This window comes from Puntigrus tetrazona, chromosome 5, assembly GCF_018831695.1.
Source record: "Puntigrus tetrazona isolate hp1 chromosome 5, ASM1883169v1, whole genome shotgun sequence".
NCBI lineage: Eukaryota > Metazoa > Chordata > Actinopteri > Cypriniformes > Cyprinidae > Puntigrus > Puntigrus tetrazona.
In genome coordinates, this window is record NC_056703.1 from 6,484,210 (window position 1) to 6,628,388 (window position 144,179).

The 144,179-nt window shown below is 39.1% G+C and overlaps 1 protein-coding gene across 2 annotated transcripts; it reads left to right on the forward strand.

The window, feature by feature from the left end:
* Positions 1–38,326: 38,326 nt before the first annotated feature.
* On the forward strand, positions 38,327–107,371 carry fibcd1b (fibrinogen C domain containing 1b). 2 transcript variants are annotated; one of them, XM_043238155.1, is made up of 8 exons: positions 38,327–39,353; positions 55,705–55,788; positions 59,569–60,048; positions 64,799–64,958; positions 67,301–67,437; positions 81,230–81,326; positions 100,139–100,318; positions 104,627–107,371. In XM_043238155.1, exons 1-8 carry the CDS (start codon positions 39,282–39,284, stop codon positions 104,893–104,895), a joined length of 1,479 nt encoding a protein of 492 aa, XP_043094090.1. In that variant the 5' UTR covers positions 38,327–39,281; the 3' UTR covers positions 104,896–107,371. The 2 variants fall into 2 exon arrangements, with proteins under 2 accessions (XP_043094090.1, XP_043094091.1); XM_043238156.1 differs by lacking the exon at positions 55,705–55,788 and having other exon boundaries at positions 38,331–39,353.
* The last annotated feature ends 36,808 nt before the right edge of the window (positions 107,372–144,179 follow it).

The window sequence follows — 144,179 nt, forward strand, 5'->3', positions numbered from 1 at the left end:
GGCAATGAACTCTACCCACATAGTTTCACATCTCTGCTGCTCCGATAGGTGCTCTATCACAGACGTCTTATTATTTTCTTTGATAAATGATTTGAAAATCTCATTTGGAGCTCAAAATATTGTATGTTATTAGGAAAATAGGCAGAATAAAAAACGGCTCCCCGTCATCCCTCCTGCGTAGCGCGTATGCTAATGTTAACGTGAGGTTGTTTGAAGGTGGTTGAAGGCCGGGAACAGCTCTCAATCTCTGCTGTAGTTGATCGGGTTGTTGATTTTACTGCTCTCGCCAGTTTATCAATAGACCCTCTATGTGTGTGTCTCACCATTTTTCTTCTATTTCCCATTAGGCAGTAAACAAGCCGTGGTAATCAATCAATAGGAATTGACCTTTTTCATTTCCGCCACGTCACGTAGCGCACAGGACACATTAAATACGGAGGAAATACCGATACTCCGGTCGCATGACACAAATCGCATACAGTAGAGAAGCTTAGAGGAATGCTAATGCTCCTTCCCACACACACGAAGGCGGATGAATGGAGGGATGGATATGTGGGAGGATTTCAGCAAAATGAAAGCGATGGATAGTTTCTTTTTTTTTTTTCCCCCCACAAACAAACAACAAAGAGAAACGGGGCTTACGATGGATAACCTATCACGCAGGGCAGAAAGTGTTTTATCTAAATTCAATTGTTCTCAGAAAACAGATTGAACACGTCAATGCTTTTATAGTGACTTTAAAATGTTTCATCCATTATTTTAGTGACACTGTATAAGTGTCTGTTGTAAAGGGTCAGGCTTACATTTTATGTGCAATAAAAAAAAAAAAAAAAAAAAAATATATATATATATATATATATATATATAGATAGATAGATAGATAGATAGATAGATAGATACATAGATACAATATTTTGAGCTCCAAATGAGATAGATAGATAGTTTTATAGTATTGTTTTAAAAAACAAACATTACTTTATAATATATAATTAAAAAAATATTGCCTCCAAGAGACATTCTTGCATTTCTGAAATACTGAAATATTTTAGGTCTGCACAATATAACAACAATGTTTACAAAAATCCAAAGTTTGTCAGAGAAAGTGACAGTTCCGTCAAGTGCCAGAAATTCTCTAACGCTTTCCCCAGACCATCGGGCCTTCCTTATTGATGAGTTCAGCATCTGTTAGTACTCAGCAGATTGTTCAAATTCTCACAGTTCGTCTCTTTCTCATGCACACATACACTTGATTTTCGCACTACAGGCAAAGCCTGCAGCTGCACTCCAGTCCTGAGTAATCCTGTACGTTTTCATAGCCCCAGAGAGCATCAAAAATCAACTCCCACTCTCTTGCTCTCACTTTAATGCGTGTTTATGTGTTGTTTTTATGAAGGCATTTGCCATTATGATTCAGCTGCCAAGTGTTAAGCCATTCTCTATTATCATATAAATAAGATCTTGCTATGTAAGAACAGGGATACATGCATGCACAGTGAGCAATGAAATCTCGGATAAATGCAGCTAAATTCTGTATAAATGAAAGGCAATGTCTGGGGTTGCAGCAGTGGTGGATGTGATTGTCCATTTCCTTTTGATATTGCTAGAACAACGTTCATAAAACATGTACTTTTCGAAAACCTGTTATTGTAAATGTTTTGTTTTATTGGTCAATTAGACTAGAAGTGTGGAAACATCTTAAAGGTAGTCCAGAGAAGTGGGGAACTTCTACAAATTTCTGTGCAAAATTGGTCTGAACACGTAAGTCAAGGTGATGCATATTTATGGGTTTATTTTTTTGATAACAGCTAGCGTAGCACCGCTGAAGCTGGGCAGCAGATTTGGTTCCAATTTTTATTTTTTCTGTACTGATACATGAAGAATATGCGGTATGTTGCTTGACCCAAAAAGCAATTGCTGTGACAAGGAGTGTGACAAGTTACATTTGGCATGTTAATGTACATTTTTTTAGCTAATATGAGAAAATCACAATTTACAGTTAGGTATGTTTAATGATAAATTTACTGCAAAAAAAAAAAAAAATAAAATAATAATAATAATAATAATAATATATATATATATATATATATATATATATATATATATATATATATATATTATTTGGATGTTCCTTGGGCCAGTTACATTTTACTGTGAATTATTAAATATTTTTTTATAAATCATGGAATTAATTAATTAATTAATTTAATTATTTTTTATTAATCATTTCCTTTGTGATTTTCTGTTGCAAGATATACTCTCCCAGATATTATATTTTAATAGCTAGACTTATTTTAATTCAGCAATCCCACATTAAACGTCCTCTCACCTAGAAGATCTGCTCCTTTAATTTTTCAGCGTTTCATGCCGTCTGATTCCAGGAATCTCAGATCAATGTCTAAAAATAAAATAAAATAAATGGTATCATTACAAATTTCATAAGGACTTGGAGGGAAAATTATAGCCGAGAAACAACACAGTCAATGGCCTCTTTTTATGTGTGTCCATAATAAATCTTTCCTTTAGCAGAGCCTTGATAAAACACATTTCAAACACATTCCTTGTTATCTCGAGGCTTGAGGCAATCATTCTCAATGAGACTATAAATTTGAACTAATAGATCTCACAAACTCTCCTCCTGTACAAGTTTCATCCACCTCGATGAATGTAACGGTACGAATGCTAACAAAATACATTAATTCTGAGGTCGTATGAGGGATGCCGATGGGAATCGAGATAATAAATATTTATGTTGATAATGATGATAAGCTCTGGTCATTTTTTCTCTCTCATAAAAGTTCATTTCCAGAGCTACACTGAGAGTCACTTCCCAGCATTATCTTAATTCAATTTTTATCAATGAAATATTATACAAACAATATCCTTCATCCATTTTTCACAGTTTTGTTGTGCGAACGAAAAGATTCTGCACTGAATTAATTGTTATATTTCCATTCGATTATACATTTTAAAAGACTTTTTGTTAAATGAAATTCCTGACGATAAATTTTCAACCGTGAAGCACAAAACAATAATTACAATAATAAAATGAATGACGTTTAAATGGTAAGGAGTTGAATTCTGAACAAAAATGCATGCAGCGAGTTGCATGAAAGAAAAGAATTCTCACCACGCGTCTTTAAATGTTTCCAAATGGAAAGCCAATGAAAAAAACTGACCGGGGTGGACGTTATTTGGGATTTTCAAGAGCTGGACAAAAGAGGTTGGGCGCAAAAAATGGGTACGAATTCACTCTTCACCCTGTATAATTAATCTCTGCGATGGCATTGTTGTGGTGCCAGGATTTTAATTTTCCTCAGCACAAAAATAAATACTTAGAAAACAAAACTGAACTCAGCTAAAGCTGTTTATCTGAGTCGTAAAGCCCTGTTTTTAACAAATTTAACAAGTTTGTGTTCATGCTGATAGACCCTCCCCACACACACACACACACACATTCACTCGCAAAAACACTCACAAGATGTACACAAGCTGACAGTACAGCCTCTTATCCGAGACAGCAGCTTAAATTGAGTGTGTTCTCTCATGTTCTCAGAGATTCAGATGTGTTTGTCATGCATAATTGCTGCAAAAGAGGTAAACAAGGTCAGTTTCTCTGAAAACACAGGGACAGATGTTTCTGTGATTATGAGCGTGTGACAGTTGAGAATGCTGGATGGATGATTGAGTATGTGTGTGTGTGTGTGTGTGTGTGTGCACGTTAGAGAAGTTATGTGTGTGCGTGTAGGTCTGCTTGCGTAAGACTTCTTTCAACTCCGCTCATTGTACTATACAATGTTCTGTATTCATAGGCAAGAATAACCCCCCTACGGCCCATCTGTGAGACGTAGATACTTGCAGCTGTGCATCTACAGATTGTCGCATGCATTTTTATCACATCTCCAATCAGATAAGACACTAGAAACATCGCTACTGCTCGCTCGCAGAACTCTGAGGCAGGAACGCGTCTTAACCCGGTGGTTATAATTAGCACAGTTTCTTTTAAACATAATTGGAAATTATATTAAATGTAGGCTAAGTATATGATGAGGATGTTCGTTTTTTATCCCATCAGTTCTTCCAGCCTCCCTCCAACACTTTATCATGCATGACTATCTGTGATCTTTATTGCTCGGGTATTGTAGGGCCGCTTAACTTTTTAAAACTTGTTGCAACAAACTGAACAAACGAATAAATATCCATCAGGCGGACACAAACACAAGCAGGATACGTCTTCCATCCATCCTCCTTCAGAATCTAGATAGTGTGTTTGTCACGCTGAAGTTCATTACACGGTGCTTTAGTCCTCGAAGTCTCTCTTCTGGCTGCTTCTCTTGGACTGCTACAGCTGAAATGTCGTAGTACGCTAAAAGCATAAGAGTGATGACAAAAGTTAGAATGAAAGGAAAGGCAGCTGTTTTCAGAATTATAGGATCGATATGTTGATATGCAGTGATGGGAATAACAGCGTTTTATATAAACAGCGTTACTAACTGCATTGACAAATGTGGCATTGCTATAATTTATTACGATATCGCTAAAATAAAATTTTGATGTACCATAAGGCAAATCTTTTTTCTTTTTTTTCTCTTTTCTTCAGCTTTTAAGAACCGCCGGTTTCTTTGGCAGTGGGCGGAGCTAATGCGCTAACGACAATCTCATTGGCTGGCGCCGCGTCCCTGTTTTGATTTCAGCCAATAAATTCTATTAATGACTACGTGATTAATATTCATGAACCCAGCAACTCATTAATCCTTAGTGCGTTTTAAATCGTTTATAGTAGTAAAATCCCTAGTAGTTTTGTTATCTCTTTAATTAAAAAAAAAGTGTTTCTAATACTAAAGTAATTCTGAATACTAAGGTTCTGTCATCATACAATGCTAAATTATAATAATATTATATTATAATTCTTGACTGACTGCTGCTATATGTCAGTAGATAAATAATGTAAATTAATAATTGATTATATTTAGAGAGTATTTCATTAATTTAACATTTAATATTGAGAGCATCCAAGTTTGCCATTTTAATATTTGAATTATTTAAGCCATTGAATATTTGAGCCATTTGAATTATTATTATTATTATTATTATTATTATTATTATTATTTTTTTTTTTATTTATTTATTTATTTATTTTTTTAAGTTAACTCAGTTACTAACTCTTTTTTAAAGTAGCATGTCCAACACTGTAGATATGATTCTTCAGGGTCTTAACGAAGAGTCTTTAACATACTTTTGTTAAAATTTCTCACTGATAGTGTAAAAAATTTTTTTTTTTTTATCAAGCCATTCTAGTCCATGTTGCTTTAAATACAAATGGGCTCTGCATTCATAATTTGAGAATAAGGTATAACAATGTTAACAACTGCACTGTTTGCCGCGATATGAGCTAACTGATCGTTAGACTAATCATCTTTGGTAGAGTGATTTATTGTAATGCTTTTTTGCATTTTTTTACTTGCTCATTACTTGTTCAGATGACAATAGCCGGTGAAAATATTTATATGGGTCATATATTCCAAGCCGTAGGCTAGAATCTGTGTACAGGAGTACAGGATTCACTCTGGTGAACTGACATCTACACATTCACCTCAAAACATTAGATTCATCCGCGCCAGAGTACAACCCCATCCATGGAATATAATTCTGCAAGGAACTGCAATACCGGGTTTTCAAACATAGATGGCGACAAAGAGGCAAAACTTCAGATTTAAAGAGGGTAAATAATTTATGTTTTAGGAAGCTGCTTATGAGCTGTAACTGGATTAGATTACTTAATGGTACCAGTAGCCACAAGCTATTAATAGGGTGTACGTTTCAAGAAATCAGTTTATTTGTGTGTGTGTGTGTGTCGTGCTAGAAAGCTTCACACATGCATCATCCAGGTGTCTGTTGTGGTGCGGCAGCGGGTTTCTCACAGTACAGATTTCTGTTAATTGACTGATGAGTATGATCTATTTCAGGCCCAGGGGAAGGTATAATGTGGATGAGAAGACTAAGTACGACTAAAAGTGTTCACGTGTGTAAGCATTTCGTTCAGGATTGTTGCACCCTCGACTGTTTTTCTAACGGAAAAGCATCTCACACTGCTTGCTTTTCAATACAGTTTAGATATACTATCCTCCATCACGGACAACCATTATCGCTGCATCCTCAGATGTGGAAGGTGGTTTTCAGGCAAAGAGCACATTACAAGACAAGCCCCATTAAAACCATGTACCTGTAGTGTTTCAAAAGTGTCTAAATCGTATAATGTTTCAAAGCGTAGGGAATGCTGAAGGAGAAGCAGCTTGTAGCATCTCCACTGAGGCTCAGAAGAGTGCTGAGTTTAATGACCACCACGGCCGTGTTTGTGTGTGTGTGTGTGTGTGTGTGTGAGTCTTGTCCTCTTTTTAGCTCTGTTCCAGAACTCAGTGTGCTGCCTCACTGCCTACATACAGCAGGCAGCTGACTTCACAGGAAGCACCCTAATGGTCATGGAATCTCATAAGTGACTGATTTAGAACAGTTATTCTATTTAGGCAGAATTGCTTGTTGAGACTTGACTTGTTGACTTGGTGTGTTGGTAGCATGCAGCTAACACATGCGGCTTTGGCATTTATTTGCTACAGCACTATATTAAACACAACAATGCATTTACCTGATAAAATTTTTTTTAATATTGTGAAATATCACTGATTTAAAATAACTTTTTATTTTAATATTCTAAATGTAATTTATTGCTGTAAAGGCAAAGCCGTAGCAGCAATTACTCCACACCGTAAAAAAAAAAAAAGAGTTGAGCCAATTTTAAGGCAACCAGCTTGGCAGATTTTTTTTTTTTTACTTATTTTTGTAGGAATTTTCTAAGTTGAGAAAACTCAAAAATCTGCTTAAGTTAAATTTTAAGATGCCAATATGCCAATTTGGTGCTATATTATATTAATATATTAATAATTGCTATATTATGGTAATATATTAATAAGGTTTGAAACAATTTGCTGAGTAATGTTTGTGTTGAAACTGATAATTTTATCCAGGATTTGTTGATAAATAGAAAGCACAACATTAATATATATATAGTATATATATATAGTATATAGTATATATAATAGTCTTTTATGTCATTTTAAATCTTAAATGACATAAAAATATATAAATAAATATATAAAAATATAAAATATAAAAAATATGGAAGTAGAAATATAAATATATATAAATAAACAAATTAATTAATAACGAACAAATAAATACATTAAATTACATCATTTTTAAATGGTAGTTTTTATTTTTATGTTAATCTCATACGCATTTTCTTATTTTTCTAAATTCATTTGAAAAATATTATTATTGTCACGATTGTGTGGTAAGCACGAGAGCACAAACGAGATTAAATGAAAATAAAAGGGTTTAATTCCAAAAATGGCAAAATAAAGGATATACAGACAGGCAGGTCGAACAGGCAGGCAGGATAAACACAGGGGTAGACATCAGGTAAGGACCTCGACGCTCGGACAAACAGAACTCAAAACACAGGACTTAAATACACAGGGTAATTGACAAGACACAGCTGATGACAATAACATAATTAACACAGAGGGAAGGCAGGGCACAGGGAGCACATGGCATGAAACAAAAACATAAACACAGAGTCCAGAGATGTGACATTACCCCCCCCTCCCGGAAGGTGCGTCCTCGCACCTAAAGGGTAACATACAAAAACAAACAAAAACCAAAATGACTAAGATTTGGGGATACCGGGTCTTGGGAGGAGGTTGTGGTGGAGGACGGATCCCCAGGAGTGGGCAGGCAGAAGGCAGAAAGGGTCCAAGGAGGTGTAGACGGAGGGAGGAGCCAGGGAGGAGACAGGAGGAGTCCGGAGCAGGAGGAGATCCAGAGCCCAGCTATGGTGGTCCAAGGTGGAGCCGACGGAGGGAGGAGCCATGGAGGAGGAGCAGCCATCGACTCCATGGGGCCGACCAACGGCGGCGGAGCAGGTGGAGGAGGAGACTGAGGTGGAGACGGAGAGCCGAAGAGCCAGGGTGACGCCGGGCGCTGGAGGTCCAGGCGACGCCGCAGGCTTCGGCGACTGACACGGAGACGGGGACGGGAAGGACGCGCGGAGCCAGAGCGACTGAGGACTGAGGTGAAGCCGGAGGGAAGGAGGAGCCTGACAGAGCCGGTGGGATGGAGGGGCGAGGCGGCCGAGGAGAGGAATCCCGAGGCGACGGATGGTCGACGACAGACCAAGGCGGAGCCGGAGGGACGATGGAGCCTGGTGGAGCTGGTGGACTGACGGACCACGGTGTAGAGGAGGGAGCTAGGAGCCCAGGGGGAGCCGACGGGTCTACGGGCCGAGGAGGAGTCTGGGTCTCGGAGGCAGGACGGTGAGGCGAGGGCTCCTTCAACCTCGACGGCGATGGAGACCGGCAGACCCGTGGCGAGCTCCTGATGGTTTGCTGAGGATGAGCGCAGGGGCTGCTGGGATCCATCGACGTGGTGTGGCAAGGGTGGGAGGGTGGGAAAACTTGAGGCGGCACTGGAGGGAGCGCACGCGGGCGCGGGCAACTGGAACGGGACGGAGCGCGGGCACTGGAGGGAGCGCACAGGGCGCGGGCACAGGAACGGGACGGAGCGCACGGGGCGCGGGCACAGGAACGGGACAGAGCGCACGGGGCGCGGGCACAGGAACGGGACAGAGCGCACGGGGCGCGGGCACTGAACGGGACAGAGCGCACGGGCGCGGGCACTGAACGCAGGACAGAGCGCACGGGCGCGGGCACTGAACGGGACAGAGCGCACGGGCGCGGGCACTGAACGGGACAGAGCGCACGGGCGCGGGCACTGAACGCAGGACAGAGCGCACGGGCGCGGGCACTGAACGGGACAGAGCGCGACGCGGGCGCGGGCACTGAACGGGACAGAGCGCACGTGGCGCGGGCACTGAACGGACAGAGCGCGCGCGTGGCGCGGGCACTGAACGGGACAGAGCGCACGTGCGCGCGGCACTGGACGACAGAGACAGAGCGCGTGGCGCGGGCACTGGAACGGGACAGAGCGCACGTGGCGCGGGCACTGGAACGGGACAGCTGGGCGGAACCAGCGGGCTAACGGGACGGCTGGGCGGAACCAGCGGGCTAACGGGACGGCTGGGCGGAACCAGCGGGCTAACGGGACGGCTGGGCGGAACCAGCGGGCTAACGGGACGGCTGGGCGGAACCAGCGGGCTAACGGGACGGCTGGGCGGAACCAGCGGGCTAACGGGACGGCTGGGCGGAACCAGCGGGCTAACGGGTAGCTGAACGGGAACAGGAACTCAGGATACAGGGAGGTGCCCAGTCTAAGTCCAAGTCCAAGTCCACATCATCCAGCTCCTTTGCAGATCCAGCAGCCCCAGGTGGATGATCAGCTCATCCTCAGCCGATGTGTAGTGGGCGGAGCTCCACCTCGCGCTCTCCTCGCAGTCGGCTGTCTCCACCGCTGGAGCTCCGCCAGCTGGCTCGCGCACCTGGTCTGGACGATACGGCTCGGTCCCTGTTACGCCCCACGGCTCTGTCGCTCTCTCTGGCGATGGGTCCGTGGTCGCGCTCGACTCCGCCCCCGTGTCAGCGGTGGGCTCAGGCTGGGGCTCGACCATGCGGTGAAGGGATGATTTGGGCTCTGGATCTGGAGTGGGGCTGGTGTCGTTGTCCTCGGGCGCAACCATCATTGTAGATTTGCAGGACACCAGCACCCACTCGACGTACGCGGCGAAGGCTCTCTCGAGGACCGCTCCCGGACAGCTGCGCTTGGCTGGAGGTGTTAAGTCCGCGGAAATAGAGTTCGAGCAGAGAGCAGTCCGGGTAGCGGGAGTCGTTGGCCAGTTCGAGGAATAGTTCTGTATAGTCCTCGAGAGAGCAATCCCCCTGCTCCAGCAGGCGGATGAGGAAGTTTGGGTCTTTGAACTGGGCAAACATGACAAACAAAAAACAAAAAATAAGGGGGAAAATACGCCGCTATTTACTTTTTTGAGGTCCGAGCGTTCTGTCACGATTGTGTGGTAAGCACGAGAGCACACAACGAGATTAAATGAAAATAAAAGGGTTTAATTCCAAAAATGGAAAAATAAAGGATATACAGACAGGCAGGTCGAACAGGCAGGCAGGATAAACACAGGGGTAGACATCAGGTAAGGACCTCGACGCTCGGACAAACAGAACTCAAAACACAGGACTTAAATACACAGGGTAATTGACGAGACACAGCTGATGACAATAACATAATTAACACAGAGGGAAGGCAGGGCACAGGGAGCACATGGCATGAAACAAAAACATAAACACAGAGTCCAGAGATGTGACAATTATCATCACATAACTTAATTATTTACATTTCTGTTTTTAATTCCATATTGATTACAATGAACATTTTTGTCTTCATCTCCCGGGTAGGATTTCATTTTTCAGGGATCTTGGCACAGTGCCTTCCAGGATTGCATTGTCTGTGAAGAATACATGATGCCGCTGCCTTTAAATTTGGCCCAAATGAGCAGTTTCATAATTGAGTTGCCTACCTTTTAGAACAGCCTTTGCATTGGAAGCGCACCTATGCTGCCTTAAATGCTGCCTCCGTAGGCAGCTCATTAAGGTCTGAAACAGAGCATCTGTCTACTGTTTCCCTGTGTTCATTTTCATATATTGCTCCCTTCATCCCTCCCTTCCTTGCTGACTTATTAATTTCTGTCCTCTATTGCTTCTTTTCTTTCTCTGCACCATCATCCTTCGCTTCTCCTTCTCCCTCTCCGTAGCACGCTGTTGGATGGTGGTAACATTAGCAGCAGCTGTTAGTTTCTGTAATCCAGCCAGATTTAGAGGGAAGCTGTGCATCTGCTCCATCATGTAGAGAGGGAGAGGGATCGAAGAGGAGGGAAATGGAGTGATTAATAAATATGAGCGAGGAGACGGAAGGGGGTAAAGAAGGGCAACAGGGGAGCAGCAGAGAGGGACACGTGTACACATTCAGCGATGGGAAGAGTGATGAGGACTGGTAAACCACCAGAAAGAGAGGGAGTAAAGCAGGTCGCGCAGAGGTGGAAAGTAATGATGGTTGGAGACCGCGGTCACAGAGGGAGGCTAATAGCAAGATGGAGGGGATGAAATAAACAGAAAATGAAGAAGAGAAAGTGATATGCCCGAAAGATGGTGGCTGTAAACAGTCTGTGTTTATTCCCATAAGGGTCGTTTAATTCTTGTGTTTGTATTAATTTCCCAAATGACCAGCCATGTGACACCGAGACAGAACTGAACACAAAAAAAGCACAATGGATTGCTCTAGAAAAAAAAAAACATTGTGAATGCATTTTTATTTTCAGGGGGGAGTTCACTAAGAATGCATTGTGCCTGCTGATAGCATTGTTTATTTGCACTGTCTGCATTGTTTTAGTGGCCGATTCGGTAAAGGAATTATGCAAATTTCCGTGCCGCGTTTCCCGCTCTCGCTGGTTGGCGTTGTGGAGGACGCAGCAGACTATCAGGATCTGGCATAGTTTGGTGGGGCTTTGAACAACATCACTTCAACGCTACTTCAGTCCAAGTACTTGAATCACTAGACTGCGTGTCTGGATAAATGCCTGCTTGTAATGCTTCTAATCCATTATTTGATGAATAACGGCTGCTGTGATTAGCAGGAAGTTTTGACATGTCTCGTTTAAATGTAATTCTGTTTACCTGCCTTCTGTGGGGGAAATAACGCATCATTAATTGCAGCAGACTTTTTTGAACAGGGCGGAATCTATTCATGCTAATTTGAATAAAAATCAGACATTTTTTTGTACTGTACGTGTATGTTATCGTTCAAAGATTTTTTTTTCCTTTAAAGAATGAATACTTTTATCAGTGATGCTTTCAGTTTGATCAAAAGCTACAGTAAACATTTAGAATTATTGATGCTGTGTTTCAAAAAAAGAAACAGAAAATTAAATGAATAATGAATAAAGGCTTAGTTAACGTTAATTACTTACCCTCGTGTCAAACAAAACTTTGGGTAACACTTTATTTGAAGGTGTGATAATACCTAATTAGGTACTTAGTAGTAACCATTGTACCTACATTAAATAAAATGTACTTATCGTGTAACTAAGTTATGGAACAACCTGTAATTACTGATTGTAATTATGTAGATGTAACAGGCAGTTACTGTTACACATATGTTACAGTCCGAGTCTGTTACACTGCTACTTACACTTAAGTACAATCTTGATACACTTTATTTTAAGTAGCTTATATCGGTGTGCTTGAATTTATAATCATGTATATGTATAGGGTCTGCAACACATATGTGACAATGTTTCGTTTACACAAGTTTGTAATGTTACTGTGCAGCCTTGGTAAACTTGAGAAAGTTATCCATCCATAAAACGAATATTGTATATAGAGAGCAAAGCTGGTCACACAGATTTCACAAAGTACGAGATGTTCCTGGAACAACATTCCAATCAACCAATCAGAATTGAGGGATAATACGGAGCTGTCATTTCCCCCTGATTTTAGGAATACATTTTGATTAGGATTAGGTTTAGAGGAAGACACTGTATTGAGAGAAGTCTATATTTTTGGACAGTAATGTTGATCCAAAATCATGTCATACTTGGCAAAATCACGGCGACCATGCACACATATCTATGTAATTGCTTTGAAAATCTAATTTAGATATAAATGTGCTATGCATAAATAATGGCTTTTTAGAATGTCAGCAAGGTCTGAATAAAAGATTCATTTTCTTCAGTAGAATCAACAGACGTAATATATGATTTCATTCAGTTATATGTTTTCAGTATATCCTGTGAAGAAGACATCATCTGTCAGAAAGCTGTCAGAGACACTCACTCACACACACACACACACACACGCACACACACACACACACAGATATATGCACACTTTGTTGTTGTGGCTTGACTAGCAGGAATCTCTTGAAGGCTTCCTCCCTAGAGTCGACTAATCAGAGCTCTGGGCTCTGAGAGTTGGAGAACTGGGAATGCAAATGAGAGACTGCAGTATTAGTGTGTGCTTCAGTGTTTGCGTATGTGCGAGTGTCTGTGAAGATTGCTGTAAAGAGATGGCAGATTTTGTTTAACAGGCTAATTAAGCACTAAACTATTTCAGATCTGGCTAAGAAACAGTGAGGGGCGGAGAGTGAGGGAAGAGAGAAAAATAATTTCCTTTCAAATCCTGCTTAGAGTTTGTCTGGTCTACTCCTTCAAGCAGACAATGCATCATTGCCCTCTCACTCTCTCCGACTCTCTTCCACTTTCTCAAGGAATCAATGTGTCTGCCGTATCTTTGGCCATTAGCCCACGCAATACATCAGACAGGTAAAGGAATAAAAAACGTGTAAAAGATCTGTGCTGTTACCGAAGTTTCACAGGATTGCTCTACTCACCCATCTCATTTAGAGTGAATTGTGACCTTGCTTTTTTCCAGCTTTACTTGGTTGCCCTCTCTCACTTTGACTGCTATCAGTCTGCGCCACAGAAAAATGTGAGGCTGTCTGCTCTTTACCGGCTAAAAACCAAAAAATATGAGAGTGATCATAATGTCACGATGCAAAGCAGATCACCAAAACATGTTTGTTTGCATTTGAACTCGAGACCTTTCTCAATGTTTAGTAATGAAACTGCATTAACATTACACTAATTGTAATGCTAACAAATAATCAGAAACAAAACACCTTCATAACACATCTGTCAATTCAGCCTGATAAACACGACTGTATGCATATACAGTGCCTTCATTTTTTGCATATTTTGTCATGTTTTAGCCTTATCTGTCCCAACTTTGTAAATTTCTAAAAAATAAATCAATAAATATATTTAAACAACTACATTTCATAAGTATTCAAACCCTTAACCCAGTACTTAGCTATAGCACCTTTACAGCCTTGTGTGCAAGCTTTGCACATCAGTATTTGGCAATTATCTGCCATTCTTCACCTCACCTGTTCACCTCTCAAGCTCTGTCAGGTTGGATGGGGCAGACACACATTTCACACAGTTTCTCCAGAAATATTTGATTGGGTTCAAGCCCAGACTCTGGCTGGGCCACTCAAGAACATTCACAGAGTTGTCTATAAGCCACTCTTGCTGTGTGCTCAGGGTCATTGTCCTGTTGGAAGGTGAACCTTCTGTCCAGTCTGAGCTTCTGAATGCTCTGAAATGGGTTTTCATTAAGGCTACATCTTTACTTTGGTGCATTGAGCTTTTCTTCTACTCTGAATACCTCAGTCCCTGCCGCTGCAAAACAGCCCCACAGCATGAGGCTGCTACCAGCTCACTTTTGGCATGGTGCTCTGCAGGTGATGAGCAGTGCCTGGTTTCCTTCAGATGTGATGCTTGCAACTGAGATTCATTCTGAGGGTTGTTTACGTGCTATTTTGCAGATTCCAAGTGTGTTTTCTCAACTGCGGAGAGTCTGGCCACATCTGCAAAAAGCACAGATTGGGGTAGTGTTGCAGCAATGCTTTTCTTTCTGTGGGTTTCTCCTGATATGATCATGTAGCTCAACTAGAGTGATCATTAGTTTTGTAGCCACCACTCTAACCATAGCCAGTTGCTCAGTTTGACCAGGATTTCAGAGTAGTTGTTCCACATGTTTTCTTTGTTTATGGATAATGGAGACCATGTGCACGTCTGTGAACCTTCATAACAGCAGAATTTTTCTAAACTCTTGCCTAGGTGCGTTGTTTTATTCAATGTCTCTACATTAATCCACATGTAGGTTGGTTTTTTTTTGGTCTTTGCTCTAACATTCGCTTTCAGCAGTTAGACCTTTTATTAAGATGCATGCCTTTCCAAATCATACCCATTAAACTGATAATGTTTGCAAGCAAAATTAATGCTCCTGAACCAATTACTCACGCAATGGAATCATTCGATTTTTAAAAAATCTTTAACACATTTGCAAAGATGTTAAAAACCAGTTTTTGTCATTATGTTGTATGGAGTGTAGACTGATGTGGGGAAAAGTATTTTAATACGTCTTAAAGTATTATCTTTAGTACTTTAAAACAGTTTAGCATAAGGCTGCAACAAAAAATATGAACAAAATTAAGGGGTTTAAATACTTTCGCAAGGTACTGTATTAGATGGATGGAAGGATGGATAGTTAGCGTACACTATTTCTTATTTTCTTTCTTCAACAATCATGACTTCATGTGTACATGAAACAGTTCATGAGAAACTGGATCACTTACCTGGTGCATGACAGGGAAAAATATGAAGCTGCCCCAAGATACTTCCAATTTAGAGCAGTTATGTGTTGAAAAGCAGGCCTATTCTGAGACACTTTCATTCATTAAAGTGAAATTTCATTTCAAATGTATCCTGAGATCTCAAAAAGGCAAGATAACTGGGTGATAATGGGCTTTGTTTCGATGCTTTCGCCAGCCCTGAAAATTATTCTCAATATAATAAACTGAAGTATTGAAACTTGAGCTTTGAGATTTGTTCAGTGTTAACTTTGAGAGCTTTCCATGAGAGCGATACAATCGTTCAACATTTTACACCTACTGTTAGCTCCAGGCGGAATCAACACGATTAGTCATTCTGAGCAGTATAGATTCACAGATACCTGCTGTGTTTTGTTTTGTACAACAGGCAGCATTTGCAGATATACATCATCTTTGCCCATAATGCGATAAGTCCTAATCTTTGTTTATACCATCAAAACAAATTGGAAATTCATTCATTCAAATTAAACAAACTGAGATCATTCAGTGAAGCCACTTTCATCTCGCACAGAAACTATACGCAGTTGTTCTGCAGTTAACCAAAGTGTTGTCATTCAGTACTTTTACATGTATTGACTGCGCTATGCTTTTTCGATGCCCGCTCCAATACGCAGACACAATCCACTGTAAATATTTTGAACAGTGGTTCTCAGCTTTTTATATTCCAAGGCCCCCTGTAGCCCAAGAAAGTACTTTGCTTCCGTGTCGATATTTTGCTATAATAATGAGAAAGCTGCTTGTTTTGAAACTTTAGCGGATCGTTCGTGGCTTCACTTTTCTGCAATAAAAAACACCTTGTGCTCAGTAGCGTTATTTGTATCTGGAATTGGCTTTAAGACAAAAGAAAGTCTCTAAAGAGGCATAATTTTGCGTTCAAGTATATGACTTCTCTGCACTTCCTAACCTGCAAATCTTTTATTCTCAGTTGGACTCTGGAAGTGCCAGTCAGCTGTAAACAAAGATGATTTCATTCCTGCCCTCTCAATATCCTGAGTCAGCCAGAGACCTGGATTCACCCAGAGGGCATGTGCCTGGTGCTCACCACTCTCTCACCCACCCACCTTTCCTCCGTGGTCTTTGCTTCTGCTGCTAACCACTTCTCAGCTAATGTAAATAAAGCCCCACTCCTTTCTCTTCCAGGCCTCCTTACTCCCTCATGTTCTTCACAAACAAGATCAGCAGCACTTCAGACACCTGGAGTCCGTTAAAATACTTAAGCACTCTTATGCTAACAGATTATAACTTTGTTACTTTTCATGGATGGACTCATCATAGGGAAAACTGGATATTTTTTTTCAAATGAATCCAAAATTAACACACTCGGCCCTAAAATAGTACCTTGTACTTTAAATTGTAAATGATTTTTCACCTCAAAGATAGTATACTGCAGTTCCTCAAGGGTACTGCCACATTGACAAGCTGTTGTTTTTTCTGACTGTGTACCATGTACGTATGAAGGATTAAAGGGAGGGGAAAATGAAATTTTCACATATTCACAGTCTTTTTTGTAGTATTTTCCCCCTTATTTACTATTGTGCCGTTTCTAGAGATATTTGTCTAGATAAGTATTAATTTTAGTCTTTAATGTTGATATCTCTAATGTTATGAAGTAGTAAGGACGGAGTTAATTGCTTTTGGTTGGTATAATGAAAATTTTTGCGTTTGTATTTATCAGATGATCTGGGGATGAAGTTCAGACAAAGTCTGGGCATTGTAATATTTAATTGTTCAGATTACCCCTCATATTTTTATGATCATCATCGTTTTAACCCTTTTTCGTTAATACAGTTTTGGGTCCCGGTTTCTATTAGGTGACATTAACTGCTGTGTAACATTTAAATTAATCATGTGGTACAATGCACTGCTGTGTACATACATATTTTAACATTGTACTTATATATCTTTTGAAATCCCTATATGCTATTACATTTGTAATTAATTTCTGTAATTACATTTATAATTACACTGTTGACCCTAAACCTACCCACACCACCAAACCTGTCCCTAACCTTACCCGTATCCCACCTCAATAGCAGCAAAAGTGTTTTGCAAGACAATATGAACACAATATCTACACCATACTTATTTTTGATGTAAGTACATAGTGGTTTGAGTTACAACATACAATTTTATTAAGTGACAAAATTTAGCTGGCAGTTTTACACCTGAGGATGACTTCTGAACAGATCTTGAGACTGAAAGATCTGGATCCAGTATTTCTGATGTCTGACTTAACATTTTTTAGCATCGTCGGCAAGTTGTCACAACAGCCTATTATTTCTATATAAATGTGTTTGGATGAGTAGCTGATACAAGGAAACGGATTTAGGTGGCATCTGGTCTTCAATAGAGCCAGAAGAGCCCACATTGCACCTCTTTTTGTCTTGTCCTATTTGCTGCCAGTTTCTGCCCACATCAAGTTCAAGGCACCGAGGCTTGAAGATAGAACAGGACTGGATGTTCGCCCTGGAGTCTGTGGTCTTTGAGCGAACAATGTCTTGTGTCGTCTCTACAAAGAGACACGTTTTTTTTATACAAACCCTCACCTTCACTGTGCTTTGGCATGGTAAGGGCCCATTCACAGTACGTATTCTTGAGTTGAAAACCTGAGATGCAAAGCAGCGGAATGAAAAAGCAAGGTCTAGAGACACATTTTAAAATTCTGAACTTTTTACTTGTGGTATATGTTTAGAAATCCCTGTTATGTGAAAGAATGTTGCCAAAAGGCGCTAGATATGAGAAAAACAGTCTAAAACACACATCCTGTGCATGTTTACATAGAAAAACAATGGGAAAGCAGCTCACTGGAATGCAAAAACACATTCTAAACCGACAGCGAACATCATTGAACCAAATCTCATTCCTACTCTCATTGTAGAGTAAATAAAACATGTATAAAGATGGTTAATGAAATTAGAAAATTTGACTATCATATGACCTTATTAAGATGGTGTTAGACAGCTAATGCTCCATGAATGTGTTGGCTTCCTCAACTTTCATTTGTTACATCTCTTTCCCATGTCTTACCTAAATCTCAGTTGTATCATCATTAGCCTTCAGCAAGTGATTTAAGAAGTTTTGATTAGTATTTACAACCCTACAATCATAAACTGATATGTGCGCCTTCATTTAGCGTAGGGTTAAGGAGCCGTGAAACGAGCTGTAAATTCCACTAGCTGTGTTGTCAACTCTACAGCCTGCAGGGAAAATAAAATAGTAGCATAAACCAGCTAAAAGATTATTATAAATCACAACGACTATCATGTTTGCTCAGAACCTCTGGTGTGACCTAGTTTGTGCTCATCACAACCAGTGTTATAAACAGCAGTGACAGTTCAATGATGACAGCGTTCATAATATTTGCCAGAAGAATATTACGACTTCGTTGTTGACTTACTTTACCTTGTGAAGAACTCTAGAGTAATGAATGTGGAACTAACTTATACTGCATACAGTCAGATGTAACATTTTAAACTAACAATGGCATGGGGAGTTTCGCTGAAGTCGTGTTGTGACTACAGTGCAAGACAATTTATGGTACGATTTGTTATTCTCAGCTTTAAAAAAAATGTTAAGAGTTCTTAAAGAGAGATTTAACTAACATTTTTACTCAATTTTAAGGGATGTTTCTATGGAAGCCCGATTCTGCCAATGAATAAAAAAGTGAAAAAAGGTTATTACGACTTTTTATCTTCACAATTTTCTCAGAATTGTGAAATGTAAAGTCATAATTGCCAGTTATTAAGTCAGAATTGTATCCCATTGTTTCTACGTTCCTTTGTTTCCTTGCCCTTTGTTAGTTCCCTTGACAACTGATTAACTCCTCCCCCTTGTTATCTCGTTATCTCATGTATTTAAAGCCCCATTTGTGAATCAGTCCTTGCTGAGAATTGAACCTAGTTCTACAAAGCATTTTCCCCTGTTCCTTGTTTCTAGTGCAGTCTAGCCTTGCCTTGTTTTTTTTCCCTGTGTGTTATTTCCCGTGTACCGACCTTTATCCAGTGTTTGGATTTTTGCTCCGTCTAGCCCCTTTGGATATTGTTTGCTCATCGTCTGAACCTCTTGCCTTGTGGATTCTTCTTGTGTTTTTGCCCGTACCAGACCTGTTTGCCGTCGTTCAACCCGGCCTGTACTTGCGACCGTGTCATCTAATAAAAAGCTGCATACGGATCTGCTCGTCTCAACCCCTTTCGCCATTTATATGAATAAAAAACTGCATGTATAAAAACCGAATAAAAAAGAAACAATTGGTATAATATATTAGTATTAATTGACAGAATCCTGGAAAATGTATCATGGTCACCACAGAAAATATATAGTAGCATAACTGTCAAAATCAACATATTGCAATGATTTCTGAAGAATCATGTGACACTTCACACGATCCTTCAGATATCATTCTAATATATCTATATTGCAATATTGATGATCGATTGATTCATTTTGAAATGACTGTTCCAGTTCAGCAAAATCATGGTTAAACGTGGAGACAATTTAGTCATTTAAGCCGTTTTCCTTTCTCCTCTGCCAGGCTTATGTGGAGTGAAGGGTTTAGTTTTATCTACTCAGGCGACTGTGAGACTCATCTTCCGTGCGCCTGCACATATGGGGTAAAGCAGGGATTTAAGGATGGAGAGTGAGTAGACTCCTTCATCCATGTAAATGGGTAATGACTGTAAGAAGTAGCATTAATTGTTCACTTGACAATGGATGGCAAAAGAGTTGTAGATGATCTCTGTTTGTATTACGCTGAAAGAAGTCCCTTTTATTTGAAAACACTGTCTGACGTTTAAGCTAGAGGTAGGTTTGGTCTTTTGACGAAAGTGTTCAAAATATCTTTTTCACGTGCCACAGGTTACAGGTTTTGAATGAAACGAGGGTTAGCACATTATTCTGCAATATTATATCATTTTCTTTTTCTTCTTATGGAGGGGCTGTCCATTCACGAGTAAGGACTTTCATGCCTGGTCAATGGTGCAGCAGGATCCAATATATCCAATAAAATTTACATGTATTTCATTATATTCCCCTCAGTGATGGAGATTATTTCACCGCTAGGACACAGACAGTATTTATCTGACAAAAGAGGAAAAATATTACCGGCTAGTGATGGAATACACACTCACACATGGGCCCAGAGGGCAGAAATATTTGTTTGAGACATTGATTTAAAGTAGCCATTGAAAGGAAGGGGTCAAGAACTTAGCAAACACTAACAATAGCCAAATGGGTGAAAGATTTTCTCATTTTCTCAGTTTGAAAGGGAGGAAGAAAGGAAATATTTATGTACTGAGAATATGAAAGGACCACCATGTGAATGGTGTGTGAATCTGTGGTCTACCTTTAAACATATCAGCATGATTGGTGGTAATTATCTGCTCTTTAGAAGATAAATACTGCACTTGTATACACGCAGCACATAAAGTCCAAATGTAACATTTACATTTATCTCATATATTCTTTTCATGTCAGATATGTAATAATGAATTTGGTATATTCATGAAATGACTTATAAATAAAATCAGCAATTTACATCACAGCCAAGAGTTCTTTGATGAATGGAGAACAGAAAGAGCAGAATTTATTTGACAAGAATCTTTTAAACTTTGAAATAATAATAAAATATATATTCAATATATTTAAATATATTTTCTTACAACAGCATACAGATATAACTTCTAGTGTAAGCATACTTATTGGTCCCATTTATTAATTATCAAATTTTATCTGTTGCTCATAGGACAGATGAAAATTGACTACAGGGCTGCTGGAGCCATTTAGTTATTAGAAAAATAAATAAAATAAAATAAAATAAAACATCCTACTCACCCCAAACATCTGAACACTGCTGACCTTCCAACATTTTTGACATAATTAGCAATTCAATGAAGCCTTACAACTGTAAATGTGTTTTTTTAAGTGTAGATACTGCTTGTTTCAGTGAAAAAAAAGTTTAGAAATTCAGTTACAAAGCGTCTTTTGTACAATACTTTGCGACGTGCATATTTCATGTGAATACAAATCAAATACAAAGTGGAGACTAAGTGCATGGCTGAAAAACAAAAACATTTTTAACCTAAATCGAAAAAAAGAGTATCTTTTCCTGAGAAAACATAAAAATAATTAATGTATCATGTTTTGTTTTGTTCGTTTCAGCTTAATTGATAATAGCGTCTGACTGCATTCTCTACAATAGATTGGCACTTTCTATCGTTTTGTAATCAAATTTGTTTTGTAACGATTCACACATTTTCCAGTATTTATCTTCAAATATTTTAGTGGAGGTTACATGAATTTCTAGCCTCCCTCACACACAGTGTCACAGCAAGTGAATCACCATCTATGACTAATACAGATATTCAGTTCATTAGCATTCATCCTGTATTCCGCTGAGAGATGATTACATATCCTGTACCTGTTCATCATCTAATGCACTAGAAGGTCCGGTGGATTTTAAAGAGAATAACCTGTCGGTTTGTTTACCTGTATTAGACTCCACCGGGTTACAGATGGCGCTTGCAAACTTCCAGATGTTTGGCAAACCCCACAAAGTCAAAAGATTACGAGATCAAAGTGACGCGGAGGGTGATAGAAAAACGCTGATCTCAGATCCACCCCGAAACATGCAAACTGTCCTCGTGTTCGTGGGCTAATGGGTCTGAGCCAGAATCCGGTCACCCTCAATCTATTCCGGTAGAGTAAGATCATCATATCCAGTTTGTTACGGTTGAGATCTAGAAAGGACTGAAGAAAGAAACGAAGTTTACTTTGCACTCCCGAGATGATGCAAACACGCTCTGCCCTCAGATACCCTCCTACCCTTCTACAAACGAGAGCGAGAAGAAGACGCAACATCAACGTTACAATAAACAGTGCTTGTGAGCAGAGCTAGGCTTGGCTCTTTATATGAAACTAATAGTGGCCTGAGGCTGCTAGCGAAAAATAGAACAAGCAAATAGAGAAGATGCAGGAAAGAGAAAAACCTGGTGAATTCCTTCAATCTGTTGTCTTGTAGGGGTAGGGGCGATTGGTGAGGGATATAGCAAGGATGCCAACAAAGTTTGTGTGCCCTGAAATTGAAAACGAATACGGGGGAGGAGAAGAAACAGTCACTGTGTCTTCAAATGAGTCTCTAAGTATTTTCAAATTACACCTGGGCAATTTTACAGACGAAGTTTGCTATGTTATGCTCCGCTGTTATTATGAAGTGCATGAACCCTTCAGTGTCTTGATGAAATCTAAATGGAATGATAATGCAAGACCTAGAACCCATTATTCTTCATCCTTTACATAGATCAGAGTAAGAATTGCAAGTATTTCTTTTTTAACGAATGTGCTATTAAAATAGAAAAAATAAAAACATTAAAGATATGCTTTGCCTTTTGAATTATGTACGGCTCTTTGTTGTCTGCAATTGAAGATAGATTCCGTACACCATTTTTACCCTTAAAGGGCATTGCGTTACTTGAAGAATTGCTTCAAATGGAAATGAACTACTGAATCCTGTCAGGAATTCTCATTGAAGATGTAGTTTATTTGAGATGGTAGCAGATTTCCAACCCAACATTTTTTTGTGTGTGTGTGTGTGTGTGCGTGTTTGTGTGTTCTGAACTTAAGATGAGGTTCTTGGACTCAAGACTCCGATATGAATGACCTCGGCCTTTTCATATAATATTCATATTTTATTTCAGCTTTATTTTAGTTAGCAAAAACACGTTATAAACTCTGGTCTGAACTGAATGAAAAATCTTCTTTTGACAAGCACGATGCAAACAGCCTTCATTGATGGTTTGAAATGTGAATCGAATCTGATTTTTGTTAATAACTTTCAGTCTGACCGGTCAGATGTCATGTGTTTTTTTTCCCCTCTTTTATAAGTTGTAATGCATTAGGCAATCATTACCAATGTGATTTCACAAAAAATGTATGCAGTACAATCCTAGTCTGGATGCCGCCTGTATATACACACACAAACACATACCTGCATACATAGGTACAGCTCCAAAAATGAGAACATCATTTGTAAATTAGAATATGATTTTGTAAAAATATATTCTAAATTCACTACATGTAAAGTAAAAAATATATATATTTTTTGATGATGATGATTAGAACTGTTAGATGTTAGATTTTTTTTTTTTACAAAACAGAAAAGCTTACATTTCTTAAGGAATGTTCATTTATGCACTCAATACTTTGTCAGGTCTCCTTTTGCGCAAACTCCAGCATCAGTGAGGTGAAGTGTCACAGAAGCATCGTCATTGTTGCATCGACTGTTTCTCATCTTTCTCATGAAAATATCCCATAGATTTCATTTGGGCTTCAGGTCAGGCACGTTGCCTGAACAATCGAGTGCAGTAATATCATGGTCAGCAGAGCACTTGTGTGTGGTTTTGTCGCTATGGGCAGATGCTAGAGTCCTGCTGCTCGTCAGAGGTCACAGCACCCTGACTTCGGAAACTTCACACTGGACTTGGATTCAGTTCCTCTCCTTAGCTCAGAAGCTTACGCTTCCGTTGTATCTGTTTCAGAAGTGGCTCGATGTCTGAGCGGGTGATTCTTGATGCTCTGACTCCAGCTTCAGTCCACTCCTTGTGAAACTGTCCCAGGTGTTTGAATCAGCTTTGCTTGGCAGCGTTCTCCAGCTATGCGGTCATCCCTGTTGCTTGAATATAATTATTACCTTTCGGTCTACTTAGTTGATATGTTTTAACTATGCTTAGTTAATATGCTTTGATACAGCGCTCTGTGAACAGTCAGATCTTTCAGTAATGACCTTCTGTGACTTATCGTCAATGATTGTCTCTGGACCAATGCCAAGTCAGCAGTCTTCACCATTATTTTGATTTCAAAGAAAATGATCTGAAATTTATATAGTCATTTAATGAAACTCAAATATAAATATTAATATTTTAAGATACTGGATTTTTATTGTTCATGAGCTATAAGCTCTAATCATGAAGATTTTTTTTTTTACTTTAATGAAACAGCCAAAAAAATCACTTTTTCCACATTACTTGAGATGCACCCGATTAGAAATCCAGATTGACAAGTAGCTTTATTTTCCACCACAATCTTTGCAGTCGTAAGAATCAGTTTTTCTGATACGTTTATTAAGGTAACATTGAGATTCAAGTGGCAGCAACATATGTGTTCATATTTGTGTAGGAGTGCTCACTTCAAATGTTCTGCCTTTTGGAACGAGCAGGGCATAAAGGTGCTCGCTTTCAAATGGAATTCTCCCAGTGCTTTGTGCAAGAAAAACTATCAATGAATCAAGTGAAATTAGATACATAGATTTTAAGCGATTTTGAAAGAAAAAACCTAGAGGGAAAAAGCCTCCCACACCACTATCCACATCTTTTGAGTCACAGAGGACATATAAGTGAGAAAATTAGTGATTAAATAATCCTATAACTGGCAAGGATGAAGTGAGGGAAAAAATAGAGTTGGTGAATGTGTGGAGAGAAGGATGAAGAGAATCGATTAGTGGGGATTGCAGAAGGAAGGAGGCTAAGACATCAGCTGCTTGCTTCTGATAACAGCAGAGCCATGTAACCCTCCGTTCACTAATGCACCCACTGATCATCACTTGGCGAGTGAGTGTGTGATGGTGCTGTCAGAGTTCTGCTCATTAAGTGGCTGAGTGCTGCCAGTGCTCTGTTGTACTGCCAGCATCTTACCAGAAAGCCAGACGAGAAGACGAGAACACTTAAAATCTCCTCGTCCGTAATGAACCACACGGCCAGGTCAATGAGGGGATGACCCTAACACGTGAAATAAGTGGCCCCTCGTTATTTCTCGCAGTCGCTGTGTGTGCTGCTTTACCTGGATGCGTGTGTTCTGCAGATGTATGAGTAACTATATTGTACAGTATAGAACGGACGACAGTGTGTGTGTCTAGTCTAGAACGTTGCATTAAATGAAATCAATTCCTTGAACCCAGTCTGTTCCTAATATTAGACAAAGTGAATGATTTGACTGTGGTTTGCAATATATATATATATATATATATATATATATATATATATATATATATATATATATATATATATATATATATATATATATATATTTGTATTGGAGGTTCAAAGCTCTAACAATTTACTTATATCCTGCTATTCAAACCATCTGCATGATTATACATGCCATATTGTCGTATATGTGGTATATCTATAAAGGTAGGTCTTAAAATTCAGATAAAATGAAAAGTTGAGTAATTTTGAAGCACTCTGCATGCACAAAAGTATTTTTTGCTCCAGTATACGTATGTTTTTCTGCAGTATATAAACTGAAAAAGCAACTTGTAATCACTTTTACTCTAAAATATCTATTAAATGTCACCAGTAATTACATAGAAATAGCAAGTAACACAAGATATTTTTATGCTTTTATTATATAAAGTAGTAGGATTTAAATATTTTATTGTGAAACATACTATTTAAGGTTTTAAAATATATTTTCTTAACAGGGTATATCTGCTTCTATGGTCTATACTTGATCATTTTTCTCATTTACTTATCATCACATAAAAGGTCTTAAAATAACTATGAATATGCTTTGCAATTCCTTTTTATCATGCATGACCCCATCTGCGTATCATTTCAGTTGCCTTTTGATACTTATACAACATCATACACATTAACAGACAATATTAAAAGTAGCATATGGAATATATATGCTGAGAGTGTTGTTAACAGAACTTCAAAAAAAAAAAAAACATCATCGAGTCACTGGCAGAGCTTTTAAAATCACAGCATGTCCTTTACATTTGAATTATTACTGCAAAACACTGCTGATCTGCAGCGGTATTTTTCATCATTTTGCGAAGGCCACAGTCAGGGTTATCATTTAAGTCGGGGTCAGGGTTAAGAAGGACAGGCAGCTCATTTTTCTGCATGGCGTTATGCAGTGCGCATGCCACCAGTGCACTTCCTCATGGGATTGTACAGCTCTGTGCTATTTGCTCAGACCTCTCCAAACAGACCTATACTACAGTCTCTCACATTATACAATTTATCTTGCTAGGCCATCTCGCACATTACTCCGAGTCAAGTGCATTCCGCAGATTGATTTTTATTCAAGTGAGAATGTTTTCTTTCTTCTCAGAATATGATTTCTGCAATTCTGAACACGATTCCAAGAACATGGCCTTCAGGAATCAAAATCATCATGAGCCCAGAAATCGTTGCTTTCATTCAAACAAGCTCACAGTGCATCCAGTCTTTCCATTTTTAGCTTGCATTTTAATGCTTTTCAAGTACTTTCATAACTTTAATTATGGATTACTTAAGATTTGAGTATAAACTCATATTTGGTTTGATTACTTGAGGTCATCCAAGCCTCCGTTTCTCGTTGCACTTTTGATTTTTATTTCTTATTGTTAAATCCAGATTGTTAATAATGTATAACAATGTTTTATCGGGTTAAAAGTCCCAGAGCTGGACTTTTTATTCCACTCATTATAAGGGTAGTCGGGGTAAATTTGCCAAGAATGGGGTGAAGTGAGCTGTCCTCCTTGTTCTGGCAAAGTATTTGTTTTTAAGCTTTCTAGGGAGCTTTTAGGCATCCCTCCAAGGATAGCTTTGGCATGGTTGAGGCAGTGTGATGCACGCAGGCATGAATACATTTTTCAGAATCGTTGAAACCGCCTTTCAAATGGTTATTTGTTTTTGAAGAGAGAGATGATTGCGAGATTGAAAGAGGGATGATATGCCTACTAATAACGGGATTGTAGGGCTTGTCAAAAAAAAAAAGTTTTATTGGCTGTATCGAAACTGCATTATATTATATTGAATTCAGTTGCTTTAGGCATTGAACATAAACTGTTTGAATTGGTAGATCTACAGCACAGAGATGCTTTGAATATCAGCTTTTGTAAGCATTGCAATAGAAAACTGTGATCCAGAATGTGAGCTTCTGTAAGACCAAAAGAGAACCATGAGTCAGTGAGTTGGACAGCATTTGACACTTAATGCATTGGTTGTTTTTATGACACTGTTAGAGCTGGAATGCAGTGATGGAATACAGGAGTGAATAATCATGAAACTATTGCCTTTAGCTTAGTTAATTATCAGAAATGAAATATATTTACTTTGAGTTGCTTTACAATGGGTTTGATTAAGAGTAAAGAATCAGGTTTATTCATATTTCGCATATGTATTTGCTTTGGGGCTGGAGTAAAGTGGTCATAAAATTTGGTAAAACATTTGTCTGACATTTGAAGATTGGCTTCAATCATATTAGAATGTGCTGATGTGCTGTCAACTTTTTAAAATATTTTTATTTTTTTATTAATATTTTTAGAAAAGCAATATTTCACGGATGTTACTATCCATAAATTATGTAAATTATTAATATTGTTTTTATAATGTATCAATGTAGATTACTGGATATTGTGCATGCTCTTTTCCCCTATTAACTTAAGTTTAATACAAATATTTCACACATTTAATTATTTTAATTTAATATTTAACAAAATGTAATATATAAGATTTTTATTTAAAATGAATGAAATGAATAAAAAAATCAATTATGTCATATTTAAAAAAATATATATATATATATATATACACACACACACACACACACTACACACAGACACACACACACACACACACACAGATGCTGTGTATATATATATATATATATATATATATATATATATATATATATATATATATACAGTGCATATATATATATACAGTGCATATATATATATATATATATATATATATATATATATGCACAGATATTTGCTTTTTTAAATTGATATTATTACTATGATTTTTTTAATTATTATTATTTATTTACTTATTTTAGTTTGAACATAGCCAATGTAGTTGCAAAGCAAAGTGTAACACAGTAGTAGGGCATGGAAAAGGCATGTATTGCTATTTTTAAAAAAAAAAACCGTGACGGTATAATTGCACACTACACACTGGCAGGGCATCTTTTCAAAGTGCTGATGTCCTGGGGGAGCTGTTCCATTAAGAATAGCGTAATCGCTATCACAATACCATGCTGTGCAGAAGGGGCTTGTTCAACAATGACTGAGTATTAAGGAGAAGCATTTTTACATGAGGATTTGCAGATTCACATCACAGGAGATTTCCCAACATGGCCTACTTCGGAGAGGATGCTTGGGACTGTGGGACAAGAATGGTTGATGATTCTGTGGAGTTTTTCCCAGAAACTTTTAAGATGCCGATGAATTGAAGTTTTATTAAGGTTTTTAAAGATAAGGTACTATGGAGTACACAAGGTCAGTAGTTCGTTGAGACTGACAGTAATTAATCTTCTGAACTCTTTAAATATTTGGTGGAAGATAAGCAAGGTGAAAACGCGTCTATTCGGGGAGGTTTAAAGAGCAGTGATTGTTGGAGACACATAGCATCCAAGTGCATCCTCTAACCAAGTGTGCCCTTGTATTTAATGTTGTGCAGCTGGAAAGCATGGTTCAGTTGGCCAACTGCAGTATATTGGAAGCGGAACATCAATCATCAGTAAATTTGAGATGTGCAAGCAATTTTCAGTAACGTAATGACTTTCACTATCCTTCATTTCCATTTGCTGCACAACATTGAGTGAGGACTAGGAGTTTTAAAAGTGCAGGCACTTAGGTAGCAGCTCAATAACAACAATTGGTACCTCACTTTAGAATTGGTATCGAACAATCCCAAAGTTTCAGCAAAAGCCTTAAAAGGTGAAGGTACTAGGTCACGATGACCAATTTTGGAGTATCCAGACATGTAATTAATATTAATGAGTCACACATTTGTCATAGTTTTGTTTACTTAGCAGATAAATCGGGGTGAATGAGAACAAAATCAAGTGTTCATCAACACTCTCAGAGCAACAGAGGGATGTGACAAGTAATTGTTGTTAATAAAGAAAAGATTTTTGCACGAATGGTCAGGTCGCCATGATTTTGCCAAGCAAGGCATGATCCTGGATCAACATTACTATTCCAATCCCTACCCTTAAATCTAACCCTAACCAAAATATATTCCTAAAATCAGTGGGAAACTATGATTATAAGCTTAAACTGATATGTCCTGAAAAACGGTCACTGAAATCTAATTGGTTGATAGGAATGTTGTTCGAGGATCAAAAGGAATGTTGATTCAGGAACATCTTGTACTTGGTGAAATCCACAGATACGGTGCACACATTTTTTTACATGCATAAGCAATGTTCTAAAGAGGAATATTTAAAACTGTTCTTTCATCCTCGTATAGATTATGAACAGGCTTCCTATAAAGCATAGTTTTCTTCTGAGCGCGCAACGGACAACTAAGTAATTGTATTTAGACAGTTCTTGGATATCATTACTTATCAACACGAAAACTTAATTTTCTGTTTACAAAAGCAGTCATGGTCCTAAGCGCAATGGATAAATCTCTGAAAAACCTTTCATATCACATCACTGTCACAACCACGCGCAACTTCACAGTCATGCGTTTGATACCTTTTCAACTTCTTCTTCTCAATGAGGGTTTAAAATGTAAAACCACAAACAAATGTCAGACAGCATCCATTCTCTATTCTGGAATAATTTATGGGCTTTCATTGTATATTTGTATAGATGACACACATCAAATCTTGACAGTAATTCTCTGCTGGTTTGGAACGCTAGCTGCTCGGTTACGGGAACAATCACTCATACACACTTTGACTATGAACTATTAATCTCTGCAAACAATGTCAGTTGTGATTTAAAGATCCCAAACCGCTGGAGCTGACGAAAAAGGCAACAAGGGAGCATTCATCACTCATAGACAGACGAGAGGGTCTTAGTGCTTGCTGGATGGACAGAAGGAATGAACTTCACATTTTTTTAGTCATGCATTAAAAATGATAAAGAACAGAAGTTAAGCGAGGAGGAACAGCACAATATCGTGCTCTGTTTTTGCAACAGAAGCTATCAAATTAAAAAGACTAAATGTATCTGCACATCCAATTCTCAGCAGGGAATGAGGAAGAAACAACTGAAGGCTTCATTAACAAATGTTTGTAAAAGTATTTAAATGATACTTTGTAGCCATATTCGTTGCTACCCGGTCTCATGGCATGAACGTACCTGGGAGCACTTTTTAGCGAAATATGCACAAATATGTACATAAGTGCAGTTTCCAAAAGAAATGAACGCTAGGCAGTAAAACTCTGACACATTTTATTCCTTTTCACACAGATTTGCAGAGTTTTGATTAATAAAGAAGAATTTTCAGACAATTGCTTGAAGTTTATCGCGTCAAAACAATATTATGTTGGGAGATTTGAAAACTGATGCTTTTGAACGTTAGAGTCACATATATCCAGCTTCTCATCTACGGTTTGTTTTCTCGCTATAGGTCACGTTATACGGCGTTGCACTTAAGTGTTGGAAAGCTCCAGTGTAATTACAGTTTGACAAAACAGATCAAATCTGCATAGAGGAAAGATGTCACAGTTGCATCAACAAATGCCTTTTTGTATTAGTTTTACATTTGTTAACACTATCAGGGAGGTTTAGGGTTGGATTTGGTGTAGGGCGTATTTCAAATAGAGCATTAACTTTTAACAAAAGTGCCTGGATATTTCAATTATGAACCGTCACAATATTTAACTGAAGCCATGCAATAAAAGTGTGCCAGGGTTGACGTATTAAACCTTTCTCTAAACCTTTTGTCTGTGAAGGGGTGAAGTTTGGGTGAACTTTCTCATGCTGAGTTTAGAACCAGAGTCGTTTTTTTTAGTTATCGGTTGTTTCATGTTTTTGTTTGTCTTATGACAACCGGCTCCCTTTACAGTCATTGTTTCAAATATATTGTTTGAAAAGTTTCCCTTCTTTTTTCAAAGTATCCTTTGAATGTCTTTAAAAGTATTAGCTTTAATTTTTCATGTCTCACCCTTTGAGAAGCTCTGACAGAAGGCAAATGAATAGAAAACAAAAGTTTTAAAAATCAATAGAAAAAATCTCCGCCATCCCTTTTTTTGCCTTTGGTATTTTATTATATTCTCTTTGTTCATTGCCATGCCTCTGCTCACCTCCTCCCCTCGATTAACTATTCTTCACCTCCATTTCTGCCAAATGTCTCATTTGTCCATTGTTAGAATAGCTTGAAATGAAAGAGTTTAGATCAATTCAATGGAACTGACCCATAAGTATACACACCTTCATTTACGTTCTTCACTCTCCTCCTATAGCCGAGTTCATTTTTTCCCCCTCATGTCGAGGGACACATTGTTAGGCATAGCAAGTCCTCTGGAGAGTCTGAAAATGTTAAAGTTTCTTACTTTCAGTATAGTTTTAGTGGAGCGAGTTTCTCTTAACTGTGCAGCAGAAACATTTTGATTAAGGAATTGAACAGCCCAGCCAGACAGGACAATCTTTTCCAAAGTCGCCTATATATAGAAGGTATAAAGAGAACATTATTAGCTTCGTTTGCTTTGCTGTGAGTCCATATTTAAAATCTCATCTAAATTTTAGTAGAGATGCCAAAAACTCCGGCCGGTCCCTTCCACAAAAACACTCTCGTTCATCCAGAGTGAGAGAAGGAGAACAAAAACTACTCGGACAGCGGTTTCCTAGCAACAAAGCATTTGTTTTCAAACAAAGCTCTTTTAAACTTGTTTTTCTGCTACATTTAATTTGATGGTAAAGTGCCATGCATCATCAAATCAGATCGAAATGGGGAAAGAGTTGTGGGAACAAATGCTAAAGATATGCTGTTTCAGTCCAAGTACAAAAAGCTCCGTATTAATGATAGTTGCATTTATTGTCAGATGAGCACAGCGGTGCATGGGGAATCTCAAACCATAGCTTGTTATCACGATTATTGATTTGGTGTCTTTTAAGAAGCGTTTTGGTAGATTGCACAAATGCTGACGCACTTGACACACAAAAAAAACTGCTATTAAAAGTGTGTATGTAAATATATGTGTACATATGTCTTAAAATATCTTATAATACTTGATTGATTTCATTTTCAGAAGGGTTATTCAGTCATGAATATTTAGAGCGCTAGTTTTTAAACTTACAAAACCGTACAAACGATATAAAGGGAAGCTTCCATATAAAAGCCACCTGGTCTGTGAATTCAATTGATCATAAGCTTTTGGTTCTGTTCATAAGGAAAGCTATTTATAATCTGTAGGTTTACAGACCGCAGCCAGGCTTCTGAAGTTTTTTTTTTTTTTTTTTTTTTTAAATTACAGGATAAAGGTTGGAATAGGTGGAGAACATCACCTTCTCAAGTATTGAGCCCTTGTTAAAAGAACAAAGAGAGTGGTATATGATTTCAGCTGGTATTTCGCCGGATGTCATTTTAAAGTTCCTTGTCTTGTTTTTATTGTACTAGCGGTATTTTTGTTTACACAAGTTTAACTTATAACCATCTCTATTAAAGAATGCACGGATCCAAATAAACCTGGGTAGTATGGATTATCCAGTTGGACATGGGACGTACATATCACACTATGTGCTTTGTCTGTACTTAATTTTATTGCGCCATTTGTTTGTTTTTGGACTGTTTTGGACTTAGCTCCTCCAAAAATAATGCATAGTCACAAAATCTGCTCTTTATTGATTCAATGCGCATAGTAACAATTTGTATTTATAATGCTATTAAAACATTATTCAAACAATATTCCAATCCTTCCATTGTTATTATCGTTACATCTTCATCCTCTGGGAATAGAGTGATGTAAACTAAATTTGATGTCACGTACGCCGTGCAAATTTGCCGCGTTGGCCAACAGAAAATTGCTCGGATTTAAAGTGATTATAGTGTGAGCTGTGTTTCATCCATAGCTACTAACTGGGAATAGACCATAGCTAACCACGGAACAGCTAGCCTCAGAACTTCTACAGCTCGAATTAAAATTGAAATCGGTATAAAGAACATTGAACTAGACCAAAACAAGACAAGAATCTTCCAGGCGGTCGTTCCAACTCCAGATCAGAATTACCTCTTCCAACATTGTCACTGTTTTTTTTTTTTTCTTACTTTTTTCCTTTTTAAGATCAAAACTGAGCTAGCAGAGGAGCTGCTGAGATATTTCGCGATTAAAGTCTCAGGACGAGTAATAGCTTGTTCTGTTCTGAGTCAGTTGAGGACAGCCCAGAGCACATGACCCTCTGTTCGAGTAAGACTGAAGGAGCGGTTGATCAAATCCTGGATCATTATCCTGCTCTCAGATGTGTCGGTGATTCAGTTGTCTTCATTCATGGAGAGGATGTGATGATCTGAACTTGTCCAGACTGCATCTGATCTTTAAATATCAAATAGTGCTTTTCGACGTACTTAAATGCTGTTTCCTGGTACATCGTACATGGCATTTAAACAAGATGATTGTTGAAAATGACGCCGCACAAGGGTCACTTCCGATGCCGCGGTGATCTGTGTGGAGTAAAATGAGGTCTCCTGCCAAATATTTTAGCGAAAAGAGCAAAGCGATTAATTTTATTTTTTAAACAGGGTTTGGAGTAATACAGTAGCGTTGAAAAAAAATAAAAATAAAAATTTGTCCTCGGCCCGTTTTCTCTGCTGAATAGAAGGATGCTCCATAGCTTTCAAACGATGCAGTTGTGGAATGAGAGAAATGCCATGAATTTAAAATAGAGTTGTTATGCTTTCTAAAGGTCAGCTTGTTATGTGTTCGAGTTACACAGACAGCTGAACTGAATGATGAAAAGTGGGCCGAGCGGCCGTCATGAGGATTCAAAATGTTTCATTGTATCAAAAGGATTCATTATAACCAAACGTGTCCCTCAAAACCGATGATTTCTTGACTGCGCGAACTGCACATTCTCGTGCGAATGTGAGGCGTAGCGTGAGTGAGCAAAATTTACGAGGTGGAAAAACGGAACAGTAAAAGAGCAGAATTTAGATTAATGGCGCACAACGGTAAAAGCGCAAGTTTGAAAACGCACACAAAGCCGCTTAAGACACTAGCAGAAGCTCATTCTGTCTCCCTTAAGGTTTGAAGCTCGGTAACATAACCATATTTGGCCTGCGGGGACACGTTTGGTTGTTATTTACAGTGGCTTCCAGTGTGGTTCTGTTCCCTCTGGCCTTCTGTGAATGCCAGCCACGGAGAACCACAACACCGGGAAGTTCCAGCGCGGAGCTCGAGGGAGCGTCGCAGATAATTACAAACCTCTCACCGATGCCCTGCACTGACAGACAGACAAGAATGGCAGAATCACAGAGGAAGAAAGCATCGAGCGGAGAGACCCATGTGAGTAGCTGGAATGATGTAGAACAGAATCGGCCTGACATGAGCTTATTTCAACCTGTTCGCCCTTTCCCGCTGATCAGATTAAATTTTTAAAGAAGTGTTTTACTTTTCTAACAGAGCTACTTAAGATAGAAAGTGTGGGTTGTTTCAGGTCAAACTCACATCTTTATTTGAAGCATTTCTGTTTCAACTCTAATATGAAACGCTTAAGGGCTTTGAAAACGTGTATGATAGTTCACACAAAAATGGCATAAGTCATAATTTACTTGTTCCAAATGTATTTTGAATGAAAAACGTATGACTTTTTTTTTTTGCCTACAGTGAAAGTTAAAGGGGCCAAATGCTGTATTTACACCCGATTAAAAATATTGTTAAAATATAGCAAAATTTGTGCTGTCAAATGATTATATTATCATGATTAATTGGATCCAAAATAAAATTTTTATATGTTTTATATATATATGTGTGTTCTGTGTATACAGTATAAATACACAAAAACGTATATACATATATATATATATATATATATATATATATATATATATATATATATATATATTTTTTTTTTTTTTTTTTTTTTTTGGAATAATGTTTATATAATAAATACATTCATTTAATATGGAAATTATATAAATATAGACATGTAAATATTCTCAAAATATATACGGTACGCCTGTGTATGCATATACACATAATAATTATACGTTTAACAGCACTAATAAAAATTCTATAAATTATAATTAATATTCGTTTCCATGATAGTCATGCTAAATTATCAGTAGCCACTACTTCAGACTTCATTGTTTCGTGATACTTCAGAAATCATTCCGATTTGGTGATTTACTCAAGAAACATTAGTATGATCTATCTCTTTATTATCTTTTATTTATTATATTATGCTGAAAACATTCTTTAATGAACATAAAGTTAAAGGAAACAACATTTATGTGAAAAATTGCTGTCCCTTAATTAATTTATTTGATTTAAACCCTTAGTCTGCTATGTTCAGTGGACCTATTGGTCCGTTCCGTTATTTTTATGATTATCATCATCGCTACACCATCAGCATCACAGATCGCTTGTGATTCGCTATTGCTAATTACTCCATCAGTGAATGTCACCTTTTATGTGCCTAGCTCTCCTGCCCTTATGTGTGTGTGTGTGTGTGTGTCCGTGATGAGAGAGAGATGCTGAATTGCAGAGAAGGGGAGAGCATGTGATGTGAGAGCGAATCAATAAAAGGATTCCTTCCTTCACTTTTCACTTTGCTGCTTCTCTCTTTACCGCTGCAGTTATAGCTTCATTCCCAGCCAATCCTTGGAAACAGTGGGGGAAAATCACCGCTCGTCTTTTTCTGCTCCGCTCTCTTCAGTTCCACAATATATTGTTGTCATCAAGGTTTACAATATACAAAGCTCACCCTCCTCTTTCCTCACCCCTTCTCTCTCGGTTTCTCCCTCACACTATCATTATATATTAATAGGACTGCTTCCTTTGTCCACCTGGACCTTTTATTGATTTTCGGACCGCACTGTTTGAAGCCGATCGTGGCACATTCTGGTTTAATTACATTTTGGGTTTCTTTACATTTATCTCTTTGTGCGCGTGCATGACTTATTTCGTGTCTAATAGTACAAAACACATACTATCATTTGAAGCTTTAGTTAACTGTCTGTTCTGAACTGGATGAAACGTGTGAGGAGAATAATAATGGCAACGCGTTCTATGTTTTTTTTTCCCTCACACTTCACAGTGAGAGTCCATCATCAGAAATCAGAAAAGCCCATCCGTAAAGCTATCAGACTGTAGCCAGTCAGCATACATGGCAATGATCGGCATGACTTATTTGGCCAGGATTGCTTGAGAAACACCCTTCAATTATCAAAGCGAGTCAAGTACTGTTTTACTGACTTCTTTTCATTCTTATGTTTCCACAAAAATGTATAGGTCAATGAATTGATGCTCACTTTTATTTAGAAGACAGATGTCTACAGCACGTCTATAGTGGCATGGTTTTATTTTCTGAAATTATGTATTTTTGAGGTGACATAAGTATAACCTCGTTAAAAATGTTAAAAAGCGGAAAAGAACACAGTTTGGCTTAATTTAAACAAAACATTGACAAAACATGAGAAAACGAGAAAAGTCCATCAGAAAACACAAAAGCTATTCGTTCATGAATTAACTGTTCATATCTACAATGAATCAAACACACATTCTGTAAGTAATAATTTAGTCAATTACGCCGTATTTCATTTAAAGATTGATTCATTTGAAACCTTTCCAGGTGTCTAGTTTTCCGAGTAGGACGCGTATAAAACGAGCGCATTTCTAAAAACGAGTTACAAAATAAATAAATAAAGTGTTTTACAAAGTTCGACTCTGGCATTTGAGGGAGAGCGTGCAGGCCACTGCCTCTTCACAGATCTCTGCTTCTGTCATCATGCTCCACCGGCCGTGAAAACACACGCTTCTGTCGAGCGCACGCACAAAGACGGAGCACCATTTTTTATGTTAAAACCGGAACGCGTTGCATTCAAAGCCAAGGCAAAGAATAAGATGTAAATACAGCCGGTGTGCACATTTATCATAGGAAGGTGCACCCACCCCCTTTTCAGTTTAAGTCTGTCCAGCATCGCTAGCCTAAGGCTTCTGGCTGTGATGCAGGACACTCCAACTAACACACACACACACACACACACACACTACACCTGCAACCAAGAGCTCTTCTCTGTCCACTATCAAGTAGTCTCAGCATGGGGCGGTGGTTTCCTGAGGCCCTGTAGACGGTTTAGATGTTGCACCTCTTCAATCCTGTTACATCAAAGTTTGCACACTCTGCAATGATATGAGATTAGAGCGAGTTAAACTGCGCTGAAAACTCTTCAGTGTAGTTTTCGGGATGCATAATACAGTTGCCTTAGTTTGAAATTAAAGTGAAAGTGTGGGCCTTGTGACACAGAGTGGCCCTCACTGCCCGTTTCAAAAATCTTTTTGCAATAGCCTGCATCAGATGAAAACAGGGTGCAGGCTTCAACAGCTAAAATGACACTACCTACTAAGCATCCTAATGTTATTGTAATCTATTAACTGAAACCTTTTTGTTTTGCTCTAAGTAGGTGTCATGCATTAAAATATTTTACTTTGCTGTGATCGGAATGACTTTTAAACTTGTTTAGTGTATGAGGACCAGTTACTGCTAACTTGTTAAGCGATACCTAGTGGTCAGGTTTTGAAAAAAGCAGTGCGGTCTGTCACCGTTAACGCTAATCTGCAATCTGCCTCTGACTTTCGGTAACTTCAGCTTCTAAATCAGGGCCAGATTTGTATTCCAGTCTTTAGAGCCACATTATATTCTGCTTTGAACACCCAGAATCCTATTGCGTTGTGGCGTTTTGAAATGCAACCTACAGAAACTGTATCTTGGGTACGATGGGATGATGAGTAAACACCACAATCGATGTAGTTAGGTTTTGCTGGGCCTCAAATGAAATCTCCGGGTCCCTAAGGCGACGCATAGAATCCTCACTACCTTTCGTCCCGCCCGTGACTGCCCTGACCCCAGTGCGTTTCCACACGGGGCGCTTGGGCCTAATAATCTCATTATTGCATCGGGTGCAACTGACCCTTTTATCAAGAGGATTGGACCTGCGTGTTTTCGGTAATTGTGCAATCGTTGCTAAACCGACTGACACCGAGATGATCGCCTGATTAATCTCCGCGCTGTCAGATGTAATCACCGGCAACTGGCAAGGCTGGAACATCTAATGGATAACGTGACAAAAAACATCTGCGCTCCGAATTGCACCGGTTTCGGTTGGCTCAAACCGCGCGCTATCGTTTTGACGAGGCTTCTGCAACGAAATGAACCGCTCGTTTAAAAACAACCGCGGTTGTTGCATCGCGTCTCCGAATTCAGTTTGACTTCCGTCGCTCGCCCGGTCTTTCGTGACGGGTCCTTTTGATGCGCGTTGAGCTACCGAGTGGGAGTTTCTTAAACTAGACGAGGGGTGTGGAAAAGTCGTATCAGTGCCGACGGTGTCTGGGAGCGAAACCGAGCGCGCACCGGGAGCGCGCGCACCGGACAGCTTCTGACGCCGGAGGAGAGCGAGGAGCGAGTAGGAACCCCGTTCATCTGCCCTGCCGCGCCAGCCTTGTCAGATCGAGACATCCCTCGCCCTCTGTCCGGTAAACTAGGACACCCTGGGAAGCGGATTGAATTCTCTCCTCAAATCACAACACCTTCGCCGCCGCAATCCCTCCATCCCGCGGCTCAGGAATACAAAGTTGTATCACTTTTAAACGACTCTCCTGGACTGAACTCTTCTGGTTTTTTGACAAAAAAAACATCTTTTTTTTGTGTGTGTGCGTGTGCGTTTTGAGTTGGCTTGGATATGCGCGCGCGCGTCGACTTGATTCCCGCCGCTACTTAGCGTGGAATATCCGAGGACTTTACTCAACGCTCCAGAAGAAAAGAAAAATACTTTGAAGTGCTATGGGAATTTGAGGAGTTTGTTTATTTAGCTATTTTCCTTAAGATGCGTGTGGGGCGAGAGTCTTCGCCGCCCCTTTTTAGACCAGAATTAGTCAGCGTGGTCCCGGAGTAGAGGCTAGATCGGTGTCTTCTCGATCTCACGCACTCTCCTCACTCTCCTTTTCTTCTTCCCCCTCCTAAGGTTATTTGTATATTTCCGTGGAATAACTGATCTGGAAAACGACTGAACGACAAAGTGTCTTGCCTCTCCTCCCCCCACCACCACCACCACCGCCGCCTGTAACTGACAGGCGGTTCAAGGTTTGTTCTTCTCCGGAGAATGCTCAATGATCGATGGGGAATCATGAACAGCTCACCGGAACTCGAAGACGGACAGCGGGGCAAGAATCAGGTGCGTCCCCCGCTCGCTCACACTCCGTGAAATACAGTGAATGTAGTTTTAGGGTGAGACGCAGTAGCTACTCATCTGTGTGTGCGCGCGCGCGCGCGCGTGTGTGTGTGTGTGTGTGTGTGGGTACACAGAGAGAATAGCACATTGAGTTGAGCGCGGCTTGTTCCTGTCACTCCGCATAAGCGCGCCCGTAGATCATGATCGCGGCAGAAAAGTGGCTATTTTGTTTGCACGGTTATGCGGTAGCCAAAGAAAAGGGCACCAGGCGTGCGAAATGCAGCTGGTCTGTGGATTCGGCATTAAGTGATGTGGTGGTACGGTGGGAGAGGAGGGACCGGGATTTTAATATTAGATTAATATTTAGTTTTTTGGCTGTGCCATATATATATAGTAGAGTATAGAGAAGCCACAGAGGCTCTTAAGTGGGTTCCCCAGAACGCAGCCAAGGTTAGAGGGAATGAGGCAAACGCATGTATGTGTTATAAGTATGTTAAACTGGTTTATGGGGAACGCGTGTTTTAATGGACAGTATGATTTATGATCTGCGTTCAGTTTTGACTTTGGGTTCGTCAGCGACGTGGGTAGAGGACCCTTAAAACGCGCGCGCGTTCAGATACAGCGAAAACGCAAACATCAAAACCAACACATAGATAAATACTTAAGGCTTGAGTACACACCCACACCATCACACGGTCAACTACACACACTGTAGGGGGAGAGAGAGTAGACAGTGCAGTAAGTGTTTTTTTTTTTCTTTTCTTTTAATCGTATAGATTGTACAGGCTTAAATGTTGTCAAGAAGTAACAGGAGACATTTAAGAGTTTGCGTCAACTGAAATGGCAAAAATAAAATTGGGATGTATTTTAAGCTTTTGACATTTGAGTTTGGCAAAGATATAGTTTTTATTCAATAAGGTAGGATTTTCCCAGGGCACACACACACACACACACACACACACACACACACACACACACAAATGCAGTGGTGGAGTGGAATTGATTGAGTGCAGTTTTGCTGACAGCAGTCCACACCGGCCTCCATACATGCATTTTAAACTATTTACTGTAAGTTACTGTTTTTCTGTAAATCGGTCTTGTTTGCCTTAGCCGAAAGTTAGTTAGAAAAATAATGGTAAAGTGAACATTTGATCATTAATGTCGCAAGTTGCCATTTTTTTCCCAGTGTGGGGATTTTGTGAGAAAATAAAGATTCTGTAAAATCTACTCAAACGCACGCTTAAAATATTATATACATGCCTGTCAGTTTCAAAAATCAGCACCATGGACAGTAACATCTACATGCCATGTGTCACTTTCAGAACCACGGACAGAACCTGTTGAATCTGAATGTGGAGGACAGAATTTATGAAGTAACTTTGTGTTTAAAACCGTCATAACCACTAAACTGGTACTACTAACAAACACACACACACACACACACACACACACACACACACACACAGTAGATTTTGACTCATAGGCTTATGCATACTACCTTATATGGCACAATGACAGCTTACCCTTAAAAGGTCTCCCCCTTTAGGAGAAAGTTTGAATTGAAATATCGGCTACAGTATTTATCTCAGGATAATATTATTGCTAAAAGGTGGTTAGATGGATACATTTCTTGGTGTCTGTTGTAGATGTCACAAAACACTAAAAAATAATGATCCTGGAATTAACTATTGCAAGGATTTTTAAACCATCCCTGTTGGCGAGGTTGCTGTTATGGTTCAAAAACCCCCGAACTAAAGATCAGCAAATGCGCAAGACAACTGCACCATGCAAACTAGACTGACTATTAATAAACCTCCAATTAATAATACAGTGACCATTAGCAGTACGTGCAGGTTTGCAAACATTATAGGACGCGCCGTACAATTGTAACGAAGGAGACAATTACGGCAAGCTAAAAATAAAGCTAAAAGGTGAAGAGCAGCGACGAATCTCACCACCCATTCACAGATTGAGCTATGAATGACTAATGCTTTCTCCCTGTATGGGAAGACGGGAGGAGACGGAGACATCAAGAGATGAGAGGGATGTCAGGTTGGACCTGAAGGGAGTTCTGGGGATTCCTGTTAGCTTTAGGATACGCTGTAAGGCAAACACACACATACACACACACATCGATTGTGTTTTGTTTTACATGAAATTAGCATTCTGCAGCACGGCTTGCTGTTGCAACAAATTCCCTGTTTATGCATGAACCGAAACAGTAACATCTCTTGAATTTGCCCGACATCCTTTAACTGTGTGTGGCTGAGTATTCTCTCTATACGTGTCCTTGTGAATATTTATTTATTTTTTTCCCCCCACTTGCCTTTCTCATTTTCTTATTCTCCTCTTGTCTATCATTTTCTCCTCTGCTCTCTTTCTCCCTCTCTCTCTCTCTCTCTCACCATCTGTCTCTTACCCTGCCTCACCCTGTCAGTCAGTCTCCTACTTCTTTTCCCTCCATCAGGTCAAGCACTGACATTTTTGTCAATAGAGGCCTAGGGGGCCACGATCGTTTTCTTTCTTTTATTTTCCCTGTCCTGCCTTTCCCTTGACATCGTCTCACTTTCTCATCCATCCTTCCCCATGTTAATGCGTTCTTTATTGTATATATAGGAATTGTGAGCTACACGCATCACCAAAGAGCACTTCAGTGAAGGATAGAAATCTGCCTTGGCCATTCTGTGCAGACTATTGTGGCTTTGCACCCTGATGGAACTCTCTTAGTGCTGCTTTCGTACTTGTTTTCTCTCCGGTTCCTGTTACACGTTCGGTGCCACATCTGACAATAGCCTCAAGCCATTAGCCATTGTTCATTTTCTGAAAAGATTATAAAATGGCATTCCACGCTGCGCTTATAGTAATCATAAACATCTGTAGTGAAATGTTCATAAATTTAGGCTGAGTCATAAATCACGGTTATGGGTTAAGCGTGTTGAAGTGCACTTATTACGCAGATGAGAAACTATGTAAGTGGCTTATTTTATTTTTATTTTTTTTTGGTGGATGCACTCATTTTGCGGATTTCTACATGACTCACTACATTCAGGAGCACTTTTTCTATCGTATAAAACTACGTTCTTATCATTTTACCTCCCCACGTACAGTGCCCGTCAAAATGTGGAAACATCCCAGGAGAAGTCTGCATAAAATCTTAATTATTTTGGATTGAATTTGAGTTGACTAAGTGCAACATATGCAAACATTAGAACATAAAAAAATACTAGAGCTATGTTTAGAGCATCTCATCTCCCAACTGTGTTCTGATGGGTCTGTTGTGTCCAAATTTAATTGGCAGTATAGGTGTGTTTTTTCTATAATGATTAAAAAAACTGAACTCGGGCCAAACTGAATACAGTTATTAAGCATCACAGCTGCAAAAAAAGCGTGATCGTGTAATAAAAAAATATGCTGATGCATTTCCAAACTTTTAGAAACCACTGTACAGTGTACGATTACAAAATTCTATGCTTTTTGTATTTACGCATATTTTAAGATGGTCCTTACTTGTAGGACCACAGCTTTCATGTAAGATTTGAAATATGTGCTTTGATACATTTGCTTTTGTATCTCCTTACGCCGGTCATATATTAAACTCATCAAAGAGTCTGTTCTTGCTAATGCATTAAGAATCTTCATCGACTGATGATTTGATGTTTTGTTGTTGTTGTTGTTATTATTGTTGTTGTTTCAATGAACACGTAAACACACATACATACACAACTCAGCCACCCAGAGTACACTTTGGTGGCTGAGAAGTTCTCCTGAACAGTAATGATAGGAAAGTAATTAATACAGCGCAGCCGCTGAATCATTCATTAACAACAAAAGTGCTAATCTTCTTAAAAAGAGTGAGAGGAAGAGAAAGCAAATAAGGATTGGGGGTGGAGGATGTACAGCCAGTGGTTTTCTGGTTAAACTTCAGAGCTGGTCATTTAACATGTTTCCTGTGCATTCGGTCAAACAACATTTGCACACTTATTACATTATAAGTGGCTTAAACACAAATAATACAATCTATTAGGTTTTTCTAAAAATTGTTAACCCACAGCATAATAGTGTGTCACCATGCTAACTTTTTTAGTCTGAATCAAGACACTGTATATATCTATATATATGTGTATTTATTAGTTTAGTAACACTGAATAAGGCACATTACCAGTCTATTTGCGATAGAGGCTATGTACACTAAGTGAAAATAGTAGTATTTTAGTGATGTGCACCGCAACTACGTTTCCGTCACCTGTCCACCGTGACATCGGGCCCCGTTGTCATTATAATTTTTTTTAATAATAAAAATGATTTTGTTCTACGAGAGAACAGATAACTGAATGTTCAATGCAGAGTGCCGAAAGAACAGAGCACACAGATCAGATTTAATTTATGACATGAGGAGAGTGAGTCGAGCTGACAAAAGTCGGAATAGTTTCAAAAGCACCTGTTAATATTTTTTAATTTTAAAAGCCTGTCATCAGTCTAAGTGATATTGGAAGTCAAAAAACTCATTTCTTATTTACTTTGTTCCACTGTTTTTGCTGATTTTTGTTTTATTTAAAACGTTTTTTTAATTATTTTACATCAAAGTGTATGCTGTCCATGCCTCCTTATTTTCTTACTCGTTTTACATAATTATTTTTTCCTTATTCTTTAGGCTACCGATTTTTTGTTTTGATTTGTAAGTTACTCGTTATTTTATATTAGTCATATAGCATATATGTATTTTTTTAATATAATTTTGTTCATGAAAGTTCTAAGTTGTATTTTATTGTATTTTATTGTAGCAATTGATGTTGAAATGTAAAAGTAAAAGCGATATGCGCACTGTTCTTTTTTTAAACTAGGCTATTTAAAAGTGAGGGAAAGGGAGAAAATTGAAACTATCTAAAAGCAAACGTAAAATACATACTGTGATTACCGGCAATTTAGAAACCGACGGAAAGTGAGGAAAAGACGGAAAACTCAACTGACGGTGATACCGGTATTATCAGTGTTGTTACACGTTGACTAACCAGTGACAACAACAAAAGTAAGAGCTAAACACAGTGATATCATGTGACATTTTCATTGACTACATAATGCATGAATATTTAATGATTGGTTGTTTGTTGCTAAACAGCTCCCTTTTACATTTTAGCTTCACAAATCAGTGTTTTCTTATGTGGATCAAAGTTTCATAACCCAGAGTTAAAAGCCGTTTCAGAGTTTTCAGAGTTGCCTATTTCTATCCTAGATTTTGTTTTCAGTATATAAATTGTAATCACATATTCTTTATGCATTATTAATCCTAAGAATACGTACCCAACATTATTCTCCGAAATGTCATCCTTACTATTCAAGCAAAGTCCGGACAATCAATTTTGTTCAATGAATAAACTATGCAACAGTGTACTACTGTTGTTGTTTGTTGACCTAACGTGGATATATTATCACTATTCGTTATTAGTTGCTCGGCATTGCTCAGTTACATATTGAGGTAGATGGACACTGTTATGCAGGTGTACGTGTGTTTGGTTTTTACGTGTAAGTACCTCTTTTACAAGTACAGTAAAACTGTAATTCTCACTTTGTTTGCTCCTGTTCACTCTCTATATTTAAGAACGAATACTAAGAATGTTTCCGCTGAGCGGGACATTTTGCATTAATGAATAAAAATCAGATTGCCTAAAGAAGTGGAGTTAGTGAGAAAAATGATAAGACTGTAGTTGTTGTGAAAACTCAATGCATCACAAAAAAAAAGTTCAAAAATCATTTTTTTTACAGGAGTGCTTTCAGGAGTGCAGTTGAAGTAACTTGCAGCCTCGCTAGAAAACTGAATAGTGTATATTCATGCAATGAGTCAAAATGTTAACTGTGTGGCTGTTGATAGAACGCTCAGTTATTCAGTTTAGATATTTCGAAATTTAGTAGTTTAATACTGAATAAATCTAAATCTTCTAATAAATCGGTTTTATATAAATACAGAACCTGTTGGCTGCCAACTCAAGTGTTCCATATAGTGTAATTTGTAGAAAAGTTATACACTGATAATTTTTTCTTCCTGCTCTTAAGCCTAATTCACTAAAAAACCTGATCACGTGTTTTTAAAGGGAACCTATTCTACAATGTAAATTGTAATAAGTCTTAGGTGTCCCCAGAATGTGTCTGTGAAGTTTTAGCTCAAAATACCTCGCAGCTAATTTGTTATATAATTTTGAAAAATGATACGTTTTCATGCATGTCTCTTTAAATGCAGATAAGCTGCTGCTCCCTGCCTCCTTTTCCAGAATACGGCAGTGTTTATCAACAGGTGTGGGCGGGGCTTGTAAAATATGACTCTGTGATTGGCTTGCTCTGAGACACTGCTCATGATTTATGAGGATTAACAAAAGGAGCATCATTATATGGTGGCTGTGTACACATATATGTAAAAGCGAATTTTGCATAATAGGTCAGACTTTTGGAATCAGGTATCAAGCATCAAGTCAATTGTGTGAGACTTCTAGGTCTTGGTAAACTTCTGAAGTCATACTCTAATTTGGCGTTCGTGCATTAGGTTGTGCATGATTTTGCTCTTCTGCTCCGTGTTTGTATATGTTTATGCTTATGTGTGCGGTATATTGAGATGCGGATGTGTGAGTTGATTTAACACTGAGTGGTAATAGCATCATTAAGGCGGAATGATGTGATCAGGAATGTCAAGGTTAATCACTGAACTAATTACAGCCAAGCGATAGAGATTAAAGGAGGGGAAAAAGAGCAAGAGACAGTTCACCTTCTCGAGATTTACCAGTCTGTAACCACATCTCGCATCTTGAGGACCTCAGCGCGCAGACACACACACAAACAGTCTGTCAGATGATGACTGCTCGGGGGCGGCAGCTATTAGGGTTGCTAATGGCGATAGTTTCACACACCGTTTTTGAAAAACCAATAAACTGACAGATTGAGTAAAAGATTCGAAAAGCGAAGGAGTGAGAAAGAGACGCACATTGCAGGTTCCACACTAAAGATCCAGGCCCACGGTAACAGTAATCCAGCGCATGAATTATTTACACTGCATCTAAACTCAATCTAGCGAACACAGATCAATTCCTCTGCACAACATTTGGGGGAGGGGAGAGAAGAGATGGAACGAAGGAAGGAGGGAGGCAGGGAGGGAAGGAGAGAGGGGGGCGGATTAATAAATGAATTTAAGAAGTTATTCAAATGCTAAATTATTTACATGTCAAATCAATCAGAAGAGCTGAGAATGGATAGCGGCAAGATTGCCTCATTTTAAGGCAGTGCAGAGGGGATGGAATGAGGTGAGAGAGGCAGATAAGAGACGTTGGGAGAGAGGCCAGCGGATTAGATAAATAAAACATGCGAGTTTATGACCAGTAACTGCTTAAATGCAAAGAATCAAGGATTAAGGAAGGTGGCTGTACCGGAAACCATGAAGCACTGTGGGTTTTTGCTCTCGAACTAATCCCCGAAAAACAATCTGCTGTTTATAAAGCCATTTTATATACGCTCCCTCTCGTTTTCCAGCTTGTATAAATCAATGAAAGCGGGACCAACATTAGTGGTGTTGAAAATACTGAGGGCAAGTGAGATCGGTTGAAGTGTAGGTACTGTAAGTGGACTGTAGAGATGCAGGTCCATTTAGACTCTAAAGTCATTCCCGCGTGTGTATCCGCGTTAGCTGTAGTTTTCAGGCAACCTGTTTTTCATTGCTTTCTTCATGACAGTTTGGTCGTGGTTGTTTTTGTTGTTTTTATTTCTGTTATTGATATTCTAACTGTTAGAGAACTGTTGGCGGACGCCACAATTACGATTGGCTCATGTGGCGCGGTAATCTCGTCCCTTGGAATCTACTTTCAAAAAGCCATTTAACTTTGTTAAACTTTTATTACAAGACACTCCAGCACCATATTGGTTATTGGATGATACCAGATGTTTTTATTTTGCCACTACTGTTTTAATCACCCATGCTTATTTCCCCTATTTTGTTCGGATCGCACCGAAATGAAAATTCTTGGCCAAAGCCAAACAAAATGAAACAATGTGCCAAATGTGCCTTTTCTTGACTAATATCTATAGTAGACACATCCCTTTGCTGATCAGCTACAAGTTTCTTTTTTGGTACTCGGCCCAGCACTAAAACGTTTTTAAAAAAAAATACAAACCCCAGCTTAAAGGCCATTTCGTGATTTCAATCATCATACTGTAACCAGCAACAACTGCCATTCCTCTTCTCATCAAAGACATGCATTGCAGTACTAAACAGTCTCTCGCTGTCAGCGCTTTCTCCGACAGTTTTAAATGCTTCCACATTGCAAACATTTGCTGCATTAGTGCTCGCCTCTATTTGATCGCGTCACGCCATTGTTTGGTAAAATTTTCTCTTTTTGCAGTTTTTCGACTGAATACTTTCAGTTGATAGACATTAGTGCATCCCTACTATTTTGTACCTTTAGATGGCCTTTGTCATGTCTTAAAGTTAAACTTTTAACACTAAAGACTGGAGAAATTACTCCTTAAAATTCAGCTTTACCTTTACAAATTGCATTATAATATATATATATATTGAATTTAAAACAGTTTCACTGTATTTTTGATTAAATTAATGCAGCCTTGGTGAGCATAAGAGACTTCATTTACAATTACAAAATTACAATACTGTAATTATTTGTTTAATTTGGAATTTTAATACCGACACAACATTGCAGACAGTATCCAACCCGAGCACATAAGCCCTGTGAAAACAGAGAGATAGAGAACCAAAATAAATGGCTTCTATGAGATATTTTTATAGCGCAAGAAAACCTTTCTCTGCATTCGGGTAGAATAACTATCACTGTTCCCCTTCATGCTTTCACTATGCATAATAAAACCAATGTCACACGATACAATGAGAATCATATTTTAAACAGTGAGCACAAATCCATTCGTCTGCAGTATTCTTGCGCTGACTGAGCAAAAGTTTGGTGCAGACCTGAAGCAGTATTTGAGGAACATAATGACTTTCTCCATCTGAATGACTCTGGGCCACAGGTGTACTTTATAATGAGTCTATGTGTCTCAGATATGGCTGAGTGCTACGGTGATTGATAGGTTTGGAGATCTGTCACTCAAAATTTAAGCTAAGACGTATAGAGAAATACACAAACAGGTGATCAAAACCCTTAGAGAGAAAATGATTTGGATTGTTGCCTACCTGTCAAAAACTGCCATCAAAGTGATGATTTTAAATGATTAATGCATTGGTATTATATAATGCTGTTTTGCAATTTAAAGGTTTTTAAAACCAGTGCTGTAATAATGGATATGTAAGGCCAATTTAAATGCACAAGGCCTCAGCAATAGCAGCAAATGAAGTGTGCTTTAAAGGTGCTCTACATTAAAGCCACTGTGGAGATACTGTCAGGCTTTTAAATGAGCCCAATTAGAGGCAAGGAAAGCCGAATGGCAATTTTATCATTAGCTCTTCTGAGTAATTCACTAAATTAGAGCAGCTCTTGTTAAAGTTTAATTTTGAAACATTCTGAATAGATGGCGATAATTGCCACAAGGTAATAATGCATTTTGGGCTAACTCGCTTTAAACAGGCTCAGAATGAGGTTTGCATAAATTGTAGATGATCGTTGTTGGATTTGCAAGACATTTTAGCATTTTAGCAAAGAGGAGGTTTAAGCTCATTAGTGAAACAAACTATGTAATAACAGCCACCGAAAATGCTGTTGTGTTTTTATAAGATTCATAGCTCATCGTTACTGCGGCATTATGAAAAATTTACATTTTCTCTGGCCAATAATGCAGAGGTCAAAAGTTCACCGAGAAATGTAAATCTTTTCAAATTATTTGCTTACCCTCATGTTTTTTTTTTTTTTTTTTTAAAGTGTATGACTTTCTTAAGTAAAACACACAGAATCTCATGTTTTGAAAAAGTATATTTATACATGAAAGTGTATTTAATTGTCTCCGAGGTAACAGGTGAATCGTACAGGTGGCTTGTCAGCACTGACAGGGTGATAGTTTAACAAGGCGTGCACATCGCTTGAAAGTATTATTTTAACCTATACTGACATTGTGAGAATGCCACCCTGCCAAGTCGTATCAGATTTGTGGGCTTAAATTTAGCTTTAGCCTAAAAGTCTACCGGGGCTTGTTTAAGTGTCAACAGCAATTTCAGTCCAGTCATGTTGTCTAAACAAATACAAACCGTGTCAACTCCCAGAACCACATTGAGTATTAATTACAAACATTCACGTTGGACATTTATTACCAGACAAATTTGTTTCCCTTGATACAAAACAATCTTTTTAGCAAATACGTATCGCTTTGTAAGTTCCTTTAGCGCAGTGTTTATCTCTTCACTCAAGTCACTTAGTGGGAAGATGTCCTTTTCCCTGCATGCCTTGTTCACACTGGACCTATGGGTAACTGTGAATTGAAGATGCAAAAAGGTTTGAGGCACTATAGACAATATAGATCCATCTAATGCATGGCTGTCTGCCTATAAATCTTAACTTTGCATGGCTTTCTAAAATGTAATCAGTTTAAGCTTAAAAATAAATATTATATTCTACATTTTTTTGATCTCATCTTTTATGCATGAAAAATGTCATGTTCTGTCTTTACAAGATTCCTCAGTATTATTATTTTTATTATAAATTAATGTTTTTTTTAAAAACAGCTCATCATGCAAGCAACCCCTATCAAATTAAGAAACTGAACTGAAACTAGTGTTTTGAAAAAGATTGGCTGATGAATGCAGGATTTGATGCTTTACTAGTTTTTCGTCATCAAATTATTATTGCGCATGTGAAGCAGGCCACCCATTTCGTTCATTAAGGCAAATAAGAGTATTTTAATGAAATAGTTTGAATACCGTATTCACTAAATATATATTTTTTGTTGTTTTGATAACAAAATGTGATTTGCAAAACACAGCTTTTTCCTTTCACATGTGCGCAAATAGATAAAAGTTGCAAACACCTGCGGAAAGGATAGGGAGGAAAATTACAGCAAACAACCCAATTAAGCTCAAATGTAGCTCAACCATCATATGTTGTGTGCCATGTTTTTTTTTTTTTTTAAACCTGTAAAAGCGCTCATCTTATTATAGCATTGTGCAACAGAGCTCCACCTGTACAGTGATGACATTTAAAAACAAGTTAAATAATTACGTTTTCACAGACACAATTAGCAATGTGCAACTGCTCGTTTTGTTGTATTGTCGCTGGCATTAAGCAATGGTGTGAACACTGAGAAATGTTTCGCTGTTTTCAAACAGGAAATGGCAGTTTTTTTGGTGCATGTGCTTGTGGTATATTGAATTGGTAAAAACCGATTTGTGTCAAAGGGATAAGAGACTATTGTAGGGATGTTTGAAAACAAAGTGTGAGCATGCATTCAATTATAGTTTTTGTTACGCCACAAATTATCAATTGCATTGTTAAACAACCGAGAGGCTGAATTACTCACCGTTCCCAAATATGACACCCTCTTGAGCGAGAGAGAGAGAGAGAGAGAGAATATTTCGATTATTTAGAAGCTTTAACCACAATCTCCATAATCACTACCTTGCAGCTGTTGAAAAAAAATATGAGACCATTAAGGTCTGTTGTCCTGGTCCAGCTATTTTTCTTCAAGAGACCTACATTTAATGGATGACGCAATGAGGTTATTTTATTTTTAGTGATGTGATACGGTAATATACTCCAAAATCCCTGCCTTGCAATTGGCTCTGGAGAGGCCTAGCCACCCGCATTGCCCTGAAAAGAGTTTCTGATGGCATGTGAATCAATGCACAGCTTTGGAGGTTAGTAGCTACTCTAAAACGCACACACAAGAGTTCTCTTATCCACCCACTGCTAGGTAGGCATCTTCTCTGATGCTCAGTGTTGGTGAGAGAGAGAAAGTAAGCTGTGATGGATGGGTGAGTGGTAGAGAAGAATGACAGATGGGTGAGAAAAGAACATGCATGAAAGCTACAATATTGAAATTTAAGGTGACAATTAAGCTTTGTTGTTCACTTGAAAGTGTGAAAGCCTCTTTTCTCACTCCACTCGTATTCAGAGAGCATGGCTTTGTGTGTTTTCCCTTGACTGTATTTTCTGTACCAAAGACTATGTGCTTTTGTGCTGAAGTTGGGGATTATGTATTTGGTGTCAAGGGTTTTGAGCCATTTATTCAAGCAATTGCCTCCTTGGAAGCATTTTATGGCTTTTTAGGTTTATTGCTGGAGTAATTGCATGTTAAGTGTTTTGTGTGGGCTACACAGAGACTTTTGAACTCGGCAGTCGTTCGCATTAGTCATCATGACACCGGAGATACCATAGATGCTGTTTTCTTACAATGTTTGCCTGATACTTTTCATAAAATGCATCTTAAACACGAAACCTACTTTAATTTGCATTAATTTAAAATCTAATTGGACAGTTTAGAAGCAGCGGTACTGAAAAAGATGACTGAAGCAGCTCGGGGAAGTGACTGCAAAATCTTGTCAGAGCACATAGCTACCAGGTCATGTCTATGAAAAAAACAGGTAGTCCATTTGCTGACTTACAACAGTTTTTTTGGCAAAAGTATCCAATGTACTTTTGTCATCCCTGCAAGCCTGAGAATTAAATGGATTTAGTTTCAAACCTTTGCGACTGTCTTGCTTTAGCAAAAGATAAAAGAATTTTGTATCAAAAGTATCAAATATATATATATATATATATATATATATATATATATATATATATATATATATATATATATATATATATATATATATTATAATGGGATTTCATTTCCCTTTAAGTGAAGAGGTGGCTAGGAAGAAGACATTCAGCAAGTCAGCCATAATCTAGCTAACTGATAAAAAAAAATAGTTTGTGTTATTATTGTTTTCATTTTGAAACATCATGTTTCAATCAAGTAGCTCAATCAAAAAACAGTTTTCTAAATTTCTGAATTATATTCAGCTGTCTATTACGTTATTATGTCTAGGAGGTGGACCTCAAGCCAGTGTTCTGTTGCGGGCTGCAGTCCAAATTGGTTTACTTTATCATATCAGTATCATTCGCAAATATTACGTCTGACCTTGTGAAATTGTCATTAGCATTAACTGTCTGCATTATGACTAGATGTGATTATACGATGAGCAGGAAATCATTGGTATCTCAGTGGGCTGGAATGCACCGCTGCGGTCTAGCGAGTACTTTGTGAGGTCTGAGTCTCTCAGTTCAGCTCGGGGCCAGCTGTCATTCAGCAATTGCCACGGAAAATTCGAGCCATAACAGTTTAAAGATCACAAAGCTAACCTCAATTTTGAAACCGCATCAAGCGCTCATTATTTAAAACGCAGCCTTAGACAGAAAATACATCTCACACACACACACACCTATAATTCTCTTTGTCCCACCGCTTTCATAGTGTTTACAGTTTTCCAATAATTTCTTACGTATTTCCAATAACAGCGTCTTGTATGGACAAAACTATGCCTTGCATTGATCCAAAATCCACAGGCTTTTTAATAGATTCCCGTCGAATAAGTCCCTATATAACGGAGTGAGGATTTTCTCTTTTTCTTCCAAAGTAAATAAATCGAGTGCAAAAAAAACAGGACAATCCAGTTTACACATTTGTACCCCTCGGGTTGCATCAGTTCCTGTGCCTGTGGCCTCGATTGCACTCCAGTGTCTCACTGGTGGATCTTCTTATGTGTGTTTGTGTATGCTGTCCTTGGCTTGCCCTTCTGTCTCGTATTTTTAATGGACATCACTTCACACCCGATAGCATTTGGGGTGGATTGGAGTTGAAGGAGCACACAGCCGTACACATTTGTTTTTTCGATTGTGGTGGAGACTTTCCACTAAATTCTGTTGTTTTTATACAAAACCGATGATATCCCTTAAACTTACCCCTCAGTCAAACTTCTTTGCATGTTTAGAGTTTAATTAAAACATCATTTAGTATGTTTAATAAGTGTTTCTCGTGTGGACCGTACAGTGTAGGTGATTTCAGGTTTTACTATCCCTTTGGGGTCCATGTTGGCAAAACCTTTCCAGTCTTTCGCTTGGAATACGCAGGTACAAAGAGAGGATAGAGGAAGGAAGGGTGAGCCGGAGCAAATGAAATTGAGAGAAGAGATAGAAAGATAAAGCAAGTGATAGAGAGTTCATCTTCGTGGTCAGATGCTATTGATTCTTATGTTATTACATGCATTATTCACAGGAAACTCTCCTATGTATGAATCGGAGATATATACAAGAGGAGCACTGGTTGAAAAATCCATTTGTCTTCCTCACTGTGGGATATCTCTGCGATGTGCAATTTTGTTTCTTTGTCATGGCCCTAGTTGAGATTGGTGAAAACCTCAAGGTGTGTCTATGACTGTAAAACAACAATGATGCTGAAGTAGTGAGATGGGTTAGTGTGCAGCAGTTTTGAGTGTCTGTGCGACATATGCAAAAGATGGATGTTGGAGAGGTATGGAGATGTGGTTGGTTGTCAGGAGCTCTATAGCTGAGAAATTAACAAATTCTGGAATTTTTACTTCTAGTGTTACATTTGTTAATGCTATGTGAACTGAAGGGTTGGAAAGAGATGTTCCTGTAATGGTCAAACTGAATTTATTTTAACATTTGGACATTATATCTGTCACTTTTAACCAATTCATTATGTCCTCAATAGTAAATTTTTAAGTTTATCAACTGATTAAAATAAAAGGTATTCGGCTAATCATGTGGAAGTGAATGTGAGTCTGCAGTTTATGAAAAATTTATAGTATAACAATAATTTTGAAAGCCCATCAGCGAGGCAGTTTTATGTATACAGTGCCAAAGCCAAAGTCTAATTTCTAATTATTGCGGTGTAATCACGTAATAATAATAAATTGTAATGCTATAACGCTGTGTACATTATGTGCCACCTGTTCCTGCCAGATAAACAGGCGATTTTGTTTCTAGACACAATAAAAAACATTATGTCCTATAATTTTTTTCACTTCATCTATTGGGTGAAAACTGCAACAATATGAGCACCACAAACTCATAAAGTCAATTTTTTTTTCTTTCTGTTTCGCTCTCATTCTCTCGTTATTTGTCTTTTTGTCTCTCTTAGCGTTAGTACTTCTGAAAAAGCAATGTTTTGGCTGTCGGAATGCTCTGAAGTTAGTTTGGTGGTGTGATCTCCTCAGTCTCTCTGTTGTCCACCTGAATGCACTGTTTCATCGCTTCCTCTGTCTCTTTCTTTCTTCCTCTCACAGCTATCCGGTGTAATTCAAGCTTAGTCTGAAACGGAGGACAGAATGTGTTTAAAGCTTCTACCTCTAAATTATCTTAACAAGCAGTCAATCTCTTTCTCTCTTCGTAACCAACGTTATCCATGCATGTATCATGACAGCAGCAGAAAGATTGGAAAGTGTTCACATTATTCTCATGGTAACAGCTATAATGTCTTGGGGCTATACTGTACTTTTGAAAGCGTAAACAGCATTCAATGTTTTGCTTTCACAAACTTGTGAATGAGCTGAAGATATTTAGTAGTTTCGTGAAACCTCATTTGCAGGCAATTTGAAACCTAAATTTGAAACCATAAATCGGATTTTATCATTTAGAAATACATTTGATCATAAAACGTTGGGTCTATAGGTGGCTAAATGGGAAGGGTAGAAAATTAAGAAAGCCAAATTTCTATTTTAGAGTGACGGCAGCCAGTTTTTTTAGGAATAGCATGCACCAATCAAGGTTGAACAAAGCAGATCTGTAAGAGTGACTGGAAAACAGGACCATCTTACAGAAAGCACTGACAGGCCTTCCTAATGTTTCAGCGGTCTGATTCTGTTACCATATAGCGGAAAGCTAATGTAATATTGTCCACCGTTATTGCCGGAGACATTATAAAGAAAATCTGATGAGTCGCTTATGAAAGTGTATATGTGACCTTATGTGTTTGCAAGATAAGAGGCACTATGTTACTAAAGGGGCCTTATTAGAGCAAATGGATGATTCTCATGCCAGCTGAGTTTATTCAAGTGCATGTTGTTGTTGTTTTTCGTGGTTTATGATGTAGAGAACACACATACGCACACACAAACATACAAAGCTTTTTTAAAAAGTAATATAATGCAATATAATAAATACATCTCAAGGTAGCAAAGAAGTTTAATTGATTTTACAGTATATCTAGGCTATTTTGATTTCCTATATCCTGAAACTAACCATCACAGAATCTTGTGCACAACATTATATTGCACGATTTACCTGATTTATAAGCATTTTTAACTAGTACGGAGTATAGAAAGTATAGAAAAGCTGTATACACACACACACGAACACACACCAAATGGCAACAAAAAAACAACACTTCATTTAGTTTTATGTTTGTTTGTTTGATGCAGACATTCTGTGAGTGTGTGCCCAACTCTTCTCAGCTCAAACATCGCTGGTCAGACTCAGACACAGTCAGACAAACACCGCCCAAGGTAAGGGCTTCAATCTCTCACACCATTAAACTTAAAGCTTGACATATCATTAGTTCCTGGAACTAGCGGAGCATATAAAGTGGGTCCAAACATCTGAGACCACACTGAAGGTCTGAATTCGAAATGAATTGAAAATGAACTATACGTTTTCAAATTTTGAAACAATTACAAAAAAAACTAAATATGATGACATATATAGCTGATAATATAATTTGCAACTTTTTTAAAAAATCGTATCCAAAATGACGTTTTTGTGTACTGTGTGTATATATATATATACAGTATATATATACACAGTACATTTGGATACGATTTTTAATTATTATTATCTATAATAATAATAATTTAATATATATAAACATAACATTTTTCATGCATGGGTGTGTATTAATATATACATTAATTATTATAACAATTAATTATTAGTTTAGTTTAATTACTAAAACCAGTAATTAAAACAAGGGTAACACATTAGCTTTTGATAATGTTACTTATATTTATATCGAGCAATTACAGTTATTACATTCTTTACAATGTAAAAGAATTATATTTTGCATGCAAAATGAGATGACAGAGAGACTTTTTCTTACAGTTGTTTCAATGGTAAATGAGAAAGTAACACATTTTTTGTAAGTCATATAGATATAGAGCAAAATAAAGGTAAGTGATAAGACTTATTGTTATTCATTGCATTCACTAATGTAAAAGTGTCTATCGTTAGCTAGCTTTACTTATCGCCACAATGGAGAGCTGCTTATTAGCAGAAAATCAAGCTGTAATTTGAACTGAAAGTGATGCTGGCACTGTTTTTTTCATGTTAAATACTATAAAGCGGCTTCCTCTAAATCAATCCAATATATATGATGTGACTGAAGGGCTTAATTGCAGAGCTAGTTCAAACATATCCACATCGCTATGATCAGATGCTTTCTTAACTGCCGTCACTTTTGTTTTGTGTTCAGTTTGTTATTGAGAAGAAAGTGCGGAGCGTGTACAGTATTTACATATTCATCTAAACACCGCTCTCATACACATACATTTGGCTTATATTCTGCATTTCATCATATTCTTTCCTGTATGTCAGGCCTCTTATGGATTCATCTATCTCATATCCACTGAAGTGTCGTTGCTTTCTGAATATTTTATGCAAAACACTTTTTTTGTTGCAGAAACACCCTTCATCCGTCTGGGCGTTAAAATTAAAATTCAAGTGAATGCACCAGTGTGTGGGAGAAAACAGACCTCGCACATAGAAATGCTCAGTGTAGCCTATTTATGGTGTTGTTTGTGTTTAGAATATCATGTGTATATGTCTGTGCGTGAGAAAGGTTTGGAAAAGGGACAGAGAGAAAGACACTCTGAGAGATACTCAGTTCTGAAGTTGTTGCAGCCTTCGCTCAATAAAATACAACAAGCAAAAATAGCTATAAATCCACTGAAGCTCAGCTGGAGAGAATCAGCAACAGAACGTGGACAAGAAAGCGTGCTGTATAGTCCAGTTATCAGTGCCGCCTTCAACCTTTGGAGAGTTCGACGTATGAATCTGTTTTAGCTGTTTTTCATCTGGACGAAACGGCTGTTGAAAAGGAAACTGTCCAAGGAGCAGGACTGGATTGAGTTCAATCGGATTACATGTAGAATTGAAGAGCATCAGTCATACCTTTTAAATAAATAACATTTGTCCTTTAGTATGAACAGTTGGCTTGAATACATTTGAAAATCAGTGAAATATGAAAGACCTGGAAACCTATTTTAATGAATGGCCAGTGTCTAGTTTATTGCAAACATTTGTTGAAAACTGCATTTAAATAATACTTTTAATACTTTAAATCTAAAGTCAATAAAAATGTTAATACATGTCAAAAACATTTTTAATATTTTTTTTATTTTTTTTTATTCTATGTATATATTAAAAACATATTATTATTATTATTATTAATAATAATATATTTTTAAATAATTTAACTGTTGTTCATTGTTAGCAATACATTTCCTTTTATTAATGCATTATTTTGTAAACCCTATTTTTTTTAGTTAATTCTGTAAAGGATAGACTAGTGTAAATAACAAAATGCATGCAACAATTTCCGTGTGGATTGATCTTATTTCAATCATACCAGGAGCTCATCACATCTAGTGCCTCGACATGTTCCACCAGCGCTCAGAGACGGAGGAGGGAAGATCTCTGGTCTCTCTGAGTAAACTGCTCACTGAAGTGCTTCCCCGAAATCTTTTTATTTTCCTGGAGTCGGTCGTAAAAGCCCACTCGTAAAGCAAGCCATTAACCACCCATCAGTATGGGCCAATGCCAGCGTGGCTGTTTAGCATATTTATGAAACGGAAGGCTTGGGAAAAAAAAAGAGAACATATGTGCACGCGCTTATTCTGGGAATTGCATATTTTACACCAAGAGCGCACCTCCACTGCCAATGCATCCTTGCATGCATGCACACACGTCCAGACACACACACACACACATTTGTTTGGATGGTGTACTTGAAATGGTTTAATTTTTTCCCATTAAAGGGAGCACCAGAGATGGAGAGCTGAGTTTATTAACTGCGCAAAATGGGTAATGGAGTGAATGGATAATGCAGACTGACAGCACACACTCACAAACATGGTTCTTATGTCTGGTTCTGAGATTAATATTTTTGAGAAGCACTTCTCTCATGAAGAACCCGTGATTACCAAATTACCAAACTTCACCCAACGCTTCCATTGATTTCCATTCATAGAAGACACGCACAAAAATACAAACTTTAAATATGAAAGATTACCGTGCATTATAGTAGATTGCATAATTTTGCCTTCTGTTGTATTATAACATCAATCAAAAAAAGACATTGGAAGTATTTATTTTAAGGTCTCAGTGGATGCTTGAATATACCTACTTCACGTAAATATATTAGGTAAAAGATTTTCAGAAAACAGGAAGGTTTGGGAATCCTCGCATTACATGTAAATAAAAATAACGTAAATTAGTGCATTTTAAGGCAAACAAAATGAGTCTGCAGTCGACGCAGTGTTGAAACACTAATAAAAGCTGAAATGTTCTATTGGTCAAATGTTGTGTATCCGTCTGACTAGTGGCTGGTCTTTCTGTGTATATTCACAAAACTTAAAAGATGAAAAAGAGTCATTTATTGCTGCTGTTTGACTAATATCTAATTCTGTAATCAGCAGCACTTCATGTGTATTTACACGTATTTTCAGTGCACTTACCCGAGAAAATACTGGTAATATGAAGTTACATGGGAAAGTGTGTGTTTAGGGGAAGTTTCAGGGTGAGTACCTAGTTATTGTAATTACTACAATAAGTATATAGTACTGTATGTACATGAGGAACAGGACTGTAAAATAAAGTGTTACCATATAATCAATAGAAAGTCAGTTAAATACTTTTCATATTAAATACATCCTTACATTTTTGTAGCCATTTTCTCAAACTTAGTTTACAGAGATTACACATCATATAATATACAGAGAAGAGCTGAGAAAGAGCTGTGTTTGCAAGAAAAGAAGAACCATGTCACAACGAAACGAGCATTATTGGAGCAAACAGATGATTCTCATGCTAAGTCGAGAAAAGAGAAGAGAGCGGGATGAGAAACACTTCCATCTCTCCTTCTTTGTCTTTCCTGCAGTTGTGTCAGACTGCAGTATTATCCCCGACGGGCTTTAAAAAGCACTTTCTGTTCTGCAGAAATGGTAATGATGATTATGATGTTATGATGGCTTTAACTCTGTCTTTTTTTTTTCTTCTGTCTCTGTCTGCAGAGGATGAGTTGTAGCTATCTGCTTTGTACCATCCTGCTTTTCGTGGCCGTTCTGCTCGCAGTCACAGTGACGGGAACCATTCTTCTCATGAACCACTACCAGGCCCCGCCCATGTCGGACGGCCCCCCTCATATTAGCACAAACCAGGACGAAGCCAATGCGTTGGTGACAGTCGAGAGGGGTGATGGATCACGCATCAATATCTTCATCGACCCCAACTGCCCTGATTATAACAGTAATTTCCTGCGGCTCGAAGGCGTGCAGACGTCTTTGCTGCATTCGCTCACCGACCACGATACGGATCTCAAGTCCGTCAAAGGTCAGGATCGAGCGCTATTGGTCAACTTGGCAGAGGAAGTTGCTAAGCTGTCTGCCCACGCGGGACAGCTGAAGATGGACTATGAGTCTCTCAGAAGAGGACAAAGCAACCTGGGACAGGATCTGAATACACTGCAGACTGAACAGAGCAGACTTATACAGGTAATATGCAGAACAGCTGCATCTTCAGAGGTGCATGCATGGTCACATTTCTGAGATAAACGTACCTGGGCGCACTTTTTAGCGAGACACAAAATATCTACCAATAAGTACATATCACTGCAGTTTCCAAAATAAATGAACTCTAGAGGCAGTAAAACTCTGACGCCTTTTATTCCTTTTTAGACCAATTTACAGAGTTTCTATTAACAAAGCGTTTTTTTATATCATGTGACTTTAAAACAATATAAATATGCTGTGGGGATTTGCTGATGCTTTTTTTATGTTAGCATCACACGTATCCAGCTTTCATATCTATGGTTTTTCACAGACGGTAGGTTTGTTCGGTAGCTCACGGAGTACAGAGATGTACTTGAGAGGAGAGGAGCACTTTGAATCCCGTGTAACTACGGTTTGACAAAACAGTTCAAATCTGCATAAAAGGAAGTCGAAATAACACGGTTGCATCAACAAATGTGTTATTATATCAGTTTTGCGTTCGTTAACACTATCGGGCAGGTTAAGGATTGGATTCGGTGTAGGGCACATTGCCAACATGGTAAAGCATTAACTTTACAGTCCCTGGATATTTAACATAATAAAAACACAGCAATACGTACCTATATTAACAATAAGAATATAATAATGACAACATCTAAATGCTATTTGTAATAGTTTTTACTACTGTATTAATATTTCTTTTAAAATAATAATTTTTTATCAGTTCCGCTATAGGTGCAGTAACCCAAAAAACTGAAATTACTGTTAAAATACAGTCTCCACACGAGCAGAACTGAGCAGGTGTGACTTCAGCTCAGCAGCAGCTTTTATCAAACCATTAAACTTCTGGGAAATTGACAGAATCTATAATAAATGATGTTTCGGGGAGAATAATGCTGCGTTAACATTTGCTATGTTTCCCTGAGTCTGAACCTCAGTTCAATTGCCACCCCGCTGGTCTGTTCTCACACTTTATGCTGTTTCAAACCGTGGCTCATTTGCAAAATGCTTTTGTCATCAACGTAGGACCCATTGGAAGCTGTTTATCACCATCTCCAGCCAGTTTGAAATCTGAAAGTTAGTAATGGAGATAAATGTTTACTGAAATAGTCCTTGTGTATCGGAACGAAAGTTGCGTGTGTATCACCTATACCACGGAAAGGTTCATTTACGTTTAATGCTGACATTATTAGCAGAAATCGTGTAATGAAATCAGTGTTTTAAATATGAAATCATGTTAGAGTCGAATTTAAATGAAGTTAATTAAACTAGAGTCTTTAGACAAAAACAGCCTGGCGATAAAAATAATTTATTTATGAAGATTTGGTTGCTTTGCGTTTATCATTTTTGATTTGAATTATTTATGATATGATATAAACTATTAAAATGTTTAGGGTTGGTAGGATTTTTATTTTGTTTTTCTCATCGAGGCTGCATTTATTTGATCGCGAAATATATGTTATATATGAAATATATGTCATAGCATTTATTTCGTTGAATCATTTTAAACAATAGTGTATATGAAGTGATATATTAAATATACACCTAACCTAAGAAAAACACTGTTTAAGCCTCCTTAAATTAATTCATAGCAGTTTTTTTTATATGTCTGTGTAAGACACCTTTATTTGGTTTCACTGTCCGTGTGTCAAAGTTCCACTGTTTTTTTTATCTGCAATATATTTTGATTTATTAAGTATTTTTATTTATTTATTTATTTTTGGCGCTCCAGGGCATGTGTCAGCTTTCACATTGGCATCCTGTAACATATTGTGCTCAGACTGCATTATGCACGGTTCTAGTGTTATAGTCACATACACTGTGTTATTGCCAGCTGAGGACGTAGAAAGCTGATATGAGGACATCGATACAGTAGATGGCAACTGCTGTAGCACTTCTTTCTCTATAGACTACAGTTTCAGGGCTGGGGAACAGCAGATGCCGCCTGTTTTTCAGTGTTAAGTGAATTACCACCGAGTTAAAGCCTGACTTTAATCTGAATTACGAAGACTTAAGGTTTAGGATTAACACCATCTCTCTCTAACCACGAGTTACTGACAAGCTCCTACACACCAAATCTGTCAAACAGACACACGCACACACACGCAGGAGCATGCACACCGACAAACACACACACAGCGGGCAGGAGTGAAAGAGAGTTGTTTATCACTACCAAACACCTGTGCAACAGAGAAAAGCGTTAGCGAAATCCCCCCTGAATAGAAAATAATCCTTCGTTTTCTGATGACTTTTAGACAGCAATGGTGACCCGTGTTTGTGTGTGAGCGTGTTTGTGTGTGTGTGTGTGTGTGTAATTGTGAGGGGTCTTTCTGTTTCATACTTTTTTTGGGGGTTGAGCTTTGATACAGTTTGAATGAATAGATGGATTTATGAATTCTGGAAAGGAGCACAGAAAGCAACACTCAGCACAGGCTTGAACCGCAACTGAAGAGTGAAGAAAAAGAGGCAAAAGAGGCCGCGCGGTTACCCTAGCAACCATGTTAAAACCTGTCATCCCTAAATTTATCAAACCTTATTAATTAAGGGCACTTATACCTGTAATTACCTCCCTTTGCATGAAAAATGAAACACAGACAGTTCCCTTGTCGCAGATTGTAATGCCAGTTTAATTGTTAATTTGTGGGGAAACCAGCTCTGATAGCGCACTGAGGTAAGGTTACGGGTTACACATGATAGCATTTTAGCACATACGCTTCATGAAGCAGCGGGATATGCACACGCAGACGGAGTGTAACTCCACCTCCCCCTCAAAGAGTAAATGGCATCACCTATAAAAGTGAGAAATATTGGTGAGGAATGAATCTATTTTAGCTCTAGTGGCATTTTAGCTTCAGCTGCTTTTCTGTTTACACCCTGCCATTAAAGGAAGTAATTGTGCACTGTCAATCGACTCAGTATTACAACCATCTCACTGACATAACCCTGAAAAAGGCCTTTATCTAAAGGTTACCTCCTATGGGCTTAAGGCTGTTAAGTGCACTGGCATGTGTGTGTGTTTGCGTCATGTTCAAGTGTTTGAAGCGTCAAACCAACCATGATCTGTAGGGTTCAGTGCGCTAATAGTCACGGGTTCCAGAGAACCTCATTTGGTGCGGTGCAGTGTGTTAGTAACGGTCCTGTCGGTTTTCCTGTCCCGTGAGACACATGACAGAAACGTGTGTTTATTTGACTCCTGAATTCATAGAAATAGACATCAGGTCAAATCGATCAGTAACGTATGATTTTTTTATAAGAAATGACTTTTATTTAGCAAGGTTGCGTTAAGTTAATCAAAAGTATGGGGAAAAAAAACAATTAAAATGCTATGGAACATTCCTATTTTTTAAATACCGTTCTTCTGAACTTTATATATATATATATATATATATATATATATATATATATATATATATATATATATATATGTATATATATATATATATATATATATATATATATATATATATATATATATATATATATATATATATATATATATATATATATATATATATATATATATATATATATATATATATATATTGTTATATACATATATATATTATATATGTATATATAAAAACACACACAAAAGAGCAGAAAATTCAATTATTTGAATTAATCAGTTAATTTTTACCTGGTCTTATTTCTTCAAAAAACTGCCTAAAATCTATGGATGAGGAGCAAATATTTTTGTATGAGATAGTAGTATAGTTTATGTTCATAACTCATCGATTGCACCATGCATAGACAGTGTCCTGTTCAAACGTGTACTTTTTGTCCTTTTAAGATCACTGTACAGGACACATTGTTAAGCTGCAGGCGCGTATGGGACACTCATTCATTATGTTGAATGCGCCTCACAAACAATGAAACAAGCACAAGCTCACAGGAACGCTCACAGGTTTTCCATCTAAAATGGGTCAGATCTCTAAAGTTTATGGGTGAAAGACACACATACGCATGTCAGTGTGTGTGTTTCTTTCAATAGTCTTATTTCTAGGTAGACAAGCAATAGCAGATTCAGCTCACTGCCTCAAGCTGAAAATCACACCGTAAATCTGGCACAAAGACCTTTACAGCTCTATTGCATGTCAAGCATTTGAGCTGAAATGACAGCCAGCCTTATGGAACCTGTCTCCCAGACTGATTTTGCCTTCTCGTGGGCTACAAGGGATTTTTACTTTCAGTGGACAATAAGCAGCTCACGTCATGGGTTCAAAGCCATATATATGTCCAGGAAATGAACCAAGTCCCCTTAAGTTAAAACCATTCGACAAAGATCTACACTTGGCAAAATATTAGTTTTCTGTTGTGCTGCAGAGCTGTAATTCAGCATTTTACTGTCCAAGTACTAAACTAAATCTCCGTATAGAACAGTTTGCATACTGTAGACAATGGCTGATATGCTTTTGGGTAATGAAACCTTGCAGATTTACCTTGAGATCGTAAAGACGAAATATAGATGGGATCCATTAGAAGATAACTGACTTTGAGCACAAAAAAAGCCAGTAAGATGTTTATTTTCTGTAATCTTCATATTATAGTTTTTTGCAGTCTGTAGAAGGAAAAAAATACGGGTTGACTAAATGATGACATTTTTTCTCTAAAAACCCCAGAATGTCATAAGCTGAGATCCACCACGCTGATCTGTTTTACTGCACATGTCTGTTGCCTGCAGTCTTTTTCTGGCCAGTTGCCTTGTTAGCTCATGCTGTCTGTGTAATAGTTCTTGTTTGTGTATGTGTTGCAGCTGCTGTCCGAGAGCCAGATTAACATGGTGAAGGTTGTCAACTCTGTGAGCGATGCTCTAAATGCCATGCAGAAGGAAACTGGAGGTTTGAAGGCCAGGGTGAAGGCTGACCTGCAGAGGGCGCCAGTCAGAGGAGTCCGTCTTAAAGGCTGTGCTAATGGTAAGGCCTGTCTGATCATTTCCTTTATTTAGCACGTTTGGGGTCTTTCCACTCTGTCTGTTCGTTTGTGACACTATACACTATTTCAGAGTTTGGGGTTACACAAAAATAGTCATTTTTAAATATTCTTATTACTAGTGCTGTTAAAATCAGCGTTAATGCAGACGGTTATGCTTTTTAGTTTGACGCATTACAAATATGTAATGAAATTAACACAGAGGCAGAACAACTGCTGTTTCTGTCACTTGTTTATTCACAAGACGTCACAGAACATTACAACCACCTCAAACGGGACGGAAATGATACCGTGCAATTGCTGCAGACTGTATTATTTCACATCGGAGCACAAAATGAACTGTGCATGCAATGTGGTGGTCAGTTAAGTCACGAAGTTACCGAAAAGCCAAATGAAGCTGCCTTGAAACTGCGCACGGATGTAATATTTTACACACGAGATTCAGCTGAAGCGACAATAGGCAAAGAGAGATGCTTGTCAGATCCGTGTCATGTTCTGCAGTGGCAGCTCTTAAAGAAACAGCAGCTAAATAAACTTATAACTCAGCTGCTGTGATGTCTGTTAACCAAAGAACAAAAGAAAAAAAGAATAACTTTTGTAGCTTTGATTTAGAATTTAGAGTTTAATAACTTGAATTTCTTTATACAGTATTTCCTCTGAAGGACACAGGTAAAAATTACATTTATTTAAAGACTGTTTTAAGTTCACTTAAACTAAAAATCTATTAATATTAAAATTGATAGTTCTCAATTGTACTGTAACGTTGAATGACTATAGTTCAATATTAGGCGAAAAAACAATTTTATAAAGACATTATTATTGCGGTGATAGCAGCCTCCAATCATATTCCAGTCAAATATTAAAAATACATTTTCTTTATGTTGTCAAAAAATGAATGTAAAGATTCAATGTGGAATTATTGCAATATAAAAGTATATTTCAAAATGTAGGATTAATTGTGTTTTTTTTGTAGGATTAATTTAGGATTAATCTAATCTACAAAATGTGTAATTAATTAGTTAATGTTTTAATTGACTGACAGCACTAAATATTTCTATATCAAATATATTTTATTTATGTTATAGCTGAATTTTCAGCAGCCATAACTCTATACCTGTCATTTGATCCTTCAGAAATCATTCTAATATGCCAATTTGGTGCTCATTTCTTAATATTATTAATGTTAATGCTTATTATTTTAGAGAAAACCATGATATTCATCAAACAAAAAGAACAGCCTTTGATTTGTTGGTAACAATGTATTTGCTGTCTCTTTTAATGCACCATTGCAGAATAAAAGTATTTATTTCTCCAGACTTTTTAATGGTAGTATGCTTTCTGGTTAATTCACACGTCCCTCGCGCTTCCAAGCATCCATCCATCTTTCTATTCCTCCCAAGTAGTCCAGATTTGTGTTGACATCTTTCTCTTCCGAGAACCATTTAATTTATGTTGCACGCAACATATGTATTGATATTATTTCAATACATTACAGCGACAAGTGGCAGCGCGAAATGGTATTTTTGCTTAACGTGCTTTTGACAGCTAATGAGTAAGGAGTCAAATTAGTAGTAGCATAGTGCTGTTACTATTTCTGCTGCTCAAGGGTGATTAGTCACATGGCATTTTTTGCTCTGGTGATTGGCTTTGAAAGTTCTGTGGTCTGGCGAACAATGATTCAAATGCAGCTCGTGTAGTCTGACATCAGCTCAGAATCACAAGCACTTCGGTCCCCGGAGCAGAGGGGCTCTGATCCTCCTCTCGCTGGTTGACTCATTGATTCTCAATCCAAAGAACATCAGACAATTTCACGGAAAACTGTGTTTAAAAAGCGCACATAACTATTGTCTTCTTTCTGTGCCCCTGCTGATCTGAATTCTCATTAGATGAGTCGCTGGAAGCCGAAAGAAAGTGGCTGTGCTCAAATTGCGCTCTCGGCAGGCCTAATGTGTCTGAAAGCATTTTACCACTTTACTTTTAAGGCCTTGATGTGTCTGCTGGAGCCACAGGTGTGGATTGTAATGAACCTCAGTATGGAGCAGACACTTGTATGCAAGTGTGTGCCAGTGAAGGGGAGAGTGTTTTCTATAATCAGGGAAAAAGATCGCTCTTTTGGGAACAGAGACCAGTAAACTGAGAAGCACCAGCTGCTTTGGAAAACCCTGTGCAAAACTATCTTGGCTAACCTATAGCAATATTCCTTTGGTCATTACATTAGCCTCGGCCTAGTTTAGCCATTTGCTATCTTGTAACCATCCGGTTATCTAGCGTTTGCGGTTTTTTTGTGACTCCCTCTCTTTCTCCCTCTCTCTTTCTCTCTTTCAAGGATCCCGTCCACGGGACTGCAGTGATATATACGCTAGCGGTCAGAGAGAAGATGGCATCTACTCTGTTTTTCCCACTCATTATCCCGCCGGCTTTCAGGTCTACTGTGATATGAGCACGGACGGAGGTGGCTGGACGGTGAGTCACAGAACCAAACAATGCATATTTGCTTGTGTGAGCTTCTAGTATTGTGCACCTTCTGAAGAGTGATTCATTGGTATTGGTAATGGAAAAAGTTTGGATTTTATTTGAAATGTGAATGAAAAAGGGGTTTTGCACACACAGTAAAAGAAGGTGGGCATGTCCTGCTAATTGTTTTAGGTTGTTAGGCCATTGCCTCATATACACCTGCTTTAGGGATTGTCTCCAAAATTAAAATGTTCTTATCATTTATGCACCTTGATGGAGTTCTAGAATTGTATGACTTTTTGGTTTCACTTAATTTTACACATTCTTTTGACTATAAGTAATGATGCACCTACATATCTAAGTCTTGCTAGATTTTTAGTAGAGTATTGGTAAACTGGTAGGGTTAGAATTAGAATAAGTATATATATACATATACATATACTTACATATAAAGATACTTATAGTCAGTAGAATGTCTGTTGGGAGATCATCACAATAAAAAGTCAGCAGATATTAAGCAGACAGTCTAATAATACTGTAATGAGAGACTTGTTGGTGCCGATAAGTTGCAGATTGGTCCAATCTGAATATATTCATTCTTCACCCGAATGTATTTTCGGAAGAAGAAAACATATACAGATTTGGTACAACATGAAGTATGTAAACCAACAGAAGAAAGAAAATCAGAACATGCATGACTAAATAATTTTCCTTTTTTTACGTGAACTATCCGTTTAACAATGCATGCACAGAAAAAAGATCATTTCAAGCTGTCTGCTTTGCTTTTCCCCCCCTCTGTTTTAATCTAATTTTAAAACCCGGATTGGGGTAGGCTAAAAGCAGAAAAAAGTCAAAAGTACTTTTGATATCATATCAAATTCTATGTATCTAATCTCCAACCGCTGTCTGGTTCAGTAATGACATGTAGATGTACAGCTATTTTTATTGAAGTTCTTTACAGAATTACGTTGCTGTCGTATTTAGCTGCTTACAATGAAGAAGTATATTGTAAAAGCACTTAGCGAAATTAATGTTGATTATGTCGTTCTGATGATGAGGGTCATTGTTCTGATTCATTTGGGTCTGTAGACGGTATCACATTCTGAAGTCGTTGGTCTAGATGCGGATACGCACATCTCGCAGAACTGCAGAATATGACACATCACAAGCGTTTTGAGTATGTGAGAGCACGAAAGAGAAACAATAGGAAAGACAGTTCCTTCAGTGTGGCAGCAGCACAGATGGTTTCTCTCTGCACTGTTCCAGCAATCATTGAGTGTTCATGGGCATATTGGAGTGCACTGTATATGGAAGAGAGCAGAATCAGTGGCATCACAGAATGAGGGAGATAGAAGGAGAAAGATGTTGAGAGGAAATGGCTTGAGGCAAAAGAGGGTGCATGCAGTCTGCCAGGCTATTAGTTCTTCATAACTGTCCCACTTTCTGTTGCTCAAGAGACTGTTGCAACTAGAAAAGAAGACACCCACAGTCATAGTTTGTGGGGTTGGGGGGGGTGTTTACGTATATTGAGGGGAGACTAATGAAATGTAAAAATGAAACGATCCAAAGAGGCAAAGAACAAGAAGAGAAAATGAAGAAGTTTAGATACACCACCTTATACATTTTATTGCCCAAACAAATTGTAAGCATGTTAAACTATTTTTTAACATTGATAATAATAAGACAAGATATTTAACTACCAGATCATTTATTTTATATATATATATATATATATATATATATATATATATATATATATATATATATATATATATATATATATATAAAATATAAAACAATTGTAATATTATTTCACAGAATAGTTTTTTTAATCAAATAAATGCAGCCTTAATCTTTCTACGGTACTGATGATACATTTTCACTCATGCTATCAAACGTTTAGAGATCAATTTTGAAAGCCATTATTCAAAAATGCTTAAGCAAAAGTAAGGCATTAGTTTCGATATTGAAGATGGATTTAAAATAACGGTCCAAGGCAAATTAATTAAATTCTTTGAATTTTCAGCAGCAGAAAAATATTTTTCCGCTAGTATGAAATAAGACTATGCTAAAATGCATTTAAAATACATTTATTTATACTTCAAATCTAGTGACATATTTATTAACGTATCACTTAAGACTTTTTGGGGTTTTTTTCTATTGTACAATGCCTATTTCTTAATACTATGCCTAAAATGTGTTTTAATATCACTATTAATAAGGATAAGTACGGTCTCTCTGCAAGATATTTAACGTGTATCTGAAGTTTACTTGAAACAGTCCCACTTTAGCTCAATTAATTATACTTCAGTGTATTGTTAATTGGATTTTATCATACATTTAAACACAAAAATATTTTTTCCAATGTAGCACATGTTATATATATTTTCAGTATACACAAAAAATGTATTTCAAATACATTTAAGTAGCCTATATTTTTTTTCGCTTGGGTCTCTCAACTAATAATGACCTTTATTTCTGTTCACAGCTTTCGTTTATAGTAATTGTGAATACATTTTATGTCTAGTTAACCGCGTGTGTATGCGGATATGAGCCATAATTGCGGGCTTGATCTGCCGCTTTTATTCCAGTACTATCATTTGCGATGTTGAGTACAAAAATGGGTCATCCTTTTTTACCGCTTTAAGCTTAAACAGCCCTCCAAAACACGCACTGCCTTCCTATTACAGACTGCACATACACAGTCACTACCCAGAAAATTTTTGGATGAATTCCACCCACTCAGATCCATTTTTTTGGGATGTCTAGTAATTGATTGCATCTGTTCGTAAAGTCATGCACTGTCCAGATGACGTAGCTTACAGTGAAGCGTACCACCGCTACAACAAATTGAAACTGAAATGGAAGAATTTATAGACTGAGCCACTTTGAGCCTGTGCCGTGACCTACAGCTTTGCTTTAATATCAAAATGAGACCTCTCAATCCTCTCGTTCTTTACTACGCATTTTCTGCCCTCGTCCTTTTGTTGCCTCTTGTTTTCATTTCGGCAGGGAGCATGACAGAAAAGAGAGAACATTTCTTTCTGCCAGACACCGTGAGCTCCTATAAATAGGAATGACACTTTTTTCCTCAGCATTAATGCTAAACAGAGAGAGAGAGAGAGAGAGAGAGAGAGAGAGAGAGAGAGAGAGAGAAGGGTGAGAGATGCAGGTAAAAAGGTACCTATTTCTTTGGGTAAAACAAAGCAGAGATGGAAGAAAAGTTTTAGGGAAAAAATGATTTACATTGTTTATAGCATTACAAATAATGTTATAATAAAATAACATTAATGTTATAATAAAAATAAATAAATAAAGGCGATATTCATCCATAAGTAGTGCTATGCTCTCGGTTGAGGATATTGTGAATATAAAAAGTAAAAAATAAAAAGACATGAATGAACGTGTACAGGCAAAAACAATCAAATTAAAAATTACCAATACATTTTTAGTTTACATTTTTTTCTACCACATTTTGTATAGGCTAAAGATAATTCTTAACTATGTTATTACAGACATCTCATTGCATATTAACATGTAATAAAAAAAGAATAATGGGAGTAATAATTGACTAGATTTTCATAACTATATTTAATATTTTATAGAATACTGAAATGTATTTTTTTCTTATTCATTCGTCTCCCAAAACGCGTAACAAACATGCTTTTAGTCCCGTATGAAATCATCATCCTGTTTTGTGACAGAAAGTTATATTTTGATTTGAAACCTCGTAACATTTATCAAGATTTAAATGATTACAGAATATTCTCATATTGTCACTAAATTAACTTCAGCCATGTTTGAAGACCAAAGAGGGAGGAGTGGTCATGCCTAATCATTTTGTATCTCTGAAAAGCCTGAATATGCTCTGCACACGACATAGCACTTGATATAGTCTCGGGGAAATTCACTCGAATATAATGTCCTCATATGAGAATGCAGGTTAATTGGTAATGACAATTGCACGGCCACACACTAGAAGAACAGAAGTGTCAGTCAAGAAAGATGTTTCACATCTTCTCTTTTGATTTAATCTTGCATTACAGGCTCATTCCGTGTGGCTCTGTTCGGTTCTCCCTCTGTTACCCTTTCTCTCATACACACATGCAACCACACACCCATGCATTCATGCATGCCCAAAATCCACATTATCACCTGTGGTGGCGATATTCTGTATTCCGCTCCTGACCCGCGCTCTGCCCCGAGATAATGTATTCCACTATTATTATTTTATCTGCTAAAAGGAGAGGACTAAAAATGAGCACTCTATAAATCATTTATGGGAGCAGATCTATTAGAGTGCTACGTGATCCGGCATTATCAAATGGTGCTTTTATCAAAAGTACCCACAACTCCTCTCTGAAATATTAAAAAAGCACTAAGACCTGAAATGTAAAAGTTTTAGATTGAAACTCAATTTGTGGACTGGACGGGGAGGGGGTCAGCTTGTTTTTCTTCTCTTTCTGGAAAAAATGGTTTCCAATGTCTGACTGTTTCTTATTGCTCATTCATGTTTCATAGCTCGGTTGTGCATTTCCAAATGTGTGTTTTTAAATAATTGCGCAGGACCGAGGCTGTGGCACAGGTTTGTAGCTATGTTCGGATAAAGTAAGCCTCTATTTTGGTAACACGCTACGCGGTGCAGGATTTATGTTAAACGATTAAGTTTTGCGATGAAATGAGGGGCTGGAATTCTGGACAAAGAGAAATTGAGACATATGGACATAGAAAATAAAGTATAGCGGGAGGGAAATGTCAGACCATTGATTTATTGTATTATTTTTAACTGGAAAAGATTGTGCGGACTTGACCTTTTGGAAATGGCCATCTTTAATGGTAGATATGTTTGTATGTGTAGTGTAAGCTGTTAAATGAAGCGTTTTCTCCTGCTTTCGAGTACACAAATAAAAAAACACCCCTCCGAGAAAGAAAATCAAGCAAGGAAATTCGCGATAATGTTTTGTTTGTAAATATTAGTGAATGTATTAATCACCATGAACAAACAATGAACAGTATTGTTTACTTTTTTTAATGTACAGCCAGTTTAAATATTGTTAATATATATTAATAAATATTTTAATAAATAGTTTTTAATTTTGCCTACCTTTTTATTTTAAATTATTATTGTTATTATTGTTATTATTAATTTACAGCATTTACTGATCTTAATATATATATATATATATATATATATATAAAAAAATTAACACTAGGATTAATTAAAATGTAATGAATTGTAAACATTCATGTTAACTATATTGTTATCTTTATTTAATTTAGCTTAATATGCAAAATTAACAATGCATATAAAAATTATTTATTATTAACGAAAAATTAAACATACATATCAATTGTATGCTACACAGTAGGGCTTGGCGATAAATTGTAGGAGAAACACTATTCGCAACGATACAGTCTGAAGACTTTTTAAGACAGCATATACAACCAATACATACATGCATAATAAAAAAAACAACTTTTTAAATTTTTTTTTATTTTATGTATTTATAATTTACAAAAATAGCATATTGTTCAGTCATAGTCTAATTAGATCATAATGCATCATTTAAAGTTAACTTAATTCTTACTATTAAAATATGCAAATGTATTTGTGCATGTAGAAATGACCATTAATCAAGGCCACTTTAATTATTGCGTTAACTAACATTAATGCAACCGGCCTCAAAGTACAGTGTTACTGAATCAGGTTACACCAAACATTCTCTCACACGCACGTTTTCTGTCTTGCTGTGAGATATCCGTGGTAATGATGACCAATGACAGTCTCCAAATCTTCAGATTAAACATCAAACGTGATTCAGTCTCTCTCAATTGATCACTCCATGCTAATCCAGTAATTCCCCTGTCCAGAGCAGGAAAAGAAAGACGGTTAAGGAGAACAGAGGGAAAGAGATAACTGGTAAGAATCAAGGACAGAGGAAAAAGAGGAACGCTCAAAGAAAGGAGTGAGGCTGAGAACAAAAGAGTGGCTTTTAAGACCCAGCTTCATAAGTGTGCTGAAGCAGCATATGTTCCCATCCCTGCCGGCTGCGTTCTCACACCTCCCTGTGAATGTGATCGTGTCAGAGAAACATTAAGCCGTATCTCTACAGCCATCATTTCCTTGCTGCATTCATTCATTCTCCTTTTGCATCCGTCTGGATCTCTCTCTCGCCTTCGTACCGTAGCGTGAGTTGTTAGTGGTGATGACTACTGCCATCCTGATTAAAACCAGACATCTGTTTTGAGTGTCTTGTCGGGAACGGGATCTTGCCCTCGTGATGCAATCAGCCTCCCTGCCAAACGCAGATTAAACCGATCACGGCGTGGTGTGTGGAAACCCGGAAAGCTGGTTCAGGCTTATCCGCTCATGTTTTGGTATGTCGAGGTCTCCATACACTTATAATGATGTAGGGGATAATGTACGGTCAGGTGTGATCATCTGGAAATAAACCCCGGCAGGGGGATCAGGGGGATTATTTCACAATAACGGCCAACTAATTACAAGCCAGGGGCATCATGCACTTTTGTTTTTAGTCCTGGCTCGCTCAGTGACATTTCAAACCTATCTGGTTATTCATTTTAATTCTGCCTCTTCACATTCAAATTTAAATTGCATATTTGCATCATCTATGCATCTATGTAATTCCAATTCAGGAACTAAATTAAAAGGCACACCTATTTCACAACCCTGTTAGCTACATTAAGCCCTTAAATGATCGATTGACTAACTTGAGAACATTGTGGCTGCAATGCAAAAATGAGCACCAATCAGAGCCGGTCCAAGGCATAATCGAAGGAAGTGGCTGCTTAGAACCTCGAGGCCATCAGAGGGCCGCCAAAGAGTAGCCTACATGAAATGACATTTTATTTTATTTATTTAATTTGTGATATAGTATGTTGATGGGCAATGGTAAATATACGAAATCTGTAAAAATGTAATTTTATTTTTTCCACTTAGGGCCGCATCTATTTTTCTGAGCTTGTTTTTCTCAGCTCCAACCAAAGCGCGGCGCATCAAAGGGTTAAATCAGTCGCGTGTTTAGGGTGGAGGGCCATCGTTAGCTAACTATGGTCGTTCTCGTTATTTCCATTAAACTCTATTGATACAGAGCTTGCGACCATAGTTGCTTTTGGGAAACAAACCCATGCTGAGTGTAAATTAACACCTAAGACCTGAAGTTCGCAACTGTTACAATAAAAAAAATCACAGAAGAGTAAAAACATACCATGCAAACAATAGTATGATGTAAGCAACATTACAACACATTTGTATGAATAATAAGCTTTGACAATAAATATTGGCGGCACTGAGGGGCCCCCCAAAAAAATTCCCGCTTAGGGCCTTAAAAGGCTCACGCTGGCCCTGGCACCAATAACTATTTCTCTCTTTTTATGTTAATATTGGCCATGTTGTAAGAATTTGTTGTATAAGATACGGCATCATTATATTAAGATGAGGGAATTAATTAGTATGTTGAATTATGTTTGAAAAAAAAATAGGGAACAAATTGTGGCACACAGCTGTGGGAAGAAATTCTTAATTTGTGACCATGAGATCTATTTTAATTCTTTTTTACATCGCTTGTTTCTTGTCCTCATTTCATGCGCGCTGCTTTGAACTTGACAGATCCCCGCGCGTGACACTTTTGCCACAAGCGTACATTTAAAAAAGTATTTCTGCATTTTCTGGTTGTCAAGTGTTTGCAGCAAATATTTTTAGCATCCTTTTTTTCCCCCTAAATGCCACTTGTGACATTTCTTTCTAATGCAATATAACGAGTGTAGCATAAACGCTTTTTGGGGGGGGGGGCAAGGCCGGTCAGTTCCACGTCCACTTCTGCTGTAGTCAGTGTAGGTTTAAACCAATCAAATGCAGCGAGAGCTTAAGCAGCTGTCTGTTAAGTTCCTTCTGCTGACAATATCGTGGCAGTTTAAATGCTCACAAAGCTGTGTTTGGAGACACGTGCATTGACTGTACCATTGACAGATTGACAGACACATTGATCTCTTAATGACCACAAGCCGTCCAAGTCCTGAGAGAGGAACACCGGCCACGCTATTACACCTCCCCCACATGCATGCTTCTTGCTCATTGTGCAAGTGAACGGCAATAGAGATGCCTTGTGTTTCTCTGCTGTCACCCAAGGGTTCTTTGTCACTTGTTTAAGTACTCTGCAGTGAAGCTTTGTAAGACTCCGGTTCCTAGGGAGAGAAGCAGCAGCGCTGAATATGTTTTATCTCTAATCTTGCTGGCAGTAGGCTGATGAAGTCTGTAGACATCAGTTTGTAATCCAGTGTCAAAGACATCAATAAATCAAAAAGCCTCGTGCCTACTTTTGATTAGCCATTTGCTCTTGAACTTGAGGTAAAATCTACACACACCTTTTTAAGAGGACAATATGATTAGATTCAACTGTAATAAAAAGAATGCATTTTTCAACCAAAAAAAAGAGAGTTAGAGTTTCCCGGTAATACTGAATGTTTTAATGTCACTTAGACATCAAATAAACATCAAATCAAGTGGCATCTGTTAAACAAATTTAGTCAGAAAAATGTTTTTTCAGAGACATTTTTAAAATAATTTTTTAACCTGATTTTTAAATTCACGTCTACTAGCAGAGTAGAAATAGGTAACCGATAGTTTATCACATTGAGAAGGATTTATTCCCATTTGGTGAGCAGAAAGCGCCCATAAAAATGTTTTGTTTTAAATTTGAACGATGTATCTATTGGTTCAACCTTGTGCTGCACAAATCTAGAGAGCCTAGAATGTTGCACATTATTCACCCTGCAGCTGTGCGAAATGGGAAATAAATGCACACACACACTATTTATTTCAACCAAGGGAATAATTTGAGAACCCAGGTCTTACTAATAATTCAAGTCTTAGTTATAAATAATAAGTTTTGTATTGATTTTGTTTTGTATTATGTTGTATTAGGAATACAAAGTGAATGCAAGATGCTCACAATTCAAGTGAAACTGATTACTGGTCTACAATAACTGTGAAGATAAGTTACGTAGACAGATGAAAGTGTGAGGAATTCAAGATGAACGAATAGTTAAACTGCTAAAAAGTGACTGTACTTTTATATTACTGACAGCCGATTAAAAATAGAGCCCATATTTCATATTTTTATTAAAGACAGGCGAATCTCTAGGCTAAATGTAAGACCAGGAAAATTCACAAAAGCGTTCCCAGCTATTACTGAAAACTAAATAATAATTCACCTTACACAAATTATAATTTTAACCGTGAAGTCACAATGTGGGTCTACTGAATATTTAACGAAGGGAATAAACTCAGATCTTTAATAATGCAGGCTTAATTTTTCATTTTTATTCTCTGAGGAACGTAAAAGCCATAACCCAAGTGACACATCAAATGTCAAGTAGCACTTCAAGAACGGACCTGCTATAAGCAAACACAACAGAGCTCTCTTTGAGTGAGGACAAATCATTTTCGCTTTTTTTATCGCATGCAGAAAAAAAATGATATTGATTTCATAAAGGCTCTGTACTGGGAGCACAGAGCAGACGCCACCACAGCGATGCCCTCAGCTGCTATAATCCTTCGGTGGGGACTTTAATTAAAAGAGAATTTTAATTAGTCCGGTCGGCAGCGACTGACATTTTGGGTGCAGTTTGTCATTTGTGGTGAAATGGCACAGTCATGACACAAAGACCACAGGGCGAGATTCACAGATCACTGCACTGTAAGGGTTTCGGATCAATTACTGTAAACACCAGGGTGTCAGGAGGCTAATATTATATGAGGTGACATCAAGTCTTTTAATTGTGTGAATGACATGAATCGGCTCATTAAGTCTTCCTGTCACACTTTTCCCAATCTGAATAATAGATACAGACTATAAACGGACATTTTTTTTCTCATATTTTTAGAGTGAATTATAATTAATAGCTGTATGTGAAATTGCATTTATTTGCATGCAGTTGTAGGATGATATCATCTTTAATATCATAACGTTTTAAATAATTGTGAGCCGTTTTGTGCACATTATTATTAATGCAAATCTTTCGAGCTCTGAAAGAGGATAAGGATAGGAAGCGTTCTTTATGATAAACAGAATTCAGTTTACATAGACTACATCAAATATGGCAACACAAACCTCAAAATAATAGCATATTATAATAACGATTAAGCACAGTGACATCTGAGGTATATTATAAGTGTATGTATCTGTGTATTAGTCATTGTTTAATTTTAAACTGGGAGTCAATTAAATTTTCACTTGTATTTTGACCTGTTCATGTTCAAATAGTAAAAGATTTTATACTAGTATAACACTCAAGCCTTTTGGAACATTTTTGGAGCTTGAATGTTTTGATTTCTTTTGATTTCTCTGTAGAGACAAAAACATTTTCTTAAAATGTATTTTTTTTTAGTTCCACGTTAAGCGTTTGACAGTTTCAGGTAACAGACCTTTTAGGTAAACTTTGTACTTTACACAAAAAAAATTATTTTACCTACATATGCTGGAGAGATATTGCTTCATCCCTGAAAGCTGTTAGGTGACAGGGACATTGAGAAAGGGGTCGACAAATTCTGATTTCACCTTTAATGCTCCCCCTCTCTCTCTGTCTGATTCTTTGCTTCTGCTGACACTGTTGTTAGACAGTGATGGTCAATGCCCCTTTGACCTTCACTACTAGCCTGCCTTAAATCTTTGGAAAAAAGGCAAGATAACACCCAGACATGATTGTATGTGTGTGTGGATGCATGTGTAATTTCAACCTTGACAGTGGTGTCTGACTGGGTTCCGTGCATGCAGGGTTGATCTCCCAGGAGCCTCTAGGGCAGCTACGGGGCGGGACTGAAGCGAGAGAGAGTGAAACCTTTAAGATGACTGACAGCTGTCAACCTGTACTGGATCGACCTCTCTTCTCTTCCAAATTTCAACAGAAAACAAAGTCCACCTGCTAATGAACTCAACGGACCACACGCATAAACCTGTGACTTCAGTGATTAGGTTGTCATTCGCATCCATATTTGACATCATTTAGACAGACTCCACAGAAACAGTTTTCCAGACTTTTACGGAGTAATTAATGCAGAGTACACTGCAAATTAGCTGGTAAAAGGCTTTAAACTTCTTCAATACATCAATCAAATTAAAGTAATTATCAGTTTTGCAAACATGCCATTTATCCAGAGGGATTATAGATAACGCAGAAGAACAAACACAGACCCCTGAGTGTTGTTTCTAATTACCATATTGCACTGAATGCCCTTCTGCGCCATAAAAAAAACACATAAAATCTCACACAGACGCAATCAAAGCCAGTGTCAGCGACTTTGACAGACTCATAATGGGCTGGCACATTTGATGTCTTTTATTCCGTGCACGTCCACTATTGCACTTTCTTAAGACGCCTTGTCTATATTTGCTGAAAGTTATACTCTAAATTCAACTGCCCTGCTCCTCTGCTTGCTGTACACTGGGAAAATGCTTTTGACCTTCACTGTAAACATATTTTTGTCCGTAAATAACCTTTAAACCAACCGTTCACATTTAGCGTTTGTGTTAACGCTGGTTTTTAGGTGTTTAAAACATCTTGGCAGCAATTTCATATGATGTTAGGGGTTTGTTAGGGGTACACTTTAATGTAGTGTTGTTTAGTAGAAATTTTGGTTCAATATAAGATGTTGTAGGGGTGTCCCTGACTAAAGTTGCAGGTTGGTCTCTTGAAGCATCGTGGAGACATTGCCACGGTTCTTCTGAATTTAGTCTGTCTCAGTTTCTTCATGTCATTCCAGACAGACTGATGATGATGATGATGATGATGATGATGATGATGATGAGATCAGATCTCTGTGTAGAGCACTGGCTTTCAGACTCCTTGTGCATACAAAAAATTCCCAGGACTATTACAATTATTGGTGAAATTAATATTTGGAAATGTAAATGATATTTCTTAATAACACATTACAGGTGGTGGCTCATCCCAGCTTAATACCAAAGACTAGTTTGGGACTGATATTTAATTAATAGCCTGAATTACCTTAAAGCAAAGGTCGGCAAGTAAGTTTGGCAAAATTTTTCGCCACTAGATGGTGGCCCAAAAGATAATTTAAGGAATTAATTTATGAAAACTCGATGAAAGTCAATGAAAACGACTGTAGTGTCTTTTGTAACTGGTAGTGAGCTGTAACTCTGTGTTAAATCCTGTAGTAGGACAGTCATTAAAAAAAAGCCACATTTGTGTGGTGGTGTAAAGGTTTTAAATTAATAAAGCAGAGTAGTGACACGTAGCCTGGCAAGTATGTTCATTTATCAACTTGCAACACAACCTGCCTTGCTAAAACACACATATGTGGGAGATGCATTCGATGAAAATAACTAAAAGAAATAAAAGAAAACCTGAACAAGCCTATTAATGGCATCCCATTAAACATTGGTCCAACGGCAACCTTTTGTCCATGGCTAAAAATAGTCGCAGTAGAACGACATAAATATACAAAAATATGTAACACGTAAAAATATGTAATTTCCTAAAAATGCATTCGGATACGTTTGTACGTGTCTACAGTTCTCTGTGGTTGCACGTAAAGTTACTTTGACATTTAGCTGCGTATAGTTCAGTATATATATCCTGTTGTCTTTTGGTTGTGAGAGGACATCCAGCAAGTCCACTCACCATTCGTCATCAAAAGTAGGTGATACTGCACATGTGTCGAGCTTGTTCGTCCGCACTCATCCGTATATGCATACAATTCTGTAAACCACTGGTTTAAAAAATTAAAAAAATGCAAAAAAGAAGTGAACTGTAAGTGGCACTGTACAGTATGTGTGCACAAATGGATTACGAACTCCGTAAGTTCTACTCTTTGAGTCACTCTTTATTAGCTCAAGATATCATACTCAATTAAATTATATTATTCTTAAGATCACAGTGCTGAGCTGTTCCATCATTATGTTTGTTCAGGTCTCATATCAGTCTCTTCTGAGAGAGTTCACCGTTATTATGGATTTATTCTGAGTAAGAGCACTACAATCATGCAGTAGGCCTATTTTATTCAAAAGCACGTAAGCTCACATACATACATCATAAGCCCTATTTGTACAGTGACTGTTTCTCTTGTGGACTTCTGCAAAAATAAATTGAAATGTCACCTCAGTGATACAACTCGTGGATTCAGATATGTTTAATAATATCATATTAATTAACTGATTATTTACATCTCCTGTTTAAAAAAAAAGAAAGTAAAATGGTTTTATGTTGTGCATTTCTCAAAATGATGGATGTCATTAAAATATGTAGAGTAGGTAAAAAATAATGACACATTTTGATTCTTTATGTGCTGTTCTTCTCATTCTTGATTTTGTTTTTTACAGCTCCATCTCAGTGTAGTAGATCGGTTATGAAATATTGTTCTTGTAAATTCTTTCCAGCACATCAATTAGTTTTTTCAGTGATAAAATAAATATGCGCGCAAATTAGAGAGGTAATTTGTGGTGTTCGTCAGTGGTCAAAAAGTATTTAAATACAGAATTTTAAATTTGGGTGGTGAGAGAAAGCACAGATATTCTGGATTGACAGCAATAAAATCAAACTAACCCCTGTGAATGTTGCAAATCACATTCATGAGAAACAATTACTGTGTGAATCAAATACAGTAGGAACATAATAGATCTTCAGATGTTAAAAAAGCATTAAAGCAGAAACTCTTAAAAAAGCTGTGCTACAACAGGGAAACGTTGTCTCATGAATAATGAAAAATTCCACGTTTGGTGGTGAACGAGTTAATCATTATTTTGTTTCTGCTGTTTGTCAGGTAATCCAGCGGAGGGAGGATGGGTCTGTGAACTTCTTCAGGGAGTGGGACTCCTACAGGGAAGGATTTGGCAAAATCACTGGAGAGTACTGGCTCGGTAAGTTCTGTGTTTGTGTTTGTGACATAGAGGAAGCCTGTGAGCATAAACTGTGATTTTTTAAATTATCAGTGTAAAAAGCTGCCAACACCTGCGCAGCTGCTCAACCACAGACACCCAGACAGTTTTATCCTTTACTAGGTGTTTCTACACATCTGTATAGATTCATCTGTATATATATATATATATACTGTGATATATAGATTGTAAATATATATATTAGGGATGCACCGTAATTTGGCCGCCAAAAATTATATGGCTGAAAAGAGAAAAAAAGCTGAAAATATGCTATATTATATACGGTGCGCCCTCCCTGTGCATCTGGTCGTATAGTAGCCGTACCGCTCATGGGCAAAGTCTGCTCAAATAACAAAGCGCACAAAGCAGAGACCGCATATTCTTTGTAGTGTACTTGTTCCTGTTTGCTATAGCGCTACTGTGCTGCAACATGCTGTGGTGCAGCTGACGCTACCTACTTGTGACAGTTGCTTTCTGTTGCATGGAAATGAATAAAAAAACAATACATTTATTACAATATTTCTTAATCTGTTTTAGTGTCCTAATCTTTGCTACCCCATTTCCAATTCAGGAAGCAATTTCCAAATGCATCCCACAGACCTTTCAGACCTGCAGAGAGCCATACAGTCAACAGATCTGTCAGGGTTGATTGTGCTAAAAACGGCTGATTGTGCATCCACCCTCGAACGCATTTATTTGTTGGTCCAACCTCGAAACCGAAAAGCACCGATCTCGAGTGCTAAACATCTATCTCCACATGATCAGTGGATGAGAAGCAGCAACTCGTTCCATCTGCTTTTCTTCCACTCCATGTAGCAAGCAGGAATCAAATCAACAAGAAAGCCCAAATTGCCATGTTTACCATTTTTGCGAGCCAGAATGGCTTTTGACAGCCAAAGCGCTATAATCAAGCTCTTAACCTGCAGAGAGGTTTAAACTAGAATCATTATTGTGTGTGTTGGTCTGCGTGAGTGTTTTTGTTTCTGTGTTCACTTAATGAGATGAGCAGTGGCGACTGGATTGTTGTTCTCTGCTAAGATACACACACACACAGAGAGAGAGAGGATGTTCTGTATAGGGAATTTAAAGGACGCAACTCTCTTTCACACGCACGGTGTGTGAGGTCATAAATTGGCGCAACGGATGCAGGATGACAGATGGATGTGGCATCAGTCAGGCCCATGGGAGCATAGATGAAGATACAGTTGTTTCTAATGCTGCCACCCCTCTTCTGCTGGTGTGGCCAAGTGAGGCACTTGCGCTCCAGGGCATACTTATACATGGAAATAAATTCTGATTGTGTTAAGTAGATTATCATCAAAGAGACATACAGTTTGGTTTAGTCAAGTGTGAACTTACAGACCTTGTTTCTCTGCACAAAATCTTTATTAGCTGCGTTGGAGAAGGCAGTCAATGCGGTTTCTATAGTGTCCTGTTCCGCTTATTCCCCATAGGCTAAGAGAGGGACAGGAGTAGCAAGCCATATTATAGTGTCCATAGTGGCCGTGTAAAGCTTCTCACACTTATGGACATTGTTTTTACCCTTGGGATTCAGATAAAGCTTACATCATGTTCCTTTTAACCAGTCAAATTCCCTCATGACTCAATTTTTCTTTCTTATCCTTGACCCTACGTGCCATCAAACACATCCACTGAAGGCTCATGGGAGTTATGGTGATGGCAGAGGCTGCTCATGTTGGTTGAAATAGGGCTAGTTTTATGATATAGAGTGGATGAGTTTTGAAAAACAGAGCTTCCCCTTCCATTTCTGTCTAGGGCTGCAATCTGTGCCAAAACAGAAAACAGCTTTGGCTCAAAAAGTACAGGTCTACCAATATTTTAGGAGCTGACTTATATTTATTTATTTTTGGCAGCAGGCACACCTTTAGGATTGGAGTTAAGTGTCTGCCGCTTGTTGCTTAGCAGTACCTCCACTGCACTGTTTTTATGCAAAGTCCGATAAGCAGGAGTCATGGACCTCCTTTCATGTACCTGCGTTACGTTATCTGACCATCGTTAATTAGATTTACGTCAAAAGTCCTTATGCCTCAAGTTAAAGATTTTCAAGCGATAAGCACAAAGCAAGGCAGCATCGTACTAAACAAAGGACAGGCAGCAAGGATTGCGAAGTCATTCAGCTCTCTTTCTTTTTGTAGTTCATCTGATATGGTCAATAGAAATGTGAGAGAAAAAGATGCCATGAAAATGTTTATATGTCAAATATGAGTTTTTCTTTATTTTTCTACTTCATGGACCCAAGTCGTAGAAAAAGGAAAGTGCACATTGAGAAAGTATTTACTGATACAATACACACATGCCGTACATTCAAACTATAACTGCCAGTTAACACATACAGTATATAAATGGGAAAAGTGATGTGGCAGATGAAGGCAAGATCCTCTCAAGGTTAAAGATGTTGTAGAAATTTATGTTTTTTCTCAACCAGGATTCAGCTGTGATCTGGCAGTTATTATAGAAATGTCAGTGTATGTGTGTGTGTGAGAGAGAGAGAGAGTTTCACAGCGTAAATAAACCAATAAATAAATGAACGCCCCATTTTCAGGATACTGTATTTTAAAGGTTATTTTTTTTAAATCCATATAAGCTTTACAGATCTTTACTGGGTTAAAAAAATATTGCACATGCACCTGTTGAACAGTCCTTAAGACACCTATGGTGACAGGCAGTTAAATTCACAGTTAAAGAGACCTTACTGACTCTGAAAAACACCAGAAATTAGATGCCTAGGGCAAGTGATGTATTGCTAAATGTCTCCTCATCTTTTCTATACAAACTCATATGGTGTAAGCGTGAGGAAATTTTCAATATGATTAAATTTCCTTTAAAGCAGGACAGGTGTCTAAATGTCAGATGGTTTATAAAAGGCCTTTGGACTGAGTCAGTGATGGTAGATTGTGGCAGGTTTGTATTGTATTGTTTATCTGGTTCACAGTGGGTGTGAGTGACAGGGATAGTTTACTCAGAACTTTAATTCAGGAGGAACCAGCGATCTAATATTGTGCAAATGATGGTAGTCTGATTCTGTGGACTTGAGGTTTATCATTTTGCCCGGTTCATGACTTGCCAATTTATACATTTAAATGTTTTAAACCATTACAGTGCAAAAAGAGGGGAAAGACAACGCATATAAACATAAAATTATGTCAGAATATCCACCTCTGCAATCATTAGGTTATGTCTTACATCAACAAAAACAGTTGAGAAAGAAATCTGATGTGTATTAATATATTAGATGCACTATGAACCAAAATCAAACAACTGCTTGTTACCAAATTGCTGCAAATGTAATGATTACTGCATCAGCAACTAATGACCATTCTGTATTGTTCATAGATTAAGTAAACAATAAATTGTTATTAGTTAAATATGTCATAATGTATTATTCCCTGATAACATATTATATTATATTAACTAATTAACTAAATTCATATGTTAATTACCACACTGATTCGAAGTCATGTCTTTCAAAGCCTTCCAGTTGCCTGCTTTAATTAATCATTAGCTAATGATATGCAAAGGTATCATTGTGTTACTTTACTTGGTGAGGCACAGAGCTAATTAATTAAGCAATATGTCATATATTTTAAATTAGTTAGACATGTGCCTCATCATGTAAAGTCAAAACATAATGATGACCATGCAAATAATTTGTTAATGATTAATTTAAAGCAGACACCTGTAAGTTGAAATGCATTCTTTAACCCATTGTGATAATTAACCTATGACTTTAGACTATTTATACAATACTTCATTAGAGAATTAATACTTTACGACACATTTAACTAATAACAGTTTATTGATTACTTAATCTATGAATCCAAAAGAATATTTATTTGTTGCTGATGCAGGAATTATAAATACATTTCTTGGTTCTTCGTGAGTTAGACATTAATTTATGATTATCTGTGCATTTGTTAAGCATGAATTAATGCATATTAGTGTCACCGTATTATAAAGTAATTTGTGTATTTGTTGTTTTTGCCTTTACTCCTGTTTGAACTTTCTTAGTTAAGCAGTTTTTTGCTGTGGCATTGAAGGAAAACGCCACTTTTTTTTGAAAATGGGCTCATTTTCCAACTCCCCTAGAGTTAAACACATGAGTTTTACCGTTTTTGAATCCATTCAGCCGATCTCCGAGTCTGGCAGTACAGCACTTTTAGCTGCAGCTTAGCATAGATCATTAAATCTGATTAGATCGGTAGCAACATACTAAAAAATTGACCGGTTTTGATATTTTTCCTACTTAAAACTTGGCTCTTCTGTAGTTACATTGTGTCCTGAGGCTGACGTAAAATAAAAAGTTGCTATTTTCTAGGCTGATATAACTAGGAACTATTTATAGATAGAATAGAAGCGACGTAAAAATCAAGAACCTTTGCTGCCGTATCATGGCTGCAGCAGTCGCAACGATGTTACGCATGATAGTGCCTGAAAATAGTCCAATTTTAGGCGCTACATAATATAATTGGCCTGATGCAACCATGGTACGTCGGTGCACAGTGTAACTATAGAGTCAAGTTTTAAATCGGAAAAATATTGAAACTATCTGGTCATTTTTAAGAGTGATGCTAATGGTCTAATCGGATTCAAAGATTTATGTTAAGCTACAGCTAAAAGTGCTACCGACAGATCCGGAGAATGACTGAATGGATTCAAAAAAACGGTAAAACTCAACGTTTAACTCTCGGGAGTTAGACTAGGAAAATTCACCTATTTAAAAAAAAAATTAAAACTTTGTGTACAGTGTGCTTTAGGTGATAAATGAAAGGCAAGGCCACATTAATATATATTTTTTCCAATTCATCCGATCTGTGACTCAAAAACCACTTGAACCACTAATATTATATATACAGAATAGTGAAGAAAGAAACAGATAGGTGGTCCCAGGCCTGATTCAGACTGACTAATAGATGCTTCTTGGTTACAAGAATCAGCTTGAAACACTGCTTTGTGCGCAGTCAAGGCAAGCTCTGTCATTGATAACATTATCTAGGGACATTGTCTTATTCACTCCAAATCTGATTTAATCAGATAGGAAAAAAAACTAGTGTTAAAGTGACTTGGTTGTCACTGGGGAGCTCATTCGCACTTCACATAGAAGATATGACAGAGGAGATGAGAGATCATTATCATGTTCTATTTAGACACATTCGCTTCCTTTTTTCTGTTTCACTCTGTGTTCCCTTTCTGTCTCTATCAGCAGTTTCTCTTTTATTTCTTCCCTTCTTTCTGGTTGTAAATCCTCACACTCCCCAATCAATTATAGCACTATGAATTATGGCTCCCTAACAAAGAGCATCCATTTTCTATGCGGAGTCACAAGTGCCCCCTACATAATTCTTTCTCGCACAGACACACACACAAACCCGAGCGCGCCAACGAGTGCACTTCCCATAATGCACCAGCTCATGCTGACTATGGGTGTCATTGGATTTTAATATCGCTGAGAAATATGATAGGCGTAAAAAGTAAGAAGAGAATGAAGGGAAGAGAGGAAGGGTGTTGAGATGATAGATGTCTCAGCGAGGGAGTGAGTGCTTTAGTGTCAGTCCAGTGTCACAGAGGTGAAAGAGAGCTCAAGCATACATGTGCCGCGTTTGTAAGTACCTCACTGAGACCTCAGAGTTATGAAAAGATTTATCTTAATCCAGTCGACCCAGGCTCTGTGGACGCACAGATGACATTGCATTTGTAGTTACTTGTTCATCATCTTTGTCCATCTTAAAATCCCCAACCCATTCTCATTCTGTTGCTCTCTCTCTCTCTCTTTCTCTCCTTAATAGCCTCCATTAGTGTACTAATCATCTCTGTTAATCATCTTGTTTTGCTCTTGGATCACTCTCGGTGGAAATCAGCACATTTTTGTCATGTTTTCAGCACTGACTGTGGGAGAGAATCGTCTCGGTTACGTATGTAACCCTCGTTCCCTGAAGAAGGGAACGGAGACGTCACGTCGGATGACCGACGAATTGGGATCTCGCTTCGAGAGACCAATCTACTTCGAGTGTATCTAAACAAGCCAATTGAAGATTGGCATGCGCTAATCGCATCCAGCTGCCGCTGATCACAGCGCGTGTATAAATAAGCAGCGGGTGCAGCGCATATTCAGGTTTTCGCTGAGGAGCCGAGCTAGTGACCCGGCCCCTTCAGCAGAGGTGCAGCACCGTGGCGACGGGACGTGACGTCTCCGTTCCCTTCTTCAGGGAACGAGGGTTACATACGTAACCGAGACGTTCCCTTTCAGTCGGTCACTCCGAGTCACGTCGGATGACCGACGAATTGGGATCCCTACCAAAACGCCATGGACGCTGCCTCTTCCAGTGTCCTGTGGGAGCCCACAAGCCCCCTCAGTCTATCGGCGTAGGCCGGGGCTCAACCACAAGAAGCCAGCTACTTTTGTAACACTACCCATTCGTAAGACTGGAACACTGGGAAACGTCCCACGTTCTAGTGAACAGGGACGTGCGGAAGTCCAGCCTTCCCGTAGGAGGTCTCGGAACGAATACGCATATGGACAGTATTTCAGTTTGCATATGGAAAATTGGAGGTGATTGAACCCTCTTAGACGGGCAGAAAGGTCTGCCGGGGAAACACGGGGCTCTAAGGCTATGCCGTGGAAATACACACATAAAGTCCTCTTGGGGTACTTTACATGGCTCCCAGCCCTCACCGGTTCTCACGGATTCATCGAGAGGGCCTGGCGCCGATGCTCCGCAACATCTGGCTGCCGAGGGGAATGGAGGAGCTCGACAGGGTCTACTGTATGGACGCTCTGGAGCGGTTAACAAGCCGACCCGAAACCGGGCCTCTCAGTGCTTCTACCAGTTTGAGGTGAGAACACAGGAGGATACCGGTTCCACACGTAGGCTATAGAATCTAGCAATCGTGTTGGGGGTCGCCCAGCCCGCAGCTCTACAATCTGTCAGCGAGGTGCCACGAGCCACCGCCCAGGACGATGCAACACTTGCTGAGTGTGCCCGCAACCTGAAGGGGGGGGCAGGGCATACCCTGTGCTTGGTATGCTAGGGTAATGGCGTCCACTATCCAGTGAGCCATCCTCTGCTTGGAGGCGGCACTCCCCTTCTGCCGGCCTCTGTGACAAACGAGAGCTGGACTGAGGTCCTGAAGCTTTGTGTCCGGTCAACGTAGCATCGGAGTGCTCGGACGGGACAAGCAACGTCAGGGCTGGGTCTGCCTCCTCCAGGGCAGCGCTTGAAGGTTCACCACCTGGTCTCTGAAGGGGGTAGTGGGAACCTTGGGCACGTAGCCGGCCGTGGCCTCAGTGGTACCTGGGAATCCGCGAGCCCAAACTGTAGGCACGAATCGTCGACCGAAAAAGCCTGCAGGTCCCCTACCCTCTTGATGGAGGCCAATGCGAGCAGGAGCAATGTCTTCATAGATAAAAGAACTTTAGCACAACTGCTGGCAAGGGTTCAACGGAGCCTACTGCAGTGCTGTCAGCACTACAGACAGGTCCCAAGAGGGTACTGTTGGGAGCCGTGGAGGATTCAACCTCCTGGCTTCCCTCAGGAACCTGATAATGCGGCCATGCTTACCCACAGACCTCCCATCTATGGGGTCATGATTTGCAGCGATTGCAGCCACGTAGACTTTAAGAGTGGAGGGAGACAGCCTTCGCTCCAACCCTTGCTGCAAGAAGATAAGCCTGACGACTGATAGGGCAATTCCGGGTCTTCACCTGAGAAGAACACCACTCGACGAACAGGCTCTACTTCAAGGCATAGGCCTGTCTCGTGGACGGCACTCTAGCCGAAGAAATGGTGTCGACTACCTCTTGAGGTAGGTCACCTAGAGCCCTCCGCATCCCATCCAGGGACCAGACATGGAGTTTCCAGAGGTCTGGACGCGGGTGCCAAGGGGTGCCCCATCTCTGAGTCAGAAGATCCTTCCTCAGAGGGATCGGCCAAGGAGGGCTGTCGCGAGGAGCACAAGTTCTGGGAACCAAGTCTTCACCAGTAGGGTGCTACTAGCAAGACCTGCTCCTAGTCCTCCTGACCTTGCACAGTGTCTGTGCAAGAAGGCTCACTGGGGAAATACATACTTGCAAAGGCCCCGCAGCCAGCTGTGTGCCAGTGGGCAATGGGAAGTCTCTGGAGAGGCAAACAGGTCTACCTGAGTGGCTCGGAAACGTTCCCAATCAGCTGAACCGCCCGGGATGGAGTCTCCATTCTCCGGGTAGTGCAGCTCATGACAGCTCGTCGGCTGCCTGGTTGCACACTCCTGGAATGTGAATGGCGAGAAGCGACCTCAGAACTTCCGACTCCATAGGAGGAGGAGGTGGTGTGGGCTAGTTGCGACATACGACGGGAGCGTAGACCACCTTGTTGGTTGATGTACGCAACGGTCAGTATGTTGTCTGTGCAGACTAGTACATGCTGGCCTCGAAGGCAGTTCTCGAGACTGCCTAGGCGAGATGTACTGCCAGCAACTTTAGGCAGTTGATGTGCCATTGCAGTTGAGGGCCCGTCCAAACCCCTGACACTGCATGCCCGTTGTACGTGGCCCCTCAGCCGGTGGTGGAGGCATCCGTGAAACCACAGCATACCTGGAGACCTTCTCCAGGGGCACTCCGCCCGGAACGAGAGAGAGTCTGACCACGGGGTGAAGGTTTGGCGGCAGGCCGGTGTTATTTGAACCCGGTGAGTGCCACTTTGCCACGCCCACCTCGGGACTCGATCGTGTAGCCAATGTTGAAGCGGTCTCATGGATTAGTCCCAGCGGCATCACTGTGGCCGCGGCTGCCATATGCCCCAGGAGCCTCTGAAAATATTTCAGTGGGACCGCCATCCTGCTCTTTAACATATTGAAGCAGTTCAACACCGAATGGCACGCTCCTCTGTGAGGTGTGCCATCTGATCGATCGAATCCAGCTCCATCCCAAGAAAAGAGATCCTCTGCGTTGGACAGAGTTTGCTCTTCTCCTGGTTGACCTGAAACCCCAACTGGCTGAGGTGCTGTAGCACCAGATCCCTGTGTTCGCACAACTGGGCCCGGACTGAGCCAGTCATCCAGTTGGTTGAGAATGCGAACGCCTTACTCTCTCAGTGGAGCAAGGGCTGCTTCCGCGACTTGCATGAAGACGCGTGGCGACAGGGAGAGCCCGAAGGGTAGGACTTGTACTGATATGCTCGACCTTCAACGCCAACCTCAGGAATGGCCTGTGGCATGGAAGAATCGACACACGCGAAAAGTCACGTGTCCTTCAGGTCGATCGCTGCAACCAATCCTGGGGACGGACGCACTGAATAGGCGTTTCTGTGTCAACATCCTGAACGGGAGTGCTCGATTCAGGACTCACAGATCCAAGATTGGTCATAACCCACCGCCTTTCTTGGGCACTATGAAGTATGGGCTGTAAGCCCCGACCTCATATCGGCTGGAGGAAGCGGCTTTATCGTGCCTTCACTAGAAGGACAGCAATCTCCGCCCACAAGACAGGGGCACACGCATTGTTCACTGACATATAGCGGATCCCACTGAACTTGGGGGGCGCCGGATGAACTGAATCATATAGCCGAAGTCGAAGGGTTCGCAGGGAGCCACCGGATAGCCTGGGAAGATTCAACCAGGCATCCAGAGACCGAACTAGCGGCTCGAGCGGAACCACCGACGTGCAGGCGATGGGGCAGCGAGGGGAGTGCAGGGACCCGGCTCGGGCGCCTCGTGGCGGTCCGAAGCGGGGTCTGAGTGTGTGCAACTCTTACCTGCATCCCGCAGAAGTGAGGCGGGTAGGCTGTTGGTTCGTCCTCCCAGTCTTCCCACTGCTGCATATTAGCCCAAGGAGAGCGTGAGTGGCGCGGAACTGGCCCGCTCAACTCCTCGCTCTCCTGGGGACCCAGAGACAGAGGAAACCGCCCTTGTCGAGGTTTTAGGTAGCGGCAACATTCTCTGCCCGGCAGAGCAGCTCCCTCCATCCCGGATCTGAGGCCTCTTGCACCTGCGCTTTCCTCCAGGTTTGGCAGGAGCCTGGACAGGCTGGGTGGCTGCCCTGCTGCCAGCTCCACGGTGCTGCCTAGATGGGGCTGCTGCGTTGACTGCACGGGAGCGGTGGCGGCAGCAGGGCACCACCTCGGCGACGAGCTGGCTGAGGTGGGCCGTCGGCGGCTGGGTGAAGGCAGCAGCTGCACGCCGAGGCAGGATGTTTCTTACCTCAGTCTGCTTCTGGGCAGCGGAGAACTGCTGGGCAAAGTTCTCCACTGCGTCGCCGAAGTGGCCGGTCTGGGACATGGGGGCATTCAAGGAACGTGTCTTGTCTACCTCGCGCATGTCGACCAGACACAGCCACAGATGGCGTTTCTGGACCACCGTAGTGGCCATCGCACAACCCAGAGACCGCGTTGTGACCTTCGTCGCTCGTGGCGCGAGGTCCATCACGATACAGAGTTCTTTCAGAACTTCCAGGTCATGACCACCCCTGTGCAGATCCTTCAGTGCCTTGGCCTGATGAACCTGCAACAACGCCAAAGCGTGTACTGCAGACGCAGCTTGTCCACAGGCCGCACAAGGCACTGCCGTTCAGAGCCGACGAGTACCTGCAGGCCCGGGAGGGGAGCACAGGATCACCGCACTAAGCGGAAACGGCATTGGGACACAGCTGCATCCCAACTGACCGCTCCACTGGGGGGGCGATCACCGTAACTCCCTGGCTGTGCCACTGTCAAGGGTGGTGAAGGAGGAGGAGCCACTGGGGCAGTTTCTGGCAGTGAAAGGTGCTTTCCACATCCCAGTAAGCTCCTCATGCACTTCCGGGAAGAAAGGTACCAGGGTGGGGCCCTGAGAACCAGCGCAAGCCACCCTTAAATACCAATCGTCCAGCCTCGAGGGCCCGGGAAGCAGTGGAGGTTTCCACTTGATCCCGATCACCTCGACGGCCTGGGCAAGCATAGCCACCATTTCTAGATCTGTATCCAGTACATTCAACGCCTGGTAGACGCGGAGAGCAACCGGATCTTCACTTCCAGAAATGTCTGGCTCACCTTCCGATGCAGCGATTGACTTCTGATCATCAGGGGGAGCCCAAGAGGGTACAGCTGATACCCCACGTGAGGGTCCAGACTGCCCCTTTGCAGCTCCACTGGTTGCAGAGTTTAAGCTTTGTGTCGCAACGAAATGGAGCCCACCTGTCTGCAGCCAGAATGAGAACCAAGTCGAGCAAACACAAGCTCCGCCTCCTTTTTCAAGGCGACAGAGCCCGCCCATCACTCCGAGATGACCATCTCCCCGCGAGAAATGATTCATCCACAACCGCCACCTCAGCGTGCTAAGCCCAGGCACACGAGGCAACGATTGTGACCATCACCTAACACCAGGTAACAACCGCATCCAGAAACACACGGGTGTCGTGAGTCTGAAGCAAGACCCACGCTGTCTTCCAAGACGCGTCGAGTTTGCCAGACGTAACGTCGTCTTTAAAAAGACGCACCCGCGAATGCTCTTTTTAGTGCTGCGGCAACAGGGGATAGCCGTTTTGCACACAAACAGGGGGGTAGTGCAGCCTGATTGTGGCAATCCACTCGACGCAGGAAAACGACCTCCGCTGAAACGCCGTACTCCAACACTCGTAGATCGTCTTTGGAGCGGAACAGTCACGCTTCGGCTCCGGCGAAAAGCTGAATATGCGCTGCACCCGCTGCTTATTTATACACGCGCTGTGATCAGCGGCAGCTGGATGCGATTAGCGCATGCCAATCTTCAATTGGCTTGTTTAGATACACTCGAAGTAGATTGGTCTCTCGAAGCGAGATCCCAATTCGTCGGTCATCCGACGTGACTCGGAGTGACCGACTGAAAGGGAACAGCACAATTCTGCAGAAAAGATTTAAATATGCAAAAATATGTTAAATGGAGCTTAGAGTACTACAATCTATCGGTAGCTGAAAGCATTATTAAATGACTCTGAAAGTTATTTAAACAATATCAATGATGGAAAAAAAATACATCTGAAACTGGCTTAAGCTGGTTTGCAAACATTTTTTTTATTTTTTGCCAGGTTTTAAAGCTGCATTGGGCACTTGTTAGAATAACTAAAGACCAGCTTTGCCATATTGGGAAACCATCTTAGACCAGCTTAAAGGGAGAGTTCACTTAAAAATTAAAGCGATAGCTCACCCAAAATGAAAATTCTTTCATTAATTACTCTCATGTTGTTCCAAACCCTTAAGACAGCCCTTAATCTTCAGAACACAAATTATGTTATTTTTGACTCTCTGACCCTCCCTTGACAGCAATGTGATTACCACGATAAAGGTCCAGAAACGCAGCAAAGACATCTGTAAAATAATCCATGTGACATCAGGGGTTCAACCATAACTGAGAATGTTTTTTGTGCACGGAGAAAAAAAATGACTTTATTCGACTATTTATCTCCGCCACGTCAGCCTGGCTTCATTGTGGAAAGCATCACATACGAAACAATGTATGCTGTTTTGTGTCAGCTGAGCCACACAGATACGTTGTTTTCATTCAGATCAAAGTGTAAACAACGTAATAAATGCATCCCAGTGGTTCAGAAGACACACAATAGCATATGCTGTTTACGGATACTCTCCAAAATGGCACCAGGATGACGTGGAAGACACAAATAGTTAAATTATTTTTTATTTTCTTTGCGCGCAATAAGTAATCTCATAGCTTTGTGGCATAGTTCAACCCCTGATGTCACATGGATCATTTTACCAATGTCCTTGCTGCTTTTCTGGACCTTGATCATGTTAATTACATTACTGTCTGTGGGAGGTTCAGAGAGCTCTCAGAATACAGCAAAAATGTCTTGATTAGAGAGAAGGGGGATCGGGAAAGGTCTGTAAGACAGGAATCAAACTTGCGACGGGCTCAATGTCAACGAGCTGCCCACGAGGCTATCGACGCCAACTGAATTTAATTTTATTCAAATAAAGCAGTGTTTACACCAGACGTGATATTTGTCGCATCGCATCCATTGTCAATCGCCATCATTGATCATAATCCATAGAACTTCTGTTGTATTTTGTCGTGTTACGCTGCGCTGTTCGCATCTGGTGTAGATGGTGCAAGTCTGACTGGGTAAGAAATGGATAATCCTGTAGCCACAATCTAAATTTTACTGTTATTCATTTCTATGCGAGTCATTCGTTGCCAGAAAAGAGGCACTCTTCGTGTGAAACTTGCGCATAGTCATGTCAACGGTTCGTGGACACGTCAGATTATGATTTGTTGTCATTTGTTGGAAAACAATTTCACACTGTTTAGACATTCCACAACCCAACAAATGCAGATTAAGCATGTTATCTCTGGTGGAAACAAACTCCAACCAACGCCAACAGGGGGAACACATTAATCCAACTCCAACAGACTAGTTTGTTAGCGTTTCTCTATGCAGTGTGCTTTGGCCTTTCCAGGTGTAGTAAAGAATGAGTAATTAATGACAGAATTTTCATTTTTGAATGAACTGACCCTGTAACTTTGTTCCATTCTAAACCTGTATGACTTTCTCTCTTCTGCGGAACGCAAATTGACATTTTCTTTTGTTTATTTACTGTATTTTCAATTAATTTGGCTACAAACTGTTGGCTACAAGCTGTTTTCCCCATCAGTATCATAATTTTTGTTCCACAAAAACAAGAAAGTCATACATGTTTGGATCGACACGAAGACGAGGAAACTGTGAAAATTTTTTTGTGAACTATCCCTTTAAGGCCGTGTGTTCTTATCACCAGGAATGTATTAAGAACTCTTTCAAAATGCAGTTATACGGAGGAAAACTAAACCATTTAATTTTAGGAATGACTCATGTTCATACTATATCTAAATGTGCTGAGCTTATGTCATAGTTATCTTAAGCTGCAGATCTACCGTTGACTCAAAAAACGTGACCCCTGTGTGGCTCGAGAGCATAAACTAAGAAACAACAGTCACGCTATAAGGTGTTGTTATTTTTGTTAGTTTTATTCTGGAACTGTACACTATAATATGTTTTATCTGTCCATAGTACCCCTTTAACAGGCTCTTCAGGTTTTCATAATGGCAACTTCTTGAAACCCCACTTTAAAGGAAAAAGAAACATGGAGTACATCTTATTTAGTTTGAGGACTTTCCATTGCTAGTCAGAAAAAAGGACATTTCCCTTAGTTGTTTTGAATAATGACTACTCGAGTGCATTGGCAATGTTTGGAAAGACAGATTATGTCTCCGATGGAACTCGTCTGTGAGTCTGGCTGGATACTCTGGTTTTTGCATACAGCTCTGCTGGTGAGTCATTTCTCTGGCTGCGCTCTCTGCTTTTGAACATCTACACGCGTGTGACACGTACTATGTGTCAGGAAGTGAGTTAGAGACTGTATAGCTGCTTTCCCCCCCTCAGGTGTCACTTTTTCTGAGCTGCTCTTCAAACTTAGGTTTTCCTTTTGTAACTGGATTCTAGAACACAGTGAAAATAGGTGACGAAACCTCATCCGCACTGATCTAGAGGTCTCTGGTGTAGCTCACCGCTTCCATCCCGATGTCTTCATCTAGTTTTGCTCTTCAGGACACATCAGAAGCTGCGTTGTTGCTATATAAGAAAAAACGAATCAGTAGCTGCGAAGCATGAATGCTAATTATTTTCATACATTTTTTTTAATTACCACAAATCTTTATTCTTTAGTCAATTTTTGAATAATTTTGATGCTTTGATCTGATTTTGGAAATCAGTTGCCCGGAAAAAATAAAAACAGGTTAATATTTAGCTTGCGTTTCCAAACGTTCTCAACAGCGGTCACTAGGAAATTCTTATATTTTTACAGATTTCTAAATGTGTGCATGTGGTTATTTTTTATTTTTTTATTTTTTTATCACAAACCCTCGAGTCTTGTCGGCACGTGTGTGTTTTTTGTGTGTGTGTCCTCTGCGCTCGTGTGTGTGTGTGTGTGCTCACACAAATTGCGTTTTTTCCCCCCCGAGCTTCTCCCTTTGAAGTCTGTGGGAGATCCTTTCCGTTCGTCTCTCGTCTTGATGGGAGAGAGTAAGAATAGACAGGTGTTCAAAGACACCCCTCCACTTTCTGCCCTCTCCGCTGCCCTCCATCTCTCCATCGCACTATTCATGCCTCTGTTCATTCTTCTTCACCAAACACACACTTCACATTGCTTCCTGTGAGTTCTCTTTCCCTTACCCTCTTCTTTCTTTCCCTTTCTTTTTGCGCAGAGTCACACAGAGAGAAAAAGCATTATGAATATTTTAACTTGCAGAAATGTCACTGAAAGAGGACAGAAAGAGAAAAAGATGGAGCGTAATGATTCAAGCGCTCTGTCTCTTTCCTGGAGTAAAACCATGTGAATGTGGAAAAATGGCTTAAGGGATATTTATAACCGCTCAATGCGTTTCCCTCGCAACATACTTTTCGGATCTAAGCAAATAAATCATTAATATTTGAACCTTTTACCATGGCGAAAAAAGAAGTGTAGCTGTGCACAGTCTGTATGAATTGTTAATAAGCCAGACAATTGTATCACTCAAATTAGCTGCAAATTGAAGACGTTAACACATTAATCAGAATCAAGATGTTGTCTTTTGTCAGCCTAGCTGGCAGAAGACGGAACAGAGCACCATTATTTAAATGACTAGCAATTTAACGTGTGTATTATGCGCAACTAGAATAAATGGTTTATGTTTCATGTTTTAGAATGATATCTGTATTCGCCGAGAGTGCGCTTGTGCGTGTGTATAGAGGAGCTTTGAAATGTTATGGATTGCTCTGACCCAATTTTTCCCTGCATAATTGCCGGAATATGTCATTTTTAGAGTGGTATTTATCACAGGTGTGCAGTGCGACTGCCGATGCCCGTAGGCTTTTTATTGTGCTGCTCTCTTAAATTTGTGCTCAACACACAATCCGCTTTCTGCCTCAATATATCAGTGTCTATTTATGTTACTGGCAAAATAGGAAGTGCCCAGGCTTCATGGGTGTTGACTGCCCGTATCACAATAGCGGGGCATCTGGCAGAAGGTACAGAATGTGCGCTGTGGAAGAGCGAGAATATGGACGGTCTATCATGCGCACTTTCTTTCTCTCTTTCTAAATATGTGCGCGTGGGGGTTTGCTTAGCTGCGGGTCGGGGACTAATGCGTCCCCAGAGGTCAGATAAATCTGGCAAAATCTGCTTTTAGGGACATTTCAGGATGCCGTCGGTTAGATATAAAAGTTAGTTTTTAGATTCAGAAAATGCAAAAAAAACTCTAACGTAAGATTCGAGTTTGAATTAGGGTTAGTCTAATTTAATTGTTGTGTGGGCAGTATACCAGTAGACATGCTGATCTTTGACTATCGTCTCGGTAACACACTCACATTATGTTCCTCTGCTACATAGTCACGAAAGCTTATTGTTTATAAGAACTGCAAGTGATTTTAAGCTGTTGAAGTCATTTGATTATATGCACGCATGTGAAGACAGAGTGCGGGAGTATTGAATGAAGTTATTTTTGCTGCTTTAGGCTTTGAACGGTTACACACACACACTTGTATGCGTCTAAATGCCTTTGCAAGCGTCCTCATAAACACAGTAATTTAGGTTTTAAGTGACAGCAAACAGCTGAGGAAAAAAAGCACTTGGGCAACAGTATATTGGATCTGGGCAGCTCTTAAAGTGACAGCAGACTATAATTCCTGCCGTCTGTCATTCAACAAAAAAGAGAAAATATCTCAATGCTCTTGACTATATTACATTTGTAACTTCAATGACACCTATCAAACTGCATATAAAACAGTCATTATGTGTTTCATCTTTGATCAAGGAATGATTATATATATATATATATATATATATATATATATATATATATATATATATATATATATATATATATTTCATTATAAATTCTGCTTTAGTGTGTAATAATCAAAGAAGAAACATTAAGCAGCACACAATGACTCACATTCACTCTCTCTTGTTAAATGAGCAATCAGTATGATAATTCAAGACAAAATGCAGTTTAGTAAAATGTCTTCACGAATGTTTAATTGAAAATTCTGGCACACCTGAGTTTTATGCGCACAGACTTGCCTGTTTGGCCCCTTCTTTGGTAGAAATGCAAGAAGGGCGTAAAATACTCCCAATGTTTAATTATTCCAAATGAGCCTCAGGGAAAATCTCAAGGGTTTTAATTAAGCCTGAATTAAAGTTATGTAAATTGCGTGTGAAGTAGCAGGTTTCTTCTCCTCTGTTCAAAAATAAATTATTTTATTTATTTTTTTGAACGAAGCAAAAGTTCGTTTGTTGCTGTTTCCCTCCTCGTTTTTCTTTCATTCTGCTCTTCTTTATCAATTTCCTTGTATGAGTGCTCATATGTTTACACGTCGAATTAATTTTGATAATTCAACTCAGTGTTTATATGTGAGGACAGTGCTGAAAGATTTTTTTTCATCCGATGTTTATGGGTCTGGAAATGCGGGCCAAAAAACAACAAAATAAGAAAAGTGTGAATCTCCCCTAAGACCTGGTTGTTTTCCATGCAGCTTTAATGCATAGTAGCCATATATGAATTTTTAAAGCATGCATTTGCTCTGCATAATAATAGGTATTTGAACATTTCAGTGTTTTATTGCATTATTTTATATACAAGCTACAGAAAGTGAAAGTATTCATACTAAAGATAGGTTTATTTATTTTTGTGATTCATATTGGCTGTTTAACACTTTACATATTATTAACATAATTAATGCAGATTTGTTTTTTCTGCTCACTGAAGCTATGATTCTGTGCTGTTTTATACTCATGCAGTTTGCCTGCTGAATTTGACTACTTTGAAAAAAAAATCTATTCTAAAATTGCTAACATGTATGGTGAGGATAGATATAATTGCATTCTGAAAGTAGCGTCATGTCCATTTTTACAAAAATGTATGTCAAATTCAAATTCAAATGGTAAAAAAAAATCTATTCAACCAAATTTTTATCAAAATTAAAAATGATCAAAATTTTGATGAAAAGTGAACGGTTCCAAAAAGTTTTTTTCAGGAAAATGTAAAATTGCGAAAAAATCTTGACTTAAAATTTTAATTTTGATGCACGTTCAACTCCTGCATATCAATGAATTAACGAGAAAAAAAAATTACAGTTCAAAAGTTATTAGCGAAAAGGTGCAAATTTGGCCTATTGATGGTATTACAGATATTTCTGTTATAGTTAATACTGAGACTGTCCTATATCTGTGTGCCAAATATTATAACAAAAAAACTTCCAGAACAAAAGAAGAAGAAGAAATGGGTAACACCTATTAACTGTTCACTACGACCTTAATAAAATGTTAATTTGCTACTTTTTAATAGTTATAGTAATAGGTATTTGTTAAGTTTAGGTACTGGGTAGGATTAGGGATGCAGAATAAGGTCATGTAGAACAAGGCATTAATAAATGGCTAATATTCTAGTAATATGCATGCAAATAAGCAACTAATAGGTTTAACCGTAAAGTCCGAAGAAAACTAACAGGCATATAGTTAACTAAATATGGGTGCTAAGTGTTTCATAACATATTTTTGTAATTTTATTACATATTTAAAAAATAAAAGCATCTCAGATGAAACAGAATGAACAGACAACTCTCATTTGAATAGGAGAGAAGAAAGAGTAATGGCAGACATTTTCACAAATAAAGGCAAAGCTAAAAAGACTTTTATTTTAATCGGTTTATGCAAGGATCATTGTAAGTCCATTAACGTTGTTATTTGAATATATTCATTGTAAAAGATCACAAAAAAATAATCTTGGAATTAATCCTCTTTCTCCATTTATTTCTTCAGGGTTGAAACAAATACATGCTCTCTCTATCCAAGGCAACTACGAACTGCGTATAGATCTTGAGGATTTCGAGAACAGCACAGCTTTCGCACAGTATGGTGTGTTTGGAGTTGGACTGTTCTCTGTTGACCCCGAGGATGACGGTTACCCCCTCACCATCGCCGATTACACCGGAACCGCAGGTACATACACGTCTACAGACCATGGATCAATACCTCAATATTGTGTAATTAGCATGCCTTATTTAAATCACTCTAACCTTGAAAGACCCGGTATGCAAATCAGTAAGCAAGATAAAACCTTTTTCAACAATAATAAGTGCTTATTCGTTCAGATAATTGGTCCATTTCAGTGCTTAGTGACATAGACAGAATAATCATGGCACTCAATATACTCTTTAGTCGCTTTTCAGGCATAAACAAAACAGATCTATCACGTGTCCTCTGCAAATCACCGCACAAAACAGACACTAAGGCTGGGCATCAATACAAATGTCTTAATTCTATTTGATTCAGATTCGCAAGATCTCAATTTGATTCGGATTTGATTCAATTTAAGTGCTTACTAAAAAGCACCAGCTGATTTGAATGATTTCTATAGTCAGTATGATTAGTTAATCACTGTGGTCACGTTAAATGTTTTTGCATGCAGTCCGCAAGGCGTCTTTTCATTTAATCGCATTAAAAAAACAGACTGCAAACTCATACAGCTCAACTCATTTTTTTTTTATGCAGTTATTGAGGAACATACTCAGACTCTTAGAATTTTTAGGATTATTTACAAATCTGGTAATCACCCAGTCCTCCCAAACGGAAGACAAAATGCCTCGATTCCTACCATTGACTTAGACAGATGTCAAGAACAGACACAAACTGAATTGGAAAGCTCCTCAGAGTCCTGTAAGAAACAAGTGAGCAGCGAGATGAACAGAAATAGAAAGAGCATTCTGAGTTTGAACTCAAGGGCAGGTGCAGAAGAAAAACACACAAATTCACCATGAAGAGAGCGTGAAGGAGAGAGGTGAGAGATCTGCTGTCTGTACAGCGGGTATATCCGTGCTTGAATTGGATCGTGTCTGTAGCGCTGGTGTCAGGTGAGCAGGTGGTCTCTGCTGGGCAGCGTCTTCATGCCCTTGAGCTGCTGGGTTTCCTGTTTGCTGCCTGACAGGTCTCCCCTAATCACAGCGCTGAGAATATTATTGTGATCATTTGCATTGAATTTTGACAGGCAGTTGTGCTCTGGGCCGGCCTGGTGGGCCCTAATACGTCTCAAAATACAGACAGCGTCAAGGTGACTCCTTATTCACACTGGCATGTGAGCACACATAAGCTCACGCATAACTTTGTGCACATACGGTATGTTTCATTCATGTTACACATTTATACCAAGCATCTTTAGAGCATCGCATGTTATAGTACCACATCACCTGAAGGCATTCTGAGCCGATAATATCCCCTTGGCAAATGAAAAGTGATTCCCAAGTGCATGTGACCGAATCTGAGAGTTTGCAAGGACATGTGTGGATATAACACTCTTAATGCAGAAATGTCAACGGCAGCAATACAAGTATTTTCTGTGGGCTCTGTGCGACCCTAGTGTGACTAATGGCTTATTCCCATAGCTGCGGACAAAATCTGTCAAGCTTGAATGACGCGCGTTTCCGCTGGGAAATTGAGCGCCGGTTTGGGATCCGTTTCTCTGCGCATTGTCTTTGACGTTATTGAGTAAAACTGACTGCGGATCATAAGATGGGAGATCTTCAAGGTCGTGGGCTGTTAGAGAAGAGGAATGGAGGCTTAGAGCTTTCGTTCTGGAACCGTTATCCTTTTCTGTGAAGCATCCCTTGTATTTTAAGCTGGATGAAAGGTTAAACTCAAACTGGTTCGGAACGTATCCCATAGCGGTTTAGAAATACCACCTGACATTTACTTCTATTGTACGCATCCCGGTACACTTTCTTTTTTTTCGTGTCTCTCTCCATCTCCATGGAACACTTTGTTCCAGCTCTTGTTTGGAATGTATTCTCTGTTCGTTTTGAGCTGACAGGAACAGTTTATAGGGCAGCAGACACATCACCACCTGCCCTCCTGCCAAAAAATCCAGTGGACAGCAGGCAGGATGGCTTTCCAAATCCCCTTTTCAGACAGAGAAATGGGGAAGGTTTGTTTCTGTTGGCCAACAACACCTAATGTCTGTTGCCATCAGATAAAACTGATGCTACAAGACACTTCTTGAAGGAGGAAGACTTACCATTGACCCTCATGTTGAGCCTTGCCCCACGGAATTCTGAAAGAATTTTGGAATACTCACATAATGGCAGAAATAAAAAACTACAAAATATAAATCTTCGCTTCTCAAAATAACAGACAGCTGCAGCACATCCATTTTTTTGACATCCGTTAATTAAAGAAAAGCCACCACCTGTTTATAATCGGTTGATCTATATTCTCTTCATTAGCGAAAGTCAAGATTCGCTTGCATAATTCAAATTTACACAAAGTCTTATGGAAATGTACAGGAAATACGTTCGATAGTTTATGATCAGCCAGTTTAGATCGACCATTTTGAATTTATTGACCGCTTTATGGTATTTTTTTTCAGTAATTTTTAATTTTATTACTAATTTCTTTACATTGTTCAAAATGGCGCGCTTAGCATGCTACGGAGAAACTATCAGCCAGGCAACAGACGCGACAGATCCAGGTCCTGACAGGTTTTGGTAATCGTTACCAGGCTGGAAACACAACTGTAACCGTATCTGACGGTTCTTACAGCCGCTCGGCCCCGAAAGTGGAAAAGCGGCTAATAATAACAACGCTTCACATTCTGTCACTGATTATTTTGTAATTATTTTACCATTGAATGCTACTGTCATGATCAATTTGATACACGACAGCCTTTTTTTTGTCTCCACCACTTTACAAAGTCATATAAAAACCTCTTTCACCACAAGTGATTTAAGTGATGACCCTAGTATTACTGTTATGTGTGTATTTTGGCTAAATATATGCAACCTTGTTAAACGTAAGACAAAATGCCAACCTTTTTTAATTGGAATGCCTTCACAATGTCAAGCTTGCCTATTGGTGAAAATGTCTTTATACATGGAAATATGTAGTTGTATGTATGGAAATACCACAGTAGTTGCTTTTTATATCAATGTAGTACTCGTGTGTACTATGCAACTTCGTGTGTACTTTCGCAACTTCGTGTGTACTTTCGCAACTATTTAAGAGCGCTTTTAGGAAAGTCTTTTTTTACTGTAAGTGCAAACTGCATAACTTAACACATTTAAGCTAATTATGGAGTAGCATCTATGCACGTTTGTGCATGAGTTCTTTAAAGAGGATAATCAAGAAGTCAATGGTGAGACAGATGAAATCATTCAGTGCAAAGCGAGTCATCCTATGCAAAAGGTTGACTTCTTGAAGGATGGAAGTGTGAAGAAAAGAGACAGGAACAAAGCGAAACACTCTATGTGCATAAATCACACCCAAATGAGATAAAATGCTGAAAATGCTTTTATCTGAGAGAGATGAGACGAGTTTGCTGGTGTATGCTGATGTATCTAGAGTTGTTTGTGTGAAATGGCTTTCTGTGATGCTTTCCACAGCAAATCAGCTCTGTTGCAGCTTAAACACATTTCATGTGGGGTCGGTAAGATTTTTTAAATGTGGATCCTAGACCTCACACTTTCCATTGGTGTACAGTTTGTTTGGATTGGTCAAGATTTGGCAGAGATACAACTATTTGAAAATCTGGATTCTGAGGCTGCGAAAAAAAAATCTAAACTCTGAGAAAATTACTTTAAAGTTCAAATGAAGTTCTTAGCGATGCATATTACTAATCACAATGAGGTTTTGATAGATTTACAGTAAGACATTTACAAAATGTCTCAATGGAACATGATCTTTACTTTAAGTCCTAATGATTTTGGCATTAATGAAAAATCAATAATTTCTACAATGTATTTTTGGATACTGCTATAAATATACCTCAGAGACTGGTTTTATGGTCCAGGGTCACAAATGCCTCCTATGTGACTTTATTTGATCAAACATACAGTAAAACAGTAATACTGTGAAATATTAGTACAATTTAAAGGTACAGTTTTTGTTCTAATATACTGTAAAATATATAAAGTATTCGTGTAAGGCAAACCTGAACATTTCAACAGTTATTACTTCAGCCTTCAGTGACACATGATCCTTCAGAAATCATTTTAATATTCAGATTTTCTTATTATCGTCAGTATTGAAAACAGTGCTGTTTACTTTTTCAAGATTCATTTATGAACAGAAAGTTCAAAAAACAACATTTTTACATAAATCTATTGTTCAATTTTGAATGACATTTTTTTTATCTTTTATTAAAGCGTTCTTGCCGAAAAAGAGTATTTATTTCTTTCAAAAGGCAAATCTTTTTGACCCCAACATTTTGAATAGTTTCTTTAATATACTGTGATTATTTTTGTTTGCACCTGTACACAGGAGATTCGTTGCTGAAGCACAATGGAATGAAGTTCACCACAAAAGACAGAGACAACGATCACTCGGAGAACAACTGTGCTTCTTTCTACCACGGCGCCTGGTGGTACCGTAACTGCCACACGTCCAACCTGAACGGCCAGTACCTGCGCGGACAGCACACCTCTTACGCCGACGGGATCGAGTGGTCGTCCTGGACCGGGTGGCAGTACTCGCTAAAATTCACAGAAATGAAAATCCGGCCAACGCGCGACGAGCGAGAAAGCAAGTAATCGCACAAAAAGTCAAATTTAAATGTAAGGAAAAAAGTTTAAAAGACTTAAATGCTGTGCTTCGTGTGTGGAAAACAAAAAGGACGGTGGTTGTTGCTAATCAGAAAAAAGAGCTTTGTGTTGTCCTGTTTATTAATTTGGCAGAAAAGTCACACTGTTGTGTGGCCGTGCTGTGAGTCCCTCCATATGACAATCTCTTTATCATCGGGCCTTGAAGTTTCTTTACCCCCCCCCAGCTGTCGAATCTCAGCTCACCACTGCACTCAATACTGTGAGTCACACTTCGATTCTGACAAAAAAAATGACACTGAATCAAGGATCCTATTATCTTGCCGCCGGTTAGGGAATGAATTAATGGAGGACTATGTATGACAAACGAAATGCTGGAACGGTTCCTTCTGTCAGCAAAAACCGTTTCCGTTTTCCCTTTTATTGTTTAACACGCAATTAATACGCCAAACGCACATGCCACAGCCAAATCTCCGCTAAGTCTTCGTTTTTGAATGAGGAGGCTAGTACAAAAGAAGAAAGTGTGAAAGACGGGAGGGAGATGAGAGAGAGAGAGGCGGTCTAAGAGGAGAGCGGTGCAAAGGTTTCTGTGGGAGTTTGTCTCTCATCTGTCTGACAGGCCATTAGTGAGCATATTGGCCACTTTGTCTGATCGCCATTGCCAAGTGATCATCAGCCAGGCTCTTCATCTCACACGTACGCAGATGGAGGCCGCTCGTGTGTGTGTGTGCGCGAGCGAGATGAAAGGAAAATGCGATATTGTCTCGTCTCCTTCCCGAGTGTGCGTTTCTGACTCAGTATAAGTTTGAGTGTTTTCGAGGAATCTCTTTCTCGGCCGGAGAAGCCCGCTCGAGTGTGTTTACTTAGCGCTCGTACACACGTCGCTTGTTGTATGCTAATTCAAACGAGCCGCCCCGTCCTAGCGAACGCAGACGCGTATATCAGCTCATTCACTGCCGTCTCTCTCTCCAGCTCACTTTCCAAAGGTCAGACATCTCAAACGTGAATATTGTTCTTCTTTCCCCTTGTGCTCGAGCAGCTCCCTTCATCTCTCGCCCTTTCTTTTTTTTTCCCTCCTGGTGGTCTTCTCGTTTGTTCTCCCTCCGCTCTCCCTTCGCTCTTTGGGTTTGTTTTCTCGGGCTCCCCCGTGGAAGTGGAAAAGGTCGACATGTCATTTAGTACAATTACTCTGCCCATTGTTCTCTTCTTTGCTCTTTTCTCTCACTTCTGTTCTTCCCGCTTCTGTTTTTGTAATTCATCTCTCTCTTAAACCTAATTATGTTTTTTTTTTTTTTTTAATTCACATTATCGTAACGATGACAATTTATTTGTACTTTGCTTAAATGATGTCATTTTGAATTCAAAACAGAGAGTTTTACATATTTAACATGATTAACGCACTAACAAAACTTTTGTTCCCTCCCTCGCTTGTTTGTGCTTTTTTTTTCACGTGTAAAGACGAGCAGTTTTCATGCTGACTTGTGAATGAACTTGCGCAGCACTGATTCGTTCATCTTGGATTTCGCAGTTTTGAGTTTTACTTTTAAAAATGTTAAAAAGAGCTTTAAGATACGTGTAGATTTCATGTACAGTGTGTATGTTTTAGAGACTTTTAGCGCATGTGAAACGTTTTCTTACGGGAAATCGACAAAAGCACACAAACGAAGCTATAGAAAAGATCCCTCGATGTGTCTTGATATCGGCTGTAGTCACGTGACTGGGATGGAAAGGACTCTTGTTTTAAATTCTGGTCTGCCAGGAGGGGAGTTGAAATCCATTAAACGAACACCAACGAATAATGAGCACATTACTCGAGAAAATATGTGGGAAGACGACTGTAAAAGCAACATTACGGGATGTTGTCAAGACTCTTAAATGGACACAAGTGAGTGCTCATCCTTGTCTCTGGAGTCGCCTCTAAGTTTGCACCACTTTAACTACAAAGTTGCCTCTGTCAGTTTGTGTCTTTGTTGTGTATTTTCTCTTGTTCTCTTTTCTCTTTTTTTCTTTTCCCCCTCCTCTCATTCTGTGGAATTACATCACAGTCGGCCCCTTTTCTCTGTCACCATTTGCTTCAAAGTTAACCATGCCGCCTGTTCAGCTGTCAATAATGTTTCTCCAGTGCGTTGCCATGGCAATGATCCCCTGAACAAAAGCTAACAGGCTCAACAGAAGAACGTTGGATAGAGATGTTAAATGATGTAACTATGTCAAGAAAGGACGAAAAGAGTGCACATTATAATGGGACAAATGCAATTTGAAATAATTTGTAATTAATGGTCTCTGTGAGAATGAGTGCGTGCGCGCGCGTGACTGAATGAAAAAGAAAATATACTTGTAAAGAAAAAAGTAAATTGTTCTTTCCGTGTATGACATTGGCTCTTCATATTGTGTGCATATGAAAAAAAAAACAAATAAATAACATATAAATAAATTGATTTCTGCAATGGCACTGCATGGATTTTGAGATAGATGTCCTGTGAGTCTTTTCTGTGCATCCATACACGCATCTTTCCATTTCCAGCAGGCAATCTTTTCATCGCCCTCTCCAGCTGTTTTTAATACTCAGAGCATTCGCTCTCAACACATTACACTTTTCACATAGACTCGGAGTTTGTGATTGCTCCCTATGGATGCGTTTCCTCAAACCTTTGCTCTATAAATAAGTCTAAATTAGTTTCTGCCTGAATCTTTATGTGTGGTTTAAAGCAATTGGCAACTGCCAAAGAACATCCTGTTTCCATTTCCCAGTTTTAACAGGCTGTGTGTGTCTGTCTGTGTGTGTACTGTATGTGCGTTGCTGGGTCTGTGTGTTTGTGTTTGTGTGCGAGGGAGAAACAATGGAGAAAGATGGTTGCATGGATGTGTGAGTGGGAATGATAGAGAGCAGCACACCGGATTGCGTGTGAGTTCACTACTGAATGCTCTGGTCCGGTTTTTGCTGCTATAATGGCAACTCCCCAGTGAAGAGATGAGCAATAAAATGTAACCTAATGGCCATTTATGCTCATAAGTGCAAAAGAAAGTGACTCAAACATGTGCAATCTAGACCACCGTTGCTATATTAGAAAATGTAAACATTTGATGAAAAAACAAATATAGAAACGCTTGTTTTTTGCCTTTTTATTTTGTTTGCGTGTGTATGTGTGTATACACGGGTCAAAGACGTCAAGATGTCTGCATCAAAAGAAATTTACAAAAGTGATTTTATGTCCGTAGTAAGCATGTTAAATTTAATGTTGAAATTTGGTTGAAATAATGTTGCATTGTCCGTCAGTGTTACACTTTTCTTATATAAAAATTCAAACAACTTGCTTATTGTGACTTGCACATATTAAAATATGTAAAATAATAAGAGAGCATATTAAATGTTGCTGTTTTAGATGAGTAACAAAATTATTACTGACAAATAAGCAAAAACTTGAGGTTCACTAAAACACACATTTTTAATATGTTGACATTTGTAAGTATTGCTGTGTTTTTATTACGTTGCTTCAGTTACATATTGCAACGATTCCGAAATTTAAATATCTGGGGACTGTCGCTTAAAAAGTTAATGGTCTATCAGATATTTGTTGTAAATATCCCTGACAAAACCATTACACTAAATGACATTTTAGTAGTTGTTTTCTGTAAAATGTATAGTTTATTTGCTAAATTGCAATTAAACAGAAAACCTTAAACATCAATTTAAAGCAGTGTTACACTTAATGTATTTATGCTTAAACCATCTTTGACCCAAATACATTGTTGGGGAGTAACTAGTTACATAAAGACTTATTATCATTCTATTATAAAATAAATGTCATGTCATCAGTTACAGTTACAGAGAAAAAAAAATCTGAATCACAGTTTATGAAAATCTCAATAATTTCAAAGAACGTTTGATCTGAATATTTGTGCATACCCATATTTGTTTGATTCTCAAAATCTCATGAGATCTCTTGAGTTTATGACGTTTGTTTATTCTGAAACTGTTTTGATCTTAAATAGACTGATTTTGTGGTGGCTGTGATTTAAAATTAAAATATCTAAATTTAAAATATCTAATTTTAGTCGATGTTGACTACTACCTTAAGGATAACTGACTGGTTTGCATGCTTAAAAATCGTTACCAGTTTAAAAAAAAAAAGTATTTTAAAATAACCAGTAATCAGTTACATTAATAATTCCATAACTTGTAATCTGTAACTTATTCCAAACACTATATTTACAAAGATTTGTGATGAATGAATCGACAAGCCAAAGTCTTATTTGTGTTGTTTTATCTTGTTTCGTAAAAGGATGGTTTAAAATGTCAGAGCTGTTACCATTCTGTTGTTTTATTTTACTTTATTAACTGAAGCGAGAGAGAGAGAGCGCTTCTCCAGTGAAGTTTGTGTGGGGTGACAGCGGTATAGACGAGAAGGGGTATGTTAACTGTACGAGCCACGTGTCAAAAACACATGAAAAGACAACAGTGTTCTTTGTTCTCGCAAGATATGCATGCTTTCTCCTTGACAGGCCAGAAAGTTTGTTGTGATACTGTATTCATAAAGGAATAGATGCATCATTCAAAAATGAAAAAAAAACACACACACACATGCACATCTGTGCTCGTGTAATCCAAAGGTTACGCATCAAAAGGTGTTTTCAAAATTTGTTCGATTTAGCAGAGACAATAAATCATTATCCAGTTTCAGTATCATGACCTTTTCGTGTTCACACTGAATCCGGTTTTGTTGTAGTGTGACTCCGGTTTTGTAGGTTACGGGTATGAAAGCTCTCTTCTGATTGCTGCCTCGCTCTGCATGTGTATCTGTGATTTTGCCGTTGGGATGATGAGAGGAAGGGAAATGTCAGAGGAAAATTAAAGCAATTTTATTACCATGGCAGCTCCTTTTATGTCTTGCAGACCCGACGCCGGTGCATGAGGGAACCTGCATTAGCATAACAATCAATACCACCGTGTACAGGGAGTGAGGAAGAGACAGATTTATTATTATTATTATTATTTTAGATTGAGTGTCGGTTTCTTCAGCTCCAAATTTACCTGCTGGCTGTCTCTGTGGCAGAGGTAAATGAAGTCAATCATGGCGAGCATATCGAAAATGATTTGTGTGAGTTTTTGTGTGTATGTGTGCATCCTATGTATTAACCTCTTTCTTCTTTCCTTCTCAGACTCGCTTTTCTCTCACTTTCCCGAAAGGAAGAAAACAGCGAGATTAGTTAAGCATTGGTGAATCTCAAGATCTGTAAAACAGTCACATTTGCAAGCATATGACGCATTTGCCACAATCTTGAGAACTCTGAGAAGAAAGCTCAAAAATGATGCTGAATATTCATGAAGGAGTTTAGTTATATTCATTCAGTGAGAATTCACATGATAAATGCATAATTATGCTTCTAAAATCCCACTTTAAATGCATTTTAATCTACTCCTGGCCTTTTCTTTTTCCTCCCTGTGCACTTGTTTTTCCAGGTGTTTTATAATTAATAGTTTGATTAAGGCCATTGTACAGCCACAATAAATCTGCTACCTGCTTTTCATCATTTCAAATATTTACAGCAGGTATTGCTTGGCTGGCTTTAATCAGTCTCAATAGGTAAAAAGTAACAGTTTTTAATCAGCCCACCTGAAAAAAAAAATAAATAAAACGAATACTGTTCTTTTAAACCTAATATCAATGTAAGAAACGGAAAAAAATCACTTTGAATTCTGAATGGACACAAAACGTACCTCAAGCAGCATACTAAAAACGCTGCAATACGTGCCTGTACCAATGTAATAAAATGTGCAATGATCACGTATTAAACGTGTTTTAGCGCAACTCCCTGGACAGGTCACTTGGAAACTTCTGTGAAACACAGGGTACATAAATGTGGAGTTGCAGAAATGTATTTATGCATGTATTTCCTGTGTTCCAGAGTTTAAACTGTAGTGATATTTCACTTTTTTTCACTGTGATCAGACAGTGAAGACAGTGAAAAAAAATGTTGACCCTAAACTTTTGAACAGCTATGCAAAATACATTTTGTCTGTGAAATAATCATATTAATGTTTGACAGGAATTGCATTGTTCTTTGACCTAGTAAAAAATAACACCATGTAAACGCAAAAGAAATGCAACGCTGTTGGTCGCTATAAAGTCAGTTGGTTTCTTCCAGGAGGGTTGTTGCTATAAGCTGCAGTGTGGGCAGACCTTTTGCTGTTTAGTTAAAAGTCTGGCTATGAGAGATATTAATGCCCGGCCTGGCTGTGTTGTACTGTATTCCTGCAGGACACTTGAACAGACAATACAGATGAGGTGCAATCCTCTTTAGGTGTTTGTGTTATTGTTTGTCACTTCATGGAGGATAATGTCATTAAAGAACAAAAAAAACTAACAAGATTGACATGGAAATTCGGGAAGAACTGATGTCATTAGTTTCTGTACGTATGGCTGTATGAGCCTATCTGCATGTGCGGACGAGCACAGTAACTTTCTAACTTAAACTTATCGGTGCTTATTGCAGACTGTTTATTCTCAGCGTCGGAGATTGCATGTGTTTTTGCTATTTAGAGCGTTGACACCCACTTTTAGCTCTGATTCTGGCGCCGAGAACCAAAGCTGTCATTACCACTTCAGTGAGCGGTCTAGTCCATCTTTAACCCTTCTATGCCTCAGTGGACTAGAGCCATTTCAACAACAGCCCTTCATTGATATTAAAAGGTTTGCCTGAGATGTTTATGGTATATGTTTGTTTCAGTGATTGCAAAATCAGGGTATTGTTGTTTGTAAGGACTGATTTTCCTCCATGAGAGATTTCTATGGAGCCCTCGAGCAAAGCACTTAACCTCGGGTTGCTTTCAGGGGGACTGTCCTAGTAATAAGTGAACTGTGAGTTATTTTGAATAAAAGCGTCTTTTGCTAAATGACTCATTGCATAATAACTGTGAGACAAAACCCCAGTGCAAAGGCAAAAAGCACGGTTACAGAATTAGTCAGAATTTTGAATTTGTTGCTAGAATAAAGTCACTTAGTCTGTCATTTGTCTTGTGACATTAAAACAGTTAGGTTTCCATGATACCGTTTTTTTTGTTGTTGATGTGGTTTTGTCCATACAGTGAAAGCCAATGGGAGCTCTTTAGTTGCAGTTTTTGTTGTTCAGGGACAACCAAACAGTTTCGTCTCCCATTGACTTCCATTGCACTTTTTCATTTGGCTATTAAATTGTTTCTAAAGTATATTCTTTCATGTTTCACAGTATATTTCTACAACGTAGGCATAGTCATTGCAATTCACAGTCGTAGAGCAGTTTATGTGGTTTTTATAAAAGCAGATGCAATTTTAAAGTGAAATTGGCTAAAATGAATGATTAACATGACAAAATGTTGACTAAATATTAAAATAAAATTATAAAATTAAAATATGTATGCATAACGCTGTAATGAGGCAAATTAGCTCATTAAGGGAAATGTATACAAATAATTACAATAAATGATGATTAATTGCAATTATTTATATCAGCTGCCAGTAGTAACTGTAGAAGAATTACACTGCCATCAACTAATCTGTTCATTCGGTGTAGGGTCATATAAACTTTAAAAAATGATATTTTCATGGCCACAGAAAACACCTTCTTATCAATGCATTAGAATTCAGAATCGTAAAGGAACGTTAATTTGCAAGGCAGAACCAGAAACACAAACGTTTTATTAACTAACTCACATAACTGAACACACAGGTATGAATATATTCACACATGGGGAAAGTGCAGAGAAGGTTTGATGGTAAACCATCAGGAAAAGCATAAAATTAAGTTATAAAAAGAATCAGTTACCACCTGTAAACCCTCTGAGCCGCTTATAACGGGGTATATAACTAATACTAAACCTTGGTTTTGTTTTGTTAAATGTACAATGATTGTATCACCTTGTTCATTGACGAGCGTCTGGAGTGTCTGATGAAAATCTTGATGGTTTCAAAGTTTTGGACTTGCAATCCAATTGCGGGAAAACGCAAGGGTTGCAGTGGAGCTCACATCCTCATCTTAGTTTCTTAAACAACCACAGACTTCCCTACCAGGAGCGGTTGCGCTGGCTCTAGGTTTTGGTCCACAGAAGACGAGAGGGTGCTGAGAGCCCAGTCTCCAGAAAAAATTAATCAAAAAAAGAGGCCTTTATGAGCTCTGTGGAGGTCACACCTCTTGAAGGTCTAAGAGCCTATAGTGTCTTTGGAGATGAAATGTGTTGATATTACGAGGTGATATTAAATAATCATAAACATGCATAAAACAGCATACAATGCCAAAGAGAATATACAAGAACAATAAGAATATAAACAATGACCTAAAGGGTGTGTTCATTCAAAGGAGGGTTTCCTGTGAATTAATAAGAGAAAAATCCATTGCTTTTCCAAAAGGGAGATGTAGTCAGAGTTGTTTTGTCCAAATACCTTTGAGCAATAAACTAGTGTTATCAGTTGGTTGCCATGGCAACCAGAGGCCTGTTCTTGCTTTCCAAAGTGTTAAGATGCATTTTGGGGGAGCGTCCACAGACCCTCATAGTTACACTTTTAGTGTCCGTTGGTTGGGTGAAAGATAGAGGCATTAAAGATTATTTGTTAAATATAACAAATAGCTGTGTGTCTGATGGGCTCAAATGCTACATTAGTAGTTCCACACAGATGAATTACAGTAACTAAAACCAGTAAATTTATCTGCATGTGGCATCAAATGCTGTCATGTGATCATCTGCTGCAGCAGGTACCACTGTCAGAGTAAAACAGCGCACATAAAGATGTCTGAAACTTCACCTTCCTGGCACTTTTTAGAGGAAAAGAGAAGTGTATATACATTTGTGTGTGCGCGCGTGACACGACTGCTATTTGAGCATCCGTCTCCAGCTGTCACGGCTGGGTTTGATGTTCCTGGGGTGACATCCCCCCTTCATCTCCCCTGTCACAATCCCATCTCTCTGTCTTGCCTGCACTCACTTCGTTTTCCTTTAACGAGAGGAATGTGTCCATCAAGACTTATTCCAATCCGCTCTCCTTCTTTCGTTTCATCACCCCACTGATGTGCTTTCCTTGTCATTAGCTGAACATCCGCTGTGTGACTCTTGGCTGTGAAAATATGCAGACCTATTAATAAGCAGATGCGTGACACAGACCAAATGTAGAATGCATTTTAGCAGCATACTTTTGCTATAATAGCTCACACGATTATTAGTATTATTATTGTGCTGTGGTAGCCTGCTCTGGTAATTGTAAGGTTGCAGGTTCAAACCCATCTAGAGGCCTTGAGCAGGACACTTAAAGCCAGATAAATTCAGACCAAACATGTGATAGTAGTGACATTTCTATAGCAGATGTTACTTAAAAATGCATTTTTAAACAAATAATATCTGCAAACTATATATGCAGTATTTTCTACCATTCAAAAGATTTGGAATAATTTGATAATAATAATGATTTGGAATAGGATTTCAATTTGAATATATTTACAATTGTAATTTATTCCTGAGATAGAAATGCTGCCGTTTCTCCAGTGTCACATGATCCTTCAGAATTGTTTATATATATATATATATATATATATATATATATATATATATATATATATATATATATATATATATATATATATATATATATATATATATATGCACTTGATGATATGGTGCTCGCAAAAAATATCTTCCATTTATTATAATACATTTCAGCACTTTTTCCACTTTTAATTTTATTCATGGTCTTACCAAGAGCAGATGAGAATGAAGGTTGTAATCCCTTTTAGATACGAGACTATTATATTGATTTAAATAAATGTATTTTAATATTTGTAAAAGCAAACCATCTGAAATGTGTGTTAGACTGATAAAATATGACCAAATTCAGTTTCAAATTGTAATGTTCTTGTGCATGTAAACATGGTCAAAGCTCTTTATACAATTTTTCTAATGAAATACCATGGGCAAGGAGAGGCTCGGCGCCCTCGCTTTGATTTCAAATGAAAATGAATTCATGCATGAGCTGCCAGATCTCAATAGGAAAATCACTGCCAAGTTTGCACAAATGAACAATAAACTGCAATTTCTCTTTATTTCAAGTGAACATTTCAGATTTCGTTCGACTGCATTTTAAGTTATTGCTTTTAAAAGTGCTTTAAGTGATGTGTTGTTGCCAGTGTTCAGTATATTGATTTCGGAACACTTTTTGTTCATCAGTTATGAGATAAAATATGAGATAAACCAGTGCTTAATCCACATTCATTATGAAATAACTAGTGCTATTTGTGAATGCGCTCATAGTGGCTTAGTCAGCTAATTGACTGTACCCTACGAGAAAAGCAAACAAACAAAAAAAGCCTGGAGATGCCACTGGTTCTAAGTGTTGCTATGGTTAAAATCATCAGCTAAATGACTAAATAGTAGGCTAATTGCTCTTTCATTCTTTCTGCCCTGCTGGGTGCCTTCTATCCGTCCGTATTACGCTCTTTAATGCTCTAAATCTCATCCATTCTGTTACGAGTGTCAGTTTCTGAGGTCCTGAAGGACGTGAGCTAAAATGCTGGAACAGCGTAGGCTTTTCACAGCTGGTAGAGGAAGAAGTGAAGAGTGAAGCGAATCTGCCACGTGAACGGCACAGCGGCAGTAGCTACAAATGGAAAGTGAGTGATAACTACGGAGAAAGGTGAGCGTGCCCGTTCATCCGTCTTTGTGTGCTTGTGGGTGTGTGATGCAGACATGGGTGCTTGACTCCGTGATTGATTGCTGTCAGGTTTTGATCGTATCATTATGAGACCCTCATTCAGTCATTTACATCTTCTTTCAATAAATGAGCGGCACGCCGTGGAGAATATGCACCGACGATACACAGGGGGGGCACTTGTAAACACCTACAGCATAATGTTAAAGCGATAGTTCGCTCAAAAGTCGCGCCGTTCCAAACCCGTATCACTTTCTTCTGTGGGTTGCATAAGATAACGTGTTTCGAAAATGGCTGTATAACAGCTGAAGCAATATTACTAATTAACTAAAAGGAAAAGACGGATTTAAAATGACTGGCTTAGTAGGCAGGAGACAGAAATAAAGAGGAAATGCAAGAGGATAGTTGGAGGCGGGAAACCGAAGAAGTGAGTTAATAAAGAAATTCACCACAGGGACCAATGGTATCCCGTCAACACAAGTTAAACCAACAGCATCTGACGGGACAGGCTTCATTTCCCGTATCAGCAAAGGTGCTTTCGTACGTCAGAAAGATCAAGAGAAAGAGTCCAGGTGTTTGAGATTATAGGTCTTCAAAAACAGTATCCACGATCATTTCATTATTTATTAAGAAAATGACTATTGACGTAGGCGCCTGAGTCACTTTGAGGCGAAATGAGTTCCTGGTCTCCGTGGACCCGGAGCTATTGACTGAAGTGTGTGTTACAGAGGATGATATTTTTCTTATAGGTTTGCTTAGTCTTAATGGTGTTTGCAAAGCTTTAGGCCCTCAAAAACACATGGGATTCGGTTTATTGAGGTTCTGAGTTAAATCAACACAATTCCTCGAATGGAGACAATGTGTGGGCTGCTTGTGTGTTGGTAAATTGCAATATGTTGACTTAGCGAAGCTGAAAAATTGGATGCACTTTGCAATGTCTACATGGGATAGACAGGTTGCGCAGGTTAGTTTTCACTTCAAAACAGCTTTAAAAAAATTAACCAAATAGTTTGAATAGTACCACTGTTTAAATGTTTTTATAAGAATCCCTTATGCTCATAAGAAACAGTATAATTAACAAATATTCTTAAATTTAACATATAGGATGCATAGTATACTTTAAAACCGTGTTGACTGACATAATTAAACTTTATTTTGGAACATATCTTTATTGCATGTGCATTTTGCCTGAAATGTGTTTTAATAGCATTACTAATAAGGATTATATGATCCCTGTATAATATCAATATTTACATGCAAGATATTTAAAGTGTATCTAGTTGCAATAGTTCCACTTTAGCACAATCAGATATACTTAATTATATCTTTAGTTGGACCTCAGCCGTTCCTCGACACAATTAAAGTGCATTAAGCACCAAATGAGTTCCAATTTAGCAGACTTGAAAAATGCAAGTTTAGTATACCAAAGTTACAGGGTGTTTTTATTAAGCACATAAATATGTCAAAGCATTCATAGTTTACTTACATTTTAGTGTATTTATTCGCTACAGCAAACTTTGAAGTTACAGATTTATTGCTAATATGAAATATGCCATTGGAGTGGATTCTTTATTCAGGTAGCGGCTGTATTAGCTTTAACAAGATGGCTGGCGAATGAGCTGACCTGCTTTAAAAGGATTTTGCCGTTGCTCACTCCTGGACAGACTCTCAGCATATGCAATCAAGCTTCTGCAGCTGATCCGGACACCAGCTAACCGGCCAATATTCAACATGCATAGATAAACGTAGCACCTGAGCTCCACTCCCTAGACTGGCTTCCATCCCTGCTTGGATCACGTTCAAAACCACTGCCTTGGCATACAAAGCATTTAACAGGCAAGAAGCACTTTACACACAACTAATTATCTTTGGCCCAATATGTTTATGCTATCTGGGCTCATACTGCTAATACTGCATTTTAGGATTCACAGTTAAGTCAGTTAAAGCTGGTTTGTGCCTTAACACATGAGAATGCAGTCACATGGTGCATAAAACTCACATCAGTTCACATCAGATCAGTATGTGTTGAGATAATAGCATCTTCTCTATATGAATCACCCACCTAAAATAGCTGACACCGAGCAGAACTTGTAGTTAAGCATGTTCTTTTCTAACTGAGCAATGTATGCATAATTTATGTACGTATCCAGGGCTACCAGGAATGAAAGCAACAGTTGTGCGTTTATAACCACATACATTGAGTGCTGCAGTATTTCAACAGTGTTCCAAAAAATGTAATAATTTCCAGACTGGTAATAGCTTTGGACCCGGTTTCACAGACAAGGCTTAGTGCCTTTGTGTTGTCTTAATGTTTTTTTACATGTTTATAAATTTACCTTAAATGTCCTAATTGAATTAAGTCTAATTCGGGCTAAGGCTAAAACCCTGTCTATGAAACCGTGCCTTGGTGTTTTAATTAGCAGTTATAATGTCTGGATGATCTGGCGTGGAATCAAGTGTACATCTATTAAAAAAAAAAAAACTGCTATTTAGTCATCATTGGCAATATACAAACCTTAAAGAGAAGATCCTAGTAAGAATATGTGCCAGCAACAAACACAAGCCCACATATATACACATACCAAATTTAAAAAATACAGCACATATTTTAAGTCTGTGATTCGGCCGTAAGCAATAGGCCATAGGCCAAGTGCTGCAGGTAATTTTAAACAGTTAAACTGACAAAAAATAATGTTTATTCACATTTTAGTCATGATACAGCTGGTTATTTTGTCTCTTTTTTTTTACTCTGCTAATAAAATGTAAACAAAAATAGAATTAGCGTAGAGTTACGTAGTAGTGGTGTTTTTGAACAAATCATGCGAGTAAATGATTCAGTGACTCACTCATAAAGACGTCGGTCCGCTGGTGTAATTATGCAGCATGAAGTAAAATGGCAGACGGACAGTGTGTCTGGAACAAACCCAGACAGGTAGATTGATAGAAACAGTGAAAAGTCCCAGTGCTGTCAGTCCTCTTAAAACGCTGTTCAACCAATCAAATTAGAGGACCGGAACTAACTGTTATGCAGTATAGTAAAGGTCAATCCCACACACACATACTGTGATGATAAGAATGCTGTCCTGCTATGCGAGTCTAACCTTGTTGCGAAGTTTATTAGATGCCCATAACCTCATTTTGCCTCAGGTATACCAAAGTCAGCTATTTATTCTCTCTCTCTCTACATCTCTCTCGCTCTCTCCGTGTGGTGTTTTGGCAGATAGCGCTTTCTCTCATATATTCCTTACTCCATGGCATTATGTATTCCTTCACAACTCTACTATTCTCATTACCATATTTCTCACAACAATGTACGCCTGTCCTCACCAGAGCCCAAATGACAAACAACCCAAATGCGATTGTACGTGTTAGTGTCATTTACTGAAACAGAACACAGAACGAGTGACACCCAACGCAAGCTGTTGAGAACGTCTCACACAGTCTTTGGCTCGTGTTTGACACTGAAGTCCAAAATACTGGGATGAAGATCAATCTGGGATTCAAAATCTAATTTACACCTTAAATTTTCTTGCGTTATCTTCACGTTTTATTAAAGTGCTACTGCCATTAACGCTGAAGGAAGATGAGCCGAACACATTCTATAACTCATGTTGATATTTCAGTTCTGATTTTACTTTAAATTGTTATGCTGAGAATATAACTGGTAAGGAAAATGTAATGAAAACCGGTCTTTTCGCTAGTGGTCTTCGGGCTTTTGGACCCCATGTTATGCATTCAGCGATTTTGCATTACAATGAAAATAAAGTTGTTTCTGCACCGCAGGATAAAGGAATTGAAAAAAAAGAAGATAAAAAAATACAGATGAATGGATAAGGACACCTGGAGAGAGATGGGGTAATTATGGACACATTTTCATGAAGCTCTTTATTCATGCTGAGTCAGTCAGTGCTGGAAATCATGACTGCTGTGTGTGTTGTTCCAGAGCTCGAGTTACTGCCGGCAAACCACACTGGCCTTTGATACAAAAAAAAAGGGCAACAAAAGCTTAGCCCTTTAGCTTAGCCTTAATAATAATATAAAAATGTTTTTGTTTAACAGTGTATGCGTGTATATAGGTGAGATTATAGCTAAAATTTTACGCTCAGCAAATAAATGTCCTTAAATGTATTTGAAATATATTTATTTCATGCTGAGTAGGCTTTACTACAAACATATTTACAAATTTATGTACTTAATGAAACTACCCCGTACCCCTCTACTTTTGATATATCCTACCAAACTGGTTTGCTTGAGGTTTGCTAAATCGGAACAACACATTTTGTGTGAAAATAGTGCCGTAGTCCATACAAAGATACGCAGAAGTACATTTGATTGTGCTGAAGTGGAACTATTGCATGTATGCTTTAGCTACACTCAAAAAAAATAATCCCTTTTTCAATAAATGATTTATTAAATAAAGATAATCTAATTAATTTGACCAATTCGATTACAAACTAAACAAGTGAATCAATCCGAATGGAACAGTGAATCACTTTCTCACTAGATTTGTTTAAACAGATTCATTCATGAACACTATGTTGCTCTGCACTGTTGTAAAAAATTAATAGCTTGCGCACATGTTCTGATATGCAGAAAAGTGTGCAATGAATATAAAAACATAAAAACTCATACATGGGTATTTTTAATTTAGTTTATTAGTTTGAATTATAAGGGCACTCTAACTGCATTCCAATAGGCTTCATGGCTCAAGCTTTTGGACTCTCAAGGCATCTGTGACATATCCGTAACACTCCATAACATTCACGCACAGTGTCAAGGGAACGTCTTTAAATTTTAATCAAGGAAAAATTATAATTTCTTTTTTTTTTTTTTTTTTTGCATAAAAAATGACTAAATCTTGCTTCAGCTCGTTAGCAGCTTGCTGGTCTACCGCTCTGACTGGCCAATCGTTGTCATTTAGTTATTAAATTATAATAAGTAGAGAATTGTAACTTTTGATTTGGATGATAACTTTTACATAATACACAACATCGTACTTAATCTAAGGGGGGCAGTAGTCTCGAGCCATATGTCGGTAAATATTTTAAAATATTTGATCTGTACATAGTGTGAAATAAATACATTTAAAATTAATGAATACTTTTTAGCAGGGTGTACTGCATGTATGCGTGTGATGCTTCCTGTGCAAGTGTGGTAAATAACGGCTTTATTTTTGGCTTTAATTTGAGTTGCATTGGATGGTTTGAAAAAATGAACGCAGTTGAGAGGATTGAGCATCATGACCACCATCCTGAACAAACTGAGTGGACTGTTCTGTTCCATTGCCTCCCTGAGTCATGTACATAGCAAACGACTGAGTGCATCCACCTTGGCTGCTGCACAATCTTACGAACGTGCGTATAAATAGTACGCCAAATAAAAACGAAAACTCGTAGCATAGATACGAACAACATTCACATCCTTCTGTAATATACGTCAACATAACCACAGGCAGCCCGAGATCTGTAGGGAGCCATGCTTATAAGACACAATGGACCCACGTTCACAGTCCATAGACTTTATAAATACAGTACACGAAACCTAAAAACTTATCGGCTGAAAGATATCGCAAATACTCTTTTTGTATCTGGGTGGAACCCGTGGCAAAATGGGGTGCGAGATTTTGCAGTTGTTGTTTGTTTTGCTGTTTTAGGCAGAAAAAAATAAATTGAAAGTACACACTATTGGGAGGCTTCTGGCGATCACAGCGCAAGTGTTGCTGATGAATGAAAGGCGATTGGTATTTCTTTTCTTTTTCCCCAAGTGGTTCTGCAGAGCTGACAGAAAAAATACTGCCAATAGACAGAGCGGATGATGGGAAATTTATGTGCCGCTCTTCACACACAAAAAGCATTTCATGAACACATGATTCTTCCTTTAAGAGCCTAACCCTCACCCAATTCTCTTGTAGCGAGTATGTGACAAAAATACGCAAGCGAGCGCAACATGCCTGCGCGTCCCCTTTATAAATGTGCCTTGTATCTTTCACCCAGTGTCACCTTTGCAGAAGGTTAAACAGCGTCACGGCTGAAGCGTATACAAACCGATCGGGTTTGAAATAAGCAGACGCGACAAACAGGGTTAAGATGAAAAAAGGGGGTTGCGGGGGGGTTAATAAACCTCCAGTAGAGTAGGAATGAATTTCGGCTGAATTTCAGAAGCGCGGCAGCTTTGAAAAATTAGTTCATTTTGTGTACGTGTGTGTGTGATCATCAGCTCTATTCTTGCAATATTTTTGCAATAAAGTTTCATTAATGCAGTTCCATAATCAAGTCCGCTGAGCCCCATGAAAGCAATTGTTTTCTTATTCGTAAGCCATTTGTCTTCATTAATCAGAGTAAATTATGTTTTAACACTCCTTTTTTTATGTCAATCAATTTTCTGTCCTAGTCTTGATGGATGTTCTAGGCTAATTACCTTTGTGTGTGTAAAGTAGTGTATTATTTATTAAATGCGTATCCTTGGAAATAGCATGACATTAGGCCAGCAGAAATGCTTTTACTACAGTATGACCAGAAAATCCTTCTTCTTGATGTTTTAAATACCGAGTTAATGGGATTATTCTGCACCTTGAATAATATTGTGACCAAATATGACTATAATAATTAAATGGAAAGCTAGAGGACAACATCTGAGATTGGATTTAATGCTGTCATATACAGCTTTTTTTTATTGCACTGCTAATCATGTTAAGAGAGAGCCTGTCCCAGGCTAAGTGTGACAGAAAGGCTTTATAGATAGACTTGATATTGTACTAATACCAATTATTATTGGAAGCAATGGCAAGTAAAATGTGTTTTGTAGTGTATGTTTGTGAGCACTATCATTGAGTTTTTCACTGCTTTTTAGATGGTGTCCAGTGGTCTGTGAAGTCAGGCTATTTTCACAATTGATAGTCCAGTCACAACGCACACACTGTATTCCCCAAATAGACTGTTCTCAATGTCACCGGATTGAAAAGCATGACAAACATCATGGAACATTTTCAGTAGAATCAAAATATTTCTTCATGCGCTTTTATGTCCCAGGGGTTGAATTTTATTAAAACATGTTTCAAAAGTTGTTGTTTTTTTTTTGCTGTACGAAGGTCATGTCATTTATTTGTTTGCTGCTTTTCATTATGTGTAGTATGCATTATTTTAGCCTTCTCGCAGACCTAGACTTTGAGTCTTAAACTACGGAAACTCATTATAAAGGTATGCACTCTTGCAAGTTTGACATTTTAATAGCTGTCGTTTGAGATATAGGCGGACGTGGCACAAAGTAATAGTGCCAGTTTATATTACATGTCCTTAACTACTATGTAAATTAATCATTTGGCACAATACACATGTTTTTACAGTGTATATTTTAAAAAATGCCTATATATAATTACATTTGTAATTAATTTCTGTAATTACATTTATAATTACACTTACACCAAACCTGTCCACGACCTTACCCATATCCCACCTCAACAGTATCAAAAGTATTTTGCAATACAATATGACCACAATAAGCACATTGTACTTATTTGTTTATGTAAGTACATAATAGTTAAGGCCACTTAATAAAGTGTGACTGAAATAACTTATAGAAATATGACACATTCATGTATTGTGTGTATGTCTATTGTTGGACATTGTTACTGGATAAAACAGCCTATGATTTGAAAAAGTTGTTGAAGATTTCCAAGCTGTTTATTTTTGGCTCAACTGTAGTCCAAACGCAGCACAAACTGATTTATTTTCCTGCAATACTTTGGAAGGAGTTCTGATTTCCCGGAAATTTTGAGGTATATTTTTGGGCTTATACGCTTTTTAGTTTGGCAGGACAGTATGAGATGGACAGGACAGGAAGCAATGCAAGAGGAAAGTGGGGAACTGGATAATGAAAGGATCTCGAGCTGGGATTGGACGCAGGTTATCTGAGGCACTGCCACACAATCTGTCAGAGCTCTGCCCACGAGACTATGGCTCCAACAGTTTACTGCTATTTTTATTTATTTGTTTAAATATTTATTTCGCTTTTCATAGCGGAGGACCATTAATGACGGCGAACGCAATTGGACGTGTCAAAAATCAGTCACCAATCCGAACGCGAAAGTGCCAAGGTCATGTATATGCTTTACATGAGAATACATCCACAAGAACTTAATTAAAAGCGGATAGCATTACGCTAATGATAAAGCAGATCAGCTAGACATTGGTTTGAAAACAAATGAATTACACAACACTGCTGTGCTAGCGTTCATGTTCCAGTTTTCCGCCATTGTTTAGAAATGTACGGTTTTGATCAAGTATGTTAAAATATATTTATTCTATAAACGTGAAACTCCACACCAGGTTTGCCGCTTCTCAAGCAAATCCAAATGAATCGATCTGGGAGGGTTTTCGGCCACGAACGTGTGATCCTAATTAGATTTGAATATATTGTGTCCGAAAGTATCCCCAAGGCTCTCAATAGGGCGCGCACGCGGTTGACTACGAAAGCAATAGGCCCACCAATTCAAGGACTTGCCCTTCAGCCATGCGTCAAAGTGTGGCGGAGATGAAACTTGAAACATTTTTGAATAATTTCTCTGAACACAAAGGCCACGGTTAGGCACATGTAGCGCATTGTTCAGTGAAGTCCTGCGTCCATCTGACCGTGCGAGCGGAGATAAGAGGACAAGGCAGCCCTCTCCTTCATTTTAATGCTGCACTGGTTGCTAATTGATTCTCCCTACAACGTTTGCGCTCTAGTTAAAAATGCAGCTCACGCGAACACATTCACACACACGTACATGCTGTTTATCCTTATCATCATTAGCATCATCTACCTTTTTCTTCATTTGACCCCCGAGGTGACCAACAAGACACAGCAAACACATTGGACGCGGCTGAGAGATGAAAACATTACTCCTTTTTCACATGCAAACACACGCGCACAGAAGGTTTACTTTAGTTCGAGAGGAGAATGTGTGGCGATCGTGTGACTTAGCTGAGGGTTTTTAATAAAGCTTGTCAGCCGGCAATACGCCACCGGAATTAAGAAAATGGGATTTGGGCTTTTCAGCCGCTTGACGAACCCTCGCACGCACACTTCTCTTCGCTAAGAGTGGGAAGCGTTTTGCCGTTTCCGTTGTTTGTAGTCCCCGAGCAGCGTTTTGGAGGATAAAACTGGCATCCGGTGAGATTATGTAAACACAGATATACATGTTCTCGCAGAGAACGCGCATTTTCATTTACGCGCAAGGAGACTTAGGAAATGAAACATTGCTGTAAAGAAAAACAACATTCGTCAAACGAGAAAGAAGTGTGCAAAATCATAATAATAATAACAAACGAGGGCGATAAGAGGACAAAAGCATTCGTTTGGTGTGCCTGTACGCTGTGCTTTAAACCTCCCACGACTCTCAATGAATCCATCAGCAAAGTCATTAACAATCATTACCACAGTAATTAAATATACCAGTCGGAGATTTGATTGAGTCCCACATCTCATAATTACTTTTCAGAACTGTATTCGTGCAGGAGCAGCTGAGATGTATGGAGACGCAGCTAATTGAACTAATTATGCAATTATGCAAGGAGACTAAACTTCCACTGGAACTGGACGGTAGTGTTGAGAGGGAGGGGACACTTACTGAGACGGTGGACAGAGATCGGAAGGACCGAGATTAGGTGGAACTATCATTCGAAGCTGTCACGGTTCATGGATTCATTGTCTCATCTTGTGTGTCTGTCTGTTATGTGCAGAGGTGGGTGTGTCTAAGTTGTGATCGCGATCTGATCAGCCCCAGCTGTGGCTCATTATTAAGGGCTATTTAAGACCAGCTAACACCGCTCTCATTGTCAGATCCTCACCGTTGTCCTGAGTTCCTGTTCTGACGTTTCTCCGTTTATCGGTATTCCGGATTGTTCCTGCTTCAGAGGATTCGCTTGGATTGACGGCCACTGCGTTCCTGCACCCGCTTTCCATCCTCGCGCTGCACGAGCTCCACCGCTATCAGTGACTCTCTCTTTTGTTTATCTTCTAATAAACTATCATTCTCCGCAATTGAATCCTTCTCTTGATTTGCGTGACAGAAGGATCTGACCATATATGGATTCAGCGGAAGCTCGTAATTTTCAAGAACTGCTTGAAAACAACAATGCACGAATGGATCATCAAGACGAGCAAATGCTCGCGACTGGACGAGCCGTGCAAGCGCTAGTGGTGCAGATGTCCGAACTCACCAGTCAACTCCAACAACTGCGGACGCCCACTGCGCCACCCCCACCGCCCGCTTCCCCCGCTTCTCCTATCAGCGTGACTCAGTGCGAGCCGCGGCTGCCGACACCGGAAGTATATAATGGTGAGCCTAATTTATGCAGATCGTTTTTAGTTAAGTGCTCAATGTTTTTCTCACTTCAGCCACAGACTTTTGCTACTGAAGAGTCCAGAGTAGCACTGGTACTCACCCTGTTGTCCGGGAAGGCAGCCTTATGGGGAACGGCGGTGTGGGAGAATCGCCATCCCTGTTGTTCCTCGTTCCAAGCACTGTCTGAGGAGATGAGAAGAGTTTTCGATCGTGCAGTAGTTGGGCGTGAGGCGGCACGCAGACTGGCCGATCTCCGTCAGGGTGAAAGATCTGTTTCGGACTTTTCCATCGAGTTCCGAACCCTGTCGGCTGAGTGCAAATGGAACGAGGAGGCGCAGTGGGACATGTTCCTGCATGGGTTGGCTGACCGGATCCAGAGAGAGATTTTTACCCTGGAGTTACCCAACAGCTTGGATGGACTGATTGATCTTGCTCTCCGTGTGGATTCGCGTTTACAGCAACGTGACCAGCGAGGATGTCGTCAGCGATCACCACCAGTTACGGAATGTTCTCCTGTTAACTCTGGATTCACGATCAGTCACTCACCTGACACCGAACCCATGCAGGTTGGTAGAGCTCGGCTTTCCCGGGAAGAGAGAGATCGTCGGAGAGCCAAAGGACTTTGCATGTACTGTGGGGCATCAGGCCATTTTTTGGTGGATTGCCCGGTAAAAGCACAAGCCCGGCGGTAGAATTGAGGTTACTGTCGGGTGGAGTATCTCTAAACAAATCCTCAACCACCACCCTCCTCCCGGTGAGACTGCAGTGGGCAGATGGAAGACATGACTGTTCGGCCATGCTGGACTCGGGGGCTGAAGGTAACCTTTTGGACCGAACTCTTGCCCTTCAACTCCACATTCCCACTGTCTCCCTACGTCACAAGGTCTCTGTCAGTGCCCTCAATGGACAAGCCCTTCCTGACATCACTCACTCCACTATATCCGTTACACTTGTCACGTCTGGAAATCATACAGAGACAATTAAATTTCTATTGACTGATTCACCTCTCATCCCTGTGGTGCTTGGCCATCCCTGGCTGGTTCGGCATAACCCTAGGGTCAATTGGGGCCAGAATTCAATCACGGCGTGGAGCGAGAACTGTTATGCCTCTTGTCTTGTGTCTGCTTGTTCTCCTGTGTCTTGTGTTTCGTTTCAGGATGAGGCGGTGAATCTGTCAAACGTGCCCAAGGAGTACCTCGACCTGAAGGAAGTGTTCAGTAAGTCCAGGGCTGCTTCTCTTCCTCCACATCGTCCCTATGACTGTGCGATAGATTTAGTTCCAGGTATGTCTCCGCCTAAAGGCAGGTTATACTCGCTTTCAGTTCCTGAAAGGGAGGCCATGGAGAAATATATTTCTGATTCTCTAGCAGCCGGGATCATTCGCCCTTCTTCTCCAGCGGGGGCAGGATTTTTTTGTCGCGAAGAAGGATGGCTCTCTGCGACCTTGTATTGATTACCGAGGCTTGAATAACATCACGGTAAAGAACACCTATCCTTTGCCGTTGATGTCTTCAGCATTCGAGAGGTTGCAGGAGCATCCATCTTCACCAAGTTAGATTTGCGTAACGCCTACCATTTGGTCCGCATAAGGGAGGATGAGTGGAAAACTGCCTTTAATACCCCAGGGGGCATTTTTGAGTATCTGGTCATGCCGTTTGGGCTGTCTAATTGCCCCGCAGTTTTCCAAGCACTCGTCAATGATGTGCTGAGAGACATGGTAGATCAGTTCATATATGTCTACCTGGATGACATATTGATTTTTTCTTCATCTCTCCAGGAACATGTGCAGCACGTCAGGCGAGTGCTCCAGAGGCTGTTGGAGAATGGGCTTTTTGTCAAGGCGGAGAAGTGCGCGTTCCATGCACAGTCAGTTCCCTTTTTGGGGTACATCGTCTCGGCCGAGGGAATTCGCATGGACCCCGACAAGATCAAGGCTGTGGTGAATTGGCCAACCCCTGATTCCCGTAAGGCCCTGCAGAGGTTTCTGGGGTTTGCCAATTTCTACCGACGTTTTATTCGTAATTTCGGCCAACTAGCCGCTCCTCTGACGGCCTTGACCTCCACCAAGACGGCGTTCAGGTGGTCCAATGCAGCTGAGGTTGCATTTGCCAAATTAAAGTGCCGCTTTGTTTCGGCTCCCATCCTTACGGCCCCTGATCCCACACGTCAGTTTGTGGTGGAGGTCGATGCCTCAGAGGTGGGGGTAGGTGCGGTGCTGTCCCAGCGGGCTTCCTCGGATGATAAGATGCACCCCTGCGCGTTTTTCTCCCATCGATTATCCCCTGCTGAACGCAATTATGACATTGGTAACAGAGAGTTGTTGGCGGTTAAGCTTGCTTTGGAGGAATGGCGTCATTGGTTAGAAGGGTCAGGGGTACCTTTCATCGTCTGGACCGATCATAAGAACTTAGAGTACATCAGATCCGCTAAACGCCTCAACTCCAGGCAGGCTCGGTGGGCACTGTTTTTCGATCGTTTTGATTTCTCGCTGTCATACCGCCCGGGGATCCAAAAACATCAAACCCGATGCGCTGTCCCGTATCTTTGATTCTTCCGAACGCCCGTCGTCTCCTGAGTGCATACTACCTGAGAAACTCATTGTTTCTACACTCACGTGGGAGATCGAATCGAAGGTTCGCACAGCCTTAGAAGGGGTAACGCCTCCGTCCGGGTGCCCACCGAACCGGTTATTCGTGCCTGAGGGGTTAAGGTCCGACGTTATCCGGTGGGGTCATTGTTCCAATGTGGCTTGCCATCCAGGAATTGGACGCACTAGGTTTCTAGTTAACCAACGATTCTGGTGGCCCGCCATGGCTCGGGACATTCGGGATTTTGTTTTGGCCTGTTCAGTCTGCGCTCGTGGTAAGACTTCCAATCGACCCCCAGAGGGATTACTTCAACCGCTGTCTGTCCCTTCGAGACCCTGGTCCCACATCGCGCTAGATTTCGTCACGGCCCTCCCGCCCTCCTGGGCAATACGGTTGTTTTGACCGTAGTGGACCGGTTCTCGGCGGCTCATTTCATCCCCTTACCTAAATTACCATCTGCTAAGGAGACAGCGGTTACTGTCGTTGATCACGTCTTTCGCATTCATGGCCTCCCGATGGACGTGGTTTCCGACAGGGGACCCCAGTTTGTATCCAAATTTTGGAAAGAGTTTTGTCGTTTGCTGGGGGCAAGTGTTAGTCTGTCTTCTGGTTTCCATCCTCAGAGCAACGGCCAGACTGAGCGGGCCAACCAAGATCTGGAAAGGGTGTTGCGATGTTTGGTGGCGCAGAATCCCACTTCCTGGTGTCAACAACTCTCGTGGGTTGAGTACGCACATAACTCGTTACCAGTGTCATCCACGGGCCTCTCACCATTTGAATGTAGTCTAGGGTACCAGCCACCTATCTTTCCTAGTCTGGAATCCGAAGTCGCGGTTCCCTCTGCCCACGCATTCGTCCAGAGGTGCCGTCGCACTTGGAGAAGGGCCCGAGAGACCCTCCTCCGTGTGGGACGGCGCACTAAGGCTCAGGCCGATCGCCACCGGTCAAAGCCTTCCGTATACGTCGTTGGTCAAAAAGTGTGGCTTTCAACTAAGAATATTCCTCTCCGCCCCGTCTGTAATAAACTTGCTCCCAAATTCATTGGCCCGTTTCCTGTCACCAAAGTTCTTAGTCCGGTGACAGTCCGCCTCAAACTTCCTCCAGCGTACAGGAGAATTCATCCCGTGTTTCATGTTTCTAAATTAAAACCTGTTTTTCATTCACCCCTTAATCCGCCGGCCCCGGTTCCTCCACCGCCGCGTCTCGTAGACGGGGAACCAACATATTCGGTCAATCGCATTCTGGACTCAAGGCGGAGGGGACGTGGATTCCAGTACTTGGTGGACTGGGAAGGTTACGGTCCAGAGGAGAGAAGTTGGGTTCCTGCCAGGGACATTCTGGATCACTCTCTTATCGATGATTACAATCAACGGGTAAGGTTGGCTGGGAGCACCAGGGGGCGCTCTTAGGAGAGGGGGTACTGTCACGGTTCATGGATTCATTGTCTCATCTTGTGTGTCTGTCTGTTATGTGCAGAGGTGGGTGTGTCTAAGTTGTGATCGCGATCTGATCAGCCCCAGCTGTGGCTCATTATTAAGGGCTATTTAAGACCAGCTAACACCGCTCTCATTGTCAGATCCTCACCGTTGTCCTGAGTTCCTGTTCTGACGTTTCTCCGTTTATCGGTATTCCGGATTGTTCCTGCTTCAGAGGATTCGCTTGGATTGACGGCCACTGCGTTCCTGCACCCGCTTTCCATCCTCGCGCTGCACGAGCTCCACCGCTATCAGTGACTCTCTCTTTTGTTTATCTTCTAATAAACTATCATTCTCCGCAATTGAATCCTTCTCTTGATTTGCGTGACAGAAGCAGGCACATAAGCATTCGGTCTGGGGATGATTATCTAAAATTTGGCATTTTAAGAGAATTGTTCACCTGAAAAAACACATTTACTTAGGCTCATGGATTTATATCATCAGAACAGATTTAGAAATTTAGCATTACTTGCTCGAATAGTGTATCCTTTGCGATAATCGGTTGTAAAGTGAAATGCTGTGTTTTTGTCAAAAACACACTCATCAGGTTTTAACTTAACTTTAACCATTGCTTCTAGCCAGAATATTTCATAATCCATAATAACGATTTCCCCATCGAACCTCTGGTCAGCAAATGATGTAACGCTCTCCAAATCTGTTTTGATGAAGAAAGAAACTCATCTACATCTTGTAGCCTCAGGGTGAGTACGTTTTAAGCAAATTAACATTTTGGAGTAAACTATTTCTTTAATTACAAAGAAAAAACGATTCCAAGTCTAAGACTACACTGATGACCCAGTATGCCGAAAAATAAATAAAATGTATTTATATACTATAAATACATTTACATATTTATGTAGAGGAGAACCGGGGCAAAAGTAACACAGGAAATTAGCCAAGCAATATTCTCAGAGCCCTGACTATATTTGCATTTCAAGCTATGACGGCACATTCAGCACGCAACCCTAAACGGAGCTGCCGAATACCATACAGTTATGGCAGAAAACATGTTTTCCAGTCGCTGTTAGTAAATTACTGAAGCAGTCATTTTTCTCCAATTACAAATTGTGTTTCTCATTTCATGAGTCATAGTAATGATCAATCGACATGTTATTTAGTGCTGTAACACATGCTGAAGTTTGCTTTGTCAGTTTTTCAGCATATAAAAATCGAGTTTAAATGTCAGGAGGTCTTGTCAGTAACACTTATTACTTTTGTGCCGCTGCTAATGTATTGTTCACAGCTTATTGTTGAAATAATGTTTTATAAAATGCATGAACATTGCAGATAAAAATCTATATTCCAAACCATTTAGGTTTGTACTGTTGGGTAACTTTTGAAACATATAGAATCATTTTAAATGACATTTAACAGCATAATAAAAAGATTCAAAATGTCCAAAACATTAGCTTTTAAAATGAAGCTTTTCCAAAAATGTTACTCCCGCGCCCTTTCTCCCCTACTTTATAATACTCTGATTTGTACTTTTTGGTATTATAAACTGTATACACTGCTAAATTAGAACAACAAATTGTTTGGAAGTAGTTCTGAAATCCAACTAAATATCTACTGAAATGGGTTCATTTTTAAGAAGCCAGGGTTCAGTGGAGAACCAATAATGTACAGTATGTGGAGAATAATTTTTTGCACTTTAATACCATATAATCTAGGGGTGTAACGATCTGCGTATCGTGTATCGTATGAATCATGGTCATTATCCAAATCATAGTGATCATCCCTATCCCCTTGTTAGTGGAGACTTGAGTGAGCAGTGCATGTACGTGTCGTATGGAATGCACTTGTCAAAGGGAGAGATGCAGTTTCCTCATTATCTTCAGCTGGGATGTTCCCGTGACAACAAAGTAGCACGGTGTGCGTCCGCAGATGTCATAAAGGTATAACTGTTGCTGTTACAAACATACATTTTATATTTTAAAATGTTTTTGAAATATGCAAATATATAAAAACTAATGTGCAATATGTATAAAACTTTTTTTGCAATTTTATGCAATGCATCCCTCACTTAGCGAATCTGCTGACACACACCGTGCTGTGTTCGTTGTCATGGGAACATCCCAGATGAAGATCATGAGGAACGCTTCGACAAATGCATTCCAAATGACTAAATAACGAAATAAGGATGATCACTTTGATGATTTGGAAAATGACCATGAATCTTATGATACGCAATACTCGAATCGCCACACCCCTAATATAAACAAATTGCATTAAACCATATGCACAAAATAGTGTTCTTTTTAGCTACGTCCTTTAACAAGCATCATTTCACAACACTAAAAAAAAAATTGGGGAATGCAAATAAAGGTATAAAATCTATGCCAGCAGCTAAAATAAAATGAATGCTGTGTAGAGAAGGAAACAAATGGCAATAAGACAAATTAAACCAAAAATAAAGAAGCAGAGAATGGGGAAGGGAAAATCAATACGACTTCCTCACCAGAAACGGTTGTGGTCATGATCCAATTTGTCCAGTGCTGAGCTTAACCAGCTGATGTGTGTTTGCTTTCCTCCCCTTTTCACAAACAAACAGCTGTTTTAGCTCCGTGTCCCTTATTGATCAGTTTGCTCTGGATAAATAGCCTTGAGGAAAGCAGCTTCTTAACTTGCAGAGAGAGTTCTGGACATGTGCCGATTTTTTCATCCGTTAATTTATTCATTGCACATACGTTACGTTGCGTACATAAAATAATGTGTTTGGACTAGATCTACTTTAAATCATTTAGATATGTGGGCGTGCTGTGTGCAAGCATTTTATAGATTCTCTGTTCATTTCAACAATGCGACTAAGATTATATTGTAACGTTTTCACGCTAACTGACTCGATAACGGTAGAGAATGTCAAACCAGCTGAAATCTTGCCCTCCTCTGTCTGTGGATCTGTCACACTCTCCGATTAAGCATTGAAGAAGGGTGACAAATTAAACGACTGCCTCTAAAATTTCCCTGTCAAGTATTGCACCACCCGGTTTTGACAGCAAAGCAAGTTGAAGCCCGCTGAAATAAGAGCAGGAGCACTGTGTAAACGAAAACAGTTGTCATAGACTGAATTAGGACACAGTTTGTGGAGTGCCCTCGCCCTTAGAACGTGTGTGTGGTGTGTTTGTCCCTTCAGGGCTTGCCGTAGAAAACATATGTATATGTCGACTTCTGTGAGAGAAAAGAAATCGTCTCGGTAAACGCAAACTGTTACTTTTTTTATTTTATTAGTCATTAAGTTTAAGTAAACTCTCGGTTTTGTAATCACAGGGCATCGCCTTCTTGCAGTATGTGCCTTTGGGTTTGCAGAAGAAAAATGGCTTGTCAGTGCTTCGGTGCAAATCAGAGGTGAGAAGGAGCTCACTGGTCAGTGCTAAAAGGGTGTGAGATCATGGACCACCGACTGCCGCTAATAAATTCCAGCCTGCAGGATGTTCTAAGAGGCCATGAAGACAGTCAGTGGGAGATCATTAACAGCTATAGAGTCTCTGCTATTAACGTTTATCTGCTCTTTTTCCTCATACAGTAGAACAGTTTTATTTAGCACGGTATCAATTTCTATTAAAATAATCAGCGATTCGTACATCCGTACATTCGACCGCACTCCTGCGAATTCATATGATTTTTGTTAAATCGTTGCCGATTTGTGTGAATTTGTACGAAAGACCTACACCTAACCCCGTCACTGGGACAAATCGTACAAAATCGCATGAGTGAGTTCGTACGAATTAGCCATCTTGTAAAATATACATGAATTGGCCGTGACTCATGAGACTGATGGTTTGTGGATTGTTACATTTAAAGATATACGGAAGGTATATATAGCTATGCCGGTGCATGGCAGAAAGTCATTGTCTGTGAATAATTTGTTCATCTGACTCATTCAGAACCACTGATTTATTCAAGAAAAAGGACCAAGTTGAGTTTATGGCTGCAACCTCAGTTAATACTTCTTTCGAAAAAGCAACTACGTTGTGACTGTTGAAGAAGTGCATTCTATGCATTAATGTGTTCAAGACGTGCCAGATTTGTCATGTGACCTGCCTGCGTCATTTCATCGTCATCCACAAATCCATTCGCATGGGCTGATGGGATAGCAAAGTGTCTATTGGATGGATACAGCGATTACAATCTCAAAGGAAACAGTTGGTCATTCAGGTTTTATGAATACTGTAAATCTGGACAAACTACTCTTTTCACATGTTTTTGTCAAGTAGGGAGATATAAGGCATTGGATGCAGCCTATAACCCTTTTCACTGAAAATACGAACGAAACTCCGCTGTCTGAGTTATTATTTGAAGCTGCAATGGCCCTGCCGTGGTTAATTAGTAACCATTTTTACTGACATATCTAAAATGTAAGTTGCTCAATGTCAGCTGCTGTATAAAAGCATTTTTCAAAAAGATTCCTCCTTATCCAGTTACTTCTCAGAAATATCTTCTCAGACGCATCTTCTGAACCCGTTACAGAAGATCCCGATTTTGTCTGATCTACATGTCTGTTGCCTTTTCATCTGTGGAATAAACATCAATCTTTCGCATATCACTTCATTCCAACTAATTTCTATAGAGAAACAGTTGGAGCTGGTAAGCATCACTAACATACGGAAGCATATAAGCTCTTTGAACTGTTTATAGAGGCACTGCTTTCACTCAAAGCCAATTTTAATGACTTGAGCTTAAAAAAAAAAAGGTTGGATGTCGAAGTCCATCTACAGAGGTGAGCAGGTTGCAGTTGTTGTGTGTGAGTGAAATAAGGATAGATTAATTACAACAGTTAATAGAGGCAGTAATTAAGGAAACAGCAGGATGTGGGTGTGTGCGCGTTGATTTATGACCTGTGCCTGAGGGGTTGCTCTCCAGTGACAGCATGCATGCGTGTGTGTTTCTGTTACTATGTGTGTCACTATATCAGGTTTATGACTCATACATCAGATTCTATCCTTCCTTTTGTTGGTGTCATAAAACAGCTTATATTGTCACAGAGAGGTTGATCCATAACTCACTGCTCCCCCTCTGTGGATATTTGGGTCTAGAGAGACGAGTGTACACTGTTGCTGTTTTTAGTTTAGTGTGTGTGTGTGTGTGTGTGTGTGTGTGCATCTGAGAGCCTGAAATAAAGTTTTCCAAGAGAAATTTACATTTATCACTGCATGGTAAAACTGTTGCTTACATGGCTCTTCCACTGAGGATGTGACCTGACAGGTGTGTTTTACTCCAGTTCTAGTGTTCTTCTACTCCGCGTGCCAACAAAAGCTGAAAATAATGGCTGTATAAAGCATCTGGTTTCCGGTCTAATTAATGTGATGAATATTTTTAAATATTGGTTGATTTGCTTGTTTTCGTCGCTTTATAAGCTTCCCTCAGTTCCCAACGTTTATGTAGTATGAATAATTCTTCACTCTTGCTTTCTCTCCCTCATTAGCTCAGCAACATCTGTGTGTTTTTAGAACACAGAGGATCTCTTGAGAAAAAACTCTGAGGAGGACGCACTAGGCTAATCGGCCCACAGATGCCTTCGTATTTCCGCACATCACAAAGACCACAGCAGGGCTCCAGACAGCGACTAAAATATGCAACGAAAATAACAATGTATGACCGAAATTTACAATCAGAAGAGGTTTGAGTGTGTCCGTATGCGGTTTTGTCTCGTTATCTTAAGCACTTGCGGCAACGAACGAAGTGCGAGCCATTTCCGATTCACAAAAAAATTATGCTTTTTTTAAAATCAGTCAAAAGATATCCAAAGAACCGTCATAATGAGTTAATAATTTCAGCAGCAGTGAACACAGTGTATTGGATTTATGACTTGCTGTAATCTAGAGGTAAAGGACAGTGTGTAAATAATAACTCACAATAGAGTTTTGAAATCATAAATCAATAATATTTTAAGCATATAAAATGTTTAGTTATTGTTTTAACTAAAGCGGTTCTGTAAGTTTTATGCATCGGCTAAAAAGTTTTTATGCATCTGATTAATTTTAATAACTTAAACCGCCTTTTATTAGTGTTAATGTATACCATGAATGTTTGTGTGCACTCTCTCTCTCTCTCGCTCTCTCAAGTGTCACTTCATTATTGTGGAGGAGTGAGACAAAGTCACAGTGCATGATTGTGTCTGTATTATCTTCATTAATGAATGCTCACAAAACATCATTGTGTAATTGTGTTTTCTGACACCTCCATGCTCAGCGTGTTCTTACAGGTATGTCTGAGTGCTAATTGAACTGCAAACCAAACTGAACAAAACAAAATCACCGAGCGGTCGCGGCCACAGGCATCGGATGTGGAAAAGTAGGCTAAAAAAGAACTTGTCAGGTGCACTGGGCAATAATCTTGTTTTCCCAAACAGTTCTCAGACAATCTCTGACAGTACCGTGGTGTACTGAATAGTGCTTGATTTTAGTGGCATTACATTTTGTGGATCACTGGAAGGCAGCCTTTTTGCTTCACTGCCTTCATTTGACATATTTTGAAGAAAGCACAATATAAGATTTTTTTTTTTATTCAATCTGAGGGCTTTCAGACCCTGCATAGTAAGCAATGTAGCAAGGACATTGTTAAAATAGTCCGTGTGACATGGACTGGTTCAACCGTAATGTTACGAAGATATGAGAATGCTGCTTGTGTACAAAGAAAACTAATTTATTCGGACACTATATCACATATGGCTCTGCGGATGAACATATAAGTCTGTTTATGCAAAATCTGTATTGCTAGAGATAACCTGGTCACTGTAATAAGTGTTGTTTCTGAATAAAAATAAGACATCGGTTAAGGATTTTCCTTGCTGCTAAAATGTAATGTTCCGCAGGGAAAGCTTCAGCAGTGCATGATGCATCGTATCAAGAACAACGTTAGCAATTGCAGATGCACGAATCAAACTCACTCAGAATACAGTCAATTTCTGACTGTTTTTTATGCATAATTATTTAAATTGCTGTATGTAGGCAGAGATCAGTGAAATCGCTCATAGTAACATTACCTTCTCTTCCATCTTGCCCACACTTGAATGTGTGTAGGCTCCTTAATGCAGCACGGAGAGTCAATGAAAAGGCTCACATCTACTGCATTTAACACATTTGATATTAGATACAATGAGACACTATTAGCGGAAAATTGACTTTCCAGCCCACCTTTACTTACCACTGATTCACCTTTTACACTGTTCATAATCACCTCTGTTTCAGTAAAGGCTGAATATGAGCAACATATGTTCTTATCAGTACAGACACGCTGTAGTGTTTAGCAGTGAACTACAATTTCACATCCATCCGGTTCTACATTTCTGAAGACTTGCGTTTCAACCTAATGCTTCGGTTATGTGTCAACGTATAGAGTAATGCGTGGACTGCATACAAACAAGACCATTTGAAGAGGTTTTCTTGAGCTTTAACAATCAGGTGTGACATTAAAGAGACTACGGAGTAATAAGTACTCTGAATTCTCAGGTAAAAGTTTTAATTCCCTAGTTGAATCAACCTTATTGAGAGGACAATTAAAGGTATCTGACTGAACACTGCCACGTTTGATTAGAGCTAGTCATGCTAAATATAGACCTCAGTCACCGATCTGTCTGTCATTCCAATTAACCTTTTCTGCTAATGATTAAGGACAAGGAGAAACAAGCCTTATGACTGGACTAATTGACAATACAAGACTTCAGAAGTCGAGATTTACATACCAGACATTTTATGTTCCGACACCAAAGGTGTTTAGTTGCTATCTCTTAATGCAGAAGACTTCGAAGCAGTTGCAGCCCTTTGCAGTTTGCACTTTCTCCTTTCCTATACAATAGACAGTCACGTTTCTTTTATCTGAAATGTTGATTAAACTTGGCTTTTCACCAGATGGAAAATCCTAGGAAAAGCCCACTAGTTGGCAAATATGGGCATATTCAGGTCACCAACTAATCCAAGAGAGGATTTTGTCAGATTTCACAGCTAATCCTGTTGCAATGAAAGGTGCACCTTTATCAGGCTTTGTAGGCAATAATGAATGACATGAATTATATATATATATAACCTTTGGCATGAAATTATATCTCTGGGGCTCCTAATACACCCGGAAAAGCAGCTAAATTTGCCATTTTCAATTTTCACTTGATCACTGATTCTGATAGCTGCTCTGTTATCTCACACAGGAATTTAATTAGAGCCGAATTAAGCTTTGACTATATTGCAGAATTGGGGATAGTTGTGTCGCATTTAAGGACAGTACGTTTGAGCGTTCTCCAAGAATCCAGTCACAGCTGCTTTAATGGCAAAAAATAATAAAAATTGGAAAACCTGAATGTGTAAATTGTACTTTCAAATGTGTTTCTTTTATTTTCAGAGATTTCAGCAAATTTTCCTTAGTATAAATATTATATGTGAGACGCTTTGGCTAATGACCGGGATGATGCATTTTTCATCAGTGTGATGAAATAGTATTTTTTTTTATAAAAAAAAGTCATTACTCTACAGTCAGAAATAATCTATATGCTTGCATCATATTGCACTCAATTACATTAAGTGCTTTATTACATTTTCAATCCATACAGAAAAGTCAGTTATTCCATCCTTTTTCAGTCACTAAGCTGTGAATGCTAAAAAATACTGCTCTGAATAGTTATTCTTTTCCTCCAGATAGGAATCAGACTCCTTGGTCTATGATCGGAAAGGTTTTGTTTACTACTGTTATGCTCTCTAAAACGTGCTACACTAATACAACCTGCTCATTTCGTATAGGTATTATTAGAGATTGTGTGAATAGGTGCGAGTATATGCGTTTGACATGTCATGAAATCATGTAATTTCTCACTGATGATGTGTGAGACCTTGCAAATGGCACATTAAGGCTTTTTACGTACACAGACTCCCAGTGCAGAAAATATTAGATGACGTTTTTTTTGTGCAAAATAAAAATAATACAAGGTCACCAGAGGCTAATTGTGAGTCTACCTCACATTTCTCTCACCTTCATGTAAGCTAAAAGTGGTGACGTGTGTGAAGGAGAGAGAATAGAGAGAAAAAGAGTGCTTGATAGCATGAAAGCAGTGCTACAGATGGAGCCTAAATAAAGCCCTATTAGTCTAAATTAGTCCATCACACATCTACACACCAGGGAGGCTGATTTTTTGACAGTGCCGGGTTTCTTTCGGTGTCAAGCTGATCCTGGCTGTACGTTTATTAGATAATAACCTTTATCTAACCAGGAGGTATGTTAGACTAAGTTGAAAATCTAAAAGATGGCTGGATGTGACAGACGGATCAAATGACTGATCGAATTTTACACCGCCATCATTGAGACTATTCTCACCTAATCAATCACTGTCTGGTTTGGGGCCACGTCTGCCCACACCAAGGACAAGCCACAGCACATTATTAAATCTGTAGAGCGCATTATGAGTTTCACCTGCCTTCTCTCAACAACCTCGGGGCAAGGAAGAGTGTGAGGAGGTCCAAAGCCCACCCGTCCTCCCCCACACCAACCGTCTCCTTTTCCAGCCCGTTCCCTCAGGTCAGTCAGAAAAAAGGCAAGAAAAACTGCTGCTTTCACGAACAGGGGCTCGTAGGTACTCTTCTTTACTGTTGACATTGCTTGCAAGCAGAACTTGATTTGGCTGAGCTCAGCGTGTTCCCAGGTCAACATCTTTGTTGACCCTGGAACCACGCTGCGATTAGCCAATCAGATTTGAAGAACCAGTTTAGCCGTTTTGAGTGTTTAGGCTTACAGTCAGTGTTTGGTGCTTGTACAGCAGTGAAATCTGATTTTAGACATTACTCATTAGGTTCAGGTGTAGAGATATGGTCAAGACTACATTTTTGGATTAAAATGGTGTTCCAGGGTCATCGAAATGTGTAACGCATCGAACTCAGGACGTGCTTATACCTGCAATGCCCTCACATACACGAGGCTAATACCTTCAACTGAATATTCTTGTATAACTTTCAATGAGTGTTCTAATAATGTTAGTCTAAACCGGAAGAATGTTTGTTCGCGAGGTTCAGAAGCTTACCGAAAGTTCAGAGAATATTCCCTGTTTGCTGGGTTGTGTGTTTGTTTCACCACAATCACAACTAATTCCTGCAGGTAAACATGGCCGATATTAAGACTGAGATTACTGTGAAGTGGAATGATGGATGGATGCAGGTCAGAGAGTCCTCCAATCAGTCAGTCATCGGAGATGATCAAAGAGATGAAAAGACCAAAGAGTTTATGGGACATTACAGCACAGGGAAGGTGCATTAGTTTCACCAGTGCTGCAGCACAGCTCCTTCAGCTTTTATGTGGCTTTCTCGTAGTACTTTGATCGTATTTAGCGTGTTATTTATTTCTATTACTTACCTGTTTTCCAGCTCCATCTAGTGGCCTCTGTTCATTTGGATCAAGGAGATCTATATAGCCAGGAGACAGCAATCCATTAACCTTCCTTCACACACATCTTCGTAGCTGGAAAATGCAATCTGCCTTTCCATTTTTGGACAGTTTTATGTTTTAAAGCAACACTATGTGTTCAAAATGTATATAAGCATCATTTATTCATCTTCCAAACAGTCACTACGGTGCACTTATAATAAGCGCTTTCATTCAGACTATTGTAGCCTGTTTGGGTTGTCACCGCTGCGGAGTAATACAAGCTTGCGTGATTCGCCTAAGAGAAGTAGCTCCGGTTAGAATGTTCTTCCACTGGATGCGTGCGGTTCTGTTTATTAACCGCTGGCGCGCCAAACGTGTAGTATTACTATAGGCTAATTTTCAGCCACTTAATCAAGAGATGCATGGAAAATATGCAACCACTACACTGACATACTACATTTTTTATTGATCTATTTGTAAACTTTTTCCTGCATTACATCTATAAAACGAACTGTTTCACTGTTACATCCATGAGATTGCGTAAGATCAGTTGAATATCGTATCATAGGTCATTCTCGAATTCATAAGACCACTTATGTACAATTAGATCTTTTTATGTTGTAAATAACATGATTACTAACCTAATTATATAAAATGATGTTGTCAGTTCCCTACCAATTAACTGGATCTAGAATTTTTTGTCCCTAAAACTGAAAGAAGATAAAGATAAAGCCTAAGAGATTTCTTAAGCTGTAATGCATTAAATGAATAAATGTATAAAAACTGATTATTTTTTTCTAGTGATTAAATATATGTTTAAAGTCTCTCTCTCTGTCTCTCACCCACACTCCCTCTGTGTCCATCTGAAATTAATTGCACGTATTAATATTTACTGAGGAAAATGCAGTGTAATCGTGGCGAGAGAATTGCAGTATGAATAGAGTAGGCCTACTCTCATGCTTGTCCTGTTCTGTTCCACTCTGTCTTCTGAAAAAGCTCCTCATTACCCAGCCGTAGTGCAATCCTAAATTCACGGAAATTAGATCACATAAGAAACCCAATGTGGAATAGAAAGTAACTTGAGAGAGAAGTGTGCGATTGTGTTTGTGTTCTGTTCTAGAAACCAGAATACTGAAATATTAATAAACAATAATTGTTTGTGTTTAGGTTGAGTAGAGCATGTAATGCCTCGTTGCATTAATATTTATAAGGAAAATAGCAATGATGAAAACATTACGTTTACGAGTGAAATTCTTGAATGGCCACTTTCATATTTCTTACGGCTTTTCAAGTCAGAATATAGATGGCAATTACAAAATTGCATCAGACGCGGTATTTATTTTTTGAGAATTTAATAAACCACTCTGCTAAACATGCATATGAAGGACAAAACGGCTACACAACATGAAAGACATTTAACGCAAGTTGTCTGCGTTCGCTTACGTGCATTTAGTTTCGTTCTACTTTAATTTCCATGTGAATGAGGACTTTGTGTACTTTCACTCTCTGGTTTCACAGGCAAGGCTTAAGCCTAGTCTGAGCTATTTCAACTAATCGCTTGCGCTGACTTGCCTTAAAAGATGTCAGTGCCTTTGTTTTGTCCTAAGATACACACCACATGTTTTTTTTCTAAGGCATATATATATAAATGTATAAAAATTACTTTAATGTCCTAATTAAACTGGCTTAAGCTAAGCCCTGTAGCTGATATATGACAATATTTGCTAATTTACAAAGCAGAGTTGCTTAACTGTATAGTCTTCAATGTTATTTTTTGCTTTACTGTGCTTTGTGTCCTATTGATTGAGCCATAATATTGGGTGTCACTTTCATAGTTGTTTGTGTGCTGGGTGTTAAATAGCGGTAGATGCACCAAGAACAGCAACAAATAGCATCTTGTTTAGGTATAGATAAGGTTAGACGCTATTAACACCGAGTATAAAGTGAAGTGAAATTCTGTATAATTGTACTTGAGAATGTCTTAGTGACAGTAATGAAAATAACCTTTGCGATTTGGAGATGACTTACATGTAGGTGCATTTAAACACCGTGCTTGTATTTGATTTGAAGATCAATGAGGTTTCCAAAAGCCTGTTATACTGCGAAACGCCTTTTTTTAGCTTCTTGCTTCTGCAGTTTGGTAGGCCTAAATGAAAGTGAACCGCAAGGACGTGCTCAATCAGTGACCACATAAATCACACTTAACCTACATGTGCTGCGTTCACATACCAGCCCTCTCATACGCTCTATTAAGACTCAGTTAGCGCAGTCCATCGGATTTGCCATCGCTGTGCATTTCACTTAAACTTGCGTGGCAATATGGCAAAAGGTCTATTGGTATAACGTAATTCCTATGATCTGTCATCGCTTTTTTATGCTTTTTTACAGGAGGGAAACTTGCAGTAACGTTAAAAGAACTCTCTGCATATGCTGCGCATGTTAAATCAATTACGAATCGGATTAAATGGCTAACCAGGTCTCGTCCTTTTAATCTCATATGCCTAGAAATCTATTCAAGCTCTAAACAGTAAATAACAAGCAAGCAGGGGAGGTGGTTGGTGTCATACGGGCGAATGTTGAGCATTCGTGCCCTCTCCTGCTGTGTCCACGGTGAATGGTAACTCCCAGAATGAGTCTGGAGAGGGCAGCTGCTTCTAGTAGTTTGGAGCAAGCAGATGGTTGCGATTGTCTCTGTCAGTTATGCTCGGGTGGAAAACGTAAAGCGATGAACAGCGATGTGCTGAACTTTTGTTCAAATACACACTGTACGCCTCCACATATTTACTCCCTGCTGTTCACCAGACTTATGCAGAGAGACTTCTAATGTATTGCGAACATGTAACACAAAAACTTCCCTTTTCTCTGTTGTTGATCACATCACAAGAACCCGATGGTCCTCTCAGAGTGATGCCACGCATGCTGTTATATTACCATATTAGCAGTCTACAACATTCTTCATTGTTCTAATGGAGTTTGACTGTGATACACGGAATGCATATGGTCTGGTCCAACATCATATTTATTCTCATTTATTTTACATTTATTTACTTATTTTCCATTATTTGATTGGCTGAGTGACATTTCAGGAGCACCGGTATGCATTGCGTCTCTGCCATTTGTATTATTAAAATGTATGCGTATTTGAAAAACAAATTTATAGTCCACTTTCACATTTGAAAGCTGTTAAATTAAAGTAAAATTGCCAGATTACCTTCCCCTGGAAATGATACAAAGCGACAGTGTGTATTTTCTGTTCACAAGTGCAACTGTTTTTTTCTCTCTCTCTCTCAAACACAGAAAAGCTTTTTCATTTTGAATGTCTATCTAATTTGACATTTTTCTCCACAATGTAGAAAATCATTCAGTTTCAATTCCCATGACACAGGCTTACAACTACTAAATAGCATCAGTAATCCCATCAGCTATTCAGAACTTGATTGGCTCAGTTTCTTTGACAGCAGAAGCATCCAATCATACGTGCTTAAAATGTCAATACAGAAAAATAGCAACAATACAAGAAAAATACAATAAATATTAATGTACTTCTATAACAGTTTGAATTGTTATTATTATGCCATTTTTTGAGATTCATAATATTGTTTTGGGAGTCTCCTACAATAGGTTTACATGCATACGAGGTCATGCTTTCGTTTTCAAAAAATATGGATATAACATCACCTGGTTTTCCAAGCATTCTCAAATGCAGTCACCCCTCCTTTCCATGTGCCCACTCTGATCTGATTGGTCAGATGGCCCAGTCTGCTGTGATTAGTGTACCGCGTACAACACATTGAAAACATACGGCCATTGCCATAGTTCAGTATTTTCAACGCTTGATCAAAAATATAAACATCTATTATTTATCATTGTTGTGATTCAG

Bases quoted from the DNA above. Each gene is read 5' to 3' on its own strand.
- fibcd1b (XM_043238155.1), top strand. From the start codon at position 39,282: ATGCTCAATGATCGATGGGGAATCATGAACAGCTCACCGGAACTCGAA. The intron at 67,438-81,229 runs GTGAGTCACAGA...GCTGTTTGTCAG, and splicing joins CGGACGGAGGTGGCTGGACG to GTAATCCAGCGGAGGGAGGA. The intron at 81,327-100,138 runs GTAAGTTCTGTG...TTATTTCTTCAG, and splicing joins CACTGGAGAGTACTGGCTCG to GGTTGAAACAAATACATGCT.